The 144,179-nt window shown below is 39.2% G+C and overlaps 1 protein-coding gene and 1 long non-coding RNA gene across 2 annotated transcripts; one reads left to right on the plus strand and one right to left on the minus strand.

Annotated features, from left to right (window-relative positions):
• Window positions 1-6,376: 6,376 nt before the first annotated feature.
• LOC136711727 (uncharacterized) lies at window positions 6,377-11,984 on the plus strand. Its single transcript, XR_010804770.1, has 3 exons — window positions 6,377-6,606; window positions 8,816-8,914; window positions 10,696-11,984. It is a non-coding gene; the product is annotated as an uncharacterized LOC136711727 (long non-coding RNA).
• Window positions 11,985-24,978: 12,994 nt separating this feature from the next.
• Window positions 24,979-116,516, minus strand: gli2a (GLI family zinc finger 2a). Its single transcript, XM_066687612.1, has 14 exons — window positions 115,863-116,516; window positions 94,204-94,351; window positions 60,787-60,892; window positions 50,952-51,154; window positions 48,707-48,886; window positions 41,169-41,370; window positions 40,655-40,865; window positions 39,846-39,956; window positions 38,034-38,174; window positions 35,439-35,588; window positions 34,314-34,478; window positions 32,022-32,303; window positions 29,470-29,803; window positions 24,979-28,615 (listed from the first exon to the last, which is right to left on the minus strand). Exons 2-14 carry the CDS (start codon window positions 94,316-94,318, stop codon window positions 26,250-26,252), a joined length of 4,566 nt encoding a protein of 1,521 aa, XP_066543709.1. The 5' UTR covers window positions 94,319-94,351; window positions 115,863-116,516; the 3' UTR covers window positions 24,979-26,249.
• Between the last annotated feature and the right edge of the window lie 27,663 nt (window positions 116,517-144,179).

Below are 144,179 nucleotides of genomic sequence, written 5' to 3' on the forward strand. Positions count from 1 at the left end.
TTTTCGCATAGTGTTCATAATTATAAAACTAGTAATAACACTACCACTAACTGAAGATAATAATAACTAAAGATACTGTTTGCATGTTGCAGTATTGTATATAGTTGAAGATGTTTTAATCTTGTATGGTAGTATGCAGGTTACTATATAGTTCGTAAGTAACTGTGAGCAGTAGTAGAAATTAATTTAGCAGCACTGAAGTTAATGTCTAAGCAGTGATTATACAGCAGTATGCATGCAAGAGTACTACATTGCATTGCACTACAATATACTATATATTTTAAATTACTGTACTATACTACAGTACATTGCAATACATCACAGTATTTCACTGCACTGCATTTGTATATATTACACTACAATGTCTTATACCAAACTACTGTACAACAAAGTACGAACAGGTGAGAAACGTATGAACTGATATCAATCAATTAATAAATCAGTTTTTATTTGTATATTTATTCGCTGGGTAGCCACAGAGGCTTTACAGATTGATATACAATTAGTCACATCAGATCATTCATTCTTCAGCTGGACTGATCATATAAGAGAAATTGAAACGCAATTAAGGCTAATTAAAACGTGTTCACACATTTAATATGTAAATATTTAGGCCCAATTAGGAAAAGCGGAAGTAGGACAAAAAATCATTCACGATCAAAAAATACCATGCCATACCCTTCCATAAAATGCAATACCCTACGGAAAAGTGTAATAGGCAATCAAAAACTCATACATGAATGAGGGTATCGAAAAGTGCAATAAGACACAAAAAAGTGTGGTAGCAGATACCAGTGTTGCAGTCTTATCTTTGGCCCAGATAATATACCCGCTTACCTGACCTCTACACCAATGGTCTGTGCGATTTACCAGCAGATATAACGTGATCCCATCAGCGGGCGATACCTGGGCTCCGTGCGGCCCACATTCCCGCAGCTCTGCGCGGCTCTGCGCGGCTCCACCAATGGGATCGCTGGGATTCTGCTGACCTGCGCAGAACTACGCAGAACTGCGGAGACCTGCCAGGGCCAGGTGTGTCACAGCAGAAACTGGGCTGTAACACACAGAACCGCGACAGAAACAGTCGCCATCATAATTACTGTGTAAGTATCCCAACGGCGCCAGCCCGGTGCGATAAAGCAGAGTAACAGTTAGGAGGTGTGTGAATTGTTCAGATCAAAGTTGTAGCGCTTCTCCCGATACATTATAACCCCATCACTCGATACAGTGCAGCAGCCTTTCTTCTTCAAACGCAGTCCAATACACTCGGCCTCGGTTAAGCAGAGCAGGGTGGGCACAGGTCAACTTTAAAAGATAATATAATGATTATATAAGCATAATTTTATAATGATATAATATAAGCATTCCTGCGCCCTGTTGAAGGTATGAGGTCGCACCCCCTCCTCTGTGATTTTGAGGATGTGTTGCTCATGGCTATTGTGTTCATGTCTTTTGAGATGTATGTACTAATGTACTGTATTAATGGCTGTATTAATCCTGTGAAGCCATCAGCAGTACGGACAGTGATGCCTGCTGTAAAAACCCCTGGGTTTGGGCCTTGGAAATGATTTCTGAAGGTGATGCGTATTGTATGTCCAGAAGACTGTGGCTTTCCATCCCAGTAGGATCACAGAGGCCTTTTTCTTTGCCTTGAACATGTGTTGAAGCACCTGGAGGGGGAGACAAATCTGTATTTACTAAGTTTTAAATAACGGCTTCTGTAAATTATTTGAATTTATAGGGAAATAAGTAATTTCTTTCAGAAATGCCAGTGTAACAGTGGAAGGTATTCGGAGTACAGAAACTTGAGCCCAACGTCAACAAGTGGCGTATAACGTATTTTACAAGGGTATGTAGTGAAAAGGGAAGTGGGGAATTTTCACTGGAGTGGTTTTAATACCAAAGCTGAAACGCAGCATTTTTATAGAAATTAGCACTGGAACTTATATGTGAGAAATCTGTATTACAAATTTAAGAAAAATAAAAACTGACTGAAACACCATGGAAGAAAGCAAGCTTGTCTTTCTGTAGCTGAAAAGAGGGCTGCAGGGATATAACTGATAAGAGACCTGGGCCTGTTGTGTATTTTAAGGAAACTTGATGATCTAAAAGGGCTAGAAGTTTTTCTTGTTGTTATTTCTCCTTTCCTTTACATGTTATAGATGCCAGACATCTAAAAATGCATTGTTTAAATACTTGAGATTTAGTAAGTACAATACAACATTATAATTGCAGCTGGGCTCTTAGTAGCGAAGGGCAAAAAATATATATATATTTCATTGAACAAAATTAGCCAATCTTATTTTGTCTAAATTAATCAGCCATGATTTATTATTAAGTTGAATCCCGACTGAGTACGATATACATCAAATGCAGGGAAACATCAGAATATGTCATTTAAAAATTAGTTCAATACATAAGATAAAAAGGGCTGAAATACAACAAATAGAAGGCACAGTGGGTCTGGGGGTGTGCATTGGGGAAACCCATTTTAAATCCAAAAGATTTTTAAGGCAAATGTGGATCATTACAGATAATCGACACAAGGGGGTACTGTGAGCAGGCCTTTCAATTCAAAATTAAAAATGGGAGAAGAAATCTAATCTGTTCATAATGTACTGATAATCTATTCATCACCCCTATTTTCCTAAGTACCAGTATGTTTTGAAGATCAACACACTGACATTAAGGCGTGCTCTTTCTTTATCGTTAAGAATTATAATCGCCAATTATGCAGTTTCTCACACCAGTGTCCTGCTGCCAGCTTCTGTTAATCTCATCTGACCTACGAGAGCCCCAGGTTTCCTCTCGGAGGGAATTCGTTTGAAGCCAGACTCTTCTTTACCATCGCTTAGGTTGTAGCTGGGGGCCGGGGAGAACTTCCTATCGATCCGGCTGATGCACAGTCATCTGGCATGTGAGGGGTTTGGGTGCACCGTGTTGTCCAGTTAAGAGCGATTGCTATTCTCAGAATGTGTGAATTTGGTGTCATCCCTGGTGGAGTAGTGGATTAAAAATATAAGCCCCCCAAAAGTGAGGAATTCATGAGTGTGTGGTTTATAGACAGTGTGACATCACTTGGTTAGGGGGAAAAAAGCATTGCACTGACACAGGCATTTCCAGGTGTTTTTATTTTCATTTCCTCAGGTCTGTTGAAGTTGCAAACGGCATTTCCATCGACGAAGAATGCCTGGACTTTTGCAGAACAGGGCAGCCCTGGGAATAGGAGCTTCACATCCGGATCAACATTCCCGCTAGTGTCCTAGGAGCCTGGACCGGCGCCAGACCTGCAAACTTCATCTCAGCAGGTTGGGTTTGGAAAGCGATTGTGAAATTAATGCAAACTGTAGTGAGTTTACTGAGCAGGTCACACAACTGAATAATGAAAAGGTTCAGACTCGACTACTTTACCTGTGTATACAGTACTGTTGACACTGTATCAGGATTCCTTTAGGGTTTGTCTTCAGTTATGGGTTGATTGTATGGTATCTTTACCATCCTGTCCAGTAAAGATGTTTTCCTTCTCTCTGGTGTGGTGCTCTGTCAGAGAGACCACAGTGAAGTACAGTAGGTACTTGGAAACCCTGCCTCTAAGGGATATCTCTCTCGCCTTTTGCCCTCGCTGCCCCTGCCACCTTTGATACAGCTCCCCTCGATGTGTGGCACACCGGCTACCACACAGGGGGACGCCAGCCTCCTGACTTTCACCAGCAGAGAGAGGACAATGCTCCGGGCGCACCAGTGTGCACAGCCAGTGACAACAGCCCTAGTTTGTATGCATCGTCGTGTCATCTGTCAAAAGAGCGAAATTAGTTAAAGGATATGCGACAACTTGTAATAGCCCCGGGCTCATGGAAATATACTCACAATCAGATATTAATCAGAGGGAGCCTCATCTCCGGAGCATCTGGTAAATCTGGGCAGTGAGTGGCGATGGGAGGATCGCTGAAGCTGAAAATGCTGGTTCCTGAGGAGCATGATTACAAACTCACTGATGTGTACCAGAGTAAAGTGCTTTTAGTTTTTTTCCACTTACAGATATATTCCATACTTTGATATTTGACTTGTGGGCATCTTATTTGACTGTCCTGTAGTGGTGTTTTCCTGGAGTCTCTCATGGTTCTGACTTTTTGCCGTCTATGAAATCCCTAGTTTAGGGAATGTCTTGTGGATCGGTGTTATTACTGGATTAGTTGAAAAAGACAAAAACTTTGCACTTTCCTGTATGGTGTTAGTTTTGTGTGGTAGGGAAGCAGATTGAAGTATGGGAGTGTGCAGAAGCAACATAAATGTTGGTTTAACAAGAAAACATGGGCTATAAAAAATGTCAGGGTTTCTTATTTCCCAGAACACTGTTTTGTTTCTTCTCTGAGGGAAGTTAACTTGGAAAGAGAAAAAAAAAAAAAGCGTGTTTTGATCTCAACTTATGTTCCATCCTCTGGAATCTTTACATTTTTTTCTCTAGGCTGAAAATACATAACTGATGAAACAGTATAGTTTATTGAACAATATTTTTTAAAGTGAATATATTGCTCAATAATATTGTTTCAAATCAAGGGTGTGAATAGGTTTAACCACTGTCTTTATTCTACACATGGACATATTGAAGTAGGCTGGAGGCCAAAGGTTGGGTTCACAGTATTTAAATGCTTTAAGGAAATTAAGACTTGGATTATTAAAAAATGTTACATTCAGGCAGAACTGTATACAATTAAAAAATTGAATGAAAAAAACAACATTATTAATTAAACTGTCACACGTGAAAGTGCCAGTATATGCGTCTTTATCCAAACCATGCTTTAGCTTGATGTGGATAAATGGTTTAAATTTACAAAGGTGTCTTCTAAATTGGACTCTACCTGCCTTTGATTCATGGCTTCCCCAGAGCACTTGTTCTACTTTTTAATTTTGGACCAGAGACATCAAACCCCTCTCCTTCTGATTCGCAGCGAGCCCAGCTGACCGTCGCTCCATTCGTATGCACGTTTCTTGCAGTAATCTGCGTTATCAGATGTGAAATCTCTCTGGTGGCCCGATCTCATCTCAAAATAGTCGGCGAGCTCCGTCTCATGATTAGCATTCACCCTCTGTTGAAAATTAATTTTATTAAAGGCCTCAATTCCCAGCAAGTCCCCCTGTTTAAATATAATTTTAGTGTATGATTAGTGCATATTTCCCAAACCTGGCTGGAAGTGCTGGGGAAGTCAGAGGCCAAGCAAATGAAAGAAAATGGCTTCATTGTGGGATGACTGGGCCATAAATCATTGCCCATTTTCTATAAATCATGGCAGATGGCAGGAACGAGCAGGGACTCATGGGAACTGGCATGTTCAGTGCATGATGGGAATGGTATACTGCAACAGACGTTGGCAGACTAAGAGGTCACTACACAGAAGACAGGAGTCAGCTCAGATTTGAAACCTAACCCCTACCTGTGGCCCACCTTTCAGTGGCACTTCTTGGAAGATAAAATAGGGACCCAGGGGTCTCTGAAACGGGAGCCCCCCAGGCTTGCCTTAATATATTTATTTATTTTAATCCATCTGTTTAATATATATGCCACTTTTATAATATTTGATTTTCAAGCAGTTTTGATTGGTGTCAGACCAGCATGGCACAGAGGGTTTCTGGAAAGCTGGCAGCGTTATTTCAGTTCTATCATTGTATCTCCATTATCTGCGTGTACAGGACAATCACTCCTCTGTCTCTGAGATAGTGCGGTAATTCCTCTGAAAATACATTCTTGTGTTGTGTTTTTGTATGTACCACCAAAAAAGGAAAATTACATTCCATTAATTAATCTCCCTTCTGCCCAGGATAACAAAGCCTGAATCTAGTATAAAAATGAAGTGCATTAATTAAATATGTTGATGTGTTTTATTGGACTGTGATAAAAAGATCACACAACATTAAATATGGACAAAAAAAAAAAAAACTGAGTGAAAAGGAACGTAAGTTAATTAATTGAAGACCACCAATTAATTCTATTGGAGGTGATAGGACAATGATTTGTAGATTTACTTGAAAAATAAATATGCAAACACATTAATTGAACTGCCCCCTGTGATGGTTATTATTATTATTATTATTATTATTATTATTATTATTATTATTATTATTATTATTTTAAAGCAATACACTTTAAATGAATGGTATAGAATGTCAAGCAACATTCTGGGGATACTAAACCTTCGCAGACTTATCTAATCGAAACACAAATCTGTTCCAGCTTCAGAGGCCCCTTTATGACACGCATTAGATACCCAGCAGAAACAATCAGTTCAGGCAGTTTAAGAAAGACATGTGGGTAAAGGAATTTAAAAGCATGTTCTCTGCTGCACTGGGAGCTTAGGATAAGAAATGAAGCCAACAGGAATCCTCTCTGTACTGCTGTCAGGGTCAGAGGTCAGGGGTGAAGGTCAGAGGTGAGACCCGGAGAAGGTAAATCCGAGTTAGTCAGCAAAGATTCGGCGAGAGAAGTCTTGGTGTGCCGCCTCATTTTAAAGCTGTTGGTTAAAAGGAAGACAGGCGCCACCAAAAGCTTAAACCCACAGGGGCTCTGTGTGAAACCACAGCACGGCCAGCTCGGGCACAAATAAGAAAAAGGTGCATTTAGATTTAGTTTTTTTAACTGTTTTTTCAAGGACCTTATTACAGTTGTATAGAATTACAGTGTCTGTAATGAAGGCATGTGAGCCTTTTTTATTTTTGTGCGTGTTTACTGTAATGCTATAGGGATCGTTTCGTTAGAATCAGGAATGGGTGGGTGATATGTATCTTGCTTGATTGAATTTGTGCATCTACAGATGTGGTAATAAGCCTCCGTCTTACTAATGACAACATGCACGACTGACATGCTGCTTTGCTAAGCTTTCAAAGAAAAAAAAATGTAAACACTGAACTCTTCTCAAATCACGGCCATATGGGCTCTGTGGTCTTCCACGAGGTTCATAGTACATGTTCATTTAAATATTTGTCTTTGCAGAAATCTGGATAAATGTTTATATTAACATATGTGTTTGTGCCTGAAACATTTTACTTTACAAATATAAGTAGGAGGCTTCTGGTATCTTGCCATGTGAACAGTTTGACTGGATTATATTTGACTGTGCTGCCATAAAAAAAAACATGATTTGGTTGTACAATGATATTAGAGAAAATAATGATATAGTGTCTTGCTGATAATGGTTTATTTCAATCTTGTGTAGCTAACAAAGTGCACATTATTTTACAGTTTAATTATCCAAATTACTTAAATTATTTAACAACCCGTTTCATGTCTCTGACTGGTTATTGCAGACACATGGGCTTTAATTTACATACAAAAGTAAATGTTCTCCTTCGGGGGTCAGCTCTGCACTTTGATTCGGCTGCGCTGTGTACCCCATCCCTCCGTGCCCGGCTTGCATGTCTGAATTACAAGACTAGAGAATACATTACAACAACAGCTTCTTTCCAACTTCCATCTTCTGTAATCATGGCAAACACGAGACATCATTGCTAAGAGCAACCAGAAAACACAAGACTTTTTCTCTATAGGTTGTGGTTCTGGACGGACGAATGTTCCAGTTGACTGCGAGTTTCAAACTTGTAAAAACTATTAAAAAACATCAGACTTCCCTTCTTTTGCCTAAATACACACAAGCAGTTACATTACACGGCACAATGAGGAAATAGCTGTGTGCAAAGCAATAGTTTATGTACCAGTCAGTGTTTGAAAAGAAACTGCCCATTAAACAGATAATAAACAAGTCTTCTTCCTGGTATCAGACCTAGGATCCCACAGCATTAATCCTTCTCTCCAGTGATATTTAAACAGGAAAAAGGAAAGACAGGTTTTTAAATATTGTTTTGATCAATGTAACTGCCATCGAAAACATGCCTTTGAACACGAGTTATTTCTGTTTGCACAGTACCCTGTAAGAAAAGAAAATAGTCTTGATTAGGACAAGGTTGGCATCAAAGCCCGACATACTGCGCAAAAATCCCAAAACTTTATTTCTCTTATAATTCTTTCCAAACCAAAGTTCATCATGTTTTTGTTTTTTCTCTGTACCTAGCTTTGATCTGTTTATTGACCTTACTTTTACAACAGCAGACACTAAGAAACGCAACCTGCCAAGTATTCAGTGCCTTTAAACTTGGTTTTCAGAAGCAAGGCCAGCATGCCAGTGCCTTGTTGGGCTGTAGGCATCTCTATGATCTTCACTTAGACTCACAGACATTACCCTAAAGTTCCTCACAAGCTATTGCTATTTTTTCCAACCCCGATCTTAGGATCTTTCGTAATCTATGAGTAAAGTTATGTTTTTTCACAAATACAAAAAAAGTCTGATAGCAAACCTTGTGCATAGTAAATTAGTTTTTAATTTTCTGTACAGCTGTGTACTTGCTTTTCACTAACCTATTGATTTGCAAAAGCAGATTTCTGTCACATTAAAAAATAAGAGATTGTAAAAATGACAAAAATGAAACCAAAAAAACAACAAACTCTTTATTCCAGATTGAGACACACGAAACAGCACATGCATACATGTAGAAATCCAGAATACAGGAGTTTGTTGTTTTTGTTTTCTGGGCTCGTTTCAGAACGCTGTATATTCAGGTGACTGCGCTGTGCTAACATGCTGTTACATTCTGCCGCCTATTCATAATCCTGTTCCCCAAGGTTAAGCTAATTGTCAAGTAGCTCAGGCCAACAGCTTTTATTTTCCTCTGGAAAATCTGTGAACTGGTCAAATGACTTTTTAAGTGCTTAAATATGTGCTGGCAATAGGACATCATCATTACCATTTGTACCATTGGTTTCCACTAGGGGGCGCTTCAAGTCTGCACAATGCATCTCATCTCCAGTGTCTGACTCAGACAGGGAGTTTCTTTCCTGGACCTGTTGCATGCATTTTCAACAACAAATGTGAGTTTAATGAATTGCTTTCTGTAGACTTTTTCATTTTTGCATAGTACTTTGGTTTGTGCTGCGGTGGCTGTCAATACAATATGCGTCAGAAACACATACCCCTCTGTTCAAAATATGCGGTTATACAACACATATATACTAATGCATGTGTGAATACATCGGAAATATAATATTCTAACTCTGAGTTGTTTATGATTTCTTAGGTTTTTGTTCTTGCATGGTAAGTTGCCATGTTTCACTAAAGAAAAGGGAAGGACAGTTTGTAATTCTGACACTGGAACAGAAACCGATCATGAATTTGATTCTGTTTTTATGAATATAGACTGAAACAAAGAGCAGATTGAAAATGCTGTGTGGAAGTATTTCACATACTGACAGCTAGAGAAAATAATGTATTTTGCACAAAGTTCATACAGGCATTTGATGTTTAGTGTATTAGTACATATTTGGGGTATTTGTTCACAAGTACAAGTACAGAGAAATGCAAAGATTTACACAGCGCAAATATCAAACAGGATTATTTCACAACAAGGGAATGGATTGCGTCTGGGATTTTAGCAGGAGGGAAAAAAATCTATTTAAACATCATAAAACCGTGCAGAAACCAGAGACCACAGTAGTCAACCATATTTCCCTCTTGGCATTTCCAGTATTGTAAGTACAAGTGAGGGATGTATTTATTTGGTTTGAGTTCTGAGAAGCCATACCGTCCTTCCCACACTGTGCTGTAGACCATAACTTACCAGGAGGAGCCATGCTGACACAGAACCACCCCAAATCCTTACTTAAAGCATGACTTAATTGATTTTCCCTGACATTATACTCCTCTCTCTGGGTAAATGAACAATGAAAGGCTTGTAATTGTGTTTTAATTTGCAGATGGAAAAAAAAAAAGATGACTTCCTCTGAGTAGGGATTTATGGGCCTTACTTGGCAACAGTCGTTCGTTTCTCTGCTCTGCTTTTACACTGGTGACCCCGCTGACCCCGGGCCATTAGAGGCCCAAGAATGGCTGGATTGGCACACAGTCTTGACCGCAGATCTCGTATCACTTGTTTTCAATCAAATTACTATATTTAACATGGGAGGGAGCTGGCCAAAACCTACTAACATCTGTTGGAAATTGCGCTTTAGAATAATTGTATGTGTGTGTTGTTTTTGTTTGTTGTGTTTCTTTGTTTGGTTTGGTGTGCGGTGCACAAGGGCTCTCTGTGCGCAGATAGCACAGAATATTAATTGAAAAAAGGAAACAATGAAAACTTGCTCTGCCCATCTCTGTCATTGCTACCATCTGTATCACAAACGCAAACAAAATATGGTTGTATCTTCAGTGGCATTGAAGTAAACACAGTATTATTCTCCCTTTTATCATAAATACAACTTGACCTCATCCCTTATTGGATAAGTGCCCTTGTGAGGATACAGAGGAGTGCTCTGGCAGGTAGTGCCAGTTACTTTTAATGTCAAGAATCAGCGGGGAAATTAGATTTCATTCAGTGTCTATAGTCACAGTGGTCACAGCTTTTGTCAGTGTAAATCAAAGGTGAGGATTCCTTACATTCGGTAGTTTCTTTACAGAAATAGACACTTTCCCTGCATTTGCCTGCTTACCAAACACAGCTTCTGTGCAACTGCAAATAAAATAAAATGTAAATGGAGGCACCGTCTGTATTCACCAAGGCATACAAATATGCACATTCTTGTATTCCTATGGCAGATCACACTTAAAAGAAGAGGAACCCCTTTAGACCTAACCCTTTTTCACTTTTTCTTTTCAGTCCAGCTGGCTCTGAACCAGAAGCCAGCCCCTTGAGAGCCGTTCAAACACTTATTTAAAAAAGGACAACTGAGGCAAATGGTTCCAAGTCTCCGGCTGTCTAATGAACATTATTCTCCTTATGAGTTCAAGGACTTTGTGGAGCACAAACAAGAAGGGTTCAGTTGTATGTGGCCGCAGATGTGAAATATCAGACGCACTGCGTTGTCAGACACTGAAAGATTTGTGTGGCCGGGGAGCGGTGAGGATCCAGTCACTGCAGTCCAGATTCGTCGGCTTTGGAGTAAGAGCATTGTCTTTTGGATCCTGTCTTCTGCCTGCCTGTTCTTAAGCACAACGGCATCCTAATCACATACGCCCAGCGCAGGACACCCCCGAAGTATACACACAGCATTGTGGATGGAATTCAAAGGGAATGTGAAGTGGGGGGAAAAAAGGGCTTTAAATTAAAAGCAGCCGCGCTTAGATGAGAAATGTTTTACATGATATCTTAGCTGGCCGGAAAATCTCTGAATTTCATTTTGCAAATAAATGTAAAAAAATAAATAGTGGGGCTGATGGTACTTATCAGAAATTGTACAAAAGCCACACCACACTATCAATTAAACTGAAATGCATGCAGGACACTTGAGAGTGCCGTGTGTGCTATCTTCCGTTGGTTTAACATCTGGATTTTGGGTGACCTTGTATAGAATGAGAAGTAGAAACCGGAGTGACTGGGATGGGGAAACGCAAAAGGTGTTTTGAAGGGTCAAGGGCAAGCGGCGTGTTTGAAGGTGGACACATTGTAACAAGCCAGCGCCATCCTCCTCAGCGAAGCTCCCGTCAAGGTCCAACACGAGACATTAATGCAAATTATGGTCTGATAATTTAATAACTTTACTGGCTTGATCTGTCCTTTTTATTACAATTATCGTCAGCAAGGGGGTTTCGTTCCATCATCAGAAAATAAACATCATTTATCATCCTTGTAATGATTAGCCGGTGACAGCTTGGGCTCTGCTTTGCATAAATGTGTACTAATGCAAACTGTATCTGAAAAGGCAGAGGGAGAAACCTATTCTTCATACCAAAGATTAGATGTTGTCTTCGGAGCTTTATGTGAGGTTGTTACCAGGATGATAATCAACCGGGAAAAGCGTTTCTCCAGAGAGGCAAAAGATAGCTTTCACCAGAGATAGGCGATTATAGCATTCCTCTGGCTCATACATCCATCCCTGTGCAAAATATTGTTTTCCAGCCAAGCGCTGACTTACACCAAGAATGCCAAATTAAAGACAGGTTTTAAAATACCCAACAAAGGCCTTAGAACTGTGTGATATGCAAACGGCCTCCTAATTTTGTTTAAAAACTGGAGATGATGCAAAACTTCCTAGCTCTTTAAAAAGCTTGTTAAAAACGGCAAAACGTTGCAACTTGAAACAGCTGTGAGATAATAAAAATAAAACGGCCTCATAACATCTTCATAAAAACAATCCCTGTTAGACAGTTGTGCGGATGTGCGATCCATACCTCTGCTTCCTTCCTGTTTCTCTGAAAACAATTTATACTCTTATGTGACACGTCTCCGTGCTTTGAGGTTCCTCGGGGGGGATGTTATAAAGCACACAGCTGAGGCACACCGGCCAGCATAAAGTATAGTAAACCCAGTGACACTTGTTTATAGTTTAATATTTTACCTAAGAAGATGCTTTAAAAATATCTAGGACATCATATTCTTAACGTAAGGACTTCGCATTTTCAGTTTCCTTTTGTAATATTGGTCCACAGTTTCTAGACACTACCAAATATGAGTTCCAAGGACATTGCAAATCTGCCCTTTTGGAATTATTTGAGTAGATTTGATTGATTGATTGATTGATTGATTTCAGCTTAATGTATAGATTATATACCAGTATCTAAAGTGCACTAAAGATGCAGTCAGAAGTGTGTACAGGATCTTGCGCCTGATTGTCAACCACTTTCAGTTTGCTAGAAAACTGCTCCATTGACACTGGAGTGAAATTAAATGGACAACATTTAAAACAAACAAATAAACAAAAAAATACTTCCTTTGATTTGTTTTGTATGAATATTGATAAAAATGAAACAAACCCATGTAGATGTAAATGATATGCACCCAGCAGATTGAGAACAGAGTGCCTTTGTTCTTCTGCCCTGAGTGTTTGTGTTTTGAAATGCTGTGTGCGGCTGAACTTCCCTAACCACAGCGGAGAAGAATCTCAAAACCAGCATTCCTTCTGAAGATGTAAAAATATATTATTTATACTCAAACCACCATTTCATTGTTGATTTTTTTTATTTTATTTTTCCTTTCCCCCATTCAGATCAAAGGCCTATTCTCTCATGTTTCGGTATTTGCTCTCCGAGAGAATGATTCAATTCTGCTCAGTGGAAGTTCCTATCGTAGTGTAGGAAGGGAGTAAGACTTGCAAATGTTCTCATGGTGGCACAGTAACGGCACAACTCAGTTCAGGTCCCTGGGGCGGGGGGCTTGTTATGAAACATTCTTCCTTTAAGATTGAATTTCAGTCTCTAATTGCACAAACCCAGCTCACTAATCAGTGTAATTATTTACCAAGGTCAGTTTCAAAAACATGCAGCCCATCAGTGACGTTTTTCTAGTTTTTCAAAATACAAACGTTCGCAGGTTTCTCCCCTCCTCCTTTTTTTAAGGATTACGTGTATCTACTTTAAGTAGTACACTAGCAAAATCAATTCTGCATTGCAAGACAGAAGAGCATGCTGGGAGATTTTGAGATGTGACCGGCCTGTAGGTAACGCACCTTTGTGGATGAAGCTCGGGGAGTTTTCAAATTCAATGGCACACAGTGTGTTACAGATACCCAAGTCTCCCCAGGATCAGTTAAAATGCTGCTGATACCCATGAAGTCAAGGAAATGTATTTTAATGAGGAAGGCAATAAGCCCCAGAGACCAGAGCCCTCCAGACCCTGTGGACAGCAAGGTGAAATTCCTCACCCCCCTCAGATCCACTGTAATCTGACTTCCTGATGTTAATAGACCTAAGGCTACAGAGTTTTAACTGCCCCTTGGTTTCAATAGTCTTACTCATAATTCATTTTATATATTTATCAATAAAAACACACACACACAAATTGAAACATTATCATGCGTTGAGAGTTTGAGTATGGAACTTTTTAGACACCCCCTACCACCACAAGAAGATCAGCATGTCTGGGGAAATTGGGAATGTTTTACCACCTAAAATGTGGTGGCTTAACACATCTGAAGTGCTAAAAGCTGGGAAGTGGCCTGAATTGAACTAAAAGGGTATGCGACATATTGTTCCCCTTGAGAAAGTGTCTTGCGCTGAAATGTTTATATATTTCAGAATCACGAGCTCGCAGAAGACCTGCACTCACTGTAGCGATGTTGTGCTCCTTTTAAGCAGGTGTGTCTATCCTGGCATTGAGTCAGTTTGCCATCTCTTTAAGAGGCTGATTTAAGATCAATACTGGCAGGTCCTCACTCCATGACCACTTTCAGAAAACAAGGAATGAGCGTGAGGCACGGCAAGGAGAATGCTTGCTGTAGCATTATCTTTAATATGTATATGATGGAGCATTGCTAACATTGCTAACTGACCTAAACCTTGGGTATAAAACCTTCATGTAGCCTTCAGAAATTCTTAATAAGCACTTCATAACATCGTAACAGTTCTTCCCAGGGTGGCAATCTCAGCTGTCTGTTAGTGTCACTTCCTTGTCGCTGTAATGCGTGCTTGGCTGATGCTGGATGAGGTTTAAACAAAGGGTTGCCTGTTTTCTTACACCTCCATCTCTACTGGAATAGTGTACAGTCTTCACTCTTTCATAAGGCTAATATATTTATTGATGCAATTAATGTATTAGTTTGTTGTAACTTAGATGATAATGTCAGCCCTTTTTTTTCTGGAATAGAAAAGTTCAGGGTATGACTTTTTGTGATTCTAGTTTTTCTCATGAATGATGCCACACCAGTCTATCACTAATGAAGCAGTCGCTTAATTTGGAGAAAAAATAAACTAATAATTACACTTATGCTTAATACAAGCTTACTGTATGTGTTATTGGTTAGTTAACCAATTTTTTTGTTAGCAAAGTCCTGAAAACAGATGGCAAGTTATTCAAAAACAGATGCTATTTTGCATAGTAACAAATCATGAATATGTATGGGTAATTAGTTCATTAGACTGATAATACTATTAGCATTAAGGTAACACTCTTTAGATTATTTTTTAGAAAGGCCTGATAACTAGACATCCACATCTTTTTGTCGTAAATGCATTTCTCCTATTCCACATATTTACTTGTGGTTGTGACAGTAACACTTGAGCTCCCTTTACAATGACCTTAATTCAGTTTGAACAGGTATTTTAAGATTTTTTTACCAGAATGGTGTCTAGTGTTGTGAAAGGCACAAGTGTTGTTCTCTATTACTGAAAGCCGTATATGTAGAGAAAATCAATTATTTCTCCGTCGCCCAATTCTATTTCTGGCACGTTCTAATCAATTACAGTGAATGAATCTGCTGCCATTAGATAAATTATACAGATAAGTTATTCTTGGATTCTGATGAGTGACAGTATACTTCAATCATTAGCTGTATAACAAAATTATCTTGATAGGTTATCACAGACCGTACCCAGAAGTATTCACCGAAAAATACATTATTCATGAATTTGATATTTCCTAAAAGAACTGCATTGTTTCAGGTGTCTGACTCATGTATGTACATAAGCACATGAATAAACTAGAATTTTTAAAAAGTATCCGAAGATACTGTGTCTGCATGCGATAGTATGTTTTGCATAAAATAATATTGAATATTGTTGATGGTAGTATGCAGGTTAGAAGTCCAAGTAGTATGAATATTTAGGTTAGGAGTAGTATGCATCAGTGACAGTATGTGATATTCTAACAGTAGTGAAATAGCAGGTAGGTTAGTGATACTATGTAAGTTAGGTTAAAGAGCTGACAAACTGCCAACTGTGGGGGGTTTGACTACTCCTACTACTACTACTACTACTAATAATGATATTAACAATAATAAAGATCCTGCTATAGCACAATCATTTTCTTAAAATGGTAAAATGTACCCTGACAGAAGTACGTACAAACCAACCTGAAACTGAGGGGCTGTGTAATATTTACAGTGCCGTACCACGAGAGGTCAATGCTACCGCTATATGGTATAATTTAGTGTCTTTTATGACCTATCGGCCAAGAAAACCTCCACTGTAAATTCAGCAGCAAGGAACCAGCCTGGCGGTGTTTTGATAGACTCCTGTACAAACAGGCGCTCTGTCCCCCCCGGGCCCTGGCAACTGCGTGTTGATAAAATAAGACGATAGGGGATCGTAGGCCCCGCTGATTGGAGGCTGACGGCTGATCTGGTTGTGGGTGCAAATGAACGGGGACTTCCTGTATGAGGGTGCCCAGCTTCTCTGGATGGATAGGGGCTGTCATCGCTGCCAAGGTGCTGGGCTGCAGACGGGTGTTTGTTTTTCTGCAGCTGGAGGCCATTTTTGGTAGCTATAGTCTTCGCCACAACTTTTTCATTTAGCGTTGCTCGTGACGCTGTGCTGTGTGAGAGCATGTGCACACACACACACACACACACACAAACAGACCGCAGACAACAAAGCAGTTCAGATAAACACTAAGGCCCGTCAGCTGAGCGTTCCTGCCCATACCATGCTGTGCTCTTCTATTGCCAATGCATGCTTTGTGAGTATAAAGCCGTGCACGTGGGCTTGGATGTATATCTCGTCCCTTTGAAGATCCTACCGTCGTAGCAGGGACACCTTCACTTGTAAGTGGGTAGCTTGTAATTGGTTCACACTCTCTTGCAAGACACTAAAGATTTAATTCCAGGCTTTGATCTAGGCTATGGCCATACTGCACTAACTAAGCCAGAGGGTATCTTTCCCATCGTGGAGAGGTACAGGGTGCCAAGGCACAGAATATAAATTTTCACCAGGTAGAGACATTGTGTCCATTATGGCCTTTGAGTTAATAATCCTTCTGCCACAGTCTTATTATAATGATGGGGCTATAAGTCATAAGGACATTCACATGAGTTATTAATACACCTCACATCCCACCTCCAGGGGTTAACTTGCTGGCCCTCAGCGCTGCTTTTTAAATATTCAGGATCGCCTCTCCTTCCATTAACATTCCTCTGACACATCACTGTCATTAGGTTCTCTGTCTTTTTGCACCGATATAGGAATGTGACTTTACACACTGATATAGGTTTGTTACAGCAGCCAGACTGATCTTATGATACACTTGTGTAGACTTTCGTAACTGACAGATCTCAGCTGTTTGCATTGCAGTGGTAGATGTGATAATTAGTGGGGCATAAAATATGAATCTATAACTTCACAGAGGCCGCTGGCTCTATTAGCGTAGCATTCGAGTTGGCGTTTTGAAGTCCAAGGGACCACGGTTTGGATTCCACCTAGGACTCGGGCAAACAGCCTCATCACAGCCCGGCTTCCATGACTGAGAGAGATTTTAAAAAGCAAACATGGGAGTGAATGGAAAATGGAAGCTTACCATGCATTACGTTTCATATGCTGTTGCTTCACTTTTCTGCAAATGCACAATCTGACTTTATTATTTTGCTGATCAAAGTCATTTGGGTAAATTCTGAAATACACCAAGGACAAAGACTAGAAACGCTAAAGTAACATATGCACTGATTTATTTGAGGGTTTCCAAGGAATAGTTATATAGTCACACAGTCTACATTATAGTGAAGTAAATTCCAATTACAATTAGCCAGTAATCCCCTCTCAACACTGTTTCAAGCATCTGAAACTGGAGACCTTTTTCCCCCATATTCTTTTGTAAGATATAGCCTGAAAGGTTACCCCTATCTTCATTGACTTCTTTTAAAACTACATATTTTTCTTCAGCTAGTCATTGCCTGAAATGCTCCAGTTACTCTGCCGAGAATTAGGTTTCACGTGTGCACCTGAAGCACTGAAGTGTGTGCGGTGCGGGAATGAAAAGGACCGAGCCAAAATAAAGCTGAAGACGTGCAACAGCAATCAGGGTGGTGAAAAGCTGGTATCTGTATTATCCTTCTCTGCTGGAGGATGGATGATCAAATGGCATTTCAGAGTTCATAAACATTATTCACTGTCCTTGTAAAAGGAATTGCTCATTCATTAAGACTGATTATAAATAATGTGCATGAACTATATATGGGAATGTGTGTGTATGGGTGTATGTAGACTTGTTGATCTGAGATTTCCTTTCTAGAGACGGGAGTCATTGTCCTTGCTGAACACAACACGTTTTTTGTAATGAAAGGCTGCTCAGAATTTCACCTTTCAAATCTGTGATACATTTACATTTCCTTGCCATGTAATCCTCTGTCAAGCTGTCGAGAAGCTCTTCTCAGCGTCACAGGGCAGTAATGGTTTTAAAAGGGCCCGACAATCCTGTACACACACTCACGTCTACCTGAAAAGGATTCTGACACTTTTATACCTGATTTGTTTTTGTACCACAGCAGTCCTTCAGGGAAGCTTTCATCATTCGTCTTCAAGTAGGAAAATCACAGCTAATGCATTAGCCACCTTACCTCCAACACATCTACATATTTAGCTGTATTCCCCTATGGATGGACTTACAGATGTCTTTTTGTAATCAGGCAGAGATCTGAGAGTCTCTCTACTCTCACCGGGCTCTAAGCCTGAGAGAGGTTAGGGCAGTAACTGCTCTTATTCATTTAAGTAGCAGCTTGAAGCACATTTACATAAAGCTGCATGAGACCAAACGTACTTCGAGTGCCTCAGTTTTTCTAACCTTATTAATTAAATATAACACAATACCAAAGCATTCCTCTCCAACTCAGTGTTACAGGCTGCTGTCGGAACTATTTAAAAGTTATTTGCTTAAAATCATTTACAAAGACGATCAACATCCCATGACCTGCAACAGCTCCCAATCCTGGTAGCTACCTTCCCTTGCCTCAGCATAAAATGCAAGTGCACAAGCTTTTTGTGTGGAATGATTTAGTTTTAAATGGGATTTTCTAATAATGTTCAATTAGAACAGCAAAAATATGACTAATCTCTGCATATTATACATCCCGCAAGCTTATGACAGGAAAGCTCAGTTTTGACCGGGCATTCAAATTGATTCCTAAATTAATTTTGTCTTTTGGCGTCCAGGCGCGGCTGATATTCTATAGGATTTGCTTCATATTGGTATAATAAAAATGAATGACCTATCAAGAATTTTAAAGCATGATCCATCAACGCTGGCACAGCTTGCAAATTCTATTCATAACAAGAAAGCCGTCCGCACTTTGCAACGCAGGATACAATCTTCCGCGAAGATTCCATCTTGTTAGTGTATGACATATGTAATAATGCAAAGTCAAAGTGTTAATGCCTTAATGTTTTATTTTATAAGCAATTAACTTGAGGAGGGCATTGAACTACATAGACCATCAGGAGGCTTTACACAGCCTCCTCGGAGCACCACTGTAATTTATCTCCTTGTTGAAATTGACAGGATCTCCAGTATGAGACCCTGGAGATCTTGCCTTGGCCAACCAGGCTGTCACCTCCTACCCCCATCCCCCCAAACATGGATTTCAATAGATAGGGATGTCAGTGAATAGGTAATTTTTCACAGATATTGTGCAAATAGTGATGCATCCAAAGCCTGATTTTATTATTATTATTATTATTATTATTATTATTGTTTATTTCTTTGCAAATGTATCACAGATGATACTCAAGGACAGTATCAGTCATACATTTAAACAGTTCTTCTGGGAAAAATCTCTTCTGTGAGGTCAAGCCTGTGGGAGAGAGATCCTTCAACCTTCTGTATGTTGATATAGGTTTCCTGATGCTACATGTGATGTTAACTGAACCCATAATGTTATGTTAAAAATGATAAGATTATTAAACAACACATACATTTTGGATATAGCTGTCCCTATTAAAGCTATTAAAGTTTAATGACATGGCCATTGTGTTGAAGTGGGTATTTGAACAGGCTATAATGCAAAACAAAATAATAATACAAAAAAACGACCTAGAATTACCAGCAGGAACAGAAATTGCATGAAGGTTGCCAGCATACTCCCAGCTTAGCATGTTCAGACAACTGGTGGAAGCTGGGGGCAATAGTATACCATAAACCATGTATTAATTATCATAGTGGAGGCTGATATAACATTATTAATACCAAAACACCAAAGTTATGACAATGTCTTTATGTACTGGATGTAACTTATCTTTCCCAAATGATGCACTGATAAAAATATTTATTTTAAAATTCAAAATGAACAACAGCTTTGAGGGAGAGAGAGAATCTAACACTACCATAAGAAATAGGGTATTAAAGCAATATTTATTTCCTCTTTAAAAAGTAATTTAATAGGTTAAAAGTCAACATGTTTCAGTATTCTAGAGTGATTTGATCAGAATTCCTGAATAAACCATGACATTGCTTAACAACGTGGGTAAGGACTGACTCACGGTGACCTTGCAATGGTGTTAGATTTTGAGGTCAAGGGTCAGAGAGGGGCCTTGTGGCATTCAATGAGCATTATGAGGCAAATCCAAACATGCTCCTTTATGGAAGATGATTTCAAACCAATAAATGTGCTGGTTACAGAGCTACTGACATCAACAGGGGACCTCGTACCCATTGAAAGAGTTTCCCACTGTGTGACCCAGGTCATAATTCAATAGATCTCAATAGAGTTTTTTGTGTTCTGAAATCCTTTGATGCTAATGACCGTTTAGCCCATGATAAAGGCTGACTGAGAGCCAGCAATGTGACCCTGTATATTATGATGACCTATCTTCACAGGTCAAAGAGCAAGGAATTACATGACGTTGTTTCTTAAAATAGCGCCTTCAGTGAAAGGTCTATTAAAAAAAAAAGCCAGTAAAAATCACCAACAGGAATCAAAATGTAATTAAATGAAACTGTTCATGACTTCATGTTGACAAGGTATTGGTGATACATTTAATACATTTTTGAAATTCTAAAATATATACTAAATGAATGTGGGGAAATTGCTTCCTCCCCACTTATTGTTCATGGACAATTTGTTTGGTTCTGCCATAATTCATTGTTACCAAAAATGCATCTGATGTACCATAACAAATAATTTAGCTAATGTGCTACATCTATTTTATAGTTAAGGAATGGGGATGTTCAAGACTTAAACTGTAGTTTTCTGTAGAAAACATTCTGCTGTAACAGTTGTCAGTTAAACAACATAAAAGCTTTAATAAATCTGCCACATTTCATTTTTTCCTCCTGATATATGCCTGATAAATGCTGAACTTTCAGTCCTGACCCTGCCCTGCCACCAACAATGATCTTTTGTCCGTCTCCAGCTGGACTCATCTGAAGTGGTTCAGGGACAAAAGATTATTCTGCTTTCAAACACTTGTTAGATGAAAGGGTTCGGTCAAGAATATTGTCAGGAGAACTTTCACTGAATTATGAATTAAAAGCACTGCAGGCCTACTGTTGCTTTTTCCAAGCAAGTTATCTTTTGTATTGTTTTGCTCATAGTCTTTTCTACTAAAGATGTGCGTAGCTATTAGATTCACAGACACACAATGAGGACGCATGGGATGAAATGGGAGGTTTTTTTTATGTACAGTGGGTCTGAAGTGAATTAATGCAAAGGGAAAAAATCCTTGCTTCTGATTTAGCATTAGCTGCGTGTTCTTGTAGTCCCTCTCAGGAAGCCAGGGAGTTAAGCTTCTGCCGGGACAAAACACAAACGCACAAATCCAAGCAAACTGAGCCAGATCATAGTGCCAAGTCGGTCCCAGTCCAAAAGCCAAAAGTTAAAGACTTAATCACTATCTGTTCTCTCTCAATCGCACTGTTGCTCCCCTTCAGACAGGTAATGTTCAACGTCCGACTTCTATGCTGTCACGTGACCAATAGCCACTTCTGTACAGGTCAGGTGACAGCAGGCAATGATTCATCCCAAATGACTTCTGGGGAGGGTAATGTGAGCAAGGTCGGCCATCTTGGCACCCTCTTAACACGACACTGTGTGCATAGCTGTCTGTTTACTTTGTTGTTTTTATTTTTATTTACATTTTTATCAACCCTTACCTCGATTTCTATTATACACATATGTCTTTATATCTGATAATGTAGGTATGATTTTCTCAATAAGAACAATATTTATTATTGATCTATTTAAATTCTATATACACATCTCTCCCTGCCACCCTGCTTGAAAAAACATGTACTGTGGGACAGCTTGGATGAAGGCAAATGTATGAAAACAATCAAATCTGGCTCCTCAGCTGTGTATAATTTAGGCTTCATTTAAATAGAAGAGGTTAATAAACGTACGTCTCCTTGTTACAACCACATTGGTAGGGATAGAGCCTTTCCTTCTGCCATTTAAATATTTTTAAATTGTGAGCATTTAACACAAGCTACATTGGCGACAGCTGTAGTACATCTCATTTCAATATGTGAGAACCCTCGTCTCCACCCTGTTTTTTCATATCGATCGAATTGATGCCCATAATTACATCTAAGGACAAACCACAAAGATAAAATATTTTTCCGAAGAGTTGTTCTAACAGCAACATTATGCTGGTTTATTACATCTCACCCTTGACTTCTGGCCCATTTGGATGAGGTTTGGGACCGCTGCGACAGCCGGCGATACTTCACTAGATGTTCGCACTGCTTTTTTTTTCTCCTGAGTGGAATCAGAATAACCGTTTTAAATCGCCCCTCTGCTATATTGTTATGTAAAGGGATTTTTTAAATAAATTGCTTTGTCTACTCCCAGAAAATTGTGTTTCCGTCCCGAAGCTGAGGTCTGTCAGCAGCTGCTTTTGGCCAGCTGTCTCGTGGCGATGGCGAGAAACAGCTGCGCAGGGGGCTGCAGGCCGGGCAAGAGCGATGAAAGCGGGAGAGCTAATAAAGCACCCTTATAACCCAACCACTTTAGGGGGATAAAACGGTGTTGGAAAACCACTAAAATACCAAGGATTAATTGCCTCCTTCCTATATCTACGAGTGTTTGATTCTGTAATGGGAGAAGAGAAAAAACAACAGACGTCAGATACTGCTCATTAATAACAATGCACTACGCTTATTATCGCCCCACTAGAAGTATTTTGGCGATCATTGATCACCATGAATGAAAAGCACAGTGAGTGTCCTTAACTAATCTGCCACCAGACAAACCTGGATCATTAGGATTTGTTTATACCCTTGACTAAAGCAAATGAACTGGTAACTCGTTTTGATCTGGAATATTTCTATGTGTATATTGATCAGAGAGACTTTCTCCCACATTTGTGATGGAGAGCTGCTTTTAGGAGACGATTCTCCCAAAGTGTGCTACAGATATGTACTACATTTAATCAAATCAAAATAGCCCAGCTGCTGGCGGGAAATCTGCCGAGTTCACAAAAAGTGTCAGCGCTGCGAACTGACCTCATTCGTGCCAGTACCGTAACTTAATACCTTTCTCTGCTTTTTGTTCTCACCAGTCTACTTCACACACATTGGCGTTCAGTATCTTCTGATTTTATTCAATTAGGGCTCTTTTTCAAGTCGTTTTTGGTGTAAATAAACAGACTGTGGTAGTCGTACATTTGATGTTCCATGGCACTACAAAACCCACTCGCAGTGCCATCCGTGTTGTGTCCTGTTGTGTACGCAGACTCTCCACCCAGCTAATAACGGTAGTTCGTTTCATGGTATTGTGTGCATCTGTGATGGGGCTGAGCAGGTTCCTTTGTTTACTGTGGAGGCAGTATATTTACACACGCAACTGCAAGTGATGGACTGTATTCTGTTGAATCTTAAGGGTCAGACAGGAATTCGAAGAAATAAAGTGGATTCCTTTCAAATATTCACTCACATTTCTGTTTGGCATGAAATGTTCACCCCTTTTCACCCTAATATTGGTTTGCCAGTCTACTGATCTTGTATTGTGTAATAGTGAGGAATTCTGTGATCCTTATAATGTGTTCTGGAGCTGATTAATTTGAGCAAATTAATTTTGGTTACTTTACCTACTTGTGCATGCATTTTGTTACCTAAAAGTTATGTTGTCCTGTTAGCCTTGCTTCCAAATGATTGTCGTTTTTGAACAAGCCAGTTCTCGCGCTAACCTTTTTTTCTTTGTTCATTTCTTTCTTTCTTTTTTTATTTTTTATCCTGGGGCTATTTTTTCCTGCCTCTTCTTTTCTCAGAAAGAATAAGAGATTCTAGTGGCAAAAGCAATCAGCAAATTAGGATCAAACACATTCTCTGCAGTATTCAATGTCAAAATAAAATCATTTGTTCCCTTAGCTTAAATACATCGCTGAGTCCCAAAGCCTCTCACCGCTTCATGTGGTTTCTAAAACCATTTCCTTGGGGCCAATCTGCCATTGTTAATTTTGGACAACATGCTGGCTAACTTTAGAAACTGCTTAGTGTATGCATTCAGTGTTTTTGGAGTATCCTTTTTCATTTGGTTTCGGAAAGAACTGGGATTATGCCCTTGCCAACATTATGGATGAAATTTATATGGATATTTTTCAAAGCAGTTTAATTACCTCCAGAGTGGTGCATTGTCTTTTTAAAGTCTGTATTGGCGTAAGATGGTAACATCCCCATATAATCTTTAATGTATTTTTCTAAATCTTGAATTAAAAAATAAATAAATACAATTTGCATATCCATAATGAATTGACGTATTAAGTACTCTGGCTTGTGGCCCTACAGTGCATGGGGGGGAGACAGAGTAAAGAAAAAATATATTGCAATGGAAAAAAGGAATACCTCGGTATTGAAAAGAAATATACCATTGCTTAGCTGGCATCCAAATTAGGTACTAATAAGTATACCTTTTTTTTTTTTAATTGCATGTTTTAATCTAAATAATGTATTATTTATAAATTATTATAAAGCTTTTAAATGCCGGATACAGTGGATTTCTGTGCATTATTAATGGGTGCTGGGGAGAACTGCTCCAGTGAGGTGCAGTTGTTTTGTACTTTTCAGCATTGCTTTTAGTTTTCTAGGACAAACAAAAACAAACAGATAAGTGCAAGAAAAACAACTCCTCATGATACCTTAGGAATGAATGTTAGATTATGATTAATCTCTTCATGCTTGCAATCCAACGTGTATGATTTTTTTGCTCCTAGGATTCATTAGGTTTTACTGGAGACCTAAAATAATGATGCTTGCTTTCATGCATCCCATGGGAAAGAAGCATGTGATTTCAAAAGACTTGCCACACAGGACTTAAGTAAAAAAATGTTACTGTATTTTATAAAATGTACAAAAGCTATATACATACCCAGCACACTAAAGGTGCTCGGTCGTGTACAAAATGCTCTTTGTAATTCCAACAAACAAAACCAAAGAGTTGATATTATTATGCTGTCCTTGAAACTTTTCTCCAGTGCCGTTTTGTTGAAGGGCAGAATTCTTTTAAGTCTTTGACTTCACCAACTACAGTAATTGGCTTTTAATCTCCATAGAATAAGTACTGAGTACTTGCATATTCCTTTGAAAATCAGTAAAATATATTTCCAGTCACGATTAATGTGCTTTCCTGACTGACATTGAGATATGCCACTGTTTCTTAAATTATATAACGTTTGTGACAAAACCAGATTACTTCGTTTTCAGAGGATATTTGTAGTAAAACAGACTAAAATGATGAGTATAGGTTGTCTATCAGTGTCTTACAGGGTTGAGTGTTGTGTTTCAAGGGGCGTTTTGTGCTCTACTTTGTGGAGAAACAGCACCACTTTTTAGTGTATGAATAATGACAGATGTAACAATCAAATCATTACAAAATCCTAAACATAATTTAGGTTATGTACCTTGTATATTAAACAGGAAATTAATAACAATAAAAAAAGCTTTCTAAATACCCTTATGTTTTTTTTTCTGTCAGTACATTACAAATTAACTTGAAGTATGTGTAGGCTCTTACTATTAGTCAAAGATACAATATAGCAAGGCACTTATCACAATGGTTTCAACACACTCACAAAGGGAAACAGCATAAATGCTCTCCAGTGGCATATTTATATCCTGGTCATAGATTTCCCTATAAAGAAAAAGTATGGCTTTTTTGGTAACAAAAAATGCCATCTTAGTTTCTTGACTAATAGGTAATACTGTACACAAAAATACACACATGGTTGGAGACAATAAAACAAATTATTTAAACGATTTGCCTCTACAGAAGCTTTTCTTAGAAGTATCAGGTCCATATTGTCCACTAAACATCTTTTTTGTATCCTTAAAAAACAAAACAAAAAGAAATAGAAAGGAAAAGAAATAAAAAATACACCAAAATGTATTTTCCTATTGGACGCCATTAGGTGCCAAGTCCCGGTTCTCTCTCTTCTGTGACCACCTAGAAGATTTGTTCAGTTATTTGTTACACACAGTCAGGAGTAGACATTTTTAACATGTATCATATTTTAATTGTCTTGTTATCATTCTTGTTGTTGATGTTATCATTATTATTATTGATATTATTATATTAATACACTTTCTTAAGACATCAGATTGAGAAACTTGCTCTCCTCCGCCAGAGCCGTCAGCATCGAGCTCATGTCTCCGATGGCCATGTTGCTGACTCCAGCTGGCATGGACGGTAATGTCAAAGAGTTGCGCGGCGTTGTGAGACGGGAGGAATTCTGGGAGAGGTTCTGAAGCAGACCGGGGCTGATGGTCCCTGACATCAAGCTGGAGTGATCGCCGTCGTCCATCATGGCGTCAAAGTCTATCTGAGCGTGCTCCACACCCTGAGAGTCCACTGTGCTGGAGACCTGGTTGACCCCTGGGGAGGCCATGGCTGCGTTCACCGTGTCCGAGGAACACTGTTGCGGTGGTGGGGGCTGCCCGGCACAGGAAACCTGGGCATTGAAGTTCCCGTTGTGTTCATACATGTGAAACTGTCCCGTATAGAACATCAGATTGTTGTTCCTGTTGCCATTTGCACACTGCTGGTTCTGGGGGGCCACGGTACTGGACCTTTTTGGGCTGGCCTCCGACGTGGCATGGCCAGGGCTTGTGCTGTAGGCAGACTGTGGACTTCTCAAATACCCATGTTGCTGCATCGTACTTGGCCCCGAATGCTGTCTGTTCAGGGCGTTGGATTCTGTCGGTGGCCGAGGTTGCATCAATGCTTGATTGAAGTTTTGGCTTGACGGACTTGTTATTGCAGCCTGTGGGGCTCGGATGTAATTCTGCTGGTTAGGGTTCATCTGGGAAGCCACCGAGTTATACCCTTCACTGGCAAAGGTGACATGGTTTTGAGCGACTGCAGGCTGAGGCTGAGGCCGAGACCTGTAGTTTGGCAGTTCTTGCGTTTGCATGGCCCTCCCTCTGCTGTTTCCGTTCAACATCCCTGCAGAGTTGCTTGTCATGTTACTGCAAGGAGTCAACTGGCTGGCATTTCCATTGGTGGCATTGGGAAGGAGGACTGGGTTGTTCTGGTTGTACCCCTGTTGTGGGCTCACTTGCTCGTTAAGGTTCGGACACGGGTTCACTTGCTGCTGTCTCTGTTGCATACAGTTCATCCTTTGGGAATTTACGCCGGAGGTCCTCTGCATATAACCCTGCTGTGCCGCGTGTGCAATGCTCTGATTCATCTGCATGACTTGCTGGTTCGCACTGGGGTTTTGATACTGTCCAAAGTTTTGTTTTTGCTGGACTACAGCTAAGTTCCCGCGAACAAACTGCTGCTTAGTTTGGCTCGGCGTCCCGTTCCCAGTACCTGAGCTGACCTCATTCCACTGGACAGGCATATTATTTTTATTCACATTTGGCGATGTGGGGAACTGCTGTTGGTTTCCTGGACTTGCCTGGCAGGGTGGCAAAATTTGCCCTGACTGGTTCATGTTGGCATCGACCATGGCCATCCTACGCTGACCGCAGAACTGCTGTTGCTGCAGTTGCTGTGAAAGTGCGTTAAATTGGAAACCTTGCACTTGGCTGCCGTACCCCGATGCACTGATGTCCTGAGCAGATCCACCATTTTGAGATCTTAGGTACTGGACGACGTCATCGGGAAGCATTATGTCATCTTCCGTGTTTGGGTTGTCCATGTCGCCAGCCATTGTTTCCATGACAGCGTTTTCAGAGATGCTAGGTGGCCTAGACGTGTAGGGGTGCCTGTGGAGACTGCCGTCTGAGCGAGTATAGTTCTGCAGGCTGAAGTTCCGCCTCTCCATCGTCGGAGGAAGAGGGTTCATATTGTTCATGCTGTTGAAACGCTGGACTCTGGGCAGGGACAGGGGATCCATGGCTGGTCTCCGGACAGGGTCGCTGGCACGTCGGATGACATTCCCAGGGACTTCATGGGGCATCATGCCAGGTGCACCATAAGCTGTATCGCTGCATCTTCTCGGCACACTCGGATGATGGAAAGAGTGAGATGAGGAGTCATGGCCATCCCCAAAGAGGGCCATCCGAGCTTTAAGGCCCATGCGCTCCATGTTTGGCAGAGGCGTTGGAGGTGGTCCTCCCGTGGCAGCGGCATACTTGGCCTTAAGCCGGTAGTGCTGGGCAGGTGTGAGGTTGAGGAGGCTGGGTAATCCACCGCACTGGCTGGCCTCGCTGGACCGGCGGGACATGTCCGTGGAGATGGGGTCGTAGGAGTCTGCCGAGCTGATATTGTTGTGCCGCCCGCCGAACTGGGAGGCCTCACTGGAGCGGCGGCTGGAATAGCAAGGCGATATTCCTGATGACCTGCGGCTGAGGGTGTAGACGGAGCTGACCGTGCTGGTGGTGCTGTCTCTGCGCTCTGAGTTCAGCTGGTTGAGCATCGTCACGTCGTTGGAAGACAGCTCGTTTATTCGCGGGTTGGGGAACACAGCAGTGGAACCACCGATACTTGAACTCTCCAGTAAAGAACCTAAAAAAGCATAAACGACACGTCAGAATGTAGTATGTTACTTTTTCGGTCTTAAAAACAGCTGTTTTCAATACTTATATCTGAAAAGTCTTGCATATCAGGTTGTTAATTTCCTTCTTAAATCTAGTTTGGTTTCTGGCTTATTCATAGAGTTCCAAACATTCATCTCTTGAATTTGTGGTTTTGCTATTAGCTGCTAAACCACAGGTTTCTCAAAGGTCTTGTAATGATGAACTCCTACTATTTGTATGACTTTATAAATCATATTAGTTTTGAAATTACAGTGATCGCTCAGTTTAACGCACTGATGGGGGGGAGGGGTGTCCATAGAGTCCGTTGGCCTAACGATGTATTAAAGCACTAAATCACACCCTACCACATGCAAACTACTTACTGATAGTTCAGTAACAATCATTATAAAATATTATAAAAAAATATTCATACATTACAGTACTAATACTGTACTACAGTTTTGTACATTGTTTCATAAAATGCACTCGCATTGCCAATTTCATTTCTTACGACAACATTCATGAAGTTTACACTTAGATAAGCAAGTAACTGGTCAAAAGTGCTGTAAATGTATTGTACAACTGATTTTCCATTTTTATTTATCTTATTTTGACATATTTCAAAACCAAAAAAAAAACCTTAAAAATAAATAATGTACCCATGAAGGGGAAGAGGCAAATATTGACCAGACTGATTTCCCCAATACAGGAATTAGTCTGTTGCTGTCTGATCTTTGGACAAAACTCATTGTGCAATGGGGGTCTGTTAAATCAAAGGTTTACAGCAGTCATATTTAATCATTATTATTATTTTTTCACTTCATTTTTTCATTCTTCACTTACCATTAGTTGATATGGGAGGAAGCTTGGTGTTTCGCACTTGAGGAGCTGGGCTGGCCCAGGAACAAGAATCCCTCACCGTCTTTAGTTTCTCCTTCTTGAGTTGTTCAAGTCTGTGGGTTGCTGACATGTTTTTGCGCATCTGAAGGCCAACGGTCGAGGTCCCAGAGGAAACGGTGGAGTCCACAACAGGGGCCTCGTCCAGGGCAGTCAGGTCTCCCAGGCTGCCCCCGCTGTGCAGGGCCATCTCTACTCCACTGTCATTGTTGGTGGCACTGCCAAGAGGGGATGGCTCACTGCTGCACGACGACTGACCACCAGGGCTGGACTGATACATCTGGTGTGAAGGAGAAAGACAGTCAGTTGAGGGTCGGAGTCTTCAGTACATGGCCGTTGGAACTTTTTTTAATTCGTTGCTTTTGGTTTACCCTGCATTCTCCTTTTTTAGCATTTGTTAAAACAAACAGTCCTTTTACAACCAATTCCTTGCTGAATTTTAATTCTAAATAGCATTGTCTGCAGTAGCTGGAATGGTCTGAATCATTTTGTACCTTTATAACATGCAGGGCTGCCTACTTTTGATCTTTTTATTTTAATTCTGCTGTCAATACATGCCTTTAAGGCTGCAATTAGCGTAATTAATCCATGTCAGTTTCTCGATGAAATCTGATGACGAATCACCCATTTATTAATAATTGCTTTCCATTAAAATGACACTCTTTAAACTGCAATCAGGTGATACAGAGCCGTGCGCCTGTTGACGGAGTAATTAACTAGTCAGTGTGCTGTCGCCCAACACTCGGGTGATGCAGAGAAATTAACTAGACAGTCAGTGTACTTTCTTGGATCTCTTGGAGTGAAAAGCTGGTTAAGAATCAATCTTAGTTGAGTTGTTTTTGAAAGAAAAAACATCACCTGAGAGTCATTTTAAAGAAAAGCAACTATTAACAAATGCTGTATTGATCACCAGTTCTCTGTGCTGTAATTGAGAAATGGACATGGATTAACAATGCTAATTTCAGCTTTAAAGGCAGGTAGTGACAGCAGAAATAAGCATGCAAACCCAAAACTTTATCTCATATACTACACATTTTTACCTCAACAGCAGTTAACCTGTCTCTAGTTGTTAGGTCTCTCTACAAAGCAACCTCTTGTTACATTAAAGTACTCCAGCTGAGGACAGCTGCAAAATCCAGCCTAAGCAACTTATTTAACCTCTGCGGTGAACTACACATTCTCCTGCCAGAAAAGTACCTCACCATATAGCCCATGGCCTACCCTCGACTGCATTCTTTAAGAGTCATGGTCACAAAATAGGAGTTCAAACACAAACTTAAATGTGACAAAGCCTTGTTAAACATCCACTCCAGTGCCAAACAGAGACACATTGATCTGAAGACATTAGGAAAACAAGGTAAACTTTCTTTGCACTGAACTCGCCTCAAATTGCTTTTAATGAGAAAATCATTCTGACCAGAACTCGTTCCACAGCAGCAGCAACGTGGAGCTTGGAAACGGAGAGCTCAAGGGAGCTGAAGATAGCTTTGCGATATTAAATGATAAAGCTAATAAATTAGTGGGTTTTCTGCACTGTAACTGGGTGGTTACACTGTTTCCCACGTAAAACAAATGAAGTCATGAAAATGGTTTGAATCGCTTGAAACACACACAAGATATTGCTAAATATAAAAGTATAGGGTGAAATGTAATAAGCCGTAATTTAAACACAAACGTTATTTCTTGGTTTTCAACACCAGAGAAGTATCATTTTTCTGAGTCATGCAATATAATTAGGCTTAAATTCTGCAATGTTTAAAGGAAAGCCAAACGAGAGCTGTGCTCACCTTAGTAATGTCTGTCCTTAAGGAATGTACAATGGAAGAGAAAAAGAGACATTGAAGTAACAGGCAGAGGAACGTGTTAAAAGACTTAAAAGACAAGAAAGGTTAACATGCAGAGAACAAGGTACAGGTGTTAGTATAACTGGGAAAGCGTTGTCACAAAAATCTTACATTAATATTATATTAATATTAATATTATATAAGTCCTGGACAGCAAATGTCATTTTTGCATTATTATCAGCTGTATCTTTTAAGAATAACAAGCATTGTACTATGTTACTACAAACACACTTTCTGTCTATGTACAATACTATACATATATGATGTCATAGTAAGAAATCATAATATAGTTTAGGTTGAGCTTTCGAATTGTAGGAGCTCTCCGAAAGGATAGTGTATAATCATTCAGTAAATACTTCAAGCTAAGGGGCCAATGCCAGGGTCTGGAAAAGGGAGAGATATGTGCATCTGGTACTTAATAGACATCGACAATAATGAAGTTACACAAGGCAAGTTTGGACCCCTGTTCTTTACTCTTCAATGTGATAAAACGCGTCTATTGCTTGACTGTGATTCTGTCCAGTCCAACTAAAAACCTTTCCAGAAAGTAATTGAAAGAGACAAATTAGTACTAGCAAACAGTCAAAATCGCTGTCTGACATTCTCTTTTGAGACCATGCAAAATACGGATATGATGGCGTTGTCCAGTCTTACCACAGAGTTCTCTGTTTTAATTGACTTCACTTGTAAGCAGTCCTCCACGCCTCTAGTTGTGCTGTTGGCTTCTACCTTCTCTTCCGCTCCCCGGGCGCTCTGCTTGGCATTCGCCTCGTTCTCCCCGTTCTCCTTCGGGGGCTGAGGCCGGGGGTGGCCATCATTGCGTTGTTTCTTTGTGACGTGGGCTTCGGGCCCGTGGACAGTCTTTACATGCTTCCTAAGAGAGCTGGGGTCCGTGTATCGCTTTGTACAGCCTGGGATCTTGCAGACGTATGGTTTCTAAAAGAATAATATGGAACAATAAGTTTTGGGGGTTTCAATTTGTTTATGTTCGTATGATCTGCTCTGAACACGTGTGTCTTCTGTTTGTATGTGCCAAACTTGTGCTTCCCACAGATAAGATATTATAAACTCGTAAGATATCACTGAGTTGGAGTGCAGTAATGTAGTGAAGCCATCACTGATGTCTCAAAGACGTTGGACTCTCGCGATCCCCGAGGTGCTTTTAACTGCAGATGGCTCGAGCTGCTATAGATCATTAAGCGGGCCAACAGCAGATGTGAATGGGCAGGCAAATCAAGTCACGAGCCATCCAGCTAAGACTGATTATGAATGAAATACAAGTTACACTTGGGTAATTAGCAAAGATGTTGATGATAACTTCATTGGCATCACAGACCACCTGCGTATTCGGGGACTTGAAACGCTTCCAGGTCTAATAATGTATTCGCAATCTGCAGGTGGTCCGTACGCCGCAGGGGTGTAGTTGATTCTCTCGGATGTGTTTTTTTTTTTTTGTGTGGGTATCATACACTCTAGTTAAACCTTTGCTTCATTCTTTACACTAAATTATTGTTAATGGGACAGGGGGTGCACTCTGAAGAACAATTACCTGGCAAGACAAAATCCCAAGGAGGGCGGCAATCCTATTCCAATGTGGAAGTGAAATTTGTACGGGTCTGAATATAGATTGAGATACGGAGCCATTGATCACTTGCAAATTTGCACTGTGCTCCTGCTGTGACAACTAATTACAAAAAAAAAATGACAACAACTAAGTTTTGAGCCAAACAAAGTTCTGAGGGAGGGTTGGCTCCTAGGATGTCCGTCTCAAGACAAACGTTGTTCCGCAGATGCCAAAAATAAAAGCAAAACTTGATGTAAGATGTCTTGGATGTATTATAATGATTCTCATTGTATATAATTAAGGCCTGTACCTTTAAGGTGTAAGGAATTGCGTATCTTAACTCTCCAAGTAGTTTCTTGATCATTGTAAATTACTCCAGCGACCAGTAAAGCCACAACCAACCACTTCTATTGTCGTTACAAATCGAGAACAATGATCATCTATATTCTGAGTCCATTGATCCTAATATGCATGCAAATCTCTGATGAACTCTCCGGGATGGTGGGATTTTCTTTACAAAGGTTGATAGTGTTCAGACTGCCCCCTCACCCACACTAGAATAAACAGTATTGTGTGCGTCTCCTTGGTGGAGTCGGGTTAGACTCCGTTTGGCTTTGAGCCAAAGTATAAGATCGGATGCGTTTGAAGAATTAGAAAATAACATAAATAGAAATAAAATAAATGTGTATGTACCTTGAATAGATTTCTTACTAGGAAAACCCAGTCAGATGGCAAACTCTAATCATATCATACTGTATAAGGAAATTATCTTTGTGGCATCTGCAGCCCAATTGTGCAGAAGGAGAAGCAGAACGTTTTATATAAATAAACCAAACTCCCTCACAGAAGCGCTCTGCTCAGAATACTTATTAAGGGAACAGGTCTATCAATGGTACGATAGAGCAAGAAGCTTCATGATGGTTGTCTCCAACCTCAGACTATTAAACAAATGTTCACATCATCTAGAAGCATCCTGTAACATTATCTCATATAGAGTACACCGTTTTCACTCTCAATGTTAATTAACAAGTTAACCGAGAGCATGTTAATGATGCTTGTGAATCAAATGCTTGTTAAAGTACAGATGCATACTAAGCAGATGGTTTACTAAGGATGTGTAACAATGTTTTGCATATTTAATAGCTTCGGTGACTTTTTGGAAAATGACAAAAAGAAACAGTTGCTACCTAAATGAGTACATACAAAAACAATATGTCACAAATAAGCACACATTTGCTATAGAGTGTGATTTGAGTTTTTTTCCTAGGAGCCGCAAATGGAGTTAATTCTAAACAGCACATTATTGAAATTATCCAAGCGAAGCTCCCTCTGCTGTAGGGCGAGGGCCTGGGCACCACTGTGCGCCCGGTGAAGGCCAGTACCTCATTGGAGTGGGTCCGGTTCTGGTGCTTGGCGCGGTCCGAGGCGTTGGAGAAGGCCTTGTTGCAGCCCTCGTGTTCGCACACGTACGGCTTCTCCCCAGTGTGAGAGCGCAGGTGGGTCTTTAGATTCTCTAGTCGGGAGTAGGCTTTGGCACATCCCTCAAACTGAAAGGACAATAAATAAATACGTAAAGAAACAAATAAACCTCTGCGCGTAGAATCCACCTTTTTAATTGAACCAGGCCATCTTCACTTGTACTAGTATAGTGTAGTTACATTCCTGTTATTTCCTGTATTTCTCATTTCCTACTGTGCCATGTTATATATTTATTAAAGGTGATTTGCTTATTTATTTAAAAGATGCCTGATAGTAGGAGGGAAACTAATATTGTACCATCTCCAAAAAAGACAACTGTCAATTGTGAAAGACAGGCAGTGACTCAGAGACGTACATTAGGGATGTAGAGGACAGGCTTTAAGTCTTAATAAATGCCAATAGGCCGCTCATGTTCTTCCAACTGTAATTAGCTTCCCTGTACCCTTCCTGTCCGTCAGCTTTGATAAGCCATCTGAGAGGCTGCTTTAACAGGACGTTCAATCAGTCTCGTGAATGAGAGTCTCAGCAGAAGGCGACAGCCATAGAGAATTACACACAATACACAGAGTGAGATTGTGGGATATGTTTTGGCGTAGGTGTTACATTATACCGGTAGGCAATGTGTAATATTCCTTCAGGACGTTACTGGGCTTCACAAAATCTCGGCTTTAGTTATCTTTCCATGTAAACAAGACTGTAACTGCAAATTAGCAATCATAATCACGCCCTTCAGCCTCTATTCTTTCCACCACCAACCCCCAACTCATTATCCCATGAAGGTTTTTAATATGACACAAAATGTAGGAGGCTTTGGACAAAGGACAAGAAAAAACAAATCTGTGGGTCGTGGCAAAGGGTACGCAGGCCTCGATCCTGTGCTGCGGTCCCCCCCACTCCCTCTCCGGCCCCCCGGGAGCTCCGCTGTGTCTGCTGCGGCCTATATCAGCGCGGTGGCTCCCGGGTCGGGCTGCGGCGGCGGGGTGTTAAGTGTGTGTGCCGCTCGGCGCTCGCCGGGACTGATAACTCACAGTGCACTTGTGTGGCTTCTCCCCCGTATGCCGCCTCATGTGCACCACCAGCATGTACTGCGCCTTGAAGGGCTTCTGCTCCCGGGAGCACTCCTCCCACCGGCACACAAACTCCTTCTTCTCCCCGTGGATGTGGTCATTATTGATGTGCTGAAGATCCAAAACCACCAGGGGGGAATAAAACAAATAAATAGTTAGTGCACAGGTCCTGCAGACACTGTCATCCAATCCAGCCAAGGATTTCTCTATACTGTATGGATATTAGCTGTTCCAGAAGTCTGTATATATATTAATATATTCATCATTTATTGTGTGCATATCTTTAGTTTAATATTTAAATTATATATGTTGTAAGCTTAACTTGTATCACACTTTCTTGTTCAGATAGCACTAAATCGTCAGAGGCTCGTGCGAATAAGGGCTTGTGAAAACAGCCCTCGGTTTCCGGTTTGGCCAAAAAAAGAAAAAGAAAAAAGCAATTTATCAAAGACATGAAAAAGAATGTCATCAGTCAGATTTCCTGTTAGATTTCTATGTGTATATCCCACTGAAATGGATGTCTTTGAAGGCATTGTTTTTTAACTGAAAAAAAAGGGGAAAGAAATTATCTGTCTTTATCTTTTTTGGCTCATTCATAGAACTGACCAAACTGGACCATAAGGAAAGCACTTTTGCATATAACATTGGTAACTCTAAACCCCGGCTCAGGCCACAATTGCTTTGTGTGTTCTCTACCTCACACACTCGCACACAAGTGCTGATGTATATCGGCGCATTTTCCCTGAACCCCTGTAATTGCCTTTTAAAGCCGCCTTCCTTAAGTGACGTCCTGTTTCGGCTTGCAGAATAAGTCATGAGTAAAGGCAAACGTGGCGTAATACGTAAACCGTTTCCTAAAATCCCTTAATTAGCACCTTTACAGCCTTATGGAAATCCCACAAATGGTCAAAAGGTCTGCAGTGGTTCAGGAGGAATCAGCTGAGATTTTGTAGTTTATTTCACTCACACGATGGCTTGAACATCCATTTCTACAGTTTTCACTAATTATAAATCTTGGAGAGCAATCTGAATATTTTTTTTTCTGGTGGATTTGTTCTACATTTTGCACAAGTAAAATGTAACACATGAAAGTATAACAGAAGAGACTCATCGTAACTAATTTGTAACATGCTGTAGTTTGAAAAATAGTGTAGAAAAAAGGGAAACAAAACTCCCTGAACAGAGAATCGCAGTGTGACTCCACAGCACAGGAACTCGGAGCACATTTATTTCTCTCTGCTTCACTGACAGGCCGGAATGCCTCCCAAAACGATGCCCTTTAGAACAAACCTGTTCCACTAAGGGCCTGGCGTGCTGTGAATGAGTTAAAGCCCTGTATTAAACTGGGCTTTCAGGTGCCAGACATCAAAGGTCTCATAAAAAAGCACATCAAAAGAGACATAGGTTCGAATGGTGCTAATTAATTAATTACTGCCAAATGGTTACTGTTTCCCCCATATGTGTTGTTAACATTATATGGCTTTACAACCACTTTCTCTTTTGATAGAACATTTCTCATCAACAATAATAATTATTGCTGTTGTTATTGATATTATTATTATTGTCACTGTTACAGTGTACCTATTAAAGTGGATAACTAAGCTAGTTGTTCTTTGCTTTCCCATTATTATTTTGAATCCAGTGGTGTATGTTTTCAACACAATGTTGACACCTACCTAAGATCACATCAGTCTAGTATTAAGCGTAATCTTTTAAGCATATTGAAAACAGAGGAGATGATACAGTCAAGACTAAAACTGGTTTCAGCTTGTCTCGAGTGGCATTGGCGTGTAGGACTCGTGTGAACAGTCTCACTGAATAGAACGTGCTATCTGGCAGGAATGTAATATGGACCCCTTTAGGTTCAGACTTTTCACACTAAACATCTTGATACATGGATTTTGTCAGTGTCAGCCGAGAAACCTAGTTAAGCGGGCAGCTTTGAAAAATAAAAGGTGAAGGTGCTTTGGGATTTAGCACTCCCTGCGTGATGACAGATTTAAACTGGGCCCTTGAGGTCAAGGTTCACAGGCGCAGAGTTCAAGGGTCAGTATAACTTCTTCCCAGGCAGCTGTGCCACAGAGCTGCAGTCTTACTGCTGTGATCAACAGGCTCATTTCACAAAAATATCACTGAGGTAAAATATCCCCACTTTTGGAAAAAAGTGTATCAATGGTGTCATTTTCAAAGAAAGAATATAATATTCACTGGTGTGAAAAGATTCCTCAGTGCACTGTAAATAGTGAAAAAGGATTTGTTAATGTAGCTGATCATTTAAACATATTTTTGGTGGTGAATCTCGAGAGGAATATAAAATAGAACTAATGAGGGTTTGCCTGATGTTTATGAACATGTGCTTTATCCTGCCATTTCATCGTTGAATGAACCTTTCTAAACATTTCAGCATATTTATTCATGTTATAGCGTTGTGTTTACATATGCATTGTCTCCGACTGTCTTTTAGTGCTAAGAACTCAAAACAGTCTTGTTATTTATGGTTGTAACTGACATCCCCTTGTAATGCTGTACTCCCCAGACTCGCCCTGTTATACTTACATGAACGAGCTGGTCTTGGGTGTCGTACTCTTTCGAACAGCCTTCCCAATGGCAGTTGGTCTCGTAGATGACCTCGGGTTCTTGCTTGCATTCATCCTTATCTAGATCTTCTTTCAGGTCCAGAATGCCTCCGAGATGATCCTGTTTAATAATATAGGGCATAAGTACTGGCCTTGTAAGTTGAGCACATACAGAAGTATAGTGTATTCTTTTAAGATAGTGTGGTGTCCTCCCCCCCACTTCTGCCACCTCACACAATGACAGCACCTCCTTTATCTCCACTAAATCCACTAACGAGCAGCTCACAGGCAATAGGAAAACACCCAGATTATTCCAATTACAAGGTTGGCTCGGGGACACCTATTTAGGCTCCGCATTTAAAGATAAAGGAGACTGGTGCGCTGGGATGAGAGGAGGCCTACTGGTCCTCACTTTCTTGCTATACCATCCGAGTTGCAGCAATGTTTTAATATCAAATTTGATAGAATCTGATTCTTCTCGGACCTTCACATGTGCTCCAGCACTGCAGACCAAGATAACCAATCAGGGCTCAGCTGATGGTTTGTTTCTTCGGCGGAAAAGAGTTAAGCCTCTTAATGTGGGAATGGAAAAGAATGTTTTATCTCCATTTTTGTTTAACAACCAAAGTTTAGTTTCAAGCCGGCGATTAAAAGGAATGAATTTGCTCCGATGGAAACGGCATAAAGTCTTGATACGATAAGGCTGTTCTCTTGGAGTCTCTTTAAAAGAGAGAGGGGGGGGAAAAAAAAGTTGCCTTGATAGAGGCCTACCCCTGAGGCAGCTAAAATTGTTTTCAGGCTGTGCGGTTTCATAACTGTTGACGTGCACCTAAGCTCCATGCTCCTGAGATGCAGCTCTTCGCCCTCAACATGCTGACTACAGCATGTTTATCTTTCCCTGATATGCTATCTTCATCAATTCTCCGGGCCCCCAGATGATTCCGTTCATAGCCGTCCCCATGCATCATGCTGAAACCTGCCTCAGATTCTGAGAGGAGCAGGGAATTTGTCAAAAGAAGGAATAAAAAAAACCCTCAGATGACAATAACACCGGCCAATATTTCATTAAAATTAAGTGCTCCGCCACGGTTTACAGTGGTTGGGAGAAGAAAAAAATGAATGAATGCAAAGCTCTTATCACCAGGAGTTTTTCTTTCAGTGGTTCATAAAAAAGGGGGTCAGGGGATTGCATGTTTCCCTTGGGTCAAATATTGTGCCATTGATCAGGAAGAAACATAGACGGGGAAAAGGATTCTCCGTGGATAACGACGTAGGGATAAATGAGATCCACGCTGTTTTATGATCTGTGGATTTTGTGCTGGTTGTTTAACAAAAGTGTTTGAAAAAACATTTCTGTACAAAGAAGAAAAAATAAAATCCAATAAAGGGCCTAAAAACATAAAATCACATTTGAAAGAGCGCATGAAAAAGAGCTGGTTGCATTTTAGAACACAAACAGAAACTTGCACAATGAAATAAAACGGATTATTAGTGTTTGTAAAATAAGATAACTTGCAGACATATTATATGTAGATATACTGGTCCATTTAATTCACTCTTAATTCTTTGACCACGGTTTTTCTTATATTTGAAGAGGTCACTTAGAATGTCGTTTTTTAAGATTTCAACAGCATAATAAATAGAACAGCCCCTATGTGACTCAAAACTGCATTCCAGCATTTCAGTCCCTCTGGAAAGATCGACTCATTGATATGCAACATCCACTACTGATAATCCATCGGCTGCAAGGTGAGAAGGTGCTGACGAGGTGCTCTCTGAAGGCTTGTGTTACCTGAGAGCTGGGAGAGGTCGGCTGAAGGCCCTCCCCCTCCGTCTTCACTTTGGACCTCTTTGTGATCATCGGATTGACGGTGCTGCTCACAGCCGAGTCTCCGCTGGCGTTCTGGACAGAAAGAGATGGGAAAAACAACTGGAATGTGACCAACATCAATATTTTGCTTTGATGGTGCATAATTGCTCTGTTCTGAACTCACAATGCCTGTTTCAGAAGTGACTCGCCACAGAGACTAAACAGTTGAGGCTGTGTATGTGAAGTAGTCAGAATATATAATAAATGTTATATACAATATGTCAAAGAACACACCACAAGCTTCAATCCTAACGTGATGGTGGCTGTCCAAGTGTTTGGACGTTCGGAAGCCAATGAGGATGCTCTCTAACGCTGGAGTTGTATCTTGAACAGTGGGTGGTATTCAACTCTCTAGCTGACGGTTTCAATAACGCTCACAGAACTGCAACACGGACCAGCAAAATCTGTTTCAGATCACTGCGAGGGATGGCAAGTAGACTTTGCTGGAGCTCATTGAAATCGCGATGGAAAGGGGTTATGTGGTTGGGTGGAAATGAGTGTGTAAGTGCTTTAGCCTGTACTTATTCTAGAAGAGTTTATCTTCAGAGAAAAACTGTTGTGTAAACCATGATGAAGCATTTGACACTGTAAACAGAGAGGACCACAATAGACATACATAGGAAAAAAGGGTATTTCAAGTAGAGCGGAAAATTAAAAATGGCATTGCTTTGAAATTCTTTGAAATGCCTACGTACAGCTAACAATATGGAACCACTTTTGCGCTGCCGTACCTGGTTTGAGTCTGCGCTGCTGTTGTTGTTGCTGTTGTGCGCAGCGGTGGGCAGCGAGGGGATGCCAACCAAGTGCTGACGGGTGGCGAACGTTGGCGAGGGCTGGATGAGAGGCGGGGTGTGCCCGAAGGCAGAGCTCAAACCCCTCTGCTGGTTGAGGATCTGTTGGTATGCCATGGGATTGATGGGGTGAGGAAAGGTAAAGGCAGGACTGAAAGAGGAAAGGGATGGGCAACAACAACGACAAAAATAAATAAATCCATCAGACATCTCAAATATATAGATTTATATAGTTTTTGTGTAAGATCATAAACATCAGCTGCTTTGATATCCATGCAGAAGCCAGTTCATAAGATGGACATACGGTTACTCTGCTGTATCTCAAAACACTGAAGACTCTCATCAAAGAGCCAGAGAGGTTATTTTAAGAATTTCGGTCAATCCTAGAAACACACACTTCCAAACTTATCAGCATGTCTTTCTCATGTAACCAATGATCCCCATGGTATGTTACCTGATTCCTCCAGCTGAAAGGTGCCCATAGGAGCCACTGGCTGTGGAGCTGCTCCTGGAGTTGTTGATGTAGGCCACCAGAGAGTTGGGCGAAGTCCTGATCATGGTCTGCAGGTCAATGCTGGCGTCGGAGAGGGGGGAGATGGAGAGAGCTCGCTTCCGGCTGAGCCTAGGAGTCAACCTCGGGCTGGAGAAGCGGGACACTGTGGAGGAGATGGAGAATATTCCTTCAGTGCTGCAAAGAGGTCGTTAACTTCTCTGTGACACATGAAGTCCTCTTTATTATTATGTGATCCTGACTGTACCTTTCATTAGTTTTAGAGACATCTATCTCGTCTTTATTCTCTAACAGAAACGTCACACTGGCAGAGATCGAACACTCGAATTCGGCCTCCGATCCACCGCATGTCAGCTCAGCAGCCCAACCGGTTTTCTCAACGGGTCAATAATGATAAACTAGCCAAACAAATAAACAAACATCAGCAACAGAAAAAAACAGAAAGGAACGACACTGCCTATAGCGTTGTCACTCGGCACAGTTCCTCTCCCCGCTAAGCTATTTCTGGAGGCAGAAATCCAGTCGAATACTCTGGGACTGTGTGATTGATGCTCATGGGCTGTCTGTTAGACACCCAGACCCCTTGAAAGTAGCATGTCCCTATCAATAATTGCTCAAGATTGATTTGAAGCTAATATAGTAAACAACTGGTGTAAACCAATGAAGCTGTGGCTGACAGAAGAACTGTGTGGGAAAATCTGCTAATCTCCTGTGTATTTGCAGTAGTATATACTGCAGGTGGCAATTTCAATAGGAATGTTGCCAAAATTAAGCTCATATTAATATCTTTGGCTCGCAGAAAGCTCTTATTTAAGATATGGCCCACTTATCCTGAATCCTGCATTAATTCATATTACTGTCACAAGAGAGCATTTAACTCTACCTTTAACAAACTTAAATTCCAACTAAAAGAAAACCCAAACGACGCAATACTCAACATCTGTTTTTCACAGAACATATGAAATGGAAAAAATGCATTCTAACAAAATATTACGACCATAATGGAAAATGTGATAATGACACCTGCTCTATTCAGATTATATTTAGAAGTTCCACCATTAAATGGCAAATTAAGCATATTTGATAAATAAAACAAATCTGAACCAGTGCCTAAAGGTATTCAGAAATAGTGCTTCAAAACCTGAGAAAAACATTTGTGTGAACTAGGAATGTGTTTTTTTTTTTTTTTAAAGCTGGGCATGAAAAAGATTTCCTCACTGGGAACATTTACAATTAAGTTAACTATCTCGGAGATCTTTCACATACTGTGTTCTTGCCCAGATTCTGATCTTCCGATGGATAATTAATTGCCCCCAATAATTTGCAGTAATTACCGTGATAAAAATCTAATTGCAGCAGTTGTATTTCAGATGGTTAAATGGTTGTAATTTACAGAATCAATTTCAATTAAAAGAAAGAAATGCAAAACATACAACAAGAGTCTTCATGGTGGGCTGTTTAAAAATATATAAAACATGCCTACACCTATTTATTCATTTGTTAGTTGGTTACCTCCCATTCTTGTTTTATTTTATCAGTATTCAATTGTGTATGTATTACACATGCAACAATATGTTCCAACTCAAATGTCTTTTAAAGGACAATTTCTCCCATACCAAAAAAAATACTCTAACCTCTAATTACTCTATAGAGTATTCCTTTGTAAAATGAAGTACATACATACTGCCAAGTAACCTAAAGGAATGAGAAACTGCTCCTCCGATCTCTTAATGTTTGGTATAGAATTTTCAAGAGGAACTTTGACTGCTTATAAACGTGTCTTTACATATTTGCGAGTTTAGCTTTTGTTATTTATATATGAATGAGCTGCAGCCTGAATACGGGCCCCTGTGACTTGTGTGATTCGGTGCTGAGATAAACATTTTGTAACCAAATAAATAAATTACTCATAAAACGTGAGTAACCCGCTTAGAATCGAGGTGGCGTTCATCCTGGGGAATATATGATAGCTTAATTTTCTTAGCTTTGTTTTTAAGAGCAGAAGTGGGAAGTCCCCAGTTGTCCGTCTAATGAAGAGAAACACGACACCTTCGGCGCAAGGAGACGCAATGATGAAAACTTTCTGTGCAAATCCCTCTCTGGGACAGAAGGCGATGTGTGCAGATCTGTGGAATTTGATGAGCATCCTCATCGCAGGGGCTTGTTCCTGGTTTGACTTTAAACACCCAGTAATTGCTTATTTAGACTCCATCAGCACTTAGGAGAGTGGCAGTTCAATCTCTCTTCTCCTGTGCCATAAATTCTCATTTCGGTTTATCGCTCATTTTATTATATTTGAATATTTGAAAGCAGTTGTAACTGTGTGTGTGTGTGTGTGTGTGTGTGTGTGTGTGTGTGTGTGCCGAGTTTTATTCAATTAGCCTACTGAACAGAAACAGGCTTTCTTTTCCTCTGTCTTCTCCTGAGCTTTGACTGCAAATAAAATGCTGCTGACAGAGCCAGGGTAAACTCAATTGGAAACTCAAGTGGTAGAATGAGTCTCTGGAAGTCCATTAAAAAACGGTCTTATAAAGGCAAATGAGGAACTACGTTTGGACTGACTGCTGGTTATTGAACTCATTGGCTTTACTTAAATGCAAAAAGCAGCGTGCTGTTAGATGTTTGTCCCGACTGGTACCTACTGGGTGGCTACCAGTCTCAGAGTGAAGGCTTCCACTGAAATCTCGGGCCAGCCAAACCAGGGCAGGCCCTTCCTCTGAGAGCAGCGATTGACATGCAGCAGCTGAACTGGCTCCGACAGCTGCCGTGGTCTCAACAGGTGTTGTACGTTCGACTCGGGGATAGAAGATTGCAAGGATGTGGAAGAGCTTGAAATAATGAGCCATAAACAAAGGCTCTGCTACCGGAAGTCCATAACTATGTAATACCATGTAGTGCCTATACATGCAGAATGGATACAAAACCCATCCTCTCTGTGGGGCATACTGATTTAGGCTTGGCACCAAAACGAGCCCAGACCATTCGAGAGCATGGTATTATTGTCATTACCGTTGGACTAGCTCTATGGCCAGTTTGTAGATTTGTCATGATATTTCGCATGAGTATTTACATTTTAAGGTCCTCATAAGTATTCAGATGCCGACAGAGGTGCACATTGATTGAGTTGGGGCTACAGCTCTACAGTTGATTACCTTGAAGGGACGTGACAGATATCAGTGTGCAGAAAACAACAAACAGTTCTCTTGAAATTGTTTTCTTAGGACTATAAATTTGTCTCATTTATTATTCAGTGCACAAAGAGGTGTCAATTGAAGGGTTTAATGTAACCAGGTAGTTACTGGTATATAAAAAAAGCCATGAAGTACTAGAAAAAAAATATTTGGACTGAATTTTCCCCCAAATTTGCATTCCTTTAATCGTTTTCTTTCGGTGACTGGGAGAAGCCATTCAGGATTGGCAGTGTTATTTATCTCTGTTACTCCCTCACCTCAGGGGAGATCTGTTTATTAATGTGCCACTTCCCTTGATAAATTACTAAATAGAAAGCAAAGCCTTGTACTCGTTTCTTCCCCTGGTTCCCCCATGATTTATGTCAGCAATGAGTGCTCAGCCATTGGCCCCCATTAATTTGCCGGTGGAAGCAGGCGTGTCGTCCGGTGGCAGGGAAGGTGTTTATTGGCGGGCTGTCTGCTGGTCTGCTCAGGACGTGCACATTTTGTTTCCAGCGCAGAAGCCCGGCCTGTGACCATTCAAGCACACAGCGAGTAATATGCATTTTATTAGTGCCGGCTTTAATTTAGATCTTCTGGGCCAATGAGAGCCAAGAAACAGATGTTGAAAAAATTTGGATTGATAAGTCATTTGGCCATTTCATTTCGTTACCCTTGTCGGAGGAGAGACACACATGCACACAGGAGCAGATTAAATCTGCAGGGCCTGTGTGTGTCTTTGTTAAAAATGTGGCATAAATGCTTTAATGTCTTTATTTATGTTTATTATTGTTGTTGTTGTTGTTGTTATTGTTATTAAAGGGATAGATCAGTATGCGTTATTTAAAATGTATGTTTACTTTTAAATTATTAATTGTAATGATTTCATTAACTAGTCCAATTTCAAATGGAAAAATGGAGGGGTGCCAATTTCCTTGTGTGAATTTTTTAAGTTTTTGTATGTGTGTGTGTATACACAGTATATATACACACACATTCACGCAAACATGCACTCCTGCAGACATAATATTTCACCTAAACAAGTACCAAATCTTGTCTTTTGTCAGAACCCATATATCATTATTTAGGAGCGGATGTTACATCTCCACCAGCCCCTCTTCCTGAGTGAGAGCCTGGTTGAAACCTCTGCCGCTTGTCTCTGCGAATGAGGACGAATGGCCGGCGCGTAGACACTTCTTCACACCGAGCTCCATTAAAATATCGGCACAGGAAGCAAATCATCAGCACGAGTCCCTCTCACTCGCGGCCCTGTGGCCTGGTCGCCCGCCAGGGAGGAGAGGGAAAAGAAACACACGGCTGTAGAGAAATGTTTATTTTCCCTGGTAAATCTAACTAATACCATGACTGCAAATTTTATTAGAAGGGGCTTATGCTGGATCCAGTCCGAGCCCTCAGCGACAGACCTCTGCCAGCTGCATGTGTAATGTGTCAGGCAACAGGGCTCCTCTCTTTAAACCCCTATTCTTGCACAAATGTCCAATAGCGCCTGGACGGCAGACATTTTCTCTGGCACCAGCTATTGTCTTGGGACCCCAGAAGTTTTCCCACAGGCTCCACTGTGCAGATTATTTAGCGATTTTTTTTTCACATTCTTTTAAGCTTCTTAATGAAAGACAAGGTAGCCTTATTTTAGTCTGATTTGAGGGGTGGAAAAAAAAAAGCTGTGAAAAGGCTTATGTAAATGTTGCGGTGTCTGGACAACACTGTATCATAGCCCCTGCTTTTTCTTCAGGGAAGTTGAATGAGCATCCTCTCCTGGCTGTGGAATGAGCTTCGACCCAGTAAAAGTCAGATTATTTATTACTTATTTGTTTATTTAATTCAAATCTATATTCCTGGAACTGCTCCTGGCATTTGCTTATGTATAAATGACTGACAGGACCTTCAATTGATTTCAAGGAGCAGCAAAAGACACTGGATCTATTGATATCAAGAAACATGTATTATTCTAGTTTTAGGAACAGTTCGAGATTCTTTCCTCCTTGCAATGCCATGTCTGTTTGGCAGAATTAGTTTTATACCGTGAGTGATGAGGATTCATTTACACCGAAGGATGAACAAAATGGCTTCAGCCTGCTCTAGAACATTTCAGTACACCATGGTTGACTCGTGCAGGTCCGTTTCTGTTATTTTTCTAAAATGGATAAAAACTTGTTTATCTACAGTAAGCTAAACTAATTATTTGTGTCAACCACTTCTAAAGAGTGCCACAGTTTTAAGCCATGGGCATCATTTTGTTTTGTTTATTCTTCCTGGTTAATTATGTACTTCATGGGGAGAATTTAAAAATTAGCCTGGAGCTAGCTCAAGGCAAGTCAAGATTTTAAAAAGTGAAATAAAATCAAAACACAAGAACGTCTACTTCTTCAGGAGATTATTTACTGTCGTTCTACTGAAAGACAACTGGAAATCACACAAATATAAAAGAATGGTGTTTAAATAACTGTTAATTGAAGACTATGTTCTTAAGTACTTATACAAACCTACTGAAACCTGTGTATTATGTGATTTCTGCTCATGCCATGAATCTAGCACCTCATCAGTCACAAGTTTGTTTGGACTCAAATGCAAGCTAAAATGTTTGTAACCATTTACAAATTAGTTTGTTTTGTATCACACATGCATTCAATCACATGCTGTATCAGATATTTAAAAAATATTAATTTATACGTTTAGTTATATAAAATGCATACATTTAGTCAGGAGACCCATGTGAGCAAGAGAAGAAATACTAGTGTTGGGTCGGTTTATTTATTAGGGTGTAAATTGTTTTTATACGTACATATACATATATTAATACTTCTTGATGCACATATATCATATACCATACTAAATAAAGCCTTTCATTCATTTCTCCTCTAAAGCAATTAGCCGTGGAGCTCGTTCAATAACTTTTCTGTGTTTCAAATCGTTTACAGAACATTCAAGTACCATTGCTGAAACATCCAGGTGCCAAACAACATCAAACCAACCAAGAAAAAAACAAAATAACAACCCCAAAGAAAAAGGCAGTGTGTTTAGTGTCTGTGGGTGTTTAAGTAAACCGTACAGGGGCTACTTAAGCAAACAAGTGTGGGAGAGCTGAATGTGTTTTTCCAACCAAGTCATGACATTATACATTAGTAAGAGTCCAGTGGTGCATTTCTGAGGAGCTTCACATCACCCATGATGGATGGGAACTCGATTTCTGAATGTCTGATTAAAAGTTAGAAGTAAATTGGACATTATGCGGAGGGCTTGGCTGTTTTCAGGAGGCATCGTGCAGTTTCTATTGAAATGCCACAGCAGTTGTGTACATTAAAATATGATACATTAACAGGATATTGGCTCAATGCAAATACGGTTCCAGTTGAAACAACACAAACAAATTATGACCGTGAAAAATGTTTCGCAGAGTGAGTTTTTTTTATTCATATTTTAAGTTATATGTCTGTAACCTTATATATGCAAAATGCTCCCTCATTAAAACAATGTCAATATTATTCAGGTTGAAACAAACTGAATGTGACCACAGTTTTCCGCCAAATCCCGTCGCACCGTCCGAGTCTTGTCTCTGAACCTGACTGAGTTGCTAACATTGTGTAATATTTATTTTTGGCTGGTTTATATGAATGTTATATCAAAACAAACTTTGTGACATGTGTCTCGTTTTAGCAGTAACACATATTTTAACATGTCAGAGGATGTTGAGGATTAGAGCCGTCTTTTATAGCAAAAACAAAAATAAACACAGATCAAACCCTACGTTTACAAGTGTTCTCCTAAAGGCACAGCCACCGCAGAAATGCCAATTCTGTGTGACGTGCTGCAGTCTTGTTTATAGTAAATCCTATGGAGCAATGCTTCCTGGCAAAGGCAGCAAAAACATCCAGATAAAGCTCAAGATATTTTGAAAAGGTACAAAAACAAACAGCATTTTAAGTTTCCTAAACATCTCATTAACACTGATCTGAGTTTATTTTATTTCCATTCAGCTTAGACACATCTAAGATCTAACACACTTCCTTTATGAAACAAAACAAACCGTTGTAACATGCTTCAGCATAATGCGAAAGATTACAACAGGAAGTGGAGCTGCACAACACCACAATCATGAATATGTTAACAAAAATATATATTTGAAAAGGCAAAAACTTTGAATAATGCCACAAAATGAGCTTTAAAACTCCGAACTGTAGTTTAAGAGAGGAAATCAGAGACATTTTATATTCCATTCATCTGCAACTCCAGCGTGCATTTCTGTGGCACACTCACTCACTTTGAGAGCTGCAAGAAGGCACTGTGACTTACCGTCCACCGGGTTAATGTAGTCAGGGAGGTGGGCAGCAGCCGTGGCCCCGGTCTGCATGAGGAGATCCCCATAGGGGTTGCGATGGCTGGCCATCAGGTGGTAGTACTCTGCAGGGTTGGCTCCAGGAGGCGGAGGGGGTAAGCTAAAAAGCCCACGCTCCTTCAAGTGTTCATGCGTAACTGCAGGAGAAAAAGCAAAACGCAACAAAACAAATAAATGACGGGGAAAGCTGACAAGTTTAAACGTCTGCAGTTGCAAAGCTACTGATTTGACGTCAGTTCACAGATGGGATTTCTTATGGACTCGAAGTGACGCTAGCCAGGGTGTGTTACTCCGGACAAAGGAGAGCCCGAGCTGGGGCCTCCACATTCCTCGATTTCCTCCGATTTATAAACAAAGTCCCCTGATCGTTTTTTTTTCCCCCCACTGTGAAAACAGAGCCCACAGTAGGAGGGACCCAGAGCCCCACAGTAATAATGATGTAACGGTGTGAACATCTGCACCCAGTAAACTGGTTTTAAAAGTGTCAGAAGCAATAAGAATTTGATATGAATTTGTTTTACACGGCCCAGTGTTTAAGAGCAGTCACTCTTGCGCACAAACTTTTCCCCGTCCGCGTGTGCTTCTGTGAAACATTTAGTAAACGTCCCTTCAGTTTAAGGCATGGAGCTAAAGCCAGTGTTGGGCATCTGTGAAATGCATCTTTCCCACCTCCATCACCTTTCACCACATAAGTGATCCTTCAAAAACAATTACATGTTGGAGTTGTAAAAGAGAACAGGCATGTGTTTGTACTAGCATCAACCAGATTTCTTCCACTGTATCGTATAACAGCTTAAACTGAGTCACTTTCTATCGGTCCAAATGAGTAACAGATAACCCCCAAACTAGATCCAGTGAAATGCATCTTTAAAAATCAACGCATTGCAGTAAGTGACTTTGACATAAGCTTGTAGTATACTTGTCTTACTCTATGGATATTTGTGATGTACATTTAACACATCTTGCACTATGTCACTTTTTAGTAATATGATAAAGAAATTCAGTGCCATACACATTCATGGTTGGGTTTGCCAAAGCTTTTAAAAACCATTTGAATAACTTACTCATACAGTGATTGCAATGGCAAGTCAGGGGCACGAAATGTACTGAAAGCAACCAGAAGCTCCTAATACTAAAACAATTTCAATTATATTTGATAGATATCCTTTCCCTTGCATACAGCATGTGTAAACAATACTGAAATACTGACTGCGTGAATTTCAAAGTATCCTTTCATTAATTTGGAGAAGATTTACCAGGCGTTATCTTTAACTAAATCCGAGTTACAAAAACTGTTTGTAGTTTATACCTATTTGCATTTACTCAAGCTCAAACAAACTCATTTTTTCTCTCCTCTGCCACTTTATCACTGGTGAGATCTAGTCTGCATTGCTTATTTAACTTTAAAAGCCCAGACACATTGCTGTTGACAGACGGTGCGAGATTATTTATTTCCCATTTTGGCGCTTCGTCTCAACCTGTTTTTGAAATATAGCTTTGATTTAGGAGATTCCAGAACATCTAAGTAAATCTGAGAATGATTCGCCTGTTTTACACAATTCATTGTCATGTGTTCCAAAGGAGAATCATAACAAAGACTATTCAAACATGCAGTATCTGTTCTTGCAAAATATGCTTTTCAAACACATTGTATACACATTATGTATACAGTATGTATAGTTCCCTGCCATTTTTAAATGAGGAGCCTAGACATTGAGGTCAAATGCAAGTGCCAATACCAGGCACAAAAGGAAACTATAAGCACAAAAGTGTCTTGTCACATTGCAAGGCCCAAGGCAGACACTCACACAGAGGGCTGACATTTATACCAGGGGAAAATATTGAGCCTGCTCATTTCAATAGGACGGGCTCTGTTTATACACTGAATGCTGTCGAGATCATTATTGCCTGATGAAATTTCAGACACCTTTTGTGATCGTAGAAAAGACCGAATCTCAACAAGGCCATTGACCATGACAACGACTCGCAGCGCTTCAGTTTCCATAATTCACTTTCAACACCTGGCTGTTTCGAGACTCGGGACTCTGAAGAGGTTCTGCTGTAGGCAAAGGCACCTTCTTCAACATGCTTTATTTCGGTTACAAGGACTTCTGTGACCCGTTATTAATCACACCAGTTTTGAGCTCTGCTTGCACTTAAGCGTCGGAGACTGAAGCCAGCTGTGTGCCAAAAGGTACTCACCCTCTGCGGGACTCAGGCCCCGGTTGGCGGCGATCATGGACAGGGTGGGGCTGCTGTGCATGGAGCGCAGGTAGTGCTCCATGTGGGGGTTGACGTAGGGGTGCGGGGGGTTAAAGGGCGACTCCCCCGTGCCTGCCGGATGGGGCGACAGACGGATCAGGGAAATGTCGGAGATGACCGGACTACCGGCTAATCCAGGAGGGCTGAGAGAGAGAGAGAGAGAGAACAGGAAAATTAACTATGCATCAATTTATGTACATCTTTCTGTATAGATTAAAGATTAATGCAGAATAGATCAAATATTTTGCCATTATACTTGAACTAGTTACACATTGACAGCAGGCTCCTTCTGAGGGGTGTAATATTGAGACATTATGACATGTAACCCTCACTGTGCCATACAGAGAGAACAGCCCGTATACCGTTGCATGTGCCCCGTTCTAACTTCCCCCAGATTTCACATTTCGCATTTAAGCAAAGCAAACATGGTGAGAATGCAGACAGTGTCATATAACTGTGGGAGACCTCAGGTCTGGTCAGGTCTGTTTGCCTGCTTTTGGCATGTTTTCAAGGCATGCGTATCCCTTCAAAGGAGAAATGTTTAGGAGAGCCATGAATCACACAAGTACAGTCAGTCATCGTAGATGCTGGTTTTATCAGGGCTGGAGAACAGTATCGGCTATGACTAAAGCTATCCTCCCCGGTCCGGGCTCTGCTTTCTCAGATCATTATCTCTGCACATCCTCTCGGTAAACCAGCATCTCCCATTGCCGCACCGTGCCGTGATGACTACTTTCACAGCAATGTAGGCACACTGGGACTTAACAGACGTGCCATACTTATTTATGGATCAGATCTCTGTAATTTTATATTCGGTAACAAAACAGATCACGTATGCTAAGTGTCTCTTGCTCAAAGTGTAAGAAATGTATACCCAGAAGACAGGACTTGCCACCTTACCAGCTTTCTGTTTTGTCAGGGAGATACTGTAACAGGATCTCATAAATTTCACATTCTGTATTTTTGGGATAAAATGTTTCGTCTTTTGGTAGGTAACTGGCCTGCCTTTCCTGCAGTTCACACACGCAGAAGGCAAATACCTTCTGAAAGCATGTGACACACTCAATTGCTTTTAGCCCTGCAGTACGCACTCAGAACACCCTGCCAATAGCCTTTGAAGATGTGTGCTGTGTATCTAATGTCACATCTAATACAGAGCTGAGAGGAGCTTCCCAGCACAAGCATGACAAGCCGGTGGGAATGCTCCGGAGAAAGATATACAGCTTCAAGGAGATCAGAGGTTTACATTCTTCCAACTAAGATGAGAGAGCTCAGGATCTGAACTCTAACAGGCGTGTTTAAAAAGCACTACAGCACAGCTACAGGAACCCCGAGTGAACAGAGCCCTGCATTCTTGTGCAAGTTTGACCGGATAACACAAAAGACAGCCAGGCCACTGCAGTCAAAGTCTTGGTGTCTTGCAGTTTAAAATATACATATGAAAAGAGGAAATGTCTATTGTGATAAAGACAAAAACATTCTTGCTGGGAAAGAAACTTTACAGTATCAACAATCAGATATTTGGTTTCTAAAACATTATCAATAAAAAGTTCAGTAAAAAAAAATCCCTATTCTACAGTGTCATATTTATATTTATATATTCATACCATAGTTTTTTCTCCTGCTCTGTGGGATTTGTACTACCTGGAGTTGCAGATGAAAATTGTCTCCCACACTGTACAAAGAAACCCAGCAGGAAACCTTAGGCTAATTAGTGATTCATCTTTCCCAGTGACTTCCAACACAAGGAACTTAAACCATTAGCCATGGCTGCTAAGATGCAAGAGAGTGCAGACATCACAAAGAAACCACTTCACGCTGCTGTTCATTCCTTGCTTTTCTCTACATTAATCTGCATTTATATTTTAATTGTTTACGTCTCATATTTTAATCATGGACTTGAGAGATTTACATGACGTTATTCAATGATGCCTAGCCGATTACGAACCCCGGGTTTCAAAAGCTGGTTTGATCCAGAAGAGCCCGATCAACCTGAATTTCTCATTTATCTAAAAAGCTGTCCAGAGGCCAGTCAGTCCTTGACCCAAACGCTGCTAAGTTTCCAGTAAACTGCTGCAGACTACCAGCCTTGTTAGAGGGCCAATTTTCTGCCATCAGACCTGGAAATGGATGGCCATAAAGAAATCTCTGTTTATCGCTGAGAAGAAACAGACTGCCCATACACGGCACCCAGCGCTTTCTCCTCGATAAAGAAAGAGGGTTGTATACGCGATTGTGTCTATCACGAATATCTCCATGATTTTGCAAAGGCAACATAATGCTCTTATCTGTCTGAATTATTTATTGCTAAAATTGTTAGTGCAGTAGGGTTTCCCCCTCCCCCTCCAGCGATGTCCTCTTTCATGTCTGACAGCCTTCCGCATGCAGCAGCCACTGCGAACCGCTCACAGTGGCTGAGCGAGAGGCCTGAATGAAACGAGGTAGACGTCTGTGCACAGGGCTGTACCCATCGCGCTTTCCGGCGTGAACACCTCCGCTCTTCCTTTTATTCCTTTGTTGTATTATTCTTTTCGGTTTTTGCACAGGCAAGTCGGCCGTAGCACCGCTGAGTCTATTACAAAATGTTTGGCACAGTATCTGAGGTCAAGGTGTATAAAAAGTGTGTTAAAACAGTAACAGTTAAGCAGATGGATGCATCTCTTGCGTCCTTTCTTTCCCTCTTGTCTGCTTTCCCTTAATAACGCCACGGGTCCTTGTGGGATAACAGTGGGAATTCATTTCTGAATATAACATGTTTTTACTGCAACTCTTATGGCACAAAGAGACACATAGTGAATTGCAATGTAAAGTGAAGTTATAATGATATGGTTACATACAATGAACACTATTGCACAAAACAGGTGGTGGTACATCCATAGCATTGAAAAAGGAGGGAATTATGCATGTATGTGCTAAATTTGCTCTATGTGAAGCCACTTTTCTTGATGATATAAGGAGCTGAATGTGATTTAAATCTCACATGAGCTCTTCAATGTTCACAGATAAAAAACTAGTTTTGACGCAGACTGCAGCATAGTTATAATACAAATGTGTGCATGAATAAAATCTGCCCAGAAGCAAAACTTTAAATAATGTAATTGTCAATGTTCAAAGATCTGTCAGTGCAGTGAGTTACAGTATTAGCTAACATTATGAATGCTATACATTACAGCCAGAATAAAATTCCTCCTGTTCAGCCCAGAGTGAATATGAAATCGTTCAGCCTTACCTCTGCTGTCGTGTTGGGAAAGGGCCTCTTCTCGTTTTAGCATGCTAGTAACTCAATATGATTATTATCTGTGTGCTGTAGGCACCCATTCAGTAAAAGTAGCAGGAGCTTTGTGTATCATCTAATTATAATCACGGCGCTGTTAGTTTTCTCAGACTTTCAGAACTGGCAAGCCAGACCAGTCTCTGCGATTGGACATGACGGTGTGCTGTCAGAAATGTGAGGCTGGCAGACTAAGTAGTAGATTTGGCAACATTAAAATCCTTTTTTTGGCATTGTCATGTTTTAAAAATACCTCTTGGCTATTTTTAACTGAGACAAAAGTTGTATTGTTATTCAGGAAAGTACTATTTTTCTAACCACACTCAAATTTCACTACTGACAGAGCAATTGTTCATAATTTTAAAATCATATAACTGATGTATATACATTTCCCATAAGTGAACTGAATGTATAATAACACATTCTGGCAAATAAATGTATTTAAAATCCCCCCAACTCTTAAAATGCTTCATCAACAAATGTCTTAATACATAATAAAGTATTTTCACTTTAAGCTCAAATGGTCTTCATGGTGTACGTCTTAGTGTTTCTGAATGACTCGGTGAACTGTTGTGCCGAGGAAAACACAGTTCATTTGTAAACGACATGTTGTGCAAATGAAGCATACAATAACAGAGAGACATTACCTAACTTCAATTTGTTTCTCTCCTGTAATGGTAAGTTATTTTTTAGTCAGGTCTGGATATATTTCAACATGACAAATTTATACCAATAGCTGTAGTGTTCTGAAAATCATCATGTTCTACTTCAGGGGATATCATCATATCCCCTTACAACATGAAATAATGTCTGCCCTGTTTGTCTTGTTGTGTGGGTACTGGTGAGTGTGTATTTCTGACTGTGCTGTGTGTAACCGTCAAAGCACAACGATGTTTAAAATAATAAAAAAAAAGCAACAGCATTACCTGGAAAACATCCCTAAAATTAAATTATGCTCATATGTGCTTAAGCATATAACTTATGTTCCTCAATAAAGTGCCCTAGGGGAACAGTGACTTGGTCGTGGTCTGCCAAGACAACAATTAGTGTGCGACTGTATATCTGTATGTATAAAACATTGTGTAGCTTTCATATTTCTGTTCATTTTAGAAAAACACAAGTTAAGAAAAGTGGAGTAATATTTATTACTGTATGTGCTGCGATGTGAAGCACAAATAGGATTCTGTTTGACAGATACTGTTATTAAGGCCTAGTGGATCCACCCCCCTTGACAAGACATTACTTGAACTGTTCTATTAAACATCATACTAGTCACAGAGGAAGACATGCCGCATTTGGTTTTGAGCAGAGGAACTTGGAAAGATGTCTCTTAATCAGTACCTGTCATTACAATGACTTCAATCATATCACCATGGGTGGTGCGAGCCCAAAAAGAAAAAAAACAACTGCAACATGACTCGAACAGGCTTCTCTTTATTGTGAAAGTAGGAAAAAAAATAAAACTTGCACCATTAATGTCAAATCCGTGAGCTTTCCCTATTATGTCATTGTTGTCTACCACAAATGTAACTGATCACACAAAGGCTCTATTTATCAGTGTGTTCAACACCTGCACAATAATCACAGAGCTTGCATCTGGGACTAGCGCTGTAACAGTAAGAAAGCACAATGAAATGTTAATAGCATGATGGCTTGAGAATATAATTCAATACCCAGGTGACTTTGCGGTACAATTTATCCACCAATTTGTATGGCACAGAAATGTGCTCAATCCCCGTCTCATATAATATAGACATTTTCAGTTTTATCATCGTTGTCTGGACTCAATGTAAAACTGATGATAAACCTGTAAGGGCTGTCAAGGATGAATAAAGGAACTTTCTCTTCCCTATAATAATGGATAGTTTAATGTCCATTTTTGCCCAGAGTGGACCTTCTGACTAATATAATAAAATGTACAAATAAAAGCTGCTAAATTAAACCCTCTGTGAGCTAATTTACTGGCCCCCTCCTCTTGGGAATCCAGGTTCTTTCATTAACAGTGCATTGGCAAGAGTGAAGCAATTGTCTAACAAGGTTTACAAACTAGACACCTGCACTTGGGGGCTCTCGCACGGCCCTGTGTCTGATAAGACCGAAGCGTGCAGCAGATGGATGCAACGTGGTGAACACAGGGGTGCAGTAAATGTTTTTAAACCCTGGTTTCCACCAGCTCTTACACCTGTTCTGTGTGGCACTGCCAGGAATCTGGTTTCAATGATCCTTTGTTCTGCGGCGGACTCCGCTGGGCTGAGGGTTTGCAGAACATTTCAGCTTCCTAGACGTTGCTTGCATCCCCAAGCCCCCCAGGGTTAAGCACAAGATCGCTTAAGTGGATTGCTGCTCAGGCTGCCAACAAGTTTGTATTTGCCTTTCTGGCATGCTCTTCCCACAGCAGTCACACGACAGTGGAAATGAATTATATTATGACACAGACTAGTCTGTAGCTCTGGGCCACTGCTGTGATTTAGATAAATCACGTCATATACAGTAAGGCTGAAGTAAGCTGCTCCCGCTGTAGGTTTTCGCTGGGTATTCAGATGTGGATGATTTGGGCATGAATTTATGAGACGACACCGTTGCACTCTGTTACAGAAAGACAGGCTTATTGACCCAGAAAAAACAAACACGCCGAATTTTCAAAACACACTGAAATCAGCCAGTTTTTTTTTTTTTTTTTTTTAACAAACTATCATTATTTTGTTCTGCAATATAGTATATGTGTAAACGGGTACTTTTATTAATATTGCGAATAACCAACTGCAATTGAAAATTATCACTAAATAAACTGGTTAATTCATATACAATATTTATACTTCTATACAAATTATCCCTTTTCCGTGAATAATTCAGCTGATGATGCCATAATCTGACAGTCTTGACAGAGCATCCAGCAAGGACCATTGCAGTATTCCCTCGGATAGCCCCAAGCTAGTACTTAAAAGAAAAGGGAATATGTTTATCAGTGCATTCACAACAAGGTGCCATTTGCTTCAACTTGTTATACAGCAAAAACAAACTATTAATATGACAAACCATATTAAAAATAATGTTTAATTTAAAAACTCTTAATTTGGTTCCTTTGCTGCCATCTTAAACAACTATGATTTTCAAAAATAGTGCAATCGCCACTGAAACACCACCAACATCTTGACAGACAGGGCCTTATGTTGCCGGTTGCATATTTTGTCCATCAAGTGAAACTGATGAAAGTTAGAAAAGCTCTATTTCATATTTCATATGTTTTATCACAGCTGAAATCCTGTAACTCTAAGGGAGGTTTCTGGATATTAATTACTTGCCTCAAAAACATGTCAGCGTGTGTCCATAGGGAAGCATTAATCTGCATGTAAACAAAAGTGCCGGGCCTCCGGAGAAAGCTCCTGCCCAGAGTTTATATAAAGACTGTCTTTTCTACACAATCTGTTTTCCATTAATCAAGTGATGTTTGGTATTCATGAAAACCTTTTCAACTTATTGTTAATTCTCCTGTGTGAAAAACAAAACAACAAAACTATAATTACTGATAAGTGCTTTTTTTAATTGTATAAACTACTACACTGCAGGAATACGGCTCCTCTTGTACCCGATGCGAATTGCTCTGTCCTCCTATGGCAGTGGTAGCAGCAGCACCTGGTTTTGCAAGTTTAAGCACAGCTAGGGCCAGAGGCAGATCCACTGACAGTCGAGAAGGAATCCTAATTCTAAAGATATCTTTTAAAACCTCATTACCTTTTCCATCCTAACTAATATTTGTGCCAAGCAAAATAAGTTCTTTCCTAGTTTAGAATGCCTTTCATCTGATGTGTTTTTAATGTTGCCATCGTGTTATAGTGTATCGATGCTGACAAAGAAACGGGGGCATGCTATTTCTTCTAACAGTAGTGAAGTTTATTAATATGGCTCCAACTGGACTGAACAAACAAAGACCAATTTTAAAGATTCGTAAAATGTATCTCTTTTTAGAAACAATACTTTCTTTCTTTAGTGGACCAGCGGAAGTAGCCCTAGTATTGAAATGTCCAGGCCAGATCTCAGCGAGTCTGCCATGAAGCCTGGGGGTTGCTTTGCGGACACAAGTACGGTACACTGTTCGGCCGTTTCTTTTGGGTCCTCGAAATCTGGGTGGAAACGAGTGTGATAATTTGAAATGTCCTCAGGGTTACCTTTGGTCTGATGGGATTTGTTGTGATGTTTAACTTTGTCTTTCATGAAGCTACAAAACTACTTTGTATACCTAAACATGTGGCTTGGTGGCATCCTATATCCTCTTAATTTGAACTTATTTGTATTTTTTATTGGCATTATTCTTTGTTATTTGAGTTCCGTAATGCAGAGCAATACTATTCACATTTCCGTATAATACATACTTTAACTACCAACTTACAATAACTTAAAGCACTATGTGAATTATTTAATAGCTGGGAAAGTTTTACAAAAAAATCTCATTCTCATAATGTCCTGATTTAGAGAGATTATTTTGGAACGACAGAACCTGTTTAGCAAGCAATTTGGTTTGGATACTATAGAAATGTACTGTTCGCACAGAAATGTGTGTGTGTGTGTATATATATATATATATATATATATATATATATATATATATATAATATTATCTTTATTTATTTATTTATTTAAATCTATATATTTGAATGTGAAAATGAATAGAATGCAGTACCTGCTGCTCTATTCTACCAAATTGGTATATATTTTTAAGCTTTCTGTAGATTTGCTTTAATATCTGTAAAGAAATTTTATAAAGAACCAAGCAGCATACAGAAAAAAGGCATTGGGACGTACTAACGCATCATACTGTTTTGGGGCAAGCTGGTTAACTGTATTAAAGGCTTTACAACCATGCCTTATGGTGTGAAATTAGCTTGCAGGTTTACTAGTTATGATTAGGGTACATTGTGGTTTTTGATTCTCCTTGAAGCCTGGATTTGGGCATGATATCAGGGTGGGATTATTATATGATAAGCATTGTCTTCAGATCTTGTCTTAGATCTGCGTCCCCTTGTCATCCCTGCAGTTATAAAAAAGCTGTCCTGTGAGCACACTCTGAGGCGTACAAGAAAGCATCCCACTGTTTCTTTTATGACAGCTATGACAAAATAACCCATGCCCTCATTATGTTATATGCAAACAATGATAAAGGGGAATGTATGGAGATGTCATGTTTAGCAATCAAGAAGCAAACCTTTGACATGAAGCTGGGAGCAGATAATAAAGCTCCCTGGCTCACAACAAATGACACCACACTTAATTTGCTGTGCAATGTTCATGTAATTAGATAAATTTGGCACAGGCAGAGAAAAAGACAGCTAGATCAAGGTCTTGATGAATTAGGGGTCCTCTGTCAAGATCAAATCACATTAATCAACAAGGCGAGGTACAGAGACAGAATTTTTTCCTACTTTCCAGCCTTTTTGATGAATAGCCCTGCTTCTGCCCAGCACCCAGTATGTATCACCATCAAATCTGTGAATTTAAATGTAACAGCACAATTTCCACAATTGTATTGATTTTTTTTTTTTCCCATTCTAGAGCTTAAAGTATCTGGGACAGGCCGGGATCTGTTCAACAGAATTGTAATAACCTGCTCCGTAGTTCCTGGAATTCTCTATTGTAAAGGTTGCAAAATATGCCAAATATTAATACAATCTGTGACATTGTAATCAGACATATGGTAAATAACTGAGGACTGTTACAAAAACAGATATTTTAGAAATGCAGCAAATTCAAGAATGGGTAAACTTTCACATGGCACTGAATTAATTACTGTAGTGAACTTTCATAGAAACTGCTTTTCCGGAATGTGCCTTATTATTGGACTCATCTGGGTCATTGCTAGTTAGGCAGAATGACAAGAATGGTGTACAATCCCTATATCTCTGTTATAGTGTCTCTTTCTCCACAGATTGCTCTTAATGGAATGAGGATTTCTGTTTGGCTGCAATCCCTTTGTTCACTTTCTGCCAAATCGTGAAGCTGTCCCACATAACAAAATGTAAGAAATGGAGACATGAGGGGAAATGTTAACATTCTGTTTTACTGCTTTTAAACTTCTTTAAAGCCCGTTCATCTGTCTTTGATATCAGGCTTGCCAATTTTTTTTCCTGTTTTCGCACAAGAAGATTTCAGCCTTCTCACCAGGAGCTTCCTGGCTGTAGTGAACAAGACGGGCTGGTTCTTTGAGCTGTGGCTGCTGAGCTTAGGAGAAGAAGGTCCAGATTTCCCACCATGACGTTCACACACAACAAGCACTATCAACTGTAGACTATTGCAGATTCTTCATATTTCATTTTTACCTCAATTGATGCAAAACAGCTGGACATTTCTATAAACCAACTGTCTGTATCAATCCATCTAACCAACCAACCAACCAAACATCACCTTCACGGTACGTGATACAGATATCCTGTGGCTTCACTGCTATTAGAGTAGGATCGTTTTTAAAACCCAAAACCCCACACTCTGTATTCACAAGAGTGGCAGACTTACCCGTGCATGGCGTGCAGAGCGTGCGGCTCGTAATGGTATCTCCCCTCATGGTGGCGCATGTCAATCGGGATGGGCGTGTGGAATGTGGGGAATATGTGGTGTGGAGCTGAGGAAGAGAGAGAGAGAGAGGCAGACTTCAAAAAAAGCTGGACTTTCAAAAAAAAAATATTTCAAAGGCAAAAGCGCTACAATAAAGCAACATGAATTTCAGAGCAAGCTGAGCAGTTTCGTGTAAAATATTGGCACTATCACACAAGAGAAGTGGAATAAATAAATAATCAAAGTCATCCTAAGAAATCCTACATCTCGAACATAAAAGATCTCCAACTGGGCTTTTGACAAAGACCTGCAGCTAGACGGTCTTTGAACTGGGGGAGATGATAGAAAGTATGAAGGAAAACTGCGGGCTGCACGCAAACAGGAGCTGACAGCATTGGGAAAATCCTTTTCGAGCTGCTCTATCATATGCTTGAACCAAAAAGCATCTCTCTTCAGGGGAAAGTGTGCCGGCATGAATACGGACCAGCCTAGGGTATCAAGTCAGGTTTTTATTAAAACAATGTAATGCACTAATAGCTTGTAAACAATGGTTAAAGGCTAACAGGAAAGAATGCCTGCAAGCCCTGGAACACAAATTACTCAGCACTGAGGGAATAATTAATACCAGTCATGCACAGGCTAGATTTGGTCAATATTGCCGACCCCTTTAAAATGAAATACTGCTGTATTTATTTGAAGTTGCTTTACAGCTTAGTAATTGGAACCTTTTACCAAGTCAAGCTGTTATGCAGGTCCTAGCCAATTAAAGTGTGCTTTTTATATCGGGTGGATTTTTTGTAGATGATAGCCTTGACTAGCAAAAAAAAAAAAATCAAGGTCTTCTGTAATAATCCTGCAAGTTGGCTTCGTGAATGTTGTTAAAACTTGGTTTTGATGGCAACACGTTTTTTTATTAATTGTCGAGATTACAAGCAACCGCAAATGACTGTTAGTATTGTTGAGCAAACTTTTCAGCACTTTATGAAGCGTGCGTTACCATCTTAAATTTTTTTTACTACATTTTGTTTCTCATTAAGATTTTTCCTTCAATAACTTTCTGGTTTTGGAGAATTTCCATCAAAGTTTTTTTTTTTTTTTTTTTTACACTACCTATCTGAATGTTGCTCAACATCTCGAACATTCCCCATTACGGCTATTTCATACCTTCTAATTGTAAACCCAAGTGACACTTTCTTTAGACGAGCTGGGGAATTATTATTTCTGGATAGTATTAAAATTCTTTCAGCATCACATGCATCAGTGAGTCAGTTTTGACCTCAAAGTGGAAAATTCAGGGGTCAGGGATTCAGATCATTATCTGTACCTGAGCAGGAGAAAGACCGTAAAACCGTCTTTAAAAGCCTCTGTGTGAGTCAGCAGTCCAAGAGCATTCTCCTCTCCGACTGCTCGACAGCATGATGAGGCCAGTCATCCCCGCGTCTCAATGAAACAACAATGCCCAGTTTAAAACGGCGGGGAGATTTAGGCATCGTTTAAAGCATCTCTCTCTGACAGGGACTTTTAATTGGAATGCAGAGAGTGCACTTATTTATATATGTGTTGTTCTCGTGATACAGGGGCGACTTTTAGTTTGTATTCCACAGCCCAGTCTATGTATCTGTACTAGACTAGACTAGACTTGCAGTAGACTTGAAATATTTACTGAATCCATCGAGTAACAGTAATATGGGCTGCTAATACTTTTACTTTTCAGAAACCAGACCAGAAGGATTTCCAGGATGTCAAATACCGCACTTAGTGATCAATATATTTAAACAATATAAATCATAAAGTCCATGACCATCGAGGAATTCAAACGGATAGGTTACAGAGAAAATAAAACCAAAAAGAAAACTAAAATCAAAACCTCTAACACGAGAAAACTGATCTTTAATTCTGAAATCTTACCCTGCTAAAAAAAAAGCAAGAAAAAAAACTTAGTAGACAGATAAAACACATACAGTCTACACAAGTAGAATTTTAGGTTCTTGCATAATTAACCAACGCAGCACATCCTGAGATATATCAGATGAAAGCTGATTGCATAAAGTGCATGCCACATTTGTCAGTTTACTGCAGAGTGTATTTATTGATTTATAATAAATGGTTGTGTGAGCTTTTTAAAAAATGCGTGTGATTCTTGCACACGTTATGTTTTCCATCTCACAGTTTTTATCATGGAAAAAAGCCTGGGGATGGATGTTTAATTGATTTAAAACATAACATTAAACACACACCTGAAACCAAGACTGCAAGACAACAACAAGAAGGCACAGCAGCTGTTTTTTCAACACATCAACATGGTGACAGAAGCAGAAAAAGTGAAATTGTCTCTTTAAATGTTCAACTTGAGGACATATTCAAAGAAGATGCCCCCCCACCCCCACACTTTTTTTTCATATGTCAGGAAAGCAGAAATTTTTTATGGTGATGTGAAGTAACCAGTATAATAGTCCACTGTTTAAGTGCATTGGGTGGTTGAGTGGGTGCAAGCAAAACAGCTTTATTCAAAGCGCGGCTGAAGTTAATGCACCATTAATAATGGTCAGGGTGAATTATCGGAGGGGATAATAGGGAAGAGGGGTCGAGGAAGGTCTAAGACAAAGAGCGCCGAGAACTGGGTCATGAAAACATGACAGAGCGGATCAGCCCAGAACACCACTGGAATTCTCTTAAACTGAAGTCATGCACTACTGCGCTGAATATTAACTGGCTCTGGAAAGTTGAAAAGCCCCGAGACTCCAAAGGAACACCATTAAGTCCGAGACTTTCTTCTTTTCAGAATGTGAAAAGTCAGTATTGAAGTAAAAGAAAAAAAATCTTTTCAAGACAATCCAGCTTGAAGAATTTTTCATGGGAACCCCCCATCCCCCCCAATTCATATCTTATATACATGCTTTGTAATTTTTTTTATAAAGCAACAATGTATTAGTTTAGTGCAAGTATATATTTTTTTTACATTAAAAGCAATTTTTCTTGTATTTATTTTTTACAAGCAGACAATGTTTAAACTGTATGAAGAACTGAGAAATTACTTTAGCAAGGGATAAGTAAAGTTTTAAGTTGTATGTCAGAAAAACATTGCTTCTAGCTGGAATATCAGAACAAAATCAGCACACAATCACATTTACAGAGCTCCTAAATCTGTGTCTCTTTGTAGACAGAGAACATTGCAAGCATTGTGTCTGCTACCCTGAAGTGATATACGCGGCCCGTTCTGTGGCGTTAAGGTCTCCTTGTTGTCTCAGAGGATCCTGCGCGGGTATTTACTGTGCAGCCTTGCCATTCCTCCCCAGCAGAGCCCCAGGGAGAAATCGGCACGGTTCGGCTGTCCTGAGCCGGTCAGCAGACCCCGCGATGGGGGGATTGACCGAGCAGGCTTATTCCATCACCCAGACAGCTCCATTGTTCGCGCGCCACAGGAAGAACAAAAGGCGAGCGCTCTGGAGAGTTCAAGAGCTGCGTTTACCTGATTTACTGGGCCTAATCCCCCCGGCATGCGGAGCTGGAATGTCGTGCTCAGACCCTCGCATCTATTAGTCTTCAGGTGATAACATTTGTTTTCACATCTGGTGAAACATTACCACAAACGCACTCTCTTTCTCTCTCAGCCATTTCCTTCTACCAAGCAAAAAAATGAAACAATTACATTTTATTTTTGGTGCTTTGTACAGGAGCGTCGGTGTGATCATGTTGTAGTTTAAGAGGCTCCAAAAATAAATTATTGGCCGTTTCAAATACTTATTTTTCACTTTTGCACAATCTAACGTTTCGTAAGTATATACAAAGTTATTTATGTTGTTATATATCATTTATAACATGTTTATTATAGTACTTTATAACAAACAGTGTGAAGTGTTTTCTTCTATTAATGCTTTACTTATTCCCTGCATTTGCAGTTCTTTAATATACATCCTGGGATCACGTCATTGCTTTATAACAGTCAGAGCAAATTTATTACAGCTGGCATCATAGTAATTTGGATATGCTATTTGATGCCAATGAGAAGGTGTAGGCATTTTAAACCTCACCTTATATTGCTAATTGAACAAAACCAAAAAGAGAGTGTACTATATAGAGGGTACTATAGATTGACCATGTATTGAGAGCAGTAAACATCTCTCAGGTTTTAGCTCTACAGTCAAAGGTTTCCTGGATGTATACGATGAGAAAGTTTTGCTTCTTGTTTCTGTATGAAAAAAAACTTGATCTCCTTGTGTAGACAATACCAGGTGTTAAATATTAACAAAAAGCACTCTAAATCTTAAAGGAAAAGAAAAACATTCACTTTTCATGTCCCGGCTGAGATCCTTGTTACTTTGTACTGCAGTGCCTCATCCTCAGAGGAAGTACTCAATAACAATAATAATATCCTGAAAGGCTAACCCTCTGCAGTGTAATTAAAAAGCTTTTCTGTCTAGCTCGGAGAATGAGGGGGAAATTAAAATCAGACAGGAAATTCCACTAGAATAAGCTGGCTTCTGTCCTAACTACACAGCCCCATGCCAACTGCTGCACAAGACGGTACTAAACTGCACTCTGGGAATGGCAGGTCGACTCTGTGGCCTTTGATGGTTACGGTAGCATACAATTTGTACCAACTTGCTCCTGATAAAAAGGAGGGTCTTTTCTGTACACATCTTACTTACCACCAACTACAGTTGTTATTCACTGCGTAGGTCAACAGTCTAGCATTCCCCTGCTTCCCCGGGCCTAAATGAGTTACATACTACAGTACATACATATTTAGTCTGCAGTGATATATTTTCCCAAGACTTTGGTAATTCGTGGCGACGAAGGGATAACGTTTAAGACAGTGTACGTAAGCACTCCGCACAATGAAAGGAGGCATTAAGTGAATGGGTCTTTTCTTCAAATACCACAAGGGTTTGTAAAATGATACATTTTTAATTGATGTGGTATTTTAGGTAAAAGCTAAGTGGATTAAGTTAGGGCTTCCTACTTTATAAAGAAAACATGGTTCTGCAGGTAGAACAGCGACACTTACGAATGCAAGACTTGAACGTGGCGCCCGCGTTAGTTTAAATTGAGATGGATTGTAGTCATGGAATAAAGTCAGCATGTGCTACAACACAGGTGTGCTATATCTAAACCACATTCAACGCCCTTTTTTAGTATATATACATATATGTTTGAACACCCTTTCCCTTACTCTTTGGTAGCTTTAACAAATAGTACATTTAAATATACAAAATGTAAAGCCCTACTGCAGACAAACTATGTAAGTGTTAAGCAACCAAGTAGATATCTTAAGTTGGCAGTTTTTCTTTTTCTCTTAAAGGTTTATGGCTTTGAAAGTTTTGCTGAAGCTAGTTTTTACTGTGCCATTAAGGAAATTCAGTCGGCAGACATGAGCTGTTTGGACCTGCAAAGAGTAAATCTTCCCTCGGACTGACATTGTTTCTTGACAAGATGTCTGTCTACGTTGCCTTGAACCTACAGTTGTGTTGAAAAGGCAGGAAACATTTTAATTAAGCTTCTAAAGTTTCCTTACTTAGGATAGCATTCTTCAAAGGTGTTTTAAAGGGGATTATGAAACTAAAGTATATGAGTACATTTAGTCTACTATGATCTTAAAGAGGATTTAAATTAAATTTAAAAGGTTGGGGCTCTGTTTCTGGTGCTGAAATTGAACAGCATGACAAACACCAGTTTCTAAAAATTCTATTTATTTTGTATCTGGACTGAAAGCATTTTTTAATAATGTGTGCGCATTGTGTAAATATAGAACAAAAAGTCAAATGTCTAACTGAAAAACGTATGCTAGAAAATGTTAAAAATGAAGGAGAATTACGATTATGCATAATTATGGAGCACAGTGGAATTGCTGGGCGGCAGAGATTTTTTTTATTCTGTAAATACATTAAGCAGAAACCCCAAAATAGCATGTGGTTTATTCAACTGTAAATTTTACTGTCTGGATAAGCAGTATTCGAGAGCAAAAAGGATACGTTCCTATATTTCTACAGAATTGTGTCATTTTTGTCTTAGTCCAGATGTTTCACATCCTTTGCAAGTATCACAAGTGCTTTCCTGCTGCTGTTTACAGAGTTGGACCTGCTTGCTGAAAGTGCTGGCTGGGTTTTGCTGAAACACATTCCTTCTTTAAAGCCTAATTGGTCCAATATCCTGAAATGTTATAGAGAATATTTTCAGTATATAATTTACCTTTTAAGTCTTGGGTTTTCAGGGTGCTTTTAAAAACAACACGTTAAGCCTTTTTGGCACTGACCATGACTTACCTCCTTCAGCTAGCTAATGTCTGCATTTAAGCAATCTGCTCTTCCTAGTTTTAGTTACAGACTTTCCATAAAGTAGTCGCTACATCATGAAGGAATAGGCTTGCCATTTTTTTTTTAAAGAAGGATGAAATTAATACGAGACTTTCCCCCACAACAATTTTATGGAAGATGTGCAAGGGGGAGGTGGTGGCGATAGATACAGTCTGTAAAAACTAGGAGTTACCTGTGTTCATGATCATTTTCTTTATTTTACGTCAGTTTTGCGTTTTAGTTTATTTTTGTTTTCTCTTTGTTTAGCTGTTCTGTGTCCTCAGTGTTTCACTATACTATAACAAAAGTAGTTTTTAAAGGAGCATCAATCATTTTAAAGGTTCTCATCTCCCTTCCTTCCTTCCAAAAATAAACTATTTAGGGAAAATTATAACAATAACAGTATACACACACACACACACACAAATATATATGCTTTTGTCAACCTTGTCATCTAAGAGGGTGTGATGCCTGGACCCTTTGAACAGTATGTAGTCTAAGTAAATGCTCAGGATGAACCATAATTTAAATAAGCAAAGAGGCAGTGGGTTTGGTGAGAGCACGAGGGAAGTTATCAGCTTTCAGCAGCTGTGTTTGTCGTGCCTGCTAATAACCTCCATGCATCATTCTGCTCTCTATGAAAATGCTCAGACTGGCATTAAAAATGGACTGGGTGTGCTTCCACTGTGCTCCTCATTGTGCTGCCTACAAACGGCTTGTTGTTTGCATGCTGTTTGTGTAATTTGGGTACTTAAGACTGCAAGGGTCTCGCGTAGGTCCCGAAGAGTGATTACGGTTCAGAGTAATCACCCACCTGGCTGTGTGTTGATTTATTGCCAGCTCAGTTAATAGCTCTGCTTAACGCAGGAGTTTGTCGAGATTAAGTAATTACCTTAAACAAAAAGTTTATTATCTTTAAGACCAGGATGATAAAAGGTTGGCTGTCGGGAAAACCTGAGCTAGAACTGCATCTAGTGAACGAAAGCAATAATTAAAATACAATAAATTAAATTAGAGTGGGCTAGGCTGTCGTTCTGCTCCCGTGGTTACATTCATATTACCCTGCTGGCACCCTTACTAGGGGGTTGCTGGAATTATACTCCACTAAAGGGCACAGACTGCACAGTGAAATTACACTGAATTATACTCCACTAAAGGGCAAAAACGGAGCGGTGAAATTACACTGCACTACCTAATGTAAATTAGGCCTGGAACCACATCATTTTCAATAACAGAGATGGGTGTATTTTTTGTTTTCTTTTTCAAACCTTAAAAGTAAAGCCACAAGAATGTCAGTGATCCTTTATGTAAACTTGCAAATGTGTCGGCTGAGATGTCAGAGGTGGACTCAACCCTACAGCCACACAAATTACATGCTTTAAAATTAGATTGTGTTGTTTTTCCACATGGAAGTTCTTCAGTCTTTCTCTATGCACAAATACACACACACAGTCAAAGACAAATGTATTCCCTCTCCTGAACAAGAAAATCATGGACATTTTTTTCTTGTATTGTAAGACCTGCATGATTGATGAGCTTTAAACAGAACTAACACATGCTTCATGCTTTTTGGAAATGCTGCCATTCCCGTGGAACGCAGATATCTTTAACAGACCAAAAAAAGAGCGGCTCAGACTATCTTTACAATGCTTTTAAAACGTACAACTTCTGCAGATAGGAAACTACCTCTCCAAGTGAAATATGCTCTTCTACATTATACTGAAGAACAAAGAGATTTCTATTTATATGACAACATAACATAATCTTCCAGCACTGGGCCTTGTGTAAACTTCGGCCGATGTGCACTTTAACATTCGATGTGATACAAACCAGATGTTCCATGACTTTATTCTAAAACACCTCCAGCGCCATTAATCTGAGCCTTCCTTCCCAAAATGGGTAACTCCACGTTTCAGTGGCCGCACTGTCGTCTGTGCCTGCACCCGCTCCACATCCAGGCACTGCACATTTGCGAACAACTTCGGGGAAAGGAAAAGAGCTTAATTTGAGATTCTGATCTTGAAGATCAGATTTTGGAGCTGCGCTCACCGAGTGAATTTATGGAGGAAGGAGTCATGCTGATGTTTTATGAATCACTTAAATCTTTCAGGTCTGTTCCACAGGCTTTTCCAATGTTCTGCCTTGGTCGCCCCTTGACCTCCTCACCACAGCTGATCTAATTGCTGTCCCTTCATACAAAGGCTTTCTTTATCAAAGTCATGTTGAAAATGTTTGCGGTGTGAGTTCAATCTCCCACAGCACTCTCCCCAATAAAAGTACCAGCCTCTTAAAACAAAACTCGCAGAGTGAGGAAGTGCCCAAAGCAGTAAAGTAGCAGAAGAAAACGGACTGCGGAAATCAATTTAAAGATGTCTTTGCTTAAGGTTACTTGGTGTTAAATCCCAGCAGCGTGTTTCCATGGTTGTTACATGGCTGGTGAGACTTTAAGAAAGATATTATGATTTTAGGAGACAAGAAGTTTGAATAAACAGCCATGCATGCATCATAAAACAGCAGAAAATTCAGAGCTTCACATGCCAGCAACCTATGAATCTACAACCAGAAGTGTTGATCACAGTTTGAGGTACAACTTTAACTAACTAGTAAAAACTGAGGTTGTTTTTGCCAGCAAAAGCTGAAAGCTAACCGTAAATTTAAAATGTCCATTAATTCTCATAACAGCACCATAAAAAAGAACAGTTCCACACACCCTGCAAGAATGTCGTCATTGGCTTTTGAATCTTTATGGCTATTACTTCTTTTAATCAATTCTCTTTTTAGGACTGCCGTCAATGCACACAGTGAATAGATAACTGGAGGAACAGGATGAATTCTGATTTCTTAACTCCCTTTGGAGGGGCCTTCTGTTTCCATATCTCATAAGCTTCCCAGCAGGGTCTTGATCAGCACGAAAGCAGCTCCCACCCCCTCTCCTGGTCTAGCCTCATCAACTGAGCAGACTGACAGGCGGGCCTGTGTGGATGGGTCACTGTGGACTTGGGATGGTGCTTCAGCTGCCAGGCTACACTCCTACAGAAGCCATACCCGTATAACCCATCTCATCTTCAGGCAGTTTTCCAATGCTCTCTGCAGTGCTTACTTTTTCCAGTACAGGTTGTGTTTAATTTGCGACAGTTGTAGGGTCACCGAAGTAAACACTGACAAAAGCATCAATGTGTAATGGGAAACTATGCACTGAATTATATATCCTGCATGTGTTAGCCTCCAGTGTCTCCACGTTTGTAAGAAATGATACAAAGATTAGGCCGGTTACCTCCACTTCCTAGCTTGTCTTTGGATTATACACATTCTGGAGAAACAATCTCAGTCAGGGACTTTCTTGTAAAACATAAATTAGTAACAGCTGCAGGGTGCAGATGCCTTTAGTGCTCTTGGCTCCTGCAGACTTTGCAGGGGTGCTGTGAAATCAGTCTGCCCAGTTGGGAACCTTCTCCTTCACTGTATGCTGCAGGCACTGAAATTTGTCTCGAATTGCCTTAAACCTTGTATGCTTTCGAAAATTGCCCTATTCTTTATCACATCGGTGCTGCAGACATTCTTAGCTGCAGATGGCAGCTGTGTTTTTTTTATGTTTCCGGACACAACTAATATAATAACAGCAAAATCCTCCTGCTTAGCCGTTTTCTTTTTCTTTCTTTTTTTAAATAAGACCAGAAAAAAATAACTTTAATAGACAAGCATTTCAACTTCATGTCTCCTCCAATGCCAAAGGCAGATGTTGAAAAAGACACCTAATTAAAATGTGTGTCTGCTGAACGTGTTGAAGTCTTATCCATAAAATATTAGTATACTAGTAAATGCATCAGACTGCAAACTTAGAAAAAACACTTAGTACCTCATGCAGTATAGAAACCTCCATAACAACCAACAAAACCAACCTTGGTGTCAGATTAGTTATATCCAAAATTGTAGAGCGGCTCCATTTAGAGAGTTCTCTTATTAGAAAAGCCAGGAAAGACAGTATTGTGCAGGCAGTGTCAAAGCTATTAAATACACAAATAGTCAGCTGGAAGGCAATCTCTTTCCTAAACTCTTAGGGCCTATAAGCAGATTATGCTCTAAATTAGTACTCACAAGAAAACAGCAAATTTCAATGGGCCACAAGAAAAGCAGTTAAGAAACTTGAGTGTCCAAAGCCCAGCATGGAGCTTTGAACCAGCTAGGAGGGACGGATTAGTTTTTACCCAACTTTCTCCCTCAACAATAGCAGTGTTTCGGGAATCCATTCCCACTCTCGGTGCTGATTAGCATGCAGTGCGGGGGGGGGGGATGCTGGAGCTCAGGCAGGCTGGAGCACAGGGGTCAGGTGGCTAATCATTAAATCAAATTGCTGTCATCCCCTCACAATCACTTCAGCACAACGAAGGGTTATCCCTCCAGTTTATGCAAAATAAACAGCTTTACTAAAGATTGCAGTTGAAGTAGTGGTGGAGGAGGGGGGGGGGGGGAAGGGACTTATACAAGAGTCAACAATGGCATGAATTACAAGACAAACTTCCACAGCTGCCAAGCAAACACATATTAGACATTTTCGATCTGTACAGAAGCTGCAGAGTAACAGTGCTGGCATCTGAGAAAAAGGACCTCAATATAAACAAACAGTGGCGAGCGCAGACTGAGAGAGAGCCGACATGCTTGCCCTATTCGAGTATACTTTTCGGAGTCATCTGTTTATATAGGGGAACATCCGTAACTTCAAAACATTAAATCTCAGCGAGAAGAACTTGGTTGGCTGTGACATTTTTTCCACCTCAGGCAAATTGCCCAGATTATGTATTTACCTCAGGAAGGCCTTAGCCCACATATGGGAAAATGTTATTGCCCTATGTTTCTTTTAAATGCCTTTTATTGTATGCTTTCCCTGCTATGTCTCAGTTTGAAGCCCAGTGTATCCAACAAAACAGTGGTGAACTCAGAAAAAGGCAAGCAGACGGCAGTTGGACAGGTGATCCGTCCTAAAAAGACAAACCTCTGGTGAAACTCATCAAAAGACCTTGTCTTTATGGCTACTTAGGTATGGGCATCCTTAAGAGGGTGGTAAGTCTTCAAAGCAGTTATTTGTACTGGGCTCTTCATTACTTTGAAAATAAAACACTACAGGACAGTATTACACTTCTCAGACCTGACTGAAAACCACACTAGAGTATCTATTTTTGGCAGCGTGCTTAATAAGCAAAATTGAAGTCCCACGGTTTTGCTTTTTAAAGACAATCTTATCTTATCATTTTTTAACTTTATAAGTTCTCTTCTGCCATCTGTCTGTTCAGCTCTCAGTTACATTTCTATGACATTGTTGATGATCCTGCCCTCGGGGCTTGAAGCCTTATCTTTTTTTTTTTTTTTTTTTTGGTAAGAAACTTCATTATCTGTTTTGCTTTTAATAATGTAAAACATTTCTATGACATATTTTTACAGTTCATTTGACAAAGATGACAAGGAAAATAGATTCCCAGGGTCTCAAACTGCAGTGTAAATCACCACGGTAGCACGGCAGCTATTCTCCTTCTTCTCTGGTCTCCACAGGAATCCATTTTACTCCAGCATGGCCTGTCTTTCTTCTGCCACCTTTGCTTTAGCTTGTGTTAACTAGTTGGCCACACATTATTGAGTTTGTACAGGAGAACTCAGCCATAAGTAAACCTCTTGTGCTCACCGTTTCTTAAATATGCAAAGGAACATATTTACTTGGCTCACATTAGATTCTCCGACCACAAAACCACCAAATTCATTTATTTAATCCAACAGGACTTTGGTACAGTAAAAGCATATTTTAAAAGTTAAACAACACCCTTAATATTGAACGTACTTTATATGGTCTGCAGTCATGGACCAACATTTCCAATCCATCCTAATTTTTCAATCCGAAGCTTCAATCCCATATATGAATACCATTCACAAAATGTGGATATGTATACAATTTAGAAGAAAAGTGTTCTAAACAATGACATTAAGAACTGCTTTTGTTAAATGAGATATAAATGAAAATAAATGTACATATAACTAGCTCATGTCTCCTACATTTTTAGTTAATTAATACTCCCCCCATTCTCAGTGACATTTGACCTTTGTCCCTTTCAAAACGCATCCAGCAAAATGTGGGCCCCCACTGAGCCATCCTTTGAGAACGAGAGGCCACTCCAGCTGTCAGGAACAATCACTGGGCTTGGATCTGCGCAAGCCTTCAGGAGCCGTAATCTGCTCTTAACATCGGATGCCAAACTTTTCTCCAAAAATACTTTTACCTCAGCTTGGCAAAGGTTGTTCCTTAATTCAGAATGCCTGCAGGGTGACGTCAACTGAGTGTCACACCTTCTTTAACTAAACAATACAGTACAATTATTTGATAAAACCTAAAGTATATGGTAGACTGTAGTCATAGTTTATTAACATGTAATTACACATGTATAATTGAATGCCTCCACAGTTATACCTCTGAGAGATCAACTGAAGTTCAAATTAATGAGAAAGCCACTATGGGAAAACACCTGTCCCCAAGCCCGTGGGGGGTTGTTCTCTCTGGAGATATCAGGGGAGTAACACTATCATAAACAGCCTGATGTATACAGACTCGAAAGTCTACACGTGCCTCCACTGTTTGATTTTGCCATCGTTCTCCCTCGAAATAGATATGGAAAGTATACTAAAACATTGTACAAAGATTAATCTAAGATTAATCTATAATAAGTATATTTCCTACAAAAGCATTTGCAGGGGTGTTGCAACATATAACGCAGGTTGGGTAGGTTCAGCGTTGCATCCTAAAACTCCGCAATGTAATTGTTTCTCAGCATCAGAAAAACCTGTATTCTCAGTAATGTTTTATATTTGGCATGAGGCGAGCAGGTGCTTGTTGCTACAACCTACTATTCCAGGGTGGAAGACATTTTGCTGAGCTTTGGTTTGTGAGGCAATAAAAAAAAAAATCAGGACAAATAACAAATATCTGGTATCACTTTCAATCCCTCTCACTAGGTTAGACAAGTGAAGCTTGACAACTGTGTTGCAGACTCAGTCGGATGGAGCGGAAGGGCAGCATTTACAGCAGGTTTAGACTGAAGCCCAGCTGTGTCTGCTGTGGGATATTACGGTGGTTTTGCTTTAGTGATGAGACCAGCCGAAGACGGGGGGTAAATCTGAGAAGGGCCGAGACCGAGTGAAGCCAGTATTCTTTTCCCTGCTGAATAAGCAAGGGTCTGTTTGGTTGCGTTCAGGGGGAAAAAGTGAAATGTTTACTTGGCTTTAACACAAGTATGAAACTAAATAAATAAGGCACTATGAATAACACATGTAGCTTTCTTCTTCAACAAATTGGCAAAAAGGTCAAAATATTTAGTTAAGAAATCGGGAAAAGAGATCCAGAATCAGCCATTATAGATGTCATTTTTGATTTGGGTCTTTATTTTAAATAAATATGATCTGTATTGTATGATCTCGGCAGTGCAGATTATATGATTCTTTAGTATTCTGTACTATTGAACAATTGAACAATATGTTTTTATTGGACAGGACCATTCTCAGGATATGAAAATATGACTCCATAATGCTACAGTAGTTACTACTCTCTATATCATATAATTTTAGGACCCCAATGCAACACTGTCTTTAGACAGAAACATAAAACCGCAATGCCTCAGAAATACCACGGTAAAAAGATACATGCTTAACTCTCACCCCAATAAATTCAGTGAAACAACAAATGTCAGCATAGTTATGTATGACCTATAAAACTGGATTCAGTCGCCTACCTGTTGATCTGTGCAGATGTGCTACACACTATGGCATGTAAGTGGAGAGCAAGTAGAGAGCTGGTCTATGACTTCAACTGGTTTGTGTCTCGCTCCCCCTGACTTTTGTGAAGGCTCAATCAGCAAAGTCTGCAGCAGCTCAAGAGCTCAGGAGCTCAATCCCATTGCTGTAATTTTTAATTTAATCAAGCTCACAGCGGCCGCGGATGTCTTCTCGTTTGATTGCACTAAAAAGCGAGCGGTAGTCTTATACTCCCAGTTCTTGTTCGCATGCAGTCGAAGTCTCCTTGGCACACAAGCAAATATTGTTGGACAAGACGGGATGTGATTGCACTTGCGTGCCCAGAGCCCCTCAGCAAACTGTAATATTGATCTTAGCACAACCTAAAGGGACTAAGGAGACTCAAGGAGTTTGGACAAATACTTGTGCCGCTTTTCCTTCCCACTTGAGAGTCTGCTGAGATGGCCCTTCAGTGTTTCCCCAAGTAGAGCACCTCCTGACCCCTGCAATTCAACAGCTGAATACAAATTGGGGCCCAGACAAAACCAGGCAAACAGAGGACTGTTAATAATAAAGTGCTAAACAATGATTGCAGTGTACACAATTAAACTCCAACCCAAACCTCTCATTACTGCGCAGAATGAACTGAGGTTTCTACCCGGCTTTTGAAATGGCAGAGTAAATGGTACAAGTCGACCAAAGAAACACATCAAACATGGAGAATCCCCCCCCCCCCTTTCCGAGAGCAAAGAATGGTAAAAAGGCCCAATTGCCATGTATGGTTTGCAATTGAGGAGGATTCATTAAGCTGTATGAGACAGACATGTACAGTATAATGCAGAGTATGTTTCTTAAAGTGGCGCATGCACTAATAATGGTGGAAGGGCAAAACATGTCCGGCGTGTGTTTGTTTAATATGCATGGTCTCTGACAATAGAAATTCAATCTGAATAAAAACTAAAGCATAACTGAGTAATATTCCCACAACTTTATCATTAATTTGTTTGTTCATTAATGAATTAAAACTCCTGCATTTTACTCCTGGACAGTATCTAACAATGAAAATGAAGTGTTGCATGGTTAGTGTCTGTGCTAAAAAGGGGCTCATTATTGCACAATACAGTAAGACACAATTTTAGACACATTAATTTTGCAATTAGATCATTAGTGACAGGTTCAGGTAGATAAATGGAGATAGCTGGATAAATGGAGTGAGTTTTATTCTTTTTGAGAAATGAAGTATGAATTTTGACCCCAGCGTCTGCTGACGTGTGCTTAGCATAACCTGATTTACTAAATTAGAAGCCTTTTTCTCCAACTACAAGGGAGAAGAAAGAGTTTTGAACACCAGTAATTTGTGCGCTACTAATGGCCCCTTTAAATCACAGACTACAGAAGGCTCGAGAAACAACAGAGCTGTTTTGTGTTGTTGTTGTAGCTGTTTATGTTTGCTTTTGCTGAGATGTGAGGAGATGAAAAGAACAAAAACCCAATGATAAACTTTTTCATCAAGCCTAAGACTAAGATTGATTGAAGTGTAATCAAATCTCACTGCAAAAAGAGCTTTAATGTAAGCAATGTTTTAAAAAGGGAAAGTGTAGGTTTTCTAATTAAGACCCAACATACGACTCCCAATCTCAGCTGCATGTAATCCAAAACTGCAGTCTCGATAGAGGCTAACAATTATGTTAAGCACAGTGTAATGATTACAGTAATTTTGGAATCAAAACCCCTTGATTGTAATATGAAAACACAAACAGTTCATTACACAGACTTCTAAAAGAGAGCATGCCTGTGATGCACTTAATCCCTTAGAGGACCCTGCTCCACATCAGGGCGTTAAGTAAAGGATTCGTATTATTAGTGATAGTGGCTCTTCTTAACACCAATTCCAGACAACAGCGTTCATTTGTTGCACTGATGATGAAGTGAGATTTTAAATGGGAAATATGTAATTAAGCCAATGTGCCAGATTGAAGAGGCAGAACACAAAGAGTTGGTGTTTTTCCTGGAATGGATACTTCTACTCAGGGGTAATTGGAGAGGGAGTAAAGATCAGGGCTAGTGTCGGAAGGGTCTTTCGGTGAAAAAACATTAGCCGGAGATGTAGACAAAGTGGACTTAATGTTTACAAGGGGCCAAGACATGATAAAGATTGAAAGAAAGAAAAAACAAAACCCTTAAAACACTCACCCAGCTAATGTTCGTCAGGATTCAACTAACATGCTATGGATGCAATGTTAGTATAAATATCATATCATAATCATCTTGAAATGACAGAAAAGATTAATCTGTCAGTAAATTAAACCTTTTTAACCACTGCGGTAATAGAGGTAGATGTCCGGAACAGTGGCAGGAAGGTGCTGAAGTTAGGCTTGTGCTGCTGTACAACTTAATCGAAATAAGATAACCACGCACCAATGCTTGGATCAGTGAAGCACACATCCAGAAAACGCGCAAATCCACATAGACACTTATGTTGGTTAAAGTAGGCTTAATATTTAAATAATTGTATATTTACAGAATACTGATGTTGGATTAATTTTACCATTAAGCCGGCTGCATTTTGGCAAGGGTCTGATTAAAAGGCATTTTCTTGGACCTCAAAGAAAACTCCTGTCTCGATGTGCATTGACGTTTACAATCGCTGTTGCCTTGATAAAGATGTATATGCGTTACAGATGTTTCAGAAATAAGTCATTCTTAGCGTGGGAAGTGGACACCATATGTTGTAATACATTTCTGGCTCTCATTCTTAAAGTAAAAGTAAACATTTACAGTCCATAGCAGGGCATCTGTATTGGGTCTAGAATTTTACTCCGTGGCTTTCGCTTTGTGCAGTACGATACTCAATACAAGAGCCCCTCAAGAGCTACTGGGAATTTTTCTTTGCTTGGTTCTAGCAGAATCCTTTCATATCTCGGAAAAGCAATGGTTATATATATTAATAATTCCACTAGTGTTTGTGATTTGTGTTTGTAGGTTGAAATGGAAAAACTGAGTGAAACTGGGGAAATCCCTACAGGAAAAGCACAAAAGGCTTCTTTTAGAACTTGATCGCTTGTAAGGCATGGCAGGAGGATGACTTTGGCTCACCGAAATTTGATCACTCCTGTTGGACCTGTCAACTCCATTGAAGATTGCTGACTACCAAGCATTTGGCATCGCAGTGACAGTTTTACATGTAGAGACCACTTTAAGAACACTGTAGGTGTATATTTTCCTTTCCATAAGATTCTTTATAGCTTGAATTACTGAGTAGCGTACTGTGTGGTAGAGCAGTGTTTCTCTACTAATGTGAAAAGTCTCAACATAAGAAAAATAAAATAACTAAATATGAATAAACGTAACCATTTCTCGAGCAAGCCATTTTTAGACTTTTTAAGAGAGAGAGATACCTTAAAAGCGTCCAGCATAAACACAGTATAAAAAACACAGTACATAAAGTATTTTTTCAATAATGGGAAGGGCGGGCAGAAAAGGTTGGTGGACTGCATTCAAACTAAATAATAAGTAGGTGTGACTTAGGCTTGGGAATCACAGCTATAGAAGATGACTTTCATGCAGTATGGTATGGATAATAGTTATATTTCAGGTAGGTATACTATGTTTAAGAAAAGAACAAATCTAAACAATAGAATTTAATATGGCTGGTAGAACTAGCAGAAGAATCAAGGGCCAATCAACAAGAGGGCTGCGAGGCGATGTCATAGCTCTATACCAGCATGGCACAAGGACGTGCTTTAGCTTGTCTCTCCCAAAACATCTTCCAAATAAATCAGGGCTCCTGTCAGGATCAATTAACTGCAGCCTGTTTATGAAGGGAAATATACCTCAATAAGTCTTGCGTTAAAACTGCAAATGAGAAAGCACCTCTTCTTGCCTGAAAGTTTTAACTTGTGATTTTGATCACTGCAGATGAAAGGCAGAAGATCCTGGTAAATAAACTGAGCCGCACTGTACTGTACAGACCGCACTGATGTAAAACTCTCAGATGATTCTACAAAGCTGTTTTCTTATGAATGGAAAATACCCGCGAGAAGTATCAAATCCTTTCAGTTTTTTTTGTATTGTAATTGTAATCATAACATTATCTATGCCTCCAAAAGCTAAATAAATAACAAATTTATAAATGCTTTTGATAGGTCCACCTCAATTTTCTTTAATCTATACATGTCTATGAGAAAGGATGTGTGTAATAGTAATGGCTAATGAAACCACTAAAGGCACAATTGTTCAACACAGTGCTATTGCTCACGTTGTACTTAATAATTGGCAATAGAAGTCAAATTGTTTATTAAGACATGTTATGCCATTATACTAATGTATTTTAAATATATTTAATGTTCAACAGCTTAAACATTGATATGTACACATTATTGGAATGTAAGGCTACAGTATATACGTAAATAAATAAATACAACAGTGACTTATGTAGAACAGTAATACATGCAGCAGCTCTGTTCTGTCTTTTGCTGGAACTACACTGGATTTTTACGGGACTGTTGCTAAAAAACTAAGAAATAACAAGATGGTTTAAGAACTGTGTGCTCGGAGAAAGACCCATAGAAGTCCACTTAATTTTCATCCTTTTGCAATGGACACAGTGACTGGAAATAACAAATGTGCCCAACTGTTGTTGCTGCAGCAGGACCTAATTTATTGTAATATCAGATCTACCTGTAATAACTCATTTGTTCTTATAATAAATATATAAAGAAAGACAAATTGCTGCACCGGGTCTACATTTTCCTCTCGGTGAGTAGCCGGTACCCCAGGGAAAAAGTTGTGCACTGCTAACTAATAGCAAATCCTTTAGAAAATCATGTGTCATTATGATGGACAACCGAAGCAGGAGGAATTAAATAGATTTAGGTGTTAGGGATCTCTCCATGGAGCCCAGAGTGTGCTTTGTGCCGCCTAGCATTGACCACTCGTCCCTTTAGCTGGGACTAACTTGCAGGGGGGAGCTTTTTCTCTGTTTGGCCCTCTTGTTTTTCTTCTTTTTTCCCCCCCTTTTCTTTCCCTTTTACAAGACTGAATCAGAAACAGGCCCACATAAAGTTGAGGAAACATTTCCTCATGCCCACATTGTGCCAGCTGGCTTCGTCCGGTCAATTATGAACAACAGTGTTTAATAAATCCAGCGCTTTCGGCCTTTCAGATCGACCGAACAGTCGGCCAAGTGAAATCTACAGTGCATACTTGGGTTTGCTTTTTTGTGTAATAAATTCATATTACAGTATATTTTTCATAGTCATAATATCATAGTACAACGTTGTCATTTTGCATGCGGACCAATTAGCAGAAAGCATTCTGTCCACCTCCGTCTGTGTCCCTTTGCTGTGTAGACATTGCATTTGCTGTTGTACTACAAATCCTTATTAATTCATGATCTTATTCATTCCAGAATTAAAGTTTTAGCCCCCTTTGAATTCCCTTCTCCATCCAAGGAGGTCTTGAAATGCTGCACATTTGTGTTATCAAGAAAACTGCTTTTCACTTCAGGTCAAATTAAGTCGTTTAGGTTTGTTGTTTTGTTGTTTGCCTTAATTGAACTTATTCTGACGACTTTACAAATCAGGTTCGGATTACTGAGCAAATGAGGAGAAGCCACATGAATGAAGCTGAATTGATTCGTTTCTGATCACCTAGACTAAGCCAGACAGGAGAAGTGTTTGCATGTTTTTTCTTGGCAGCTACAGATGATTCTAGCAAGGACTTGGTGCACCAGACGCCTCAATGTCTCATTCAGGAGGGTGAGGCCCAACTGACGGAAGGAAATATTACCTGAAGCATAGCATTAATTGGCTGCTGCCCAGACTCCCCCAAACACTAATGAACACAGAAAATATTCCTACTGTACTTATAAAAAACATTCCACCACAAAAATGCACTGAACCCCTAGCACTGTTTTATATTCTGTCAACAGGCTTCCAGGCCCGTTGTGGCTGTGGTCCTCCTTTTATAGTAGCCTCTCGAAGTTTTGGTTACATTTCCCAAGGTAATTGTCTGTGTTCTTCCCAGCAGATGAAAAATACATGAAGTAAATGCAAAGAAGACACCATGATAATATCGCCTATTAAAATCCAGTAAATCTAAACAGTTTATTTCTCGAAATACACTCTCGACAAAAAAAAATAACGATTGAATTATGAATGTTTTGTCCCAGTTAATGAAACACTACTGCTAGCGTCCAAGCAACAAATTGACTTTCCTCTAAGGTTACCGATATTATTTCTTGATCTCTCGCTCCCTTCCATGCAGCCGCAGTAATCTGGATGCTGTGTCATTCTCTGTGTGTGAAGGTGCTCGGTAGGTCCCAGGTTCGACCCAGAAGGATTCACTTCATCACAACATTGTTGATTCAGCTGGTACACGATGGCACAGTATTTTGAGAAGCAACAATAAACGATCTGGCGTTAGGAAAAGACCCAAATCCAACCCTTGAGAACATGCATTTCACTGCACTGTCATCAGTAACTGTGAGAAACACTCTGTACAAAAACAAAGTTCAACACACTTCACAAGGAAAAGGAGCAGATTTAATAACGGGCCTGCCTTAAAAGCTCAGCCTCCATGTACAGATGAGAACTATAAGACATCAATTATGTGTCCTAGGATACAGTGAGCATTATTAAAATTAATCAAAGGACTTTACCTTTTCAACAAAGGGTATCACCATCAGCTTACTTTTTGAAATAAATTATTGTTTTGCTCAGTGCAGCAAAAACATTACAGTTGCACTGTTTTCTCATGCAAAATAAAGTGAGTCTTTTGTGTCGTGGGAAACCCGGCACTAGCATAATCTTTCCTTTGACCACAATTGTGTTCTGTAGAATAATGGGGATTTAAAAAGCTTTTCCTCCTAAAGGTTTAAGTGACACAAACATCTGTCAGCCGAGTTAGGCAGTCGGTGAATATGTATACTTAAGAAAACCAAACAGAAGCTGTGCATTACGACAGGACAAGTAAGGCCTGTGAATATCCAATCTGAAAAAACACAAAACTAAAACAACAGTCATCACAGTTGATCTTGACACCCTCCCCCACCAGGGAGTAGACATCTCTTAAATGGCTCAGTTTGTTCCTGGTGTAAATATACATGACTTTGAATGGAAATCTAAATGTCCATATCTACATTTTCTTCAAGAAATACCTGTAATAACTGTTTCCCAGCCAACAAATCCATATTACTTCAGAAGTGTTTTGCAGTCACTGTCAACATCCTGCTTTTAAATATTTTCCCCAGTATATTTTATAATTAACCAACTGTGTAATGAAAAACAGGCTTCAGGGCCTTTTCTGTTCAGACAAGTTGTTGACAGGTTGTACTTTCTCATCACTGCATCAAATCCTGTGTGTAGTTGCAAAGGCTCCTGGGACTAAATAGCAGCTCTGAGATGAATTCTGTAGATTTGTAGGAAACTGAACTTAGGAGAAATGTAAATCGATATTGAAGTAAGATATAATAAAATCGCTCTGGCTATTTATTTTATTTTTTTATGTTGACATGTATGTGTGACAAGATATATTTTAAATTCCTTTTGTATTTATTGTTTGTATTTTTATCCTAACATAAATAGCTAAATAGCTTTTAAACAATTTTGAGTAAATTCATTGAAGTAGAGGTCAGATAGATATTGGGACGATTTGTTTTTACCTTAGACCTATAAACAGAGGACACAGATGTTGACTTGGTACCAGCAAAGTATGTTTTGTAGTGCAGGCAAGTCTCTATCTGCTATAACAGGACATCCCCATGCATCTTTGAAGTTGCTGCCAAGAATGCATGTACATAGTTTGCATTGCAAGGAGTTACCCAACCACAAAAAAGAGCCCACATAACAACCTCAGGTTTGAGTGCACACCGGCATGTAACTCTTCATTTGTGGTAATATACAGTTGAAACCATATTTCTTTGCTGCAGATCCTATTATTTATCTTAAGTATTCCTTGCACTGATGTCGGACTTGGGAGGAGAACATGTAGTATGTTAAGAGTCATAAAAATAAAGTTGAAAAATGTACACATATATATATATATATATATATATAATATGAATTTGTTTTGTATATATCTATAGAAGCCACATGTTTATGGAGCTAATGTTTCAGGTCCGTAATAAAATCTCAGACAATGGCCAATACTGTAAAACATTTGGCATCACATGTGAAAGCATGTCAGGAACGGAAAACTTTGCCTCAATCTCATATTTGTTTGGAACCCATACATACTTTCTGAATTTCCTAAAGGAGAGATTATTGGTCTCTGGTTTAGGCTCGGAAACCACTTGTAGGCCACACAGAAGTTACAAAGTAAGCACATGGCATGCTCTTACAAAATCCTTCTAAGTGCATGTGGATTGAAAATATATACCTATAAACTTTTACCATCCCTTAAAATGCTGCAAGCGATGGTGTGTCATTTTGTAATCATAGTCCTACAGTAAGTGTACAACGTGCCAAAGATGACACCATAATAGCCCGGTTAAATGGAGAGTTTCATTCACTACAGAATCCTTTTCAGAGCTTTCAGATCAAGTCCTGGCCCACAGCAAGGAAACATGCACCCAGTTGAAAGAAAGGTAACACTTAGCAGATTTACTGAGGGTGGTGTTCTGCTGCTAAAGTAATCTGTCTGACATTGAGTAAACAATCCACATAAAATGACTGGTGATAAAAAAAATACAATCACAGATCTATTCATCTTAACATACATTTTATAATTCAACTCCAGATTTTGGCCTGCAAATGTATTTGTTTTATTTTTATGAAGACTTCTGTCAACATATGCTGGCGATAGGGTTTGCATATTCATCAATAAGGAGTTTATACATCAAACCACTAGTTTGTATGATCTCTGGAGGGAAAAACAGGATGAAGCTTTATACCCACCAAACCCAGTTATGAGGGGAAAAGTCATGTTCTGGGCAGGTGCCGCTTGGGAGAGACTGATGTGATCCCACACCAGTTTTCTCTCCCATCTCCTTGGCAGTGAATTGGCAAATGCGGCTTTTGTCCACAGGCAGTACTGCCAATGAACAAAGCACTAATTACATTTGAAAATCCTAATCACAGGAAAAGGGCCAACTACCTTAAGATATAAGACACTGAGGACTTAATCTGTTTACCCCCGGTATTAAGTTTCCCTTGTTGTGATTCATCTCTGAAATATGTTTAGGTTATTACCAAAAATGAATGCCCATGAGGGGAAAACAAGAAACCTACTTCTGTAACAAATGGAAGACACTTAACTTTGGTGTTGGGAATCACTAGAGGTTTCTATAGGGCTCTGCATGAACATTTGTGTTGGAAATGCAAACATTTTTACATTCAGTCCTTTCAATCCAATTCCAGGGTGACCTTATCTCTGCAAACCCTAATCATTATGCAGGTCTACATGTTTCCCATTACAAATAAACAAATAATTGACGTCCGAATGGAAAAATTCAAGCAAAAAAATGAAATTGTTAGTGCACATGGAAAGCAAGTCTCAATATTATTTACACAGCAAACAAGCAATCATTAAAATGTCAGAAAATATTTTGAAAAACCTAAACCAGATAGAAGCAAAACCTCCAACATTTCTTGCTTATTTTGCTGGTTGCACGCTTTACTGCAGCCACTGTCTGGCCCTGTTCTGTATCTTGGAGGAAATCCAGTGAAGACTGCCGGGGTCAGCGCCCTATTTTAAGACCGAGCATCACACAACAAACTAATTGCACGGTAACGTAAAGTCTGTGGGAAATGTGTTAGAGTTTCCAAATCTCCATTTCTCAATGCATTCAAAGCAGATGCATTGTGTCCAATTGCAGACATAATAATTAAAGAACGTTTTTTGCTATTTAGCTCTAAGTATGATATTTTATCAAGATTACATCATCCGGCACCATTGAAAATGACTTTTAGCACAATGAAGTATGCTGAGTTTTAGCTACAGGTGCTGGTAATTGACTAGATTTAGGAGGCTGTTGTTTCCAGTTCTCAATAATTAAGTTAATTGCTGATAAATAATACTGTAGAGTAGACTGTATTACTAATACAAGCTTAGATCTGTAATTACTGGCAAATGAAGTCCCTAAAGGGATTTTTTCAGTCGGCAGAAATCAATATCCTTGCTGAATCTAACTAAGCCACAATACACTTAGCTCTACCGGATTGGCCATGCAATAGAGTCAAAAGATAAAGAAAGAAAGGAAGGAAAAACTAAATATCTGAGAGTCTTCTTGTGATCTCATGGGTAAAGTGTGTAGTTGTTTCCCGGCTGAATTCTGATTAATCATTGTTAACACCTATGTAAAAAAGGAAAAATTAAATATTATTGAAAGTATTCAGTAAAAGAAAAGGCTATTTTACAGAAATAATGAAGAGCTTTACCAAATTGTTTGCTTCACGGCAATTTATAACAACTGTAGCTTTGGTTTACATAATGTTCTACACAGTTAAAGACATCCACTTCATTTTATTTGTACATTGGAAGGTATGCATCATATAGTACTTTAAGATGTAGACTGTTCTGTTGTTATACAGTTTGCAGTGTAATTTATAATAAAATAATCCACAGTGTTTTAATTATTTGCAAACAGATGTGTTTTATATGCTTAATGAAAACGTTTAGCTTAAATTGTCCTAACAGGCTTTGTGAGATTAAATATGTCTTCTTCTTTTTTTTCTTTGAATATGCTCTTGGTAGTCCTGGGTAACATTTTAAAATATGTCGGAGAACGTCATTATTTAACTACAGATCGGTTATTGTACCATCAGACTGTAAACTAACATTCATAGACCATAACATTTGCTAACAGTCCAAACCCATCTGGCCGAATGAAAAGTTGCTGGAGATTCTTGGCACAAGCCGAGCTCTAGCCGACTCCCATCGCCCTGTTTTTACTGTGCAGCTGAAGCCAGTGTGGACTGAAACAGCATGCCAGCATATTAAGAAGAATAGGACGAGGAAGGAACCAGGACAAACAAACAATAAACACACAACTTTTTCCTCAACCTATCAGTTATTCATGGTTAACTATTCCAAGTTCATACGCAGTATTAAGACAGGACGGGAATAGAAGCAAAGGAAAGCAGCAGTTAAGCCAATTCCCTAAACATCCCAGTATCACATTCTGCTATTCTCACAGCACTTGTAAACCGTTAGGAATGTAACATGTTTTTTTTGGGCCCTGTAGATATGAGTGCCCCTGATTTTGAGAGATTTATGTTTCCAGACATCGCGCAATCCGTGATTTATTATTTTTTTTGACTTGTAGCTTTGAAGACACTGCAGTGTTCCAATAGGAACAAATAATATGATTTATTTTTATTTTTCTGTGCTTCGTATTTGTTAAACGTATCCGTGCCTCTGCGTTCACAACTTTCACACGTTTTACTGTTTTTGCACAAGCAAGATGTTGGGCAGAAACGCTACTAATTTATAGGTTATATAATCTTGAACACCAACACACTGGATATTTGTAAATTAATTATTTTTCAACAACTAAAAGGTTACAATGATGCTCCTCATCTTGTTAAAAGGTAATTTCGCAAATGCGAATAAACTAAAACCAATATAACTAATTTTAAGTTAAAAGCTTTCTTGTCTACTCTGTAGTATCTAGGCCATTTCCCCCCAAAGTAGGTTTGGCTTTAATGACTAACAACATGTGCAGAAGAGAAGAAACTTCCTGCACAAAAAGTTCATATATTCGGTTTTGATTTCACACTGTAGTTAGCCACCTATAAATAGATTGGTTTAAAAAGGAGATCCTTTGCTCTCATTTCACTTTGTACATCTTATCTTTCAAACATCGCCACGTTCGCACGTCCCCACCGCGAAATCGAAGATAAAAAGTTAAAGGCATCTTGGAAGGCTGTCAACCTAAATGTTTATAAACCCCCACAAATTAATGTAAGCATGAATCTCATTACTCATATTATTTTTGTGAACATTTGGTTTGAGAATGTTTCCATGTGGAAAAGATGGAAATGATCACTCTCTCTATTAGGAGACAGGAGCCAATTTCAGATAGCATGTGGCGTTACTAATGACTGGAAGAGCATCGGCGCAGTCAATAGGCCTTCCTGTAATCAGCTCTGTTCTCAGATATCTATTCATACAGACAATTATTGATACGCTGGCATGAAACATTTGATAGTGTATAGAATTCATGATTTCCCCCCATAAATACCTACAGGGAAGACGTATCTGTGAAATGACAAGCATCTGTTTAGAAATGTATACAGTAAACCTAAAGTAAATTCCCTGTGTGTGTGTGTGTATGTGTGTGTGTGTATATATATATATCTATACACACACACGCACACACACACAAACATAGCCTATATATATATATTTAAATAATAAAACAGCACAGGAAAAAAAATACATTACTTTTTATAGACAAAAACATTTATAAACTGACTTATTTAATGGCTGCACATTTTAAAATGGTTTGTTTTATATGTTCATCTGAGAAACGGTACTAGAATGGGCAATGCTTTAACAAAGAACACAGTCCAGTTCATTTGCTGCAGAGAATATTTGTTTCCTATATTTCAGAAATGACTAATCTGACTAAAACCACCTTTCACAAATGTCAATGAGATTCAGGAAGTGAGGTATTCTTCTCCACTTCTCACAGAGCACCGAATGGGGCGAGGAAGAGCCTCATTTAGAAACCGGGGGAAAAAAAGAAAAAGAAAAGAAATTCTATTCTCAGGAAGATTAGTCCCAGTCCTTTTAGAGTATGTGGTGGATGCTGAGCTTTTTTGGGAACATTTTTCTCTGCCACTCGCCTGACCCTGAGAGCAGTCCCTCTGCTTTTCACGTGCAGCTGTGAAGCTCATATCAAGACCCCATCAATTATTCACTGTCGCTGGGAAGACTTCATCTGGGTGATAAAGAAACTGCCCTTATCGCTAACTTACTGCTCTTAAACAACTATTTACACAACGCGTCCCTTCTTCATCCATCTACTGCTGTTGTAATTGTCCAGGCTTCAGAGTTAACACAACAAATAAACAGTGCAATCACTGGTTTTACCCAGCAGGAAGGTATGTTGTACAGCTTATGCTTTTTGGAGGAACCTTGTGTATTACACATAAAGTCTCTCCATCCAATGTAAAGTGCACAAGTCTTGTTTTTTTGTGTTTTACTATTGTTGTTTTACCCTTGACAGCATAGACTTAATCTGATTTGACTATTGTATGAGTATCGGCGTTTAAAAACAAAAATCAGATGATACATTGTGTCATACGTGACCATGTTTATGTACACAATCATTGTCTTGATGAAGAGCCCTTGCTTTTTCATTTGCTTGCTTCCTGTTTTCCCGTGTAAAACCGTGGTCACTTTGTGCCCTTGACAGAAGGAGATTGACTGTGGAAGATTCCCTCCTTCTCTTTCTTTTTAAACATCAAATCTGTTCGGGTCTCTCACTCTGTCCTGGGGGCAGACTGGGAGGTGCTAAGTACCTTGCATCCCTCTGGAGAGAACGCCAAACTCAGCTGAAATTTGTCTCTAGAAAGCAAAGACGCTTACTGCACAGCATCAATCTACCACCACATGACAAACTCACTTTCAGCAAGATATATGTGATGGGCCACCAAACCTAGTTAATCAAATCATTACAACCACAGCTCCACTGGCCTATTTTAGTTTGTGGGAAAAGGGGGAAAAAAGACTAAAAGCTTAACCCTTTGTCTAGCGTCTTTTAAGACTATGGACTTATCTCTGTTAAATACTTTAAAGGTAGAAGAGTTGCATTTTGAACAAGCAAGACACGTATGTTTATAATCATACCATTTTCTCTCTTTCCTTTTAAATATCCTGTTTCTACACTATCTGGCATGATGTAACATAACTGCAACAGGCCCTGATATTTCAGAATCAGAATAAAACATACTAGTTCTCATAATCTGTTGGTGCCAGAATCTTGTCGGCTCTAATAAAAATATTATCAATGTGATTGCTTTAGGGGATGCATACATTTTTTAAATACCGGTATAAGCACTATTGCAATATTTTAAGCTTACATTTTCCCTACAAAGGTAGTCACCTAAGCTAAAATATTAAATCCTTTAGCCTAAGTGCAATGCCCTATCGCTGTTCGCCTTTCAGCTACGTTGTGTCTGGTCAGACAGATGCATGCTGTCAGAAGAAATAAAGGCCCTCGTTTAAATTCATTAATAAGATGAGAATCCAATGCATATTGAGAATGTGTTCTACCAGTCACTCGACGACTGATGTTCTTGGCCAGATTTCAGTGTTGTGAGGTGGGGGGGAGGGGGCGTTCGTCCGCTAGTTTTACTACACCGTCTTTAAAAAGTAAAGTACGAGTAGTGGGGTGAATGTTAAAAAACCTTACTTTATGCAGCTGTAAGAAGATAAAAAGAGGAGACAGCGTGCACCTGGTCCCATTTTAATTGACTCTAACATTGTTTTCACTTTTAAACAAAGTGACTTACTTGAGTTCATTATATGCACTCCATTTCCATAGACCATTGGGAACAGGACCCAGGCTGCTAACATAAAATAAATGACCGCCCCATGATAAATGGTTCTATTAGCAATCCAGATTGTTAAACTCTGATATAACAGATCGGAGGGAGCGGCGTCCCATTCATTCTCCTCCCGGCACATAGAGAGCTGTAAATAGGTTGTTTTTATGTGTAAATAACATATTAAAACTCTGCATTAGCTGTGTCCTTTGATAGAGAGGAAATTGTTACAAATAAATAACAGTGGACAGGAATGTAAAATAGGGGAGACTTAATAGAGCGGGCTGGCGTTCGCGGCGGTGGGCATGACTAAAGTGACAAGATTCGCGAGCCAATTGTAAACTACACGCTGACAGTAAAGTGCTGTAACAAGGCAGTATATTAACAATGGCTGGGGAGAGCCGAGACCTGCTGCTACACTCACCGGGTTCAAGGACTTTGCCTTTTCGATAGTGGTAATTTGCCGTCAGCTTATGCTGCATATTCACTTATCCAGGATCCATAATCGCAATACTAATGCACATTAATGTGGTAACTGATTGCTCTGTCTTTATCGTCCGCCAGATGCTTTTTCTCAGATGATATTGAAGTTGTGCACTTGGAATTTCTAGATCCTGCTGGACTTAGCTAGACGGCGCTTTTTTTCAATAACTGGCCACAAAGTCTTGAAGGCTTCCTTTTTTCTTTAAGTTTATAGAAAAAACTGATCAATTGCCAAAATGATTCAGACTGCACTTGATATGATATTGATTGGTGGACACTCAATGCTGTATCACATACCTACTGCTTTTTACTGTATACCCTGCACTGCCCATAGAGTCATTTTCATAGTCATTTTCTGAATTGGTTTCTTCACCACGGTATGTACTACCTGGTGCACGTGATTCTCATTTTTAATCTCATATTTTACTGTCACCCCAAGTATTTCAAGATGACGAACAAATTAAAATTCCTCCTGGTGCACTAACTCTGTAAAACCATTCCACCCTTTTCTCCAGTCTACAGTTTTACTGCTTAACAGCACATTGTGATTTGAAATGGACCTTTAGTTTAGTGAGATCCCCTTTCCCCGAGACAGACAATCATAGGAGCCTCCCTACACATCCAGCATAATCAAAACCAGATCGCACCGCTCCCCTTTGGGTGCCGAGTGCTTGACACGCAGTCTCCCGTGCTGCCTGTATCTCAGAGCGGTTCATACCGTATAATCTCTTCCAGTTGAAAAGTAAAAACCTTAAGAAGCTGGAATGCAGACAGTAATTTTAGGGGGTTAAGGGATGTTTTCATAAAATTAAAAGCAAGGCTATCAAACTCCACAGAAGAGGTCACCCTGAAAGGACTTACTGTGCCACATGTGCTCATTTTAAAGGTTTAGTCCTCATATACCAAAGAGTCAATTGTCTAAATAAATACCTTCATGCCTGGCATATTTCAAAATAGGCTATAGCACATTTAATCCAATTACTGGTTTGAGAGCCAGAACAACATAGAAGTTTAATTAAAGGAACTTTTCAACTGTACAGTTGTACACAATTAGCACTGTTTAAGGATTTTAAAACACCCAATCATATTCAGATCACTAATTTATCAATGGACCAGTTGATTTATATTTCATTGGATGTGGTTTCAGTGTTTATGAAATATTAAGATGGAAAAGAAATACAGACGTTCCAAAACAGTTCTTGATTTTTGAAAACAGCATGATTTCTGAGAAATGTTTCTGCGATCAAAATTAAAACATGATCATGTTGTCATTTGCAGGTATTTCCCAGATACTTCCTTTAAATAGTCATTTGTTTTCTATGGAAAGGGAATAGCAGATATTGAATTTAAAGCATGTGAAATAAACCACTGAGGATTCTGATCTGAAACTCAATTTCTGTCTTGTGTCGTACATTTCCACTTTAAATAAATAAAGAAAACAATCTTTGCAAACCACCTCTCAGTGACATCATTGCGGGAAATAATCCTGGCTGCTTTTTAATCACAGCAGGTCTAACCCTTTTTACCTGCTTATTACAGAACACATTCTTGGTTTCGGTTAACCAATACCCCAGTCTGCCTGTATCACTGCCCTCAGTTAGGGTAATTAATTTTTTTGGCAACAAATTAAAAATTGAGACACACTTTTTTTTATTATTATTATTTTTTGCAAGAAAACATGGACGCCGGAGCCCTTCGTCTATAAAAACTGATCTTCGTAGCCAAATTTCAATGAGTAATGGAATTATGTGAAATTTCAGACTTGGGGGGGAAGCTGTCATCATTAAAAAGGATTAATGCCATTCCAATCTGATTCAAAAGTAGGACGTCCTATTTAAAAATGTCCCATTCATTACATGCATAATGTCACAGTGGTCTGCAAGTGCACTGTGTTTCTCTCTTTTTCCAAGTGAAATGGTCTCCAGCGAGTTTGGTGAAAAAACAAGACATTCCCCAGCCAACTTTGCTGGTGCCGAAAAAAAAAAATCACAAACGGATTCAATTGTGCCAACTTAAATAAACAAGTAAAAACACTGCTTTAACATGTCCTGAAACTCTATAGACACAGCCCGAGGAATTGAACACATCAAAAGCTGTTTTCTATCAAAGTAAAATTCATCCTCATTTGCTTCTTGGTTTAAAAAAATAACTTTCCCTCAACTTTTAACACATATTTTTTTAAATGAGGTTTAATTAAGTCTCTATCATCAGATTGGGTGGACATTGTGGCCAAATACATCAATATTATTTTTTTCCAGTCTAATTATATATTCAGTCACCAGTATAATTGAATAAACACATATGAACTAAATCAGAATTGCACTGAACGGTATTTCAGATTATATATTTTGGCAGTTTTTTGGGTGGGAAACGTAGTTAGTGAAGGAAATGAATGTCCCATTTTCATCCATGCCTTTAATAAACAATTAATGACCATTACTATATTATGGCAGGCCACCAAGCTCTTCATTAAACTGTATAATATCAGACATCAGATTACCATTTCAAAGGTGGCTTTCAATCGGCATCTTTGTCAATCTCACAAGGACTCTGTGTCGTCCACTCCACTACCAGTTAGTTTAACTTATTTATTACTATATACTCTGGAGGTAAGAACAAGGTCTTTAAATCTCATTATGCAATTCTTTCATCATGCATGCTCTGACATCTTTTAAACTCTGTTTTTATACTCTTATTGGACAAGCAGAAATTCCATGTAAAAATGAGCAACTGTTACTTTTTGTTAAATTAAAAAAAACATATCTTTAACAATGTAAAAGTGTCAACCTTTGATTAGTATTTCACACATTTATTTGTAATAACAGTTTAAGATCCTGGTTCACAAGTGTGTTGTTGGAACGTTGACAACCTTAAATGCTGTTCTGTGTGCAATTAGTAAACTGCTTTACTGATGAGCAATATTACACCTTTACAAAGCTTCATATCAAGGGGAGCAGGTATTATTGTAGCAAACAGGCATCAAATACTAGCAGTATGAACATCAAACACATTTATGATATTGCAGCTGTACTTCTGAGAAAAATAATAATTTCAATTTGCAGCAACATTTTCTGTTTTGTTTCCAAATGTGTCTGCTAATTCAACTTCCTCCACATACATATTTAATTATTTCTGTAATTCAAAAGCCAAATAGGAACAAGACTATTTTATTGGACTGTAAATATATATATGCATGCATATGTATATATATATATATATATATATATATATATATATATATATATATATATATAAACATATATATATGTATATATAAATTTAAAAAAGGTTTGGTCGGGGGGGTGGAGTAGTCACACTGAGTAGCATATTTCATTCTCATCCATTCCTTTAATGAACAATTAATGACTATTACTTTATTATGGCAGGCCACCAAGATCTTCATTAAACTGTAAAAATGCCATAATATCAGACATCAGATTACCATTTCAAAGGTGGCTTTCAATTGGCATGTTTGTCAATCTCACAAGGACTCTGTGTCGTCTCATCCAGAGTCCACTCCACTACCAGTTAGTTTAACTTATTTATTACTATATACTCTGGAGGTAAGAACAAGGTCTTTAAATCTCATTATGCAATTCTTTCATCATGCATGCTCTGACATCTTTAAAACATGCATTCTCTCAGTTTTTATACCCTTATTGTACAAGCACAAACTACATGTAAAAAAAGCAACTGTTACTTTTAATTAATGTCAGAATACACTTGGACTTGTGAATGTAAACCTTTCATTATATTTTAACCCATTAACTTTTCATTATACCAAAAGATCCTGATCTATTAGTGTCCTGTTCTAATGGAATGTCATGTTTTTTTGTTTTCCTGTTTTAATACTACTTTGCCGAAGATAAGCATCCTGCTGTCTGTGTGTCACCGCTTTACAGCTGCTGCATCTCAAGGGAAACTGGCGTTTGTGGAGCAAGTGGTTGATGGAGTTACATAAAGAATTACATGCAAATTCAGGAATTTGGTAACACTACATGAGCACTACTGATAAATCGAGTTGCAAACTACAGCATAACATTATGCTTAGTCACCAAATATGAATATTAATTTGCAATAGTTTTCTCCCTCTGCTTTAGGCATGAAACATCACTCTACTCTCTATATTTACAATCTGAAGTTATACAATTGCTTTTTGAAATCCGGGCCAATAGTTGGCACTGGAGCAAACAGCTCAGTAGGTGTCTTAATTCTTCCCATGTTATCCTCCATGTAATTAGATGATGTAAACAGGCCAGTTTAAACATTGTCTAAATGTAATTGAAGAAATGCCATTTCTATAGGGCCCTTGTTTTCCATATCTAGAAGCAGTGTCTTACCTCTCGCTATGGCTGAGGGAGACGACTTCTTGGCAATGTCTGAGAAGCCATTTCCATCGATGGTTGATACCTTACTCTCTTTCTTCTCTGTAGCAGTCTGAGCTGAAGTCTCCATCGTAGATGGTAATAACTCAGCAAGAAAGAAAACCTAAACACAGAAAGATTATAGTCACATTTTAGAAAACTTGTTTATGGACAACAAAATAGGAACCATTTACGTTTTTTGATGATTATTATTTAGATTTTAAAAAATGATTTTGAATGATGTCATTTTGAGGAACACAATTTAAAATCTTTATAGTCAGTTTGGAAGGAAAATAAAATCTGTCTGAGAGAATCTACTCAAATGAGCCAGCAGAGGGAGCTTTTAACACTAGCAGGCTTTGAGACACAAAGCTGTAGACATTGTTAAACATAGACCCAAGGCTACAAGTAAACGCAAGCAACAACATCGCCTAACAATGGATAGTAAAACTAATTAAAATTAAACTCAGGGTATTGTTCAATTCCAAAACATTACTGTAGCTGACCACTGGAAATAAACATACTTGTGATGTTAAAATGAGTAAAATGAGGAAAGGTGTTCAGAATGTAGAATGTTCAGAATGCTGAAGATACCAAAGACCATTAAAGACAACTAGAGGCAAATTAATTATTAAAATAATTCTGGATCACAGGAGCATATTCATGTCAGGATCATTTCTGTGCATCACACAGTGGAAGCCCCCGAAAACGTGTGATAGGTAACCATTCGATGACACTTCTGACAATACAAACACAAATCCCCCCTCTCCCGTAATGTCGGAGACTTATAAATAATTATCCCCTGTTAATCTGACTCCTTCTGTGGTTCCTGACAGAACCCAGGTCCAACTTGGTATTTAAAAAAGATGTGTATTTGAAAAACAATACTAAGCAATTAACAGAACAAGGCCTGGCCTGTCGATCTTACTCCAGCTCTATCAACATGTTTATACACTCATCTAAATGGATGATGACTTGGCAACAGGCCGCTTGTGGAACCTACGAGATTATCCGTGGTGCAGTGCAAACAAGTGAAGGTTTTGGCTGAAAGAAAACATCATTCCAAGCCCTCTTGTTCTGTTATCCCAGTGTAGCAGGCTAAGTTTGCTTTTTATTTAAAAGGAGGCTTAGCGCTGTATATAACCTTAAGTGGACTCGTCTGAATAGTTTCAAATCTATATATATAGCTAGATAGATGAATATAGATTTCATTTTAGTGTTGGGAAAGAAAACAAATCCCTGGTATGTAAATGCTTTTATGGTGTTTTATCACATTGAAGTGTTTAATTGCTGAAACATACTTGCTGAAAGACAACAGAGCTAAAGAGTGTGTTCTGTGCTTTTTTCTCAGGGAGAAGAGTGAAAGTAAACACAGCGAAAGAATAGGTAGGTCTGCATGGGAGAAGCAATCTCTAGATCTGCTGCAAAGAAAGCTCAGATTTGTAATGGTAAGAATGTGACAGGGGGTTTAAAGATGTACTTTTCCCCTTAATACATTTTGTGATGCAACCGAAATATACGCAGATATTTTGCTGATGCTACAATAATAGCACATACCCTGTTTACAATTAAGGTTGGAATTGTTTTTATGATAGAAAAAGCCACCTTACAAATGCATACAATTTGTGTATTCTTTGGTAAAGCACTTTGGACAATAACCAAAACAGCGCATCCCTTCAGGTTGTGTGTTTCATTCTTGCTCGGGTTCAGAGCCTAGGGTAAGGCTGATTTGCTCTCATTCTTATACCTTGAACAAAAGCAGCATGCACGTGTAGAAGTGTTCAGGCTGCAGTCAGCAGTAAAAGAGCTCTGTTTGATATTTCCCAGCTCTGGCAGATCTCTGATGCCTTTGATGTGCTCCATACCTGTGGGAGGATCTGCACCATGAAGAGATCCCTCGGTAACAACTGGAATGTGAAGGTCTGTCTGGGGTGAAGCTTTTGAGCCACGAGCGTTTGAGGTAGCAGCAGCAGATTCATCTACTCTTGTAATCTACATTTTATTTAGGATCCTTTTAAAAACATGTTTGTTTTAGCTGATTTACAGTCATCTAATTTATAATTGAGTGAGTGCACATAACAGGGCTTCACCGATACTCTGTGCATATTTTATAGTATCAGTGAGGCCCAGCACAATTATTTACAAAATAATTAAAAACATTCATATATATGTTTTAAATTATGTTCTGCCGCTTACTTCAGCATCATGCAAGTGCAGAAAGACATGCTGATCTAATTAAACTTAAAGATAGAATGCGTTTAATGAGCAGATCAAGGTGAACATTTGGCCATGTGATATTGAGGGTGAAGAAACCGCACCCTCTCTCCCTGCACCCTTCGTGACGTCGGCCTGACGTCAGAGTCTGGACTGGAGTGAGCGGGGCGGAGCTTAACGCGTTCAGTGGATCACTGCAGCGTCATCATTCTGCGCAGTACGCAATCTTTACTGGTCAGATTGTAGTTGGAAAGAATGCAGACTGCCGTAGCATTTGGTAATAATAACAATAATAGTAATTTGTAATTTATCTTATCTCCTAGTGTTAATCTACTTCAGTAATTAATTAACAGGCGCCGAAACATTTTCTCGTTGTACCATATAATCATATTAAATATCGATTATTTTTTGTATTATCTTTGCGACTCCATCAACATAAACATTAAAAAATATCTACAACTGCTTACCTACCTATATTTACATTATTTACATGCACTCCTAATTTAACGCAAAGGACCCTGGGACTTCCGCACTAAAACACTTCCGCATTCGTTGTTTGTGCACTCCGTCGGTCAGGCTCCTCCTCCCGTCCCCTAAGTGTTGCGACAGCCCTCAAAATGGCCACCGTAGTACATCCGCCCCGCAAGGGAAGGTAATGAGCGAGCAAGTGTGCGATTTGGGACGCTGCCTAGTTGTGTAATGTGGGATTACATTGTAATTTGACAGCTGCTCTTTAGATATCAGCTGTACACCTGTTCATCAGGGTGGCAGGCGGCCAGGTGTGTTTAATGCAGTGTCAAAAGGTTGTGTTTACGTTTGCCTTACACTTGCTAATTATATGTTCTGTTGTAATTTAAAATGTTCACATGTAACTCTATAAATACACTTATTTATGATGGCTGCTATTTCTACTGCTGCTATTTATTTTTACAATTATACAGTGTAATTCTCCATAAGTAGATGTTTATAAAGCCACCATTACACAGTACTGCCTGTTTTCCACTAGACATCCCTTGCATGTAACTTTAGTATATTTTTGCAATTTAGTCCCTATTTTTAAGTGTCCATTTTAGATATTTGTTCACCTTCTTTGGGGCTACCCTACTTTAGTTTAGGAATTCCTGGGTGCACCCACGATCATAGATGTAGACACATTTTTCAATTCCTTAAATGTGCTTTTCATGCAGCACGGCCGTCTTGGTGAAGCGCAGACGAACAGCAGTCTTGATGCCCTCTCCGTGAAGCCAGTCGGCCGCATTTCTGCCAAGGTAAGCCGATTAGAAGTGGGTAGCTAACAGGGTTAGAAGGCATCTGTTTCTGATTTCCACAGCCAAGAGTGAAGTCCTTCCCATTCTGTCACTGGCATGTAATTCACAATGTTTACTTCAAACCCGATGCAAAGAAAATGGGTTGGAACACCTCGCCTGCTTCCCTTATGGTCCTTTTGTTACTGGGTCCATCCATACGTCGCTTCCACCAGCAACTGTCCGGACTATTGGGATCAAACTGCTACAGTGGGAGTAGTAAAGTTTCCCTCTATACATTGTAAAGTGTATTTCACACACTGGGCTTGTTTCTACGAGGTGTTTAACCTTGTTTGCAGGGTCTGAACATTACATGGATGGTAGAAATGCAAAGGCTACTTCAGTTACAGTTCATACAAACAAAAGGCACTGATTTAGGTTTTAGGTTTGGGAGGTAAACATATAAGATGTTTTTTTTAAGAGCCCACTCATTTGTTACCCCTATAAATGTTCCAAACATTTGACAGAATAAATCAATTTATCTGACCAGAGGGGAAACATTTTTATTTGGAAAAGAGCAGCATTTTCACATGAAATAACAATATGTGTTTAGCCTGATTTGTTTCAGTATTAAAAAAAAAAAAAAGTCAAAAGCATCTAGTTTTTATTAGTGTAAATGTCTCAGTTAATTAAAAATAAATCATTCACGTTTCATTTTGGTGCAAAACCCATTGATAAATGTATTGTTTTTGCTTTATTTAGTTTTTTCACATAACCTAAGGACTTGTTAAATAATCCGAGCATTTATAATAAATGTCTTACATTGCATATTACAGGTTGCCTTTAAAGGACTACTGTAGAGAGGAATTATGATTACAGCACATGATTGATTAGGAAATAGGCACTATACCTCATTGAACATTTTATTCAAACAACATGGTGATTTGTCAAAAAAAAAGTCTCTGTACTTCAGATGTTATAACAGCTGTATTTGTTTATAAAGAAAACTGGAAATCCCCAAAGACCAGGTTAGATCTTTCACTCAACGAAAAGCAAGCAGTGCACTGAGACCCGTTGAGACTGAAAAAATCTCCCCGTTCTGGCCCTGAGGAGCAGCCACAAATGTTTCCTCAACGGCTGAGGAGAGGTTGGCCGGTGACAGGGAAGCTGGGGGACTGATGGGACAGTACAGGTGTCAGGAACTAAATAAACAGATGGTAGAGAAAGCAAACAAACAACGAGAGGACTTTTTGCACTCTAGTCGGAGGAGCTGCCAAGCGTGGTGCACAAATGAGATCATTCTCCAGCTCACGTGATTCAAAGCAGAAGAACAAGGAGAGTGCTTCTGGGGATAATCCCTACCCCTGCCCGTTCACATTCACTTTCACTAGCAGAGGAAGATGTCTTTTGTGACTCGTAGAACTTGTCCTAAGCGGAGATGATTAGGAGAAAAATGTGATTGTGATTGTGATTTCCAAAAGTTGCCTAATGACACGTACTTTCCAGCTCTTCTGTTTTCGTATAGATCATAATTTCTTGGCCATTCTTTTGCTAAACATTGGTGGAGTTTAGTTAAGTCCTTGAAGTAAGGTTTGTGATTGCACTGTTTAAATCCTAATTCACTGCATATATTCCCATTAGTCTGAAGATTGCACATTTCAGTTTAAGTAAAGAACTGTACAAAGATGATTAGAATATCTGTAGATTTTCACATTTATAAAGTTAAAGTGTGAATATATAAATTAGAAAAAAACAACAACAATGAAATACTCTTTCGGTGTCAAGCTGTATCGCCCCTGGTCTGAAAATCAGTCTTATAAAAGGAGTTTTGCACGTTTTGCATTTTACAAGGGCTTAATTGCTTACGTATGCCCCTCTGATGTTATTGCTCTGTAGATATTTATTTGCCTTAAGCAACTATTCCTTTTTTACCATGGCGTCTAAAAACAACCATAGCTTAACACTAATATCCAGCTTTTTTTAGAAGCTATTTTGTCTGGAATGGTCAGTCAGCATGACAACAGGAGGTGTGGAGGTAATATAAACTGCTTCTGTAAGATAACAGTAAATAAACTCTGAGGGTCTGCTTAAACAGGGCTTGAATAGACAGTTTGTGGTGGAGCTCGAAGGGTTGAAGAATTCAGGATGAATAACAATAAAGAAAAGCTGAAGTCTGGCAACTATTAAAGGCAATGTAGTTCCTACCCCCACATGCAATGCTGTACCTCTCTCCTAAGGTTACCCTTCAGGCGAGACTCCAGTACTCCTTTTTTTTTTTTCCTTTCTTCTAAATATTTTGAAGCCATAAATATCCAAGAACAGTTTCTGCATCGGATCATTTTGGCAAATCTGTAAGTCAATTTTCAATGTTGTTTTTAAAAGAATTTTTTTGTTAAGATGCCAGTTTAGAGAAATACCCTCTACGCCCCCATCCCCCCCAACACACACACTGAGTCTCTCACTGTTCCTAACATTACAAATGAATGAGCTTTCACATAGCAAGCTGAAAGCATACCTTCTACTACAAGAACAGGCAGACATAAAAGACTCGACACAGACAGCCAAATCCCATTTTTATGATAAAAATCAGATCCTTGCACAGACATGCATATGAGGCAAAAAAAATAAGCCTCTTTTTCTGAGCAGTTACCTTCTTTCCTGCAGAAAGATAGCGGAGTAATTATGCCCTATAAAATAGGAATCAGATGTTTCTACCTTTTTCCGTGCATTAAGGCCATTTATTGTTATAAACATACTTTGGCCTCTTAAAGTCTCCCCTTTCAGCTCATACATGCTCCTCTTTGACTAATCAACGAGGCGTTGCTGCCTGATGAAATATGATTACATTTTTCTAACGTTAAGTCATAAATGCAGCATGAAATCACCCCAATCGTGAGTTTGTAAAGTATTAGCTCTGGGTCTCTCCAGTTAACCTCCTGTTAGAAAAGATTTGGGATCTGAATGCATGACAGCTTTGACCGTTCTCTTTATTGCCGTAATCACTTTGAAGAGAGTGACATAACAGGTGTGAGAGCAATTCTTCACACGGCTCTTTAAAAGTGATAAGCACAGACCATAAATGTAGAGCAATTTAAGCCTTTTTTTTTTTTTAAACTGTCAACTCTTCAAGAGGGACCTGCATCTTTTAGAAATACGACGTTTTAGAAAAGTGGAACAGTCGACATACCTGTCTGGGCATTTCCCAACCCAGTTAATAAAACTATTGAACTCAATCAAACATTTCCCCTAAACAAATGGTGCGGATCAACAAAGACATTTGTCTCTCTTAACATGCGTTTTATCCAGTGTCATCGGGGGAACAAAATACTTCCCTTAAATCTTTAAATTTAGTTAAGGATGTGGCATCCCGATCCTCACAATCTCTCAAGCGTTTGGGCTACCAAATGGTTGTTTACCAGTGTCCTTGAGATTGCCATGACATGACAGTATCTCCCCCACCATCTTATAAAATGTGTCTGTCACCACAACAGACGAGCAAAAGAACGCAGGGCAATAATTCAGTGTCGCTTTTTAAGATTTGCTTACACAGCATACAAATAAAAAGGTCCAAAGATGATTTCACTCCAATTAAATCTTTACTGTACAAACATGTTTTAGTACAGCAGCTTAGTGCTGTTGATTTCTGATTACCCTTAATTTAGTTGATGATTAGTGTAAATGAACACATTAAGCTCGCAATGAGTTGGTTAATGGTCTGTACTGCTTTTATATGTATCCTGAGTAATTACTGGGTAGAGTCTTGTGGATTTTTTTTTTTTTTTAAGAACATGTAATAATGTAGAGGAATAAACAAGGCAGATTTGTGTTACTCTATGTTGTTCAACCTCAGTGACTGGGTGTTTGAGAATACAAATTAAATTGTGTGTAGATTACTTTTATTGAAAACACTGCTTAAAACAGCTACATCTTTGTTCTGTCATACAATTACCATGTGCATGTAATAGGTAAAACTAAGATCGACTGAAACACAATCTCAGTTACACTCCCGATGATATACCTTTCTAATCCCCATGAGGTGGTCTGAATTGTAGTGATTGTAAACATTCCTCTAGTTTGGAAATGGCTCTGCGAAAACGGATGCGATTTTCAGAGAAACTGCAGAAAGTCAGCACTTACAAATCATAATTAACCTTTGCTGAAATGTGACCTTTAATCAGGATCATTCAAAAGCAGCCGTGGTTGCCGTTATGAACCTGAACAGAGCTTCATTTAGACATCAAAGCGCGTTATGAAACGGCAATTAATGAGCTCATCTCCTCAAAATGCGTTTGAACACATTGCATGTGCTGAAGCATTGTATTAAAAGAAATGCGTGTTTGTTTTGCCACTTCACCTCATTACAAGGGTGCCTCAACTACTGTTCAAAAGCCGGCCTCTCAGCCTAACTGAGGAGGAATGCAAATAGATATCAGAGAGCCCTCTTGTTTGAAGATGCTCAGTGTCCTTCTGTGTTTTCTTTCTTAGTCACAGCAGTTTAGGCCAGGTAAGGTTTCAACTCCCCCTCCCCCCCCCGAACAGCAAACAACTGAGAATGTTTAGCAAACCCCCTTCCTCTCTGCCGTATTTTGTCTTTTGATATACCGGCTCACATATCAAAGATTTGGATGGTGTAGAGATGAGATCATGTGCTCCTTCTATAGCCAGAATGTAAAAGAAAATGTAATGATTGTGAGATTTGTATTTTTATTACATGAGATGCTGATTGACCTAACTGAAGTGTACTACAGATCTGGGCAGTTTGTATTCATAATATTAATTGCAACTCCCTAATGGAATGACCCACACTTTTATTTTACATTTCATTACAATAAACTTTTTAAAGGAATGTGTTTTTTTGAATTGGCAGCTCTTACAGTAAAGACGTGTTTAAAGTACAGAAATGCTTCATCACTGACATACTCATGCTGCATATAGTCACCCTAATCAATATCCTGACTAAACACATTTTTCCTGTTCTCTGGTTGACATAGTTCCTTTGGACTGAGGTCAATCTCTTCCTTGTTTGCGGTTGGAACAGTTTCATATTTGGTATTTCGTTTTCAAAACAGCAAGTATCACCGAAAACCCATTCAGTCAAAGGCACAAAATCACTCGGTTGGGTTTTGTGGCATGAGAGAATCTTCTCCCAGGTGTGTTGATAGTCATTCAAACTGCCTCTGAGAAACACTGTGTATAACATGCTCACAATGTAAACCCCATTACATACCAAAGCCACAGCCATCGGGGGTGCCCCTCTGCTTTGAGACCGGGTGAAAGAAATAGTGTCTTTTCAGGGAATGCCACATTCTTTGAGAAGTGGTTGGAAACTGCAACAATTACCAAACCAGCCCTCAATGCATGACTGGATCACAATGACGATCCTATACAGTCTAGGAAGCTGCTCAATAGGCTTGATTTAGTTGGGCAATGTACTGGAGCTAAAGCTTGAGGGGGCCTTCCTGAGCTGCTCTGGTCTCTGCCTGATTCGGGTTTTTTTTTTTTACCAGCCATATCAGGGTGTAATTTCTATGTAACCCAGCGATTCTATGCAGTTAGGCAAGACAATTAGGAGGGGAAACAAAGCTGAATCTGACAGTTGTAGATCAGTCCCTTAACCTATACAATGTAAATCATCAAAGTAGTCCCTCTTGCTTTTCCTCTTCTGTACATGACATTCTTGTAATTATTTTGCAGGAACAGTTTTCACAGCAAGGAGCCTGAAAAAGCCAGGCCAACAAATACTGGAGCTAATGTTTCTCTAGGACAGAAAAAAAATCAGTTTAAGGGCTATTAGTCAGTCCCCACATAGAAAATTATAAGGTCATAGCTGTTTAATTTGCAGGTGGACAGCTGCTGGGTTATGATATTCCCCATCACATCCCCCTACAGACAGCGCTGCCCGAGTCAGCGGAGGTATTCAGCTAGCCCACAGTCCAGCCCATTTCCTGTATAAAAAGCAACCAGTTCATTCAGACAAAATGCAGCTGGTTTCGAAAAGCCAGGTTTACCACTGTGGCTAGACCACTGTAGACTTCCTCTTTAACTTTTTAAGGGTACTGTGAAAACCTTTAATTTAGCTTTTTTCCCCTTTCTTCATGTCTTTCCAATAACAAAACTTGTCTCCCATATATCATTGTCATAAGTCCCTTGGTGATGTTGTGACAGAATACTTAGGGGAAACAATATATCAACCTACACTGAAGGATTCCAAATGATTGTGTACAATTGCACAGAGAGAGGCTAAATATGACCTGAGGAATGTAAAATGTGAGAAATACCATAATTAGTCCTGCTGCTTAGACAAAGAAAGAAATGTTCTTTTTCTCCTATCAAACATAATTTCGGTACACGATGAGAATTTGTTTCCACATTCCGAGCGGAGAAATGAGGTGCAGCTCATCACAGCGGATGAGTAACTACATCCTAAAGCTTATCTCATTGAGTAAACACAGAACTAGCCGTCAACTAAATAGATCACTTTGACCCAACTATAAGGGGTCACGTTGTTAACTCATACTCTCCGCTTTGGAAAAAAGAAAAAACATCCAACACATTCACTCCAGATATGTTTGTCTGCGTTTTCATATCAAAGAATTTGTTTTTATTTTGTGGCTGTTATCATGAATTCTTTTATCCTGCCATTATTAATAAATAATCATTACATGGGTTTGGCTTGTCACTGCATTAGACTTATGCAAGCATGCGCATTCTTTGTTTTTGGAGTTAACATCTTCTTTCAATTTACACTGAGGTTTAAATCCTCCTGCCAAAGAATATATCACACCCCTAAGTATTTTTTAGATGTTCCTAAATTAAATCAATAAAAGAAACCCACGTTTTTCTTTTAAGTTAACGTTATGCCGTATAAATCTGGCTGATGTCTCTTATTATAATTTAAATATGTTTAAGCGATCCATTTTTGTATTTGTAGTGCTAACAGATTTCCTTGGAGTTGTGCGTTCGATTTAGAAAACAAAAAAGCCACAAACATAGACAATGAGAGAAATGAAAGAAGTCTTCTTGAAATTATGCTCCAATATAGCTTCCATTAGCTGTGGTTTTGATGTCACTGTAATCTCTGCAGTTTGTTTACAAGGACCTTTCGAACAGATTAGAGTGCCCTGCTTTGTATAAACTGACATTTCAGTTCAGGGCAAAGTTTTCCATGCTTCACTTAAGTTTGGCCTCACTAAACACAATATGCATTCTACCTGTTAACTGGTTTCAATAGAACAGCAGGGTCCAATCTAATTAATTTAAAGACAAAAGTGATCAGATTTCCTGAGAACTGGCATACCTCTTTGGCATCTAGCGAACTCGGGTTACAGCCCTTGCTAACATGTGGAGACTCCACTTAATAAGCAGCCGAGAGACTGACAGTCAGTTCCTGCAGCAGCTTGAGAAGCTCCGAATGGCCAGCTGTGATTAGTTTCATATAAAGCATCGGTCCTCTGACGCTACATTGCTGAAGTTTTGTGTTTCGGGGGACTTAAGCTTTTTGGAAACAAAAACCAAGGCGGTGGTTTGGCATCGGCGAGGAAACATCGACAGTGCAACTTGTTGCCGACAAAGTCTCTTGGTATTTGACCAAATTAACACACGACTACTTAATAATGCATTCGGAAAGCGACCGCAGTACTCCATAGCAAGGCTTTGTTAAGAATGCAGACTAAAAGTTGAAATGAAAGTGAGAGACTTCAAGGTTTTCTTTCCAGATGAGCAGGCCAGAGGGGCCTGAAGGCTGTGTTTTGTTGGCCTCCATGAGAAAGGAGGGAAGTTTGTGAAAGGCAGGAGGAGTCCTTTGGATACGAACGCACCCCCTGCAAGTAAGTGCAATATCCTGTGGGTGATCTCCTTGGGCCCCGTGAATGTCAAACAGATGTTAAGTTCACAGTCTTCACCAAAGTGGTGGAAAGAAATCCCTTGCAGTTGGATTTGCGCTGTCTCTCTGAATAAACCAGCATAATAACTACTTTAAGCGAGTGCCAAATGGCGCGTCAGACCAAACTGAGCCAGAATGAGCAGTTAAAAATAAAGGCCAGAGCCCTAAACCTAAATTATATTCTCGTATAAGCCTTGAAAAAAAGTGTAGAAGTTTTCTGTGAACTCAAGTTTGAACAAAACTGAATCCTAATGTTTCATCCTCCGAGGCGCTAAGGTGCACAGGCCATTTTAGATTTTAATTTATTTATTTTTTAAAGATACCATTTGGTCGGTGAAAGTAACCAAATGGTTTAATGGGGAGGCCTGCTTTTCCATGCTGAAACCTTTTGTGCATTCAAGGAACAAAGGCAAATGTTACTGACTTTTGTCCGGTTTTAGTGTCAGTGATCACTTTTATCAAGGTATTCAGCGAAGAGAAATGTCTGACAGTAGGATGAAAGGGTTCTTAAAAAAGCTGAGAACTCTGTTTGACATATGACAACTAGCACAAAAAAACAGTTATGAAAGAATATTATGATCAGTAGCTCACTGTGACATGTCTTCAAACACAACTGGTCCAATTGCTCCGATGCCAACCGTTTTCGTTTCCAGACACACATTTATAGTTATTTTTCAGAATTTCGAAACACGGGGAATCTGTCATCTAATTATCGAAACCGAAACAGAGAGAAGTCAAAAACAATTCATTTCATTCATTATGAAGGAAGTTAGCATGTGGCATAGCAAATCAGAATATTTACATTTTGTCTGACTTTTATATTTAACCTCTATCTATCTTCGTAAGAATAGCCATGTGCATTTAAATGCTTTTGAAACTTGGCATTTTGTAATGTTATTACTAAAGTATGCTTTTTTTTTTTAACACATTTTTCATTACCTTCATATTTATTTATTTTTACCACTAAAGCCACCATCGCCACAAGTCGTTTTTTTTCACCCCCAATTACACCATATCCTGGCTATAAGGAGCCTGGCTGATTCAATTTAATTTTGTATTTTACTTTATGGGGACTTCAATGAGATGCCAATTGATCTGCTTGAGTGAGTGGCCTTTCAAAAATGCTCATAGGTCTTAGTTTGAAATAGTTTGTGGCTTGAATCTCAAAATGTTTTTCTCATTGCAATTCTGCATTCCTCCAGCAAAGTTCAGGTGTCGGCTGAGTGGCCAACGTGATTAAACAACAGCCATCGAATATTACTCCTCACAGTATAATGGTGTCTGATCAGCTTGGGGTCCTGCCATTCCTGGCCCCAGCGAGAGCTTACGTCCATATGTTCTGCACACTAACACCATTTGCCAGCTTTTTTTTTCTGTTTTTTTAATCCATCTTAGTTAAGCTTTCGAATACCAATTGAGTTGCCGTAAGCAGTCAATTACATTAGTCAGTTCTATGTCAATTGTTTCCTCTGTCAGATCACAGACCACAGTTGTGATAATGGAGAGAGTCTTGAATCTCTGACCTGTGTGAAGTTTGCTTTAGAGAAGGGAAGAGGAATAATTCAGGCTGCTCCAAATAACACCTCTTAAAGTGTTAAGTAATTGACAGGCAAAGGCTCCAGTACACATAATAAAAGGTGTTTAGCTATTCATCAGGAAATTATAATTGGGCCTGCAACTTGATGACAAAAGCACACCGATCCTTCCATTTAATGCTTAACTTAACCTATCAATTAACTCCCTTTCTCTGCACTATTAGTGAGAGGTAGTGGGAAACGTATTGCCAAAATGATTGCTTTAAAAGCCTTTCTGCCCTTGTCGTAACCATTTCTCTAGTTTACCAGGCTGAACTGTCAAACAGCAGCTGACTTTAATTTACCTTAAAGGAAGTACTAATAGAAGCAGACATTGGAGAAAACCTTCTGGGGTTATAAGCTTGAGTTATAGGGTACCAGGAACTCTGATGGACTAGAAAATGAAGATTGCAATCACAGCTAATAATCCTCTGGTTTCCAGTGAGTGAAGAGTCCAAGGCGGCCTTCATCAGCGCGTTGACCTGCAGTGTTTTCCGTGTAGGCTGTGCTGTCGATGGTGTGGGGGGTTTTGATTGCTAAAGACTAACACATGGTGCTTGAGTACCACATGCTAGGCCCGTCTTCTAGTCTGTCAGTAAGGAGTCTGTGGTCTGGCATGGTTTCACTACTTTTCAATTTCATCATAACGTATGGACATAATGAGTAACACATCTCCCAATGAGTACAATGCAACGGGGACAGAATATTCCTTTGTGTGCGCGTGAGGGCAGAAATAGGCTCGAACATACAACATTTTCATTTCTGAGGTTTCCCTACCAATCTTCAAATTGTAAACAGTTAATTATTTTGAACGATTTTTAGTTTTGTTGTGCTTTTCATTTCTTTCCAAGATCGGTCTGTTTCTGCAGTTCAAAGTGACTGGAAACAAGCAAAACTCTATAAATGGTGAGTGCATATTACAGAAAAATGTAATAAAAACCTCCTAATGTTGTGATGGTTGATCAACCAGTTAAACTTGGCCCGTGAAGATTTCACATCGAATCTCCGAATATAGCTATCTAAGAGCAATTGCATAAATAAACCATAGTTTCCAGTGATGGATCCAGGAGAAAGCTTTGAGGCTCAGATGACCAAGACTCCATCCAGATTTTTTAATTGGGAGTGTTATCGGAATAACTTTTAATGATAAAAAAACAGGTCCCCCATAAGAACCCCCTGGTTTCATATCTGCTGGAAGGAAACTCACTGAATTATCTTGCTGGCTTGAATTAAAACTGCACTCATTTTCTTGTTCACCTACTCAGTACTGTAAAGGAAAATGTCAGAGGAGAAGGAACATCGTGGCTTAGTTTTTTTTCTTTTCTTTCTAATGTACTGAGGTTGACTTGGTCCTCTAATGAGCTTTTGTTTACTCGGCCACGGACTGCACACCACCCAGGCCTGACATCTTCCAGGGATGTTAAAAATGTGGCTGAGAATATGACCGTGTGGGTTGACAGTCACTGCGCAGACATTTAAGTATTGCTCCAGCCCATTGAACGGACATCTGGGACTCCTTTTCTGAAGTAGCAAAAGCAAAACGGAAAAAAAACAAACATCGGAATGCTAACCATTGTTTATTTTAGATTAGGGAATTAAATAAATACAATTCTGCGCGAGTGTACTCGGCTATACCCCCCGTGACCTTCTAAATGCGTCTGACCCCAGAATGAGTCAAAGCCAGTAATGAAATGCATACTATACACACAGTATGTAAAAACTGTGTACAAGATGTTAACTGTTTGTTTTTCTTTTTATTATCTGAGGTGGCTAGTTGGGAGCTGAGGGTGATAAAATCAGTCGAACGTTTATACGCTGCAATCAGTGGCTTGTCGGCCTGCAGTTTTCACAACTCTCAACTTAACGCAGTGCAGTCAACAGAAAATTGTAGTTTCCTGTAGGTTCAATCAGTGTTCAACAAACTGAACATCTTATGGGTAAATAAGTATGGTTTAATGAACAATATGTATTAAACTGAATTAGACTAACCAAAATGAAAGGCGTGAATACTTTCACATCTAAAACTGTACTACAAAAACGAGCAATGTCACTTTCCCCAATTCTCTTCTGAAACCCCAGTAACAGAAATATGGCACATTAACAACGGGTGATCAATTACATCAAAGGCACCAATGTGACAATACGTTTCCTAAATAAATGATCTGAGGGGTTAGATAAGCTTGGCTGGGAAATAGGAGAAAGAACATCTGCGTTGTCTTTTCTTATCAAAGAGTGTGGTTTCAAAGACAGCATCCAGTTGTTTCTTGTAGGATACTAGGCCGGGCCTATTGAAGGTTTGGGATCCATCAAAAGAACATAATACATATGTGTCATTTGGCAGCAGTTGTTAGCTTACATGTATGGCTCACTGTTACTCTTTCATTGTGGACTGCCAAAACCTTTTGTTTCCCTTAAATGTAATTCGCAAGTTGCACTTCAACTTTCACTCCTCTGTGACCTCACAATCTGAAGTGAGCAAGCCGTGTGCTTAGTCTCCCAGATTACATATCATCCGTTTCACAGCCACTTCTCACCCATACGCACGCCACTGCAGTCTCCCTGATTTACATACCATATCCATATCATGAAACATTCAATTATACATAAACGAGCCCAAAAAGAATCAGGTAGTATAAGTTTAAGATATAGTTCCCTAAACCAGAACTATTACTAAACCTTATACCAGTCATATCTCAACATTTCCCAGTGTGTACGTTTTTGATAATTTGTTCTAAAGTATTTATTCTTCATTCTCAACATCTGTGATCAGCTGTTTATATTTTCTTAAACAAGTTTTCCCCCCCGCCTGCACCTTATAAATTATGAATGTGACTTAATCTAGTCCAAATTCACCCTTAAGTCCAGAGTGGTATGAATGTGGGGAACAGGAAATGATCTTGAACATCTTATACTCTTCCAAAAAATGTCCTGAAGCTTTTCAGTACAAAGGTTTTTGTGAACATCTTTAAGCTGTGCATTCTCGACATCTTCTAAGAATTGGTGGGGAAAAAAACAATGAGACGGTGCACATGTGGGTGCAAAATTAATGCAGCCGTGTTAATAACTGGAACAGACCAACACTATTAGTTTGTATCTCGCATCTAACTTCAACATTTTTGATGTAGCCAAGATGTGCGAGGACTGTAGTTTATATGAATATAATCAGGGATTAGCTCAGTGAGATCAAAGATGTTGCCAAAGTTTTGGATCAGCCAAACACAAAGTGTATGTAGGCTGAGAAAAACAATCTAATAACCCATTTCCCGCCATCTGTTATTTTTCCAGTGTACAAAGATAGCTCTCTTATAATATGTCTATGAGTCTCCTGAACCTCACATACAGTTCTTCAGATTAACATAGATTACACTTCTTTTGCAAACACAACTGATTTGCATAACGACGCAAATATAACAGTCTCATATCTGGAAACACAGACTGAGGTATTTAGGTCTGGAGTGGTTCGGCCTTTTTTTAGGACTTCTCTACTGTGCAAGGCAAGCTAGTGTGTTAGTTTGAAAGCAATTCCTGCGAAATAACTGGCAATTTTACCAATTTGGGTTAAAGAGAAGGATTAATCACTGTAGGCCTAATCCTGAGCAATTAATAAGACCAATTCTGCTCAGGGATGCCATAAACCTGGACCCAAGCCAGAAAAGTTCAGACTAACTAACTGTGATTGGCTTCCGTTATGGGGAAGCCTGAGAAAATAATGTTTTTTCCCCAAATATTTTCAATATTGTCTCTTGGATCAACTTCTACCTCTACAGACAACAGTTGACCAATCGGTTCATGTTCGTGCTGAAAAGAAAAACACAATAAAATGTAAATCTAAATAAAAATAACAGGTGGGAAAGAGAGTCTAAATATTCTCTCCACCTCTGTGACAACTGCCCACACCTCGTATGACCGTTGTGCATCTTGTGTACCAAATCTGATCAAGGACACTTATTTAAACCTTATCCTTAGTCTTATTGCATTGGATTACAAATAAGCAACCTATAAGCTGGTGATAGTATCTGGAAAAAAAGACTTAATAACTCAAGAAGCGATCCAGTTCAGTGCAATCTACAGCAACGGCCCTGACAACCGGATTACCATTTGGTAATTGTGATGCCGAGTCTTTGTTTGGTTTGAAAAGTGAACTGTTTATGTTCCAGTAGTAAGGGGAAGCCTGCGAGTGTGCCGTACTACCGGTGCATCGCTGTGAGCTTAGGGGCTGCAGCTGCACGCACGGCCTAAAGAAAATATGCTCAGTGTGGCGTCTGGAGGTGGTGGGTTCTGGGAGGATATGGGAAAACAAAAATATTACCGCTCTGTGGGATACTGAAGTAATTAAAGATCTTTTTGCTTTGTGGGCAGGCAACAATGTGCTTTTGAAATCTGAAGGAAATGTTCAGTTTAAAAGCCATGCTTTTAAGTGTAAAATATGCTAATCCCATTCCTGTGAGAAGCAGGTTAACAATTTTTTCTTTTCTTAATTGTACCCGTTTTCTAGTGTACGTGGACTCTTTCTAATGACTAATGAGGTCAAACACCAGGGCTTTTATCCCCATTGCTTGGTATTTTAATGGCTTTTTAATTAAGTACTCATATCTAACTATTTACCTTTAATAGATTTTATATTTTCTTTATCTATCCCCTATGACATTACCTACTTTCATTTTATAAAAGTTAACTCTAGTTCAATACGTAACGCCACAAAAATATAAGGTGTATTTATTTTCTCTCTGATTTTTCAAACCTTGATATGAAGTACTTTTAATTCACCTCAAATACTCATGTGAGAATGATCGAGACGCCCCAGGGTCCATGACACCCTCGTAAAAATGCCGAAACGGTTTCTAGTCGTCGGGACCGTCAGAGGAGACGTGTCTGAAATGGCACCCATTGAAAGTGGAAATGAATGTGGCCACAGCTTCACATCTCTTCATTTTTACTCAAGTTCAGCACGCTGCTCAAACACACACGACACACCAGAACATCGCGGCCTTTCATCGTTGCTAATAGCCATTAAATTTCAATCAATTCAGCCTCACACAAGTGTACTTCAACCACCCTTACAGTTCTTCATGGACGGAGACATGAAGGTCCCGCCTGACATATTGCATTGTTTGCCGCACAAAGAGCCGTTGCCGATGAGTCCTGTGAGGAGGATATTGTGCCACTTCAGGAATGATGCTCTTTTCCCTCTACAGTAGTTACTCTCAGACTGGCTCTCATACGTGTGAACATGGTGTGTGTGTCTGTAGATAGATATACACATCAAATCTAAACTTTTTTTATTTTGATTATCACAATTCTTTTTACGTGATTTTTCTTTATATGTAGTACTTTTTAAAGTAAATTAATAACTAGTATTTTTTTCAAAACTAAACTTCAATAATTTTTCTTTTTACTAGAGGTGCAGGAGATTCCATAAGATTGTCAATACCTTACAAAAAAAAAGGCAGTCTACGTGTGATCTTAGTTGAGAGGAAAATAAACACATGGTGGGAATGCAGTAGATTTGGGGATGGCAGAGGGAAATGGTCTCTTTATCAGCAGCATCGTCACTGTAATCTGCTGTAGCCCTGCTGCAGCTGTGAGTCAATTAACTGGCCTAAAAAATTCAGATTTTCAGATGTCAGGTGAAACAACCAACGCCAATCTCCCAGTGAATAAAAGATGGCTAGTTTGCGGTACAATCAAAAATTGTGAAAAACTTAGCAAAATTAAGTGCCTTTAGAGTGAGCTTTTGACATGTATAAGTCTGTTGAAACTATCAGATCAGCAGAAAGCATAATTAAATAAAGGCACAGAGAGAAGGGACTTAAAAAAAGTCAAGACTAACTATTGAATGCATATCCTTCAGATGTTTTAAATTACATATGTGATGATTGAAGTATGTAATATATATGAATGAAAGATGTGTGATTTATATTCTCAAATATATATAAATAACTGTGGTAAACAGGCTATTGAAATTGGTTGAGAGGAATAGAAAGCAGATTTTTCTCAGGGGTTCATTTTGCATTTCAGACTGCCTGTTTGCAATAATGGCGAGCTTACTTTGTATCATATCCCCGTGCTGTGCTGGCACTCTGTGCTCCTGCTTAATTTTGGGAAAGCATGCCAGTTCATAACACAGACAAACTGCTTCCCACTTAAAAACTCGGCAGCGTTTTTTCAGATTAATCATCAATCAGCTCCCTTTTGAAAATTATAAATGGTGATCAGACTGCAGTTTTAATAAACTCAGTGTCAGCCTGTCTGGCCCGCTTGGGTTCGGGGGAACAAGGAATTTCTTTTCTGGGAGCATTCCACAAATGACATCTAATGCTAAATAGCTTAATTGGTCCTGTGTTCGTGTCTGTCTGGTGAAATAGCCCACTACTTGTCTTAACTTTTAAATCGACCCAGTGGGGAGTTTTACTCAGTTTTCATTCATGCTTCCCGGAGGCTCCTTCTGCGCGCCAGATTTCACTGGTATTACACAGTTTTCTGACACTTTTTAAAAAGTCCCCTTTGCAGCGTTTGGTTCATTAAATTTTCCACAGAAGAAAACCCAATCAGTAAACCCTGACTAAAAAGGAACGTGTGAAAAATGCAGCAGAATGGCGGTTGGGGAGATGAAAGTGACATCGCGATCATGGATCCCAGAGCCTGATGACCAGGGCTCTGTCCTGCTGAATAATCTGAATAGGCCATCATTTCTTTACATCTTTTCAGTCTCTTCTGCCTGACTGCTGGAACTCTTCATTCAGCACAATAGTAAATGCACTAAAACTTTTTTTTCTTATGCTAATGACCGCAATCAGGCACTCACATAAAAAACACACTTCCCACCAACTCGTCTTTCTCGAGGACTTAAATTGCCCATTTAAAACTTTTCTATCATTCTTTTTTTTTAATGTTTAAAACCATTTTATGTACTCGAGAGATTTGTTTTTCTTTTTTCCTTTCTTCCCCCTGAATTTGTTCTCCTAAGTTGGGCCTGAATATGTGTCCTAACAAGCTGGTGGTTTCCTACAATCCCTTAATAATTAATAAATAAAATAGTTCTAATTGTCTAATATTTGTGTAACTTGATTATGGAAAGGATCATAGATTAGTGGTTTCCAGTTCATCAAGGTGAACCCCAGTGCTAATACCACCCCACCCTCCCCCTTCCTAAAATAAACACATATATAAAGTAGTGATGTGTACCCAGATTCCCCCATCTTATTTAGACATTCCTAAAAGTGATCAAAGGCTAATGGCAAGTGCATACTTTGGCAAACTACACAGAGAGAGGGGCACAGTTGCATACATCATGCTTGTAATCATTACAATTCATTAAACTGTTTTGAAAAAATAAATCTACAGTAAACATGGCAGTGCTTGAACAACACAAAAAGCATGAAGTGTTTGTTGATTTTTCGGTCTGGACTGCAAACAGCAAACCGCTAGCAAGCCTACAAAGTTTCAACAATTAGCACGCTATCTTGCTGACCTCAGAGATTTAATGGGCAGCTTTTATTCGACTTAACTCCAATACTTCAGGCACAATTGTAACAATCCATGCTTACTATCTGCAAGGGCTTCAGCACCCTAATCGTTACACAGGAACTTTACCAGGTACAAAATCCTCACTTGCTCAGATCTATAGATGCACACATGGTTTTGTTTGTTTGTCATACTTCAGGAAGGTTGGGGGTGGGTTGATAATGGTATATACAAAACAATGTTAAATTACTGTTTACAAAAGGACGTTAGATTGCAAAAACTGTGCATAACAATAGTTTAGGTTGACCTAACACAAATGCATGTTTTTGTTCTGCTATTGTTTAATGTAAACGATATATAGCACTATATATAAGTTTTGGACGTTTTTAGTTAATTTCCTTTACATTTGCTTGCCTAAAAACTGGGACTTATTCTACAGCTAGGTATAGCCATTAGCCAAATACCCTGAAGTAGCTTTCTAAAAGTGAAGCAAGTTTTCTTGAGGACAAGCATACGTGTTTACTCGTTATTTAATATAATACTATAGTCAAAGTCACTCCTACACGTCTATGAACATGTTTTCAGAAAGGTATTTTTTTTATGTGTTTACCATCGTGCGAGTGTATATTTACATAGCGACATAATTCAACTATACACTACAGTTATGAGGCAAATTATAATTAAATGACAGAGTGATTCAGAGAAATAGCTTCACGCAGAAGATTACTGAAACGATGGTCTTAATCCATCACAACACCGTGAAAACTTTGGGAGCACAAGCCACTAATGAGATTGGCGCCCAAGAAGTTTTTGATCAGATCTGTTCACATATGGATCAAGTTGCCAGAGTACATTTTTGAGATTCCAGTGCCAAATTAGTTGAAAGTGCAAAGATTACTTGAAGAAAGAAGAAGAAGAAGAAAAACCTTAATGCTATACCCCCTTTTCCAATTTAGGAACTGTTTTTACAAAATATACCCAACATGATGCGAAAAACTGTTTTAAAACACAAGATCAACACAACACATAGCATGCATCAATTTCCTACTACTATAATATGAACAAGAAATCATGTAACAAGAAATGCACACATTTTAATCGCTTAAAGATTTATTTGAAAAATACATTCGTTTAGATAAAAACAACGCAGCTGACACTGTACTGGAACTACTGAAGTTGAAAACATCTTACCCTACGGACGATATCATTTATAATTATAGTAATACATGTAAATAGAAAACCGGTGGGTTTACCTACCCCTAGGATGCTGTGTAGTGTCCCTCTGACCCCGTTGTCTCTCAATGTCCAACGGATCTTAAACTGACTCACACGGTCGGATATTATTACTGGATACTTTGTAGCTCAGAGAGCAACAAGAAGTGTCCCTTTTAATGCGCAGAGAAAAGCCATCTATCTTAAATACTAAACCAGGTGAAAAGAAAAACGTTGAACAAAGTTAGATGAAACTTTGCTTTTCAGGAATCATTCATAAAGTGAAGGGAGCGGGTCCGGCTAGTGCGTCCTCGCAACTTTTACAATCCATCATCCCGAGTCAGCCAAGTTTTCGGATCCCCTTTCTTTTGCAAAATGACTCTTAGGGTTGTTTGTACAGACTCTGCAATAGCAAGAAACACGGAGACAGCCGCCGCTTCTGTCTGTCCAGCTTGTCCGAGAATCGCCTTCCAGGACAGAATCTGCAGCCCGATCTGCTCTCAATCTGATCCCTCTTTCTCTGTCTCTCCCTCTTTCTCTCTCTCCCCTCCACTTCCCTGGCGAGTTCAACCATTTGCTGCTCCAGATGGGCTGGGCTTGTGAACCCAGCAGTGAAGCTGGGGGAAAAGTTGGAGGAAAGTTTCTTTATTGTTCAATTTCGTGAGAGCTGGTTAGGAAAGCAAAGGGAAAACGCATTACTCACCAGCATGAACAATTTCTCTCTCCCTCTCTTTGTTATAGTATTGAAAGTAGGCTACATATCTGCAGGATACATAATTATGAGTTTATTATATATGTAGGCTAGATCATTATATATATATATATATATATATATATATATATATATATATATATAATATATACACTGCACATCTACAATATTGCAATTTAAAAATACTTATCGTTTGTCAGAAGTTAGGTCTTGCAAATGTGATGTGACTTATTTATACATATTTTTACAATTTATAGTTATTTATATAATCAGATACGCACATAATCCTAGCAAAAACACACAAACCCATAACATTTACATATATGCACACGCAAACGCGAATATATATCCATATGTGTGTGTGTGTGCGCTTTTGCGGGCTACCATTTATACTATCATTCATTTATTAAAATAGCATAATTCACATCATATTTTGGCCAAATGTACAGTCCTATTAACTTTCAAATGTATATTTAAAGATGGGGATTATGCGCATTGTGGACATATATACAACTGTACGCTATTGCGAGTTTCTGTGTAACAGCCAAATCATTAATCCACAATTATAAACTTATTGTAGCACACTTGAACACGAAAAACATACAATATGGGTAATTTACCCATGTAGTACAGCTGCTCATGGAAACATTCAGGCATTTGAAGAACACGGTTAGATTGTAGATAAATACATAAGAAAAACACATAACGGATCAAGTAAAGCAGTGTTTTTTCTGCTACGCTGTTCATTAAAAATATAACTAAATAAATTAATCTCATTGCGACGTGATGTGTTAAATATATAATATACACGATAACTGAATATGTATTAGGTTATAATGTATAATACAATAGTTGCTCTTGTAAAATGTAACTTAGGTCAATAGATTTTATGAGCTCACTTCCCTGCTGCTGAAGTGAATGCTAAAACAAACAAACAAACAACACATAAAAACATAATCGAATGCAATTAAATTACACATTTAAAATACCTGCAGGTGTATATATCCATCTAACAATATGTAATACCAGAACAGTTAGGTGTTAGACCAAGATTCTTACTTACAGTTGTAAGTATATAGGCTACATAACCATGCACAATGATTGGGCCACCTGAAACTGCAATTCCAACGAATATCCGATGGAAGGAATGTTTCTTGGGCCTTTTTGTTTTACTGCAAACCTTTCTCATCATAATAGCCCATTGTGAGTAATCCCCATGGCATAAAATACATATCAAACACAAAGTAAACACTATATCATTGTCTGTTTTTGCTTATTCACTCCGATGTATCTCTCAGACCATACTTAGACTGGTTGCATTTTTTTATTTTAATTCAGGCTCCAGCCAAGGTTCATACCATAACATTTCAATGTTGTAGAATTGGAAAGAGATCACCACACCAATTTCAAAGCATGTTATTCCTGATTGTGAGTGAAGTAACGAAGGCTTATCCTGGCGGTATTTTAAAGGTCAGTATCATGTTGCAAAACAAGCCCTTCACCCACACGTCCCCTTCCTTGTAGTACTACATGAACAGTTGAATACAGGAGTGGCAGTGCTGCTTTCCAAATGCAGCTTCTGTCTTTTGCTTTGTCTCCTCGTTGTGCACCAGAAAAACAACCCAAAGCCCTCATGCCATCACCTTGCCCACTTTTCATCTCGCCATTGCTCTTTTGGCTGGTCTTACTGTATTTGATGGCTTCCTTGTCTGAAAAAGGTTTTTGTGTGTCAACTCCAAATCTAACCAAGGCCTTGAAAACGTCTGCACAGGTTTTGCTGTGCTATGGAGGGATATGATATGGAATTGAAATCAGCATCAAGCGGAGTACTGATCTGGAAACAAGGCTCGGGCTTTGAACATTTAATCTGTCTTTAATTAGTTTTTCTCTCTGCCTTGGCTACTTCTGTTTGTATAGCGAACGCTTTTCTGTTGATTGTGGTTCCCAATCCATTAAGTTAAATATAGGCTTTCCTAGTAATTTTCCTCAAAAGATATATACTGACCTTTAAATAGCCATTGAAATAATTATTGTGACTCCATATTGTTCCAGCTGAAAACTAACACATGCATTAAGATTGAGAGATATTTTATTTAACTCGTAACATCAGTCCAGCTACTCATGGACTTTACAGCTGTACATATATATATATATATATATACTATAGTATAATGATATTTGTTGTTCTCGGGTATAAATTATAAATGCAAATTGAAACACTATATATTTATATATGATTAGAGAATGATCTGTTTTTATAGGAGCTGTTGAGGTTGCTAAAGAACTGAGAGAAACTGTGGATATGGAGGGAATATGAACTCACCTTACTATAATAAAGCAAATGGTACAGCAGAACATGCAGAAAGTCAAGCACAGGATTGTGCTTTCTTCACTGCAGAATACAATCATATACTGTTTCTATAGCGAGTAAAGCATTTTTTTTTTACTGTAATTTAAGTGTCTGGGTTTGTTTTCGAGACAAAACCCAAACCAAATGCTCAATGAAAAACTGAGAACTGGCTGTCACGTTGAAAGTCAGTGTGGTGAACTTAGTAACACAGAATTGCTTTGAGATACATAATGACATTTTAATGCATAGAGTATGGGAAGTGTGTCGAAAACTGTAACTGTAAAGCTGGGAACAGTGACATCTGTTGGACATGGGTGGAATAGACTGGAATAAAGTATGAATGCAAGTCTTTTTCAATTGTGGCTTAGAAGTACGTACACATACGCACACATGCAAACATATATAATACATATATGCTGACTGGAAGTTGTTATGCTATTTATGTTAAGTTTGTTTTGTGAAATATTGTGTCCGGTCTCATTCACATGTGTTGTTAATGTTTGTTGTGATTGAAGAAATGTGTATCCTTTTTAGACTGAAAGGAAACATTGTGGCAATACATGGAGTCATTTGTTAGATAATAAACAGTTCAAATTTCAAACAGTGTCTGAAGTTTCGGCTCTATTTGTGCTGAACAGAGCAAAATGGAAAATGGCCTTTAAGGGCACATTTCATATTCTGGAAACTTTTAATGGTAAAAAGGTTCACTCTCACAAGTGTGTGTCGTGAATAGCAAGTTTTATGCATCTGCTTGTTATAAAAGGTTTGTTGGGGGGAATTGCCTTGTTCCTGTGCCAGAAGATCCTAAAAAGAGGAATTTTTTAATGAGCATGTTTGCGACCTGTACGTTTAAAGCAGGGTCTGAGAATTTGCTTGGTCACAGGAAAAAAATACGAAACACACCTGTCAGATTGTTCCAGATTATCTCAATCATTCTTTAAAGAGCAAACAGCCCTAAATACCCCAATGGATCTCACAAGTGCAAAAAAAATAACAACCATTCAATCAAAATTGAAAGCAAATGTTGGAATTGTTTTTGTCTGTTTTTGTTTTTTCCCCATTTATTTATTAATTGAATTGGTTGTTTATGATCTGTGTTTGCTTTTGTCTGACATGCATGCCTGATCCATTAATTTGTGACACTGTTAAAATATTCAGAACATCTTTCTTTCTAATTCTCCTAGTTCCCCTGGCTTAATCCAATGCTGTGTATTGATAGTGAGCATATGGTGTTAGTCTAGGTTTGGGGATTTGTTCATTGTGTTGAGAAGGCAGGGATGTTATTTTTGGGTGAGGTTCAGGCAGGAACTGTGTGTTTTGTTTAATAACTATTTCTGTTCATTTGTGTGACACCTAATCATAAAGATGGAAGAGATAAAACGTCTGCTTTGTCCAGAAAGAGGATCGTAAAACTTTGCGTTGCACAGTTGAAATTCAGAATTGATGCAGATGCACAACCTTGAGGCAGCTGGTGGTACTGTCTTCTGTGCCAAAGTGGAGGATTTTAGGGATAATCTGTGAACTTGATCACTGTAGTTCAATGCTTCCATCTAGTGGTGTACATTAGGTTTGTCCAATTATTTTATAATATACTACATACTTCAAGTATACCTTTTTTCCCCCTCTATTTTGTGATATTGGCCTCAAATGGATATTTTTAGCCAATGCTGTTTCAGGGGAAATTCTCTCATTTGTATCTCTCGTTATTTTCTGTCCTTTTTCAATCACTTAATGCACCATCAGCTAGGCAATTCATAAAAACATGGAATACATCTAAACATAGAAAATCCCGAACATATAATACAGATTCACAGAAAGCACGTCTGGGTGTGTGATTCTGTGCTGTGATTTTATATAGATATATACAATATATTCTTAAATGCTGCTTTTCTGTTTGATTGTTGAAAATGTGTTTTACATTACATTGTTGCTTAAACGTTGAAACAGATGTTTAAAGGACGTGCATTATGGCGCACTATCATAGTAGTTCTTCGTTCCTATTTAGGATAATTGGGTAAAATGACTCGGCAGCTTTGGATCCGAGGTGAAAACCGAGTGCGTTTGAAGAGTTGTGTAGAACGGCCTGCAGCTCAGCCCCCCGCCTGTGAGCCCGCGGTGCTCAGCTCCTGGTGCGTGGCTCGCGGGAATGCACCTGTCTGCTCATTAAAGGCCTGTAATTTGGGGCTGTTACAGCACTCCTATTCACAATAGATTGCAGATGTGTGAAGGCTCAACTAGCATGACCCACTTAGGGCTGAAGTTCTCCATTGCGGTTTTCTTCAGATGTTCGCATTATCCAGGACATCCTTCAGAGGTTGTGGTAGACATGTTGCTCAGCGTGTTTCCAATACCTTCAGAAATGTAAAATTACTTCGACAGCCACAGCTATGTCCCCCCCGTGGAGATCTTTGTTTCCTGCCGTTTTTCTTTTGCCGGATAGCTGCGTAGAAATGTGAACCAGCCTGGGTCTAGTCAATGAATGGAAACATCACGCAAGCCCTGCATGAGAAATGCATGCATATGCTGAGTCATACTCTGTGTAGGGAAAAGTGTGAGTGAAAAATCACGAATGATCTTATCGAAAGTGATGGGACAAGCCTCCCTCAGCTGGTAATGGCTTTGGCCCAAACTCTTGTGCTTCATAGAGGTTATTGGTTTTCAACTGTATCATGACCTACACTCCTTATATTCCTTATATGCCCTTCTTTATATATTTAAAATATATCGGATGTTTTCAATATATTTCAGTCTGTAATACAAATTTGTGTTGTATAGGTTGGGTGAGGTTCAATTCTACAATATATTTTCAACATATAAATGACCAGCACAACACGGTGGCTTTCCAAGACTAGGGTTGAAAGCTAGGGTTTTCTAGGAAGTCTAGGGGTTTGGGAACCTCTGACACAGATCACTTCTGGAGTAAAATTGAACCGTGGTCCAGACAGCAGAGAGCAACTTCTTTTACTTCACTAAAAGCTATTTGTCTGGCCATCTGTCAAAGGACTGCAGCAGTTAACGACGCCAAGGGTGGGCCGACACCACCTTCGATACATTGTGAACAACTGTCTTTTGGTATCCATTTTCCCAGGACTATTGATCAAGTCGTGTATCATTACATCTCTACTCAACACATTCACAGACTCAAAGGCAAGAGGCAAGTGGCCCAATACAAATTACTGGCACAGTCACCGCTTGTTTCTGTACAATATAGAACATCAGACCAAGATCGTAAACGCAGATGAATTAAAACTAAAAGGTATTCATGTACCAATAAATAAGCAATGGGTTAACATACAGAATGGTTGCAGATTTCATTCATTTCATCCACAGTTATAATAGTGGAAAACCTACAGAAATGTTGATTGTCTGTAATTCCTCCTTCTTCAGAGAATTATAACGGTAAGCACTAAATAATTGGCCAAGAAAACATTCTATTTATTCCTACACTGGAAAAATAAACCCTCAGTACAATAATCGGATTTACGAATGAAACCATGTGGTAATAAAATTCTTTGTCCTATAGGCGGAGCTAGAATCCTACAACTTAATTGAGCATTGATTTGAATTCCGGCCTCTCCTTTTTTTTTTTTTTTTTCTCAGAACTTTTTTTCTTTTCTTTTTCTCTCTTTCTCTTTCTGAATACCGGGCTGGTGAGACTAAAACAAAACCAGGTGGACAAACCGATTGCAGATTAGTCTCTCTCTGACTTTAGGAAGTCAATTAGAATCCTAGGGACCGTGAAAAGAATCCGCTAACGGCGGTCACCCATTCATTTACAAGAAACCATGGAGTTCCCACAGATTACAAAATGCAGTCTGTTTACAAATGTCCTGCATTTGGATATCGGCCAAAGTTAGCTGTGACTCTGGGGGATAGCTTTGGTAGTCCTACCCAGACAAGCAGTGTCTGATATCTCTCTGAGGACAGAGACGAACATAGTTATCTGTCAGGATTAAAGGCTGCTAGGAATTTGCTATGAAGGATTTAATGTGTGTGCTTTCTATCCTTTCTGTTATTAGACTTTTCTTTTCTGGTAAGGGTAAGTCAGAGTCAGGATTACTTCACAACACTATGTCTCCTGTTCCTGTTCCTTTCAGACACTCTTCTGGTTCACTTGCGTATATCTTTTGGAGGCAGCATTGCGATCAGTCTATTTTTTAATGCGTTCTTCAGATCTTTACATTCTCCTAGCCATTTTCTTTCTATACAGTTGTATGTTTATTTAGGTTGTATTGATGTAAGCTAGTGTATTCTACTTCAGAATTAGTTTTAACAGACTTTTTTTTTTTTTTTTTTTTTAATAAGTTTTTTAGCTGGATTTATCTTGCGAGCAACATCAGCTTTTCTCTGTTGTGTGATTTCATTCACTTCTTTAATCGCAGCTACTATTTTATTTATTGATGCGGACATTTCTCTTTCCTTTCAGTGATCAAATGGGTTCTGTTTTCCTTGTGGGGGAGGGTTAAACCACAGAGGAAATGATGTTGCCTTTGTTTTCCCTGCGTCAGGTATGGAGTGACTCGTTTCATCCATCTTGGGGATCTCTTGGGCAGAGTTAGGCTGCTGCCGTGTCTCTGTGGGGCCTGAAAACCCTGATTTTGAGTCAACCCAGACTCCTTCCATGACCGGGGTCCTTGTTGTGTCTGACCCCCTGTCCAGTGGGTGATGTAACCGTACGTCATTGCAAATTGCGCCGAACCTCTTGGAATTACACCAGATATGAATAACTGCAGGCCTGAGGGATGGGAAGCATTTTTTTTTCCCACAATTGGGGGAGGCTGAATGTTGATGTGGCTTAACTACATGAGTTCCACATCTGTGAGTGTTAAAGGGATGTTGAAAATATTGGTCAAGGAAAAGGAAGGGAGGTCACAAGTCTTTGCCCCACATTAATCCTCTGCTGGGTCAAGCACAGGCTCAGTAGAGCCTATGGGCTACCTCGGGTTCTTTATGGTATGGTAGCAGGTACTCAGATGTGTTCATCTACTGTGTTTCACAAACATTTAACAGCGCTGCAACAGGGGTTCAGTCGGTTTCTAGTCGGTGGGCTGCGGATGTAATTATTGCTATAATGGGATAGTTATACTGTAGAACATTTATTATTAGTTTTAGGGACTGATAGTGCAAGATTTATCAGAAATATGTATTTGTGTATCTTTTATTTATGTAACTGAATGCATTCCCAGGCTAATTTCGCCTTTGTTTTTTAAATACAGTAGGTAAGTACAATATCCATATTTTTTCCAGGGAAATGTCTTAAAGTGAGGTGTTTGCATTAATGAAACCCTAAATATGTCATCGGGGTGTTTTAAATGAAAAAATTCCATCTCGTCCTTTATTGTATTGTCTGGTTTTACCACATGGCGGGCTCGGATTCTGCGGGGCAATTTTTCAGTGTTCTCTGGCACTGCGAGGGTATTGGGAGAGAAAGAGGATTAAATCAAAGTGATAAAGACAGGTTTCCCATTGCTGGCTTCCTTATTGTGCTCTGCTCTGTGTAAATGGTATTGCATAAAACAGTGGGAGATCTTCCGCACGTTATTGTGAGACTCCAGCAGGTCTTCGGCAGCTTAGTGCAGAAGAAACCCACATACAACTTTAACCCCGGCACTGCTGAAGAGCAGGGAAATGAGTCCATTACCTCCCAGCCTGGGTTCAAAAGTCCAGGAATGATCACCATGGAAATAAAAAATCATTAACACATAGCTGTGTATAGTGTTTCTATTAATTAATCACTTCCTGGGCCTTAATTCAAAGTGGTTGAACACACATATCTGAGTAAACCGAAGATTATGTGATTCCTACAATATAAACAAAATCCATGGAACAAGCCTTCCCCTGCCTTCCTCTAAGGCATGGTACCAGGGGTCGTATGCTGTGTTAGAGTAAGTTGTTTGAGGTAGTCCAAAGGGACATCAATGCTAATCTGCAACCTGTTACAACACGTTTCTGCCAGTGTGGTATGTGGATCATAGCAGCCTGTCCCTGTGTTTTTCAAACATACTGTATTGATGACTTTATAGATCACTGTGCCCACGGTGAACAATATTGCAGGGAAGTGGAAGACTGTGGGACCCCAGACAAGCCCCCAGACTGGGCATGGTGAAAGCCCCTTGGGGTTTGTTAGCCAGTGACCCAGAGAATAGCCTAGACTCCGGACTACACAGTGTGAAGGTGTGGGGGAGTTTCTCATGGTGTGGAGAAGGGTGCAGTCATGACAATGTGGACCACCGTATAGCATCATACCAGGCTCACATACTGAGACACATCCAAACATAAAATGAATGTTTGAAAATGTATTCCTAGTCACTTCAGCTCTTGTCAGAACAAATGTAAATATAAATGTAATGTTGTCTCTTGTTCAGCAGGGGGTGCTACCTCTCCCACTCCCATCCATCCTTTGTCCAGAAATTCAAGTTCAACCACAAATACTGACTGCTGAGTGTCTGTGTGTTGTGGTATTTCAACTGGGCTTTTTCTTCAGTACAGTCCAAGAAAGTGTATAAAAACATAAATTAAAATGTAATTGAAATATCCCTTGATTGCAGATGTGGTTTATGGACAGCTGCCACACTGAGAACCCCTTGTCTAGACTTTATATTTAGTGAATTATAAGATGGTATCACCAAAGCCTTGAAATTGACTCAGATCCCTCCCCTGGCCATTTGCAGGTGGCTGTGTATAAAAACAGTGCTATTTGTCATGGGAGTTTTATGTTGTACGTATAAAGAGACCACTTCAAAGAGTCTTGCTGGTGACCAGTGGAAGTGAATCAGAGCGAGTGTTTCTGACCGAGTGGACGCTCACCCTTCGCTTCATGTGATCGGAGGCCTGAGCAGCTGGCGTTTATGGGACAGGTAGCAGACGGTCGTGCCGTGCATCAGCAAAAATCTAAAATTAAATTGGCTGGTAACACTTTATTTTCCGCATCCCACATCCTTGTGTTCACTCCCAGTTTAAAACCCCTGGTAATCATCTTGATGGTATCGTGCTACCATGGTCTGTGTAGAAGGATGTGAAGTGGTTATTTTATCTCCCCACTAATGATAAACTAGGTCTTTTTTTAACTGTCTTTTGAAGTTCGACGATGACCCAGAACTCTCTGTTAGTTTTCCTTTAAACAAGGATTTAATTACAGTTTAAATCTTCTCCATGCAGTGACAGTTGGGCCGTATAGTTTGTGTATGAAGTGGGATTTATCCCTCCTGGAAACAAAACAGCTTGTATAGGAGTATAAAAAGATTATGATAATTTCAAAATTAGGAAAATGAACACCAGAGAGCACTAAAGAGCTTTAGACATTACCCTCAGTATCCAAGAAGCCAGGTTGCAGTTAGAATTAGTATAGTGTTCAATGTATCTACAAAATGTGTTTTATAACTGCTGGGATATGAGTTTTAAAATGTAATTGGAGATGTTTGTTGTTGAAATGGCATTATTGTTATATATTTGATGGGTATCCAATGCAACTCATATTTATATCGCATCTATTAGACATTTCTGTGGGCTTTTTCTGAAAACTAAAAACACTTTTACACTCCAGGACATGAGCCTTTCATCTCCAATTTCTAATATCATATTTGTTGATATAAATTGCAACCAAATGTGGCCATCGTTATTTTCATCTCTTTTTATTTAAGTTTTTAATTTGTAGCTTTGCGTGTTCATCTGTTTTAGAGTTTATATGTAACTAATTGCAACTAAAATCCATGAGTAAAAGGCATGCCCATCTAGCAATCTTAGTTTCTCTCACTAACTCTTCGGGAAAACTGAAATGAATACATATCGTTCTGAACCTTGAGGGTAATGTTTTCAAACTTCAATCACTAAACAAATTGCTGCATGACCTCTGCCCTCGTATACTTATTTGTGACAGGTGTATAAATTATAGTCATGGCCTTCCCACCCTTCAGATTACATGCTCCAGTCTTTGACTCTTTGTCAAGTGTTCTCCAACACAAGAGTTGCTAACCTTTAACCTGCTTCTCCTATTCTACAGCCGCCTCTCTCGCCCATCAGCACACGAGCATGCTCTTTTCTCGATGTCTGATTTATTCCTCAGCATTGTGACACAAAATGGGTCCATGTCTCCACGTGCTGCTGGGCCAGAGAGGCTAGGGAAGTTCCACCATCAGGCTACTCGCATCGCTTTGCGTAGTGGTGTATACAAATGGGTAAAAGCTAAAACATCTGACTTTCAGTGCTATCTCAGCTGTGATTAAATATTTCAAAGTTATGGATTTATTCACATGAAATAGATTACAGATTGGACCCAAAATGTTGTGCATACAGTTCAGTTTTAGAAATGTACAGGCTCGGAGACCTGGAATGCAATGGGCAGATGAATGGATACTGTAGGTTTTCTCCCTGAGGCTGTGGGGGTGGGTAGTGGGGGTGACCCATCTGTGGCAATAGTATCCTTAGCAAAGTCAAACATTTTCCTGGCAATGCGAGCCAGCGGCATCCTGATCTGCCTCAAGGCTGTCCCCGCTTTGTGTCATATCAGCGAGCATCTCTGTCCTCATTGGTGTCTCTAACAATAGTGCGACAGCACCGCCTGTCAGATACCATTAACAAACCCCGCTTTCCTCTGGGAAACTGCCTTCTGCAAAAACTGCATATATTGGATATTCTGACGGACTTTCGTGTTTGCTGTCCTTTTGCCTCCATTACCTGTAACTGAAATAGTGCGCATGTTGTTGGTTTTTTTGCATTGTTTTTTTTTGTGGCCTACAATTGGAAGCTCCAGCTGTAGTCCACACCCTTCTTAAATCCGTCTTGTGTCAAACCAAGCTATAAATCAATGGCGCTAAAAAGCCAAGTTTTTTCAAGTGCATATATTCCTGTCAGCCCTCAGAGCAGAGCTCTCTCTCTTGGTTTGGAGGGAGATGGAGGAAAGTTGAAGGAGTAGGTAGGGATGTACCATTCCTGACTCCATATACAGGATGGCCTCCTAGTTGGTTCAAAAATCAAACAAATCAACAACAACCAAAACGGACCTTTCTACACTCATGTTGTTCTTCTGAAAATGAAATGGTTCTGTAATTCCTGCTAGAAACCCCTGACCTCTTCACTGTAGCTATTTCATTGACTGAATTTAATGTAATACTGAATGTTTGAATCTTAATTGCATGAGCACAAAAATCTGTCTGCTAAAATACTTCAGCGATCCCTTCCATCTGAGCGCATCATTTACCACACTGTATAGATTCAGCTTAACCAGATGTGAAACGGATAACTTCATATTGATTTTTGAAGTGTCCACAGTCATCAACCTAATCTAATTTAATTAAAACCAGGAACAGATTTAAATAGTTGAATCGTATTTTTTTGTAGGAATAATTGATCCATATACAATTATGTCCTGTCCTACTTTGGTTGTTATCTGTAGGTACGTGGGAGCTTTTTTCAGCCGTGTTTCCACATGCTTTTAGTTTATTCTGCATTTTCCTGTCCTTTGGCCATTGCATACCAGGGTTAACTTTTACGATGGCAATAAAAATGAATAAAGAGGAGAAAAAAATGCATAAAATGCAGCGCTAGACAATAAACACGATTGTAATGAAATATTAGCTACTGAAAAAATATATGGAACAGAATATTTTTGAGAGAAAAGTTATTTGTGAAAAGTCATTATTTATGCTGAAGCTGACCAGCTACAATTCCTCATTTGCCACAAAAATATCCTTTGGTACTTACATATATCCTGTTATAGAGTATAAAATCTGTTTAAAATTAACTACTTTTATTCGTGGTTAACTCTGCATTTAGTCCTTGGCCATCTACAGTTTTTTTTCTTAGTTTTTTCAAAGCTTGATTCTCAGTTTTGTTCTCATAAAACAATAATACAATATTGATTAACTTAGATACCTTCGTGAAACAAATAAATTATAGAGAACTGTTTTCTTTTTTATGAAATGTGTGTTTATGCACAACACATCCAACCGCTCATATATGTATATATCACAGTAAATGGATAATTAAGATGCACATGCCATTGAAAACTCTCTTCATGGTCAGATTATGATCCATACCTTAAATATATTAAAGACATTTAAAAAAATTATATATATATATATATATATATGGCTGATAGTTTCCCTCAGATGGTTTCTTTTAGTCTAAATGTATATTCCCTTCTCAAAAGACAGAAGTTGACATCCTTCAGGAATTGCTGATGTCTTCCACATTATGGATAGACCCACATAATAAAACCTTAAATCCTGCTGAGTTGCAAAATACGGCAAAATCCTACCATATTTGGACTGCTGTTTACTGGCATGTGTATAATAAATATGTGGGTGTATATGTACTCAAGAGAAGGCAGTGTTGGAGGGTGCCACTCATTTTTCTTTCAGGTGAAAAGGTCAGCGACCCACGGTGAACCAGGTCTCGACTACATTTTATTTTGACCATTTCAGTTTGTGTGAATTCTTACTAGAAATATGTGGGCTGATCCACATATATGTCAACAAGTTCTACACCTGGTTTCTCCCCCAGACAAACATCCAGCTGCAGATATTGTTAAGATAAAGGACAACAAATCCACATTTGAAGACATCAAGGACTTGGGAGAAACGATACCACTTGAACATCTGTTAACTTTCTACTGCAGCCAAACCTTAGTGGAATTTCAAGGGGATGTTTTTCATTTGGTTTTCCTGTATCCACCTCAAAAAGGGACTAATTCACTACTGACTAATTTACTCCTTTCACCATACAGAGCAAATGCAGTATTTTATGCAGGAAGACTTAATGATAAGATTTATATCCACACTCGGAATCTAAAGTAATAATTATGTCTTTATTGAGCTGTCGGTCGTACAGGCGCTGAGTCAGAGCAGGGTAGGACGTCTCCCATCATGCGCGTGATGTGGGTGCCGAAGAAACCTGTAGACATACAAATGAATTAATTATAATTCAATAAAAGGAAAAAACAACATTGCACACTGGAGCCAATGGTCTATTCATATTTCTGCGTGTATTAAAAAGTATGACACAGAAACTACCTGTAGTCTCATTATTATATATTGTAAAACCAAAGAGACTTCATAGAAGTCAAAGAAAGATAGATCACAATAACTCTGATTTTTGTAACCCAGGGGGCTAATTGTGGTCTGGGTGGGGGGTGGCGAGTGGCAGCATATGGGTCGGTGAGGGCCACAGCTATGGCCATGTAGAGATAAGCACTCTGCTGACATAATTTCGCACGCTGCTATTTGCATAAAAGAAAAAAGCAGGTGCACTGAGTCAACCCTTTTCAGAGGACTGATCTAATCGAGTCATGGTTTATTCCTCCTCTTAATAGCTTCTTGTAGTTTCTTCCTTGCTGTTTCATACAGGTGTTTGAAATGGAAAATAACCTTGCGCTTGCCAAACCCAGCCACCATATTGGTGCAACACAATGACTCTGCGATTTGCCTGAAGCGGCTACTGTTGTAACGTCAGCTCTTCTGCCCCAGTGACCGCACTTTCTCGCTGCTCTTACAATAGGCAGATACTCAACTCCAGTCAACAGCAAGCATGCAAAGGCATTCGCAAATTGATCTGTGTTACTTAACCCTGGGGAAATGCATCCCTAACCCAAATAGAAATGGAAGTTTCTTGGGCCACCTCTCCTTTTGGCAAACCCTAGCCAGAGCCTTAATCTTAATTATAATGCAAAATGTAGCTTAACTAGTCAATACTTTAAAACACAATGTAACTCTAAAACCATTCATGACTTTACCTATAATCCTAATTACACCCAACCATAACACAAAACCAATCTAGGTAAAGCCTTAAACCCCGAGCAGGACTGCCATACACTTACGCTAATGGCGGGGATTGACACAGGGTTAGGGTTCATGTTATTTTGATGTAAGAGAATTGAGGATAGTGATAGAATTGGTTTGGGGTGGTCTTTGCATTAGAAAGCAGTGAGGATTTACTCTTGGAATGAGGTTGTTTTAGGGTAATTTGGGATAATGGGTTTGATGTTAGAGGCAGTGCTTGGTTTGATTATTGTAACAGTTAAATTTGGCATTGCCGTAAGCATTATTTAGCTGGTTGTATTGTAATACACCTGATTTATACAGATTTCAGATTGCAGCGTCAGTCCACGACGTCATGACGTTACACTGTAATCCTGTCTGAGCCACATCCTCCCAGTTATGTTAGTGTTGACACTATCATGTAGGAGTGCACATAGTATTGTGATGATGACAGGTCGCCAGAATGGAAATTCGGTGGCAGTAGTTTTGAGGAAGAATATACACAACTGCGGTTATAATATGAGTGGACATGTATCTGTTTACTCACTTCTGCATTGTACAGATGTTTCCCACAGTTAGTGTTTTAATTCAAGAATATGCTGGCATTGTGCAGAGAACACAAGCAACCTGTAATACTAACTGCATCAAGAATGTGTACTGTCTTAATATGTTTTTAAAAGCTATAATTGTTACTACAACAGTTGAGATTATTAAGGAACAGTAATGACTATGACTATTATGTAATATCAATCACAGCTCTTGATGCACATTCCTAATGACAACAGCTTGTGGATTTTATCTCTGATACTGTCTGCAGTCATCTGCGGTATGCACAGCCCTCCCATTGGTTTCCACAAATGTTGCTTTTTTGAGTGCGGCTTATGGAAGAATGTAATAATTTAAATCTCTGATAATGATGAAATGTAAACAGCGTTCCTGTTGCAGATGCCATGAGACGAACCATTTAAGGTAAAATCTACTTGAACATTCAAAGAACCATTTGGCTGTGACAAATACTTTAAAACCCCATTATTTTTGGACTATTTCTCCAATACAATTCTGAGTTTGAATGATCATGTGATTGTATTTCCTGTGTTAATCATCTGCTGTTAGTCGTGCTCACTGGGGGATTTTCTCAGAAGTCCTGCTCATCACACACTTTGCAATGTAATTCCTCTTTTGCTGTGGGATTCTCAAGAAAAGGCAAACAAACGTCATTTGACATCATGTGCAGCCTGACACAGCGTAAGTGATGGATGTGAATCCGACAGAAAGTTATTTTATCTTTCTTTGATGTCATAGACCAGTGGTCTTGGAAAGATATGTTTGGGCTGATGACATAAAGTACCTCTATGTTTAGATTGTACCTTTGACATGTTGTGGGAAAAGGACCCTGCTGCTCACAGTGACATTTCACTGTTGTTCCATTTCAGCGATTTAAAACAAAACATATAGTATTTAGTACTGTTGCATATTACTATTATTAACCCAACCAGCATTTTTTTCTGCTCACATTATGTTAAAACTCCCAGAGTATCCTATCCACCAATAGTATATGGTAAAATGTTTTCGGTTTGTTGGTTTTTGATGATGATGTTTTATTTTTTTGTTTTCAGGCTCTTAGATGTGCAGGACTGGCTACTGAAGTATCCAATTCAGATTTCCCATATAAATAAAATAAAATAGGCCAGGTGCATTCTAGATTACTACCTTGGGACCAGGCTGTAAAGCCCAGGGAGTCATTTTCAAACCACCAGGATTACTTACCCTGATTGTTTGAAATGGGCTGTTTCCAAAGAGGGAAACACATATTTACCTTCACTCACAAAGCGAGTAGGCATTATCTGTGGTTACCTCTTCTTGCCCAGTTCTGTGTTTGGGGGGTGCGTCACCAAAGGCCTGGAAGCCTTTTCCACTAACGGAAATCACACAAAGGAGCCTTTTATGCACGAAAACCCTCCTTGGAGGAATGGTGTACTGTTTTCTGAAAAAGATTTTGATATGTAACTCAGTGAAGTGAAAAGATACAGTATACCTTTTAAAACACGAATAAACTCCTTCATTAGCAGCACGGCCAGCGGGAGACAAAAAAGCTTTCTTATTTCTTCAGGGGTGAACTGGAAAAGAGCTCCACGGCACCTGCATGGCTTTACACCAGAGGTCACATACCGACCTGCAAGTCTATCCCTCCCTCTGTATTTCTAATACAATGTTACATTCCAGCCTTTGTCCTTACATGAAGTGGCTTCAAGTCCACGTCCAAGTGTAGGAGGCGTGTTGTAACCCAATAGGAACTTGTGACTTCTGTGACTCCAGTAACAAAGAGAAACTCGAGAGCTGTGACCTCCATAACTCTGCAAACCTTCCCGAGGTCTGCCCGGAACGCCACACTCCCACGGGCAGAGGTTATCAGCACATCTCTGCTTTCAAGCACTGCTTGACCTTTAAAGCCGAAGTAGCGCAGATTGCTGCACCGCTGATGTGTTTCTGTTTGTTTGTTTGTTTTTTAAATGTGAGGGCGATGAGAAACATAGTTCTGTTGCATTGTGGGGAGAGATCGCTGTCCTTTTTGTTGAATGTAGTGGATGCAACTGCTGAAATGTGGGTTAAGGAACTAAACATGTGGTTCTGGCTTCTTTGTAAATTGCATAGTCACCTCAGAGTGTTAAGAAACAGTCACTTACATTTTTTTGGATTAATTAAATTACCTTAATTTACCAAAAAAATATATTTAGTGAGTCTCTTTTATTCTGTAGGTTTCCAGATGTGTTTTAATATTAATATATTACAATCTGTTAATCCCCAGGAAATGATCAGTGAGTTCAGCTGAGTAGTACTACTGAGTCTGATGATAACAGATGTTTCTTAAATGACTTCATATAGAGGATGGTGCTTAACTTCAGCCTGATGTTTTAAAATAGGTGCCAGTTTCAAGTCAATTTAACAGAAGCATTTCTATGGGAAAGTATATTCTCTTGTACAAATGACAACACCGCTTATCAGGTTTTGGCGTAAATAGAAGCTGCATGGAGGTATGGAATACATCCACTGTTAATTTCCCGATTACTTTAAAAGTATAGTTGTGTTAAGTCTTTGTTGTGGTAACGTTATTTGCAAGGGTCGCTTTCAAAGAAAGTGACTCCTGGAAAACAGAAATGAAGGTGATAAATGGAAGAATTCATATTTCTTCTTAACATAACGTACAGGATTGAAGTTTTTCTCTCGGGCGTGTATGGTACCTTGCAAAGTAACCATGCTTTTAAGACTGTTATCTTAATGCACATGCACTCAGTTCTCTCCACTCACTAGTATGAATGAAAAAAGATAATTTTGAGTATTCCAGCCATGGTGTTATAAACTTGAACTGTAAACAGCATTTATGTGAGGCTGGGTGTGTTGGAGGGCCACCCTGGAGTGTTTTTGGGGGAACAGGTTTACAGTGATTACTCACTCCATTCGCAAAAGAGACTTTTTAAACGACATCTGACAGCAGGCCAGCTGCATAAATTCCTCTTATTACTACCTCTCCATGTCTCCCAGGCACCACCCACGACCTCTCGAACCGGACAGCCTCTTCCTCTCAAAAGCTTTCACTCTGTGTCAGGCAAATACGAGCGTGTTGGCAAATATGGATCCAGGCGTGCATTGTGACTCCTGCTCTGTGTTAAAATAACATTCAAAATGCCGTGTTGATAACAGTTAGGTCAGAAAACAGCAACAAGAAATGATGTTTTTCTATTTCTGACTGTGTCCGTCCCAAAGTATGGCTTCACAGCATCGCTGAATTAAAAACACAAATCCAGAATTCCTAACTTCGGTATCAACCACTAGCAGATCAGTCAACGTCCTAATCCGAGTTATGGGATCATGTCTGTCTGCTCCAAAATGCTTCTGTATGACTTCTACCACTCGGCGTTATGGTAATCCACCTCAGGACAGACAAACCCACCATTATCTCACACCTGCATTCTGGGTTGCGGCTGAATTATCCTGGATTCACAGCTACAGACCGAGTATAGTGTTGTAGGCTGTTGATGACTAGTTCTTTCAAGCAGATGCACTTCTAACAATTCTGTTCTGTGATTTGTTTAGCTTAATAAGGATTGTTAATTAAACTATACTCTTGAATCAGTTATATCGGTTCAGAGCTCGTTGAATGGACGCCGATTTAGCCCAGAGGAAAATATGAATTTTCCAGTTGACTTGGACTGGACTTTAATCTTTGGACTGCCACTCCACTGATTCAATTAAACACGTTGTCCTTACATAGCAGAGCATTAATACTCAGGCTGGGGTGTACAGCAGCGTTTTAGGACACTGAAATGATGTGGCAATTACTCACACACTGTACAACACATGAGCAGTGTATGCCAGGAGTGTACTACCCGGATAGCAGCATGGATCAGTTCCTTGCAGTGAGGAATGAAGTGCTGTCATTTCCACTGCTTTTATGTAATGCCTCAGTTGAGAGGAAACAAAAATACATACATTTATATTCCCCCCCTTGTTTTCATACTAATCCTGAGCTGCAGTTGGCTTTTCTCACTGAGACCTAATGAAGCACAAATGTGAATGCTATCCTTCTCACCGCAGTGCCAACTCTTCATGTAATATTAGTGTCACAGCCAACAGTAAAGAGTGGTAGCTTCGATTCCACTGCGAATTAGAAATTGCGAATTGCATGGTGTGCTATACAGTAAGAACAGGACAGCAAGGGGTTATTGTAGGTCAGGATATCCCAGTTAGCTGTCCCTATTCTGACCACAAGCTTAACTAAATCTCCAAGAATCCCATTAAAGCACTACTGAAGTCTAGACTGGGTGATCTTTCGGCGCACAACAGTAACATGAATTAACCTACACTGCATGCAACAGCATTGCCCGAAGTAAACACTGATTAAAGCTTAATCTTCTAAAAATGTTACAGTTCATTGAAGCATAAATCATTTCCTAAACCACACAACATCAGCTGAACAATGAGCCACAACCTCTAAACACCTACTAAAAATAGCGCACTGGTGGGGTGTATGAATCAAAGTAAGTATATTTATATATTCTTTTGTTTGTTTATTAAAAGCATTCTGTTTTGAGTTCTACGTTTGTGCTGTTTTGTTTGAACACTGAAGCACCTGCGGGAGCTGGGAGTTGATCGTTTGGTGTTCGTTAATAATTTAGCGGGTATTTAAATAGAGAACTTCACAAAAGCATTACAATGTGTAACATATTACTACCCAGAAGGCTTCAAATGTATATCCAACAGCCCAGTGATACTGTTGACAACTTATTTAAATATGATCCACATTTTAAATGTGTTGTGCTCTGTTTGTGCAGAGGAATACCCAAATATAGCCTTTTCTATTGAACAATTTCAAAATATCACATGTAATGAGGGGGTAAGTCATGAAGATTAAAATGTCTTTTGCAATGGTTAACCTTTATTTTGGTGTTTTTTTTTTATGTTTACCATATACTTCTGTGCTTGAAAACAGAACATCAGAATCAAAATTAGGTTTCCCTCATTTTATTTGTATTTTATTTTAACATACTATCCAAGGTGTTCATTTCCAGATGGTTGTACATTTTGTAATTGTGTCGATCATAATACAAGTAACAATGAATGCCCGGCACAGAGTAAAAACTGCCACCCCTCTTTCTTTCTCTTTATATAGAGCTGTGAGGACATCTATATATGTATATGTGTATTTGGTTGTTTACATACACACACACACAGACACACCTCTGATATTCTTTATTTACAGGATGAAAAATGTATATGATCCCCTCTGGCTTCTTTGAAGTTTTCCATTTCTTACATCCACATACCATTCAGACCCTGCCTTCGAAGTTTGATGTATATCAATTGCCTGATTTTGTGACATTGGTGTCTTTTTGAGGCAACTTTGTGCATGTGATGGATTCATTGTTGCCTTTATATAGCTACTCTTCTGTGCGTTTCTGAGCCGTCCCATGCCCAGAGTGTGTTTATGAGTGTTTATTTTACTCCCTGGCATCACATTAAATAGTTTGGGGAAAGTTCACTCCAAATCATTTTGACACACAGTTCTAGGACTTCGTAGAAGTGTGTCAAACTGAGTGGTAGGAAAAGGTGCTCACCCTGTAGACTTGTTCTTCTTCGGGGGGGGTTGACAGAGTTATGCATTCCACAGAAACTCATCATTAAAACCTTTTATGGCTTCCTTGCGTGTGTATGATTGGATAGGGATACTATTTAAAGGGTATTTGAAGACCTCTGGAAACATAGTGAACAGTACAAACGCAGGGACTGAGAAAATTACATTTACCAAAGGTGCCTTTTCTCTTAGTTATTTTGCAGAAGAAAGAACTGTAAGTCGTTCCACTTTTAGAAAAGTTGATTTCCACTCACAAAATATTTTTCTGAGTCTGTGGCCTATTTTATTTATAGAATCGCGAAATCTGGCACACGGCCAAAGGCTGGCTGCAATGCAATGTTGACATTATTTTATCTCATCCTTCACCTGCTATCTATTAGGCTGTTGTTGATAGTCCGGTGAAGCTTTGGTATTTTTCTCAAATGAAGAGCTTTTAGCACACACTGCTCAGATTCTGGAGGTTAAGCAAACCTCTAAATTGCAAAAGCTTGTTCTCTTTTATTTTTACTTCATAAAACATTTATCTTGTGTGTGTTAGTTGAATCAACAAACAGAAATAAGTTTTCAAAACTGAATAATTCGATTGTGATCCTATAAATATATTTTCACTTAGGAACTTTTTTTCTGTTTATTATGGAAATTGTCCAAGTTTAATGTAGCCCTCATTGTGCCGTTGTGTATATGGTAAGCGAATTGTGGGTCAAAGTACTCTTTAGAATAAGAAGTTGCATAATTACGACAAAATTGTATAGTATTGCACTGTTATATAAGTTTAGTAGCATAAATGTGTAGAGAGATTGAGCAGGAAATATAGGTGTTTTGTCTTGTAAGAGTGAAGGCTTAAAATAAAGATTTTAATGTCAGGCCTTCAGACACCAAACAAGTACAGCAAATTCCATGTTGCTTATCTCAGGGTAAACGTCCTGACACTTGAATTTCACCATTAATACCAAGGTTTCCTGTATAGACCTAAAGGTTAGGTTATTAGGGGCTGAACAAGCAGGCTTATCCAGCCTTTATTAGGCTAATGAACAGATTTTTTTAACCAATGTCCTTAATCACAGTAGCCGTCTGCAGTAAAACCACCTCAGTGACTGTTAAACCAGATACAATTAAGATCCTCGCAGGGATTAATGCTACGGGGCGGCTGTTGTTAGATTCCCGTTGCCTAATTCTGATTAACAAGAGACCTTCTGCCTTCTTTCTGTCTGAGCCAGAAATGAAGAGGCCGTGGAAATGATCACAACTCGGCGGTTTAATGAAATGCCTCTTGTTAACACATTTGTTAGTGGTCATTTTTCAACTGGGTGAACCATATGGTGTTCATTAGGCAAATTAAAGGAGGCGGGGTGGGGGGTGGGGGGTCATTACTGGTCCATCATTTACAGAGCCATCCACGTTGTTGCCAATAAATTCCATTTAGGCACGGTATCGTTCTAGGACTGTAGGTAAAGGGGCAGCATTTACTTCAATGCAAAGGGATAGATTATTTTTAAAGTGCCAGAAAAATGGCATCGTATAAAATGAGCAGGTGCTAGTTGATGGATTATGAGGATAATTGCCTCTAATGTTACTAGTAACACTATTTTTAAGGTGCTTCACTTTCCACCATTACCATTGTACAACCGCAAAAGGTCTATTAAAGTAAACTAGCTATCTTTGTGTCTGTTTTTGTTTTTTAGATGATTTATCAGACTCATTCATGTTTGTATACGTGATAATCATGCATCTTGATTTTTTTTTCTTCCTAGAAATAGTTATATTTTAATTTAATGCGGACATCACTGTAGTGAGGGTTTAGACCTCACTCTGAAATTTGCCAGGTGATCGCAAACCTATATTGGCATGTTCTGCAAAAAGCAGTCCACATATCTAGAAACACTAGCCAGATGAGAATCGTGTGGGGACCCAGCTGACGTAATAAACTCTTGTCACGCCCACTAACTACACTGAAACTGTTCGGAGGGACAGTTGGCTGGAAATTCACTTCTGTTGCTGTCTGTTTTGACAATAGTCAGGGCTACTTATCTCCCACATTGCTCAACATTCCATGACCACTGATTCAGTTGTTCTTTATAAATGCTTTGTTTATTCCTTATCAGTTGCTGATGGATATTGTCTCAATCTTGTTTTCTGGTAATATGCTCCTGTAGTGCATATCACAACTTGCTATACATACCTGTATGCATCTTACTTCTGTTTTTTTTGCTTTTACGCTTTTCTGTTCCACTCAAATTCCTTTTTTTGTAGAAGAAAGAACTAAGTTGCTTCTTGAATATTAATATGCGATATGCCTATTTTGTGTTGCCTGGTTGTATGTAAAATAATATAGCTTCTTATATGGTCAGTAGGTCAGCCATCAGTTCATCCCACAAATAACTAGTGTTTATGGGTAAAGTCAACTAATATGGCTTGCACACTCCTGCTTCCAGAAACATAAGAGCCTAGGGTTGTTTTGCTTTACTTGGAATCCTGGATTGTAACTCTTTATACCTGTCTGTATCAAGTAAGAAATGAAAGGATTTCAACTTAAGGCCAAGCATTTTTCTTCCTTTACAGAACTCTGCAGCCAGGCAAGAGCTTAGGATTGTTTATTAACCAGTCTCGGAACAATAGCCGTAGCCTTCTCCTGAAGGCGAGCACGTTCTCTGGAAGATCGACAGTCCCACATGCGTCCCAGAGACCGGCCTTGTCAAGACATACACTTCTCTTCATACCATAAACCTAGATGGCAAGCAGCAAGGTTCTGGTCTTAAATGGAGGACTGGCACAGCTTTACATGAGCTTGAAGATACTTGACCAGGGGTCTCCCATGCATGTCCAGCTAAAGCTTCATAGTCATCCAGACCAGTGCCCATGCTCCCTGAAGACCTCCAGGCCACACTTAATAATGACATAGCCCACATTTGAACTGGCTATCTCTGGGGTGTATGGCACATCCTTCATTTAGAAATCAGTTTACCAGATAAGCCACTCAGATGCCCCATATACTCACTGTATTTATTAAATTCATAATAAAACATTTTAATGAAACGGATACAAATATGGTAATGCATTACATCTTACATGGTTTACACAATGTATAAACTGTAAACCTGACAGCAACCTGTTTGTTTCATAATAACATTGTGTAAAGCATTTTAAATATAACACAACTTTAATTGCCTATTTTTCTGGTTTTAACTCTCACAAGCCAACTTAGCATCTCTGGAGATTGTTTCCTTGCAGATGACCAATAAAAACAATATAGAGAACACTAGGCAGACCTTTGAATCAATAGGTCACAGCCACATAGTGTTTACCATGCATATATATTTAAATATCAAAACATATTTTTGCCACCTGGCCTCGACCACAAAATGAATGGTCAATCTGCAAAACTATTTTGTGCCCTTAAATCTAGCCATTTATGTAGCATCCCTTTAAACAGGCAAATTCCCAATATCCTGATATACTTTATATGCTAAACTGGAATTGTGACTCGGCGACTCTCCGTTGTCATGACTTTAACCATATAATCAGCCAAGTAATCCACGTTTAAGTGAAGTATCGCGGCAGAATGTTGTGTTAGGGGTCTATCAGGTCATGCAACTCCAGACAGAGGGATTTGACAAAGTACTAATGTTTCGAGACAAACTCAGATGAACAGTGCGACAGTCCCCCAACTGGTGTCTGCCCGTGTTTAGGTGCGCAGGTGTCTGTCAGCGAACTCTGAGGCAATCGTGTCATGTCACACCATGCCATTGGGTCGCAAAACCAAGCTGCCGTGGATCTTCTGACTAATACAGCTGCATTTTAGTGAGAGACAGACAGGGAATATAGCCTGCTAGCTATTCAATCATCTGTCTGTCTGCTCTTCTAGGTTTACAAAAGAGGGAGAAAATACTGGATATATTTCATGGTAGCGACTATTCATTCTGAAAAAGAAAGCAGACAAACATCACTCTGAATGCGGAAAAGCTGTGGCCAATGGTAGGTACATTAATTTGTTATTTTATTTTTCTACTTTATCTAATTTATTTTATATACCTTTACCATGAAAACCCTGTTTGGTAGTAGACACAGCAAATGTTTTTTTTTAACCTGTGTCTGTAGCTTTCTGTGTTGAAAATGCCTGTGTACTACAGATTACTGTGTGTGTGTGTGTGTATTCTTGATTACTAAAGATCAGTAAGTCCTTCTTGGATACAAACACACTGTTCAAATCAGGATGCCAGGAGCTCAGTAAATGTAAATCTTGTTTATAATTTAGTTGAAAAGCACTGTAAATCACTCTATCCCCTAGAGCCTATTAACCACTTAACAATTTACAAACATGTTTACTTTGCCACTTGTTAATTTGCCATTCCTGCAGTCTGGCTCTGTGTGGAGAGATGTTGCGAATCGGTCGTGTGAAAGCAGCAAGTGCACAGGCGATGTCGAACAGAGCACACAAATGCATGCAAACCTGTTATTTCTCTTAGGCTTATCCTTAAAGGTAACTGGAATATTTTCATGCTTAGCCCGCGTACTTGTGTATAAGTCTGTGCTTGTATGCTTCAAATGGGAACGAGGTCCTGAAAACCAATGTATAGCTGGTTAAATGCTCTACGAAAGAATTTGACTTTATTCCAAGTTTCTGACGTAAATTGGGTATTGTTTATTTGTGTGTCATTTGTTAAAAGGCAGATTTTAGGGTTTGAAGTTGTTACTAGCAATAAGCTTCAAACATTATATTAAATCATATATATTTACAGAAATTATGTTCTGGCAAAGTGAAGTGAATGTGGTGACAAACATTCCTTCACTGGTTTGCTTTTCTGTTTACACATAGATGGTAATGGGGACATCCTTCAAACCAAAGCTGACGTGATGATGCCAACCATAGACCTCATTGCCACGTTATAATGGCCGAGCTTGTTATTCTGTAGAGACATCTGCACATCACAAACCGCTTAAAATAACTGATTTGAGATCAATTAAATTGGCAAATATTTCACTGACATCCCTCCGAACACCCTGAAATATCTGTTCACATAAAGGAGAGCACAACAGGACACCTGCGTGAGAGATAAAACAGAAATGCACATTCCACTATAAGACCACTACCCCCCAGATCAAAGCACAGAGACCTCCAGTTAGAAAACAAAGTCAGAAAATGGGGGGGAACAAAACAAAACTGAACTAAACAAAACAAAAAACATCCTATATTGAAAACAAATCGTATTTCTACGTAATACTTTAAGGGGATTTATCTGCGTAGTGTGAGTATTGAACTAATGCTAAACGCTGAATGAACGTTTTAAATTTCCAAACAGTGTAACATAATGTGTGCTTTCTGGCTCATGAGTCCAGGCCTGTGGATGGATCTGTGAGCCCACTTCAGTTTTTGCAGGTGGTAATTGCAGCCTATTCAGAGAAGAACAGGCAGCCCAGTTAACATTTATAGAGGTTGTTTAAACAGCAGTTAACTATGGATTAAGTGGGGTCTGGCTGCAGAAGTAAGGAATCTCTATTCTTTCTCTGCAAATACCCGCATTCACTGTAGAAATGGTAAAGAACGGCCCTCAATAGCGACGTCTTTTCTCCCCTTCAAGGCGGAGGCCCTGTCCTAAATCAAAATCCGAATCTGTGGCTAGCTGATTCCTCTGCCTGTATAGATTTCCAGCCGACCGTGTTGTGCCTATAAATTGGTACACAGATCAGATCTGATTGTTCCCATATTTCATCCTCTTTTCTTTTACATGTTTTCTCTTTAACTCCTCCCTTGTGCCTCCAAGCAAGCTTTTTCAGGAAACGGACAAACGCCACGTGTAAACGATCAGGACAGATTTGTTCTGGAGCAATTTTAATAGCAATTAGGCTTGGACCAGATTGAAACTTACCCACGAATTGCTCATGACAAACTTGTATCCATTGGCAGTTCATGTTATTGTCCGAAGTCACTTTCTGCTACTAGTAAACTAAAACGCGATTGGTTATAAGTTTATAGGTTGGTCTGAGCCTTAGGGCTGGACCACATCAAAACTTTGACTCACCCACGAACCTCAAATTACAAAGTTGTATTGATTTATAAATAGTAGAATGTGGCTTCTAATGATAAATTAACCCACAATAGGGTAGAGATTTGCAGGGAGGTCAAAGTTTTCATTTGGTTTAGCCCTTAGTTTGTGAAAATCGTCTGTAATGCTGCAAAAATGTGAGCTAAATTATGGTTTGAACCTTGCTTGAACTTTTGCTTTAGCACTGCGTAAAGGAAATATTTTGTCTGCATTTTTTAATGAAATGTCCTGCACTTGAAGGCTTATATGTTTGGAAGGTTAAAGGTTGTTGAAATGTTGCTCTTAGCAGCAGACCCTGGCTCTTGGAGTTTTATGACTAGTTTTCTTAATTAGATTGACATGAATAAAGGTGCTGATTGATTTAACAGCACTGTCTTTCTCAGTGTCCTGGACTCAGACTGTTTCCAGCTTTTTCCAGTTTGTGCTTAAAACATGAAAAATCCTATTAACAGAGCTATAAACTGTGAAATTGTACTACTTTGATTCTTTCTTTTTTCTGGGGGAATAGTGGAATTTGACTCTATTGTACATTTGTTTTCTTGTAACTTCAGGAATTGCATAAACTGAATAACTTTTTTATATTTTAAGTGCAATTCTGCATATACTCCCCCAAATCAAGCGCTAACGTCTGTTATCAGCTTGTCCTTTTTCACTTGCCCTTTTTTTCTAAGCTGGCCTTGTAGCCTACTTCAGAGATGCATGTCTTCATCATAATGTTTTGACTGAGGCAGGGAAGCAGCTGTAAGTTTATAGGATGCATGTTTAATCTCAGTCCCGACAGGAAAGTGACATAAGACTTCACAAAGTTCTGTCTGGGCCGCCACATCCTCATTGCATCAAAACGCCCCCCGTGTCTGCTTAGTTAAATATCTTCTTAGCCTAATTTGTTGACAGTAATTAAAAATAGTCACATAGGTAATAGTGCGGGTAATTGCTCATGCCTATTTCGTGTCACCCCATTTTTTTGCCATCTTTTTTGTAAAAAGAATTGTAATGCGAACGTAACAAGATACTTAGATAAATACATTTAAACATTCAAATTTCTCAATCTCTGTATTAGGAAACTATAAAGAAAATTGAGATAAGGGAAATAAATCTCATATAGGCCGGTGAATATTAGAACAGGTGATATTGTGTTTATCAACTTGTTTAATGGTTTTAATGTTCTATATAATAGATTAAGTTAAATCTTCAATAAAGCGCAAAATTATCATTATCAATTTTTTTTTTGATGATTATACTAACTCTAAACCAGTTAATTTTATTCAACACTAACTGGCTGTTAATTTGAGTTTTCTAGAAATCTGTGTTTCTGTTTGTTTGTTTGTTTGCTTTCATGTTAATTAATTAATTTGTTTGTATATATATTAATGTGA

The sequence above is a fragment of the Amia ocellicauda genome, chromosome 16 (assembly GCF_036373705.1).
Source record: "Amia ocellicauda isolate fAmiCal2 chromosome 16, fAmiCal2.hap1, whole genome shotgun sequence".
Classification (NCBI taxonomy): domain Eukaryota; kingdom Metazoa; phylum Chordata; class Actinopteri; order Amiiformes; family Amiidae; genus Amia; species Amia ocellicauda.

Coding starts and splice junctions, on each gene's coding strand:
- gli2a (XM_066687612.1), bottom strand. CDS start 94,318: ATGGAGACTTCAGCTCAGACTGCTACAGAGAAGAAAGAGAGTAAGGTA. Junction 34,479..35,438: donor AGAAGCCACACAAGTGCACT/GTGAGTTATCAG, acceptor TTGTCCTTTCAG/TTTGAGGGATGTGCCAAAGC. Junction 28,616..29,469: donor TCCTCCCATATCAACTAATG/GTAAGTGAAGAA, acceptor ATGCTTTTTTAG/GTTCTTTACTGGAGAGTTCA.